The 133,115-nt window shown below is 42.0% G+C and overlaps 1 protein-coding gene across 1 annotated transcript; it reads right to left on the bottom strand.

Moving 5' to 3' along the window:
* Positions 1-4,328: 4,328 nt before the first annotated feature.
* On the bottom strand, positions 4,329-119,039 carry MOB2 (MOB kinase activator 2). Its single transcript, XM_084263994.1, has 5 exons — positions 119,018-119,039; positions 14,918-15,078; positions 13,618-13,711; positions 7,164-7,288; positions 4,329-5,667 (listed from the first exon to the last, which is right to left on the bottom strand). The coding sequence occupies exons 1-5, from the start codon at positions 119,032-119,034 to the stop codon at positions 5,357-5,359; spliced, it is 708 nt and encodes a 235-aa protein (XP_084120120.1). The 5' UTR covers positions 119,035-119,039; the 3' UTR covers positions 4,329-5,356.
* Between the last annotated feature and the right edge of the window lie 14,076 nt (positions 119,040-133,115).

Consider the following 133,115-nt stretch of genomic DNA (forward strand, 5'->3'; position numbering starts at 1 on the left):
CTTCACCTTCACCTCCACGTACACCTGCATGAAAGCCCTTCTGAGGGAACCCTGCACCATTTCATTGGTTCAGTAGTGAAACGGGTCCCTGGCACCAGTCACTAATTTGTTTTCCTTTTTAAGGTTTCTTTTTGCAGTCCTTGAGGGCAGTACTTGCTCTGGGGCAAGTCTTCTAAGCCTTACTGATGTCGGGTGAAGCAGTGGTTTCACAGCAGCCACAGTCCTTTGTGAGGTGGCAGTTGACCTTCCTGTATCTCAGCTGATGATGTTGCAGACAGTTGCTCTCCACTGAGGGGAAAGGCTGTCTAGCTCAGGCTCTTTGTACCCTTTCATTTGGATTAGCTCAGAGATCATGAAAAGGAGGAGGAGTTTACGTAAGGGACCCTGCACCACTTTGTGCAAGAGTTTTAACTGTCTGTGCTGCTGTATAGAAAAGTGTTGAGAGTATTTTAATCCCTCTTTTTTTTTTTTAGGTATAATGAAAAGAATTATTAGCATGTGCTGAACTGAGGCTGGGTTGTGGGTTTGTTTTTGGGAGATGTAGCTGTCTGAATGTTCTCTCATCTGAGTGCTTGGCCATAACAATTTGTTTTCTCTGAGTCACATGCTAACCTAGCTTTGAAAAGTCTTATTGTTCACATCAGCTGTCAGAACCAGAACGGTTCTTCTGTCCACGAAAAGAATGGAGACCCCATAAGCACATTGAGGGGTTGTTGCCAGCTGTTCGGTGTTTTTCTCACTTTGTAGCATCAGTTCCAGTGGGAATATTGGGATTTGTCTGTACTGTATACAGCTACACTGTGTAAAGATACCAGACCTGGCTTTAAATCCTTCACATGCTGAGGTTGTATTCAGGCACCAGTATTGCCGTAGCAGCGTGGGTAACTCAGCCGTACTGAGCTCTGTGCTGAAAGTACTGCCAGCACCTGGGCATGAGAACGGGACTTAAACTGTCCAGAGTTGCCATTTAGGCTACTGGCACAAACATTGGTTTCATTCATTTACTAGGTTTGAACAGAATGACACAACAAGCTATTCCTCTGTCCCCAGTTTAGGTAATGGAGGGGTATTTCTGTATTCAAGTCTCTCTGTTAGCAGCTGAAGTGGTGAGCTAAGGATTGGCCGGGACAAGTTACATGACAGCACTGTGAGTAGGGGCTTGTTTGATGAAATGTGGCTTTGTACGAGATCAGCATACTTAGTAAGTGCTCATGAAGTTGGCTTGTTCTTTTATGGGATTGCTTATTTCTGTGACAGTCTTTTCATCTTCTGCTAATGTGCAGGAGGTAGTTGTTAGCTGACAGCATCTACCTCTAGCCCCTAATCACTTCCAAGAGCACCTTGGTATGTGCATTTTGGCCAGACCTGACGGTTCCCCAGAGCCAGAACACATCTTTCTGCCTCCTCAGATTTTGTCAGAAAATTGTTCCATAAGAAGCAAGGTTGTTTTTCTCAAAATTCTTGGTTAAGAGGTTGTTGCTCATTTTTAAAATGTGTGCTGTGTGGGATCTCGGACTTGGTAACTTTCTGCAGTTCTCAGGCAAGAAAGAAGGGTGCAGCTCTGATTTTCTGGGCTGAAGTGGACAGTGACTGATTCTGTTTACAGCTTGCCACTTCAGGACCTTTCTTACGCTTGGGGTGAAGCTGGTCCTGTGATCTCTACACAGCTTCACTGCCTTGGGGGTCAAAGCTAAAGGTGGCTACTCGCACAAAAGCCGTGGCACCACAGTTCCTGTGTCCTGCTCCCGTGACTTGCCTAGAGGTAGCCTATGGATGGGCACAAGTTGCTGGCCTTGGTGCTTACTTACCTGCTGCTAATATACATGACATCTCTGAAGAAATTATTTATTTAAATAGACTTATGCTTGGATTTCTGAAGGACACTGCAGCCTCAAAGACTTACTGATCATCACGGGGGGGTGGGGGATTGGGGCGTCAGCTTACTATAATGTGTCACCAATTGCTATAAATTTATGCAGCCTCAGCTCTTTGTTACATCACTTGTATGTCCAGAGCACCAAATGCCAGGAATGCTCCTGTAACACATACCCACCCCTTTTGTCAGTTTTAAGGGAAAGACTTTAGCCCCGTGACAGCTTGTGCTCGCTGCGGTGGGTTTAGGCCTGGAAGTTGGTTTGAGCCTCTGCAATGGCAAATGTAAAGTTGAGAATTGGACAAGGCCTGCAAAAGGCCTGCATGCTGGGGGGTGTGTGTAGATAGGTCAAAAGGGGTCTTCTAGAAGCATTTGGTTATTTTTTGGGGGGTGTTTTGTGGGTTTTATTTATTTAGCAACCCTGAAACAATGGTATGATTGATCTTTAGGGCAAGATGGGTGGGGAGGTGGGGGTGTTGAATGCTTTATAATTTAAGGTGCCTGTGTTGTTCTGACAGTGCCTTAAACAATTTAAAGCCTCAATATGATGGTTTCCTCAGTGTTAGAGGGCCTAAGCCTGTCTTTCAGCTACAGGGGAATTTTGGGCTCAGTGCTTACAGTGTGGATAGTGGTGATGTGCCAAAGGCATGGAAGGTCACTGGCAGGCTCCAGTGCCACTAACCAAGCAGAGTTTGAAGACTTAGTGGCACTTCCATATCTAGTGTTACTACAGCATAATTCAGTAACTGCTGGAATACGCTGGGATGCCTTGAGGCTGAGCTTTACAGTAACATTTACTCCTGACAAGAAGAACATTAGTGTTGGCACCATTTCAGTGTTTTCCTTATTCCCACCGCTAAACCCAATAAGATAGGCTACACTAAAATAGGATTCATTATTTGTGTTCTTGTTAACTGCTTGTAAAATATAAAAAGATTACCCTGCTAGATGAAGCATCTGTGCTTTCAGGAATATCAAATGTCTGCAGAGTAAACTCGGGACAGCTGCCATGAACAACAGCAGGCTCTTCTAGAGGTAGCACGGTACTTCACTGTTTTCCTGGAAGCTGAATTAATGGTTTGCTGCTTAGCATCTACATGTGGGTTTCCAGACTTCCCCCAGGAGAACTGACAGAACCCTGTAGGGAGGTAAAGTAGTCACCTTTGCATTTGATGTAGACATCCCTGTTGTGATCTGAAATTTAAGAGTTGTAGCTGAACTGTTGTTGAAGAGTTGAACTGCCTGTTGTTCAAGTCAAACCTTCCCAAATATGTATCATTTCTAAATGGCCTTTTAGAGTTATTTTTTTTAACGAGTCGATAACAACCAACCAGAAATACTGGGGCTTAGGTTGTTGTCCTTGCTATTAATTTCTTACCTTGAACTCCGGTCTCTGGTCTCATTACAAGTAGCACGGGGCAGTGCTCTGACAGCATCTGCTGACAGCTGTTCTCCCTTCAGACATGAGTAGAAGGAACTGTAATGGAAAAGCTCGCATGAGCGAGCATGGAGACTGAATGGGAATATCCATCTGGGCACACAGGACATGGTGGGGAAGGGGCACTCTTGGAACAGCATGTGTCAACAGCACCCAGGTGAGCAGGTCAGCGAGACTCCAGAACAGTTGCCTACCGGTTCCCAAGGTACCAACCACCACACAACACAGGACAAGCCTGGTCTCAAAAGGTTTGAGGTCATTTTCTCACTTGCTCTTCCACTTCCCTTCTCCAGTGCTCATGTCTTTGCTCTTTTTCTCACTTGCATATTTTTCTTTCATCTACTCTTGCACACTTCTGTTTTCTCTTTGTGCTGCTTCTTTTCCTCTTTTTTTCCTCCTTTCTTGCTCATGCTCCTTTTTTCCCCACTTGCTTGTGCTTTTCTTTCTCTTTTTTTCTCTCTACTTATCGTTACTACAGTTATAGACCTCATTCAGGAAAATTTTCTAAGTCAGGTATTAATGATGCACACACCTCAGGATAATGACCAAAACCAGTAACAAAGCATTCTCCAAGGCTGCCACAGAACATGTGACAGAAGCAAAATGTGGCATTTTCCCAACTGGAAAAGCTGACTGCAAAAATTCAGTGAAGGAAAGAGTCGCGTCGCTGCCCAGATAGAATATTGATAGTGTACTGGTTCCACAGATGCTGTGACACACTATTTGCTACAAAATATCCAGGAACCCACTGTATTTGCAGAATTTAAGTATATAAAAACAGGAAACTTGCTCCATTCCAAGTGTTGCTTCCCTTCAGAGTACCTGGGGAGGAGGTTCCTAGAACACTACCAGAGACAGCAAGGCATTGATTATAAATGTAAGATTACAAGCTGGAAGACAGACCATTTCTTACAAACCCGGTTGACAGCAGGCTAACAGCATCTAAGGTGCAAGAGAAGCTGTAGGGGTGGAGTCCACTGGCTTTTGACGCTGCAAACACAAAACCAAAGCTTATGGCTGATAGATTTGTTTTTATTATTATAGAACAGATGAACTAAAATAAGCCAACAATATAATTTTATGCCAACAGCCATCTTTCTAGCACAGGCGGTGACTGACTCAATGTACCCTCCTCCCCCCCTCCTTGGGCCTCTGTTCAGTGGGAAGCAAATGGTGGCGGCTTTTGCGCATGGGTTTTGGACTCCAGTGATCTCACTCTTTTTATCTGTAGAGGTGTGCCTGGGAAAAGAGGAGGCAGGGGAGCAGAGAAAAGAGTATATATGTTGTAGGAGCAGTAAGCAGAAAGGCTTGTGGATCCTCTCGCACGTTCACATGTTGTGACCAGGTTAACAGGGACAACTGGAGAATCGTGACCACTTGCAGCACGTAGCAAGCCCCTAGTTGCTACTCTAGTCAAGCCCGGAGTTTCGTCCCCTTCCACGTTAACAAAGGGCAAGATGCACCCAACTGAGGAGTTTTTGGCAGGGTAAGGGGCATTCTATGTAAAACCAAACCAAAAATCCACCTCTACCACCCCCACCCTCCCCCCTAAAAAAACCCAAACCCCAAACCAACCTGCACTTTAAGCCACTTCAAAGTAAAAGTCACTTCTTATAATAGAGATTTTTTTTTTTTAAATGGCAGGACCACCATCCTAGAAAGACATAGGGCTTGCACTCAAGACCAAAGAAAGAAAAACAAAAAACCAACCAAACAAAAAACCCAACCAAAAAATAAAAATAGAAATCAAGAGTGGCCCCGCGCTCAAGCTTGGCTCTTCTCTAAAACCAGCACTCATCATCCATCTGGACAGGTAAAAGGAGTGGACAGAAAATAAAATAAAATTGGTGCAACTTCTCGCCAGGTGTCGCGTTAAACCAAAGCTCCATACAGTCCCATACGACTACACGTCCTGGGGTGGCAGCATGAGTTCTTTCAGCTTTCTTTGCTCTATATGTCTGTATGTATAGCTGAATGTATACATACACATACATACAGAATATATAATATTGTTTTTAATGTTAGTTTTGATGCAGTAGGAGGGCTCATCTCTCTTTCACGTGGTTCTGTGCCCCTGCACTGTTGCTGCTCCCGTTGCCGCTCCCGTTACTGCTGCTGCCACTGCTGCTGCAGAGGACCTCTGTGAGGTCGTCCATGATGGTGGTCTCTTTAGGGTCCACGAGGTTGAACTCCCTGATGAATAGGATAAAGTGTGTGTAGAGTGTGTTTAAATGTCCGTGCAGCTCCAGTGCCAAAGTCTCCTTAAAGTGTGAGGAGTAGATATGGGCCAGCACGTGGAACAGGTACTTGCAGATCTTCTTCACTAGGGACTCAAACGAGTTTGGGAATTCCTTGCCTGAAAGGAAGATAGAGAAAGACCATGATAGCTCCAGCTGCTCCCCTTCAGCCCCTCTGCAGCATTTGTTTGGGTTGAGCTGTGGGTAGGAGCAGCTGACCCAGCAAACAACCTGTAGGCCCTGTATCATCCGCTCCTCTTATTCTTTTTACAGGAATTCAGGGAAGACTCTAAGGAGGTTTTAAGCATTTTCATTTGAAATTAAGTTGTAGTTTTGAAGGCTTCAAAAATCAGGAAGTGAGTGTAATCATTCTTTAAAACCAACATTTTTTTTGTTACAGGCTGGGTCCTTACCTAGTTTTGCCAGGAGTAGCCAATTTTTACCCTGGAAAAACCCAATGCTTGGGATGCCACTGCACAGAGCCTGAAATGGAAGCTAAAGTACACAGGCCTTGGTAGTGTGCAGCAGTTTGATCGGCTACAATACCGACTTCCCTCATTTCACTGTGGAAATTTTATCAAATGGGAAAAACAGTGGAAGGAAGTCCCAGGTGCCTTCTGCTGGGAGCCACTGACATTGTGCTTGCTGGAGCAGTACTGTACCCTCACGGTAAAAGATGATTATTGGACAACTCTTTGGTAACACTGAAAGAGAAACTGAGGCAAGCAGAAAAGCAACACCTGTCATCCTGCATGTGATGCACGATGCAGATCGTGTTACTGGTCTGAAGTGCCCTTGGCCACATGGACAGACCACTGGCTTACGAGACACTGCCTCTTCCACATCAAGATGCTTGTAAGCAAAGGCTACTAGCTTAACCTTTGCTATGCTGCAATGTCCTAACTCCCCAGTCATCTGCTGAGGGGGCTCAAGAGACCTGCTGCTTTTAGTCATGATTAAGCCCATCTACCATAACTTCAGGCCTCTATTTTATTTTATTTTTTCCCTTTTAACCAAAGGCATTGCATGTAGCAATCTTTTTACAAATCTGAGTGAAAGTTACTTTCCTATTGCTTTTCAAGTCTTAAAAAAAAAGCATTTCATCTTTGAAAGGGAAGGGAGACTGCAAACAAGCTATAAGACAAGGCTTGGTTGGGCAAGGAAGAGGGAAACCACATTGCTGGGAAACCAATCTTAATGAAACCTTAATGCATCAGGGCACTAGAGGAAATAGTAGAACAAGAAGCAGTTCAATTTTACTAGCAGCAGGCTCTTTTGAACACATGCATGCTGACAGTTTTCAAATTTTTATCCTTTCTGAATACAGGATGTAAGATCTCAAAATGCTTGAAGAAAAAAGTGTACCAATGATACAATACAAGCCATGGGACAGGATTGTGAGCCTTTCACCCCGGTTTGTACACCAACAGAGCAAGTATTTCTTACTGCAAGAAAGAACCAAGCTTAAAATCTCCCTTTAAAAAAAAATCCCAAACATGAAAGAAACCAGTGAGCAAGCTGTCTGCTGTTAACACATAAACTGAATGCCCACTTCCACCTTAGCTGTGGTACCTGCACAGAGCCACAGGCAGCACCTGCCTGCAAGCAGACATACCGTATTTCGTTGGAAAGACGTCCTCATCCGTCACTAGTTTCTGCACGGAGCTCATGACAAAGTCAACGTACTGAGGAGCAGTGCACTTGATCTTCTTTCCCCGCTCATCATACCAGTAGTACTGTCTGTGGAGAGAATGGACAGCGTCACCATATTACACCTTGGTTCCTCACTCAACTCCTCTACGAGGCTTAGTGTCTTAATGTTATAAAGTAACAGCTAAAACACTGCCAAGCTACATCACAGCTGCTACAGAAGGCACATCAGGGTATCTCTCCACATCAAACCCCTTCATTTTCTATTTGGCCAATTTTGTTTCTCCCTACCAATTTAGTAGGTACAAAGCACAGAAAGCCTGCTGACAAGTCTCTGTGAAGAGGAGCTCTCCTGAGGCAGAGACGATTCCCTATCTATGACACACTGAGAGTTTTCTTACAGTCTACAGAACCATACAGGAAAACCCCATATATCTATTTTTAAGCACAGTGATAAATTGCTGATCCTCAGTTGCTTAACATCAGAAAACAGGCATTAGCCTTGTACTGCAATATTACTAAACAGACGGGAGGTGGCTCCAAAACACCAGCTATTTCCAGCCGGTGCTTTACACTACTGGCAGTGTCTTTCAGTGGTACAAATCCAGTTCCAAAATCCAGCCTGGTAAATTTTCAGGACCCTCCTGCACATTCCTACCCATGTGCCCTATAACTCTGCTCCTTTGGTTAGAGCCTCACAGAACATCTGAATTTACGTTTAACTCTCTGACCAGAGAATGATCCTATTAGATCTTAAGGAATAGGAGACATGAGCATATTTGCCCAGCGTTTCAAAGAGCAACTGTAATTCAATCATTTAGTCAAGATCATCCAGATTAACTGCAACCACCCCTCGCCTGACCAAGGAATCTGAAGGCTACAAAAGCACTGAAGGTTTGTTCCTTTTTTGAAGTCATGGTTAAGTAAAGCACCTCTCTCTGTTAGCAGGAGCAGCTACCCATCACATCAGGCGCACAGTTTTACAGATAAGGAATTCAGTGAAACATATTTTTGTTGTTGTTGTTGTTAACCTATGTCACATTAAAGGTGTCTTGAGTTCGAGTTTCGAGTTCCTGAACTCTTCCTTCAAACAGTCTAAGCTCCAGGCACAGCTGTGTTATTATGGGACTGGTAAGAAGTCCATTGTGTTGGTCTTCCCAGAACACAGCATAGCTGTGAAGGCAAGGTTGGAAGCTGTCTGAGTATCAGGGTTGGAAGCTAGAAAGAGACCTCACCCAACCCAAGAGCCCATAAAGTGGGGTACCATTTTTTTGCCTGTCTGTTCAACTCTGCTTCTGGCTAATGATCTGTTACCTGACATTGTTCACACCAATCACTAAACAAGCCTCACTGTAACCCTGACAAAATATCACTTCAGTGTGACACTTTGCCACTTTTGGACAGGTTTTCTTTAAATTATTGGGGGGGGGGCACTGCAGATGAAAATTAAAGAGGACTAAACTGCATTGAACTGGAAGGATCTATACATGCATTTGGGAAATTAAGTTTTATGTTTAATGGCCAGCAGAACAGTTTGAAGCAACTAATGAAAAATGTTAAGTAGGAAATGAAAATTTTTCATTTACAATGTGTTTCCAGGGCTCCAAAAGATTCTTCAGGGACCTGAGGGTGGTGAGGTGAAGACACTAACGACACTGTTCATGCTCAAAGCCATATAAAAACAAGAGGAAGCTGCAGAACTTAAGTGGAGTAGTTCAGACTTTAAGAGAGGGAAGGCGACTAACTGAAAAGCAGTTCTGCAGACACTAGAAGGTTTAGAATTTTTCTTTCAGCTCATTTTCAGCATGTGGTGCTTGGTCACTGTCATTTGCTAGAGCGCAGGATAGACTGCAAAAGGGCATAAAAAGGTGAGCAAGTGGATGAGACCAGCCCGAGTTAGAAGCGCTTTGTAGAGCTATGCCAGGCATCAAAACCAGCATTTGGGCCCTTAGGCGTAGACTGTTCTTCATCACTGCTTACTTCCTTTATACAAACCACATACAAGGAATTACACAAGGCAGTGCACAAACACAAGCCACCTCACTTGTCCAGTCCTGCAGTAAACTGGAGCAAGACAATTCTAGGCAACTTCGACTTATTTTGGGTCTTAAGACAATGCTTGTCGCCAAGAGCAGCAGACTGGCCTGGCTGCACCTCAGCAGTTTTCTAACGCTGCAGAAATCCTCAACTGCAAGACAGAAAGCATAGTTTAGAGTTGCCCTTAGGCAGAAAAATGAATCTGGATAATTGGATTTTAGTTAAAAGAAACGGTTTGGCAACTGTACAAGTTCACTTAGCTGAGAATGTAAGTGAGTAAATCTGCTGTAACACCCCGTTGCACACCTTTGGCGTTTCCCTGAAAATTAGCCTAAGTATGCAAAATAGGAATTAGAAAGAAGACTCGTTGAAGGGATAACCACAAGGATGGTCCTGTTGATTAGAATCATGTGTCTTCCTCATGTTTCAAGTGCTGTGAACAGACTGGTCACAGGCTGTGAAGGAAGAGAGGAGCCCCTGACCTCACACCTGGCCCGCAGCTCCCACCCATGCCGGCGTTATCTCTGCTAACAAGATAGGAAGCAGGCTGGGGCCACCGGAGCGCTCGGCTGGGCACAGAAGCCTGACTGCATTCTACCCCTGGCACTGTGACAGTACCAGCCCATATTAGGCAATGGATGTGAAGCAGAAAGGACAAGATGACACTTCGAGGCACTTTTCAAAGAAGTCCTCACATGATACAGATTTTTATTATTTTATTTCCTATCTGAAATTTTGGCTGATTTAAACTTCCCCAATACAGACAGCAGGAGGGGTTTACAGCTCCAGTCTAAAGCCCAGGAGAAATGGATATGGGTTTAACAGAGAAAACCTTATGATGCAAAGAACACATATGAAGTCACAGTGCTGCATCTTAATATATGCACATATTTTATCTCTTCTCCTCTAAAACATTCAGGGTTTGTGTTGATCACAGAGAAGCCAATGCAGAGCAGAATGTAAGAAAAGCCGCTGGAGGGAGGGAAAGGTAAACGCTGTGGGGATGATATCTGGAAAGGAAGGACAGACAGTCCTGCTAGAAATACCAAAAAGCTGGGCTATGAAGAAAGCAGGATAGCAAATTCTATCAAATGCAAGGACAGTAATATAGCACTTGCCAGCAATTCGGAATAGCTTTGATGGTTTGGTAGTTAGATTGGGGAAAAAAAAGAAGAGAAAGGTGCCATCATGAAGAGGCATACAGCCCAGGGAATTTACAAAGTACAAGACAATGCAAACCATGCAAGTTTGAGTTAAGATTTTGAGAAGGAACTACCCTCCATATGCAGAGATACTAAGGGTGTGGCATGAGAAAGGAGATTGCAAAATTATAAAAAATGAGTGATAAAGAATTATCAATTAAGGGATTTCACTGAAATGAACTGAAACCTTTCAGTCTTGTCTGTGGGCTGCCTAGAAGTTTGTATTCATCCTTGACTTCTGCCTCAGGAATTTTGTTCTTTCAGCCTCATAAACAGCATTTTCATAGGCTCGTAGTTACTCCCTTCACTTTAGCACCTCTGAGAAGTTTTGCCCAAACATCAGCTAGAAAAACACTTTCCAGCTCACGGTTCTTTAAAGCTAGTATGTGTTATAAGAAGCTATAAAGCACACTAAATCTAAACAGTAAACACTGCTGAAAAAATATAGTACCTGCTTTACAGAAAGTGATAAACATATTAATGAGAAAATCAAGGAATTTCTAAAGTTACAGTCATGCCAGCCTTATTAAATTTTGAAGATAACTGGTCATGCTGATATTGCTCTCAGCATTATCCCACCTCACCAGCAAATGCCTGTTCTACAAGGAGACAAAATTTTGGTCAGATGCCTCTTATTGACCCTAAGCAGAAATTCCCTTCCTCACTGTGTGCAGATGGCCGTGACATCTCATGTATCTGACAGAGGGCTGAAAGCTGCATCTGTCTGCAGTTTGTCAGTTGGTTGGAGCTTCTCTGAGATGTTAAAACCTTACCTCAACCATTTATAACTGCCACTGGCTTTTATTTTGCCTGCAAATGCTGTAAACTTAGGACTGAGTATTTGAAGAGCATTTGAATGCAAAGTAACTTTACAAGCAGCCTCTTCTCAACAGTTGCTTCAACATCTCAACTGTAAATACAACAAAGCCTGCCTCAGGTACCACCAGAATGGTGTGTTCCAAACAAAAGGAACAGGACATGACCCACATACCAAACTATTTAAGAAATCAGCACTAAAAAAACTGGCACACTGCACCCTTATTCCAGGTACTGCAGTTCGGTGGCAATCTAATAGAGGTAGATGCTAGTTTATTCCTAAGTACCTGAACAAACAGATCACAGCCACAGAAGTGTCCATCACAGTTAAGCAGCCATTGACTCTAATGCTTAGGTGACACTGGAGACGGGTCAGAGGCACAACAAATCATGTAAGCTGCTGTTCCTCCAACACAACAAGTGTGTCCTTACCTTACTTCATTATGGTAAGTTTAAAGAATTAAAAAAAGAGGGTGTGTGGAGAAGCGACATACGGCTTTGTCATAGTCATAATTGGATCTAACCAATGAACACCTATGAGGTGGTTCTGTGTGTTCCACTTAGGCATCTCTCTTACAAAAGGGAAGCGTTAGGAGCAAAAGGATTATTGAAAATTGTCACTGGAGATATTTGCAGAATGCGGTTATGCCCGAGGAGGGCAGGCAGGTGATCTCACCAGTGGGCCTTTTTCACAGACCCACACACTGGACAGAAGAATGGAACATGCAGCACACAGCTTGCAAACATGAATCAGTCACCTGCCCCGAAGTACATGAAGATACTGAAGTTGTTATGATGGAGCTAAACACCAGCTGCTTCAAGTGTTTCACCCCAGTGTAGGCATGCTTCCTGTTATTCCCAAACAGTGATAGTGCAAATTTTCAGTTTTTCAAAACAAAGGACAGGAACATTCTGCTATCAGTCCTCGTCACTGAAAACAGACTGCAGCTGGAGCTGCCTACAGGCACTTCCTTTCTTATTCTGCAGCATAAACTCCTTACAGAGAACTCATGTTTAATACTCACTAGAGCAGAATGGAGCAACACTTCCATAGGTTCCCTACCACCTCCTCCTTTTAGCCACCGTCCTGCATCAGCCAAGTGGCTAAATGGTTAAACTCAGTCTCTTGGACTGCCAGTGCTACACTGGGAATTAAAACACGAGAAACCTTGGGAGCAAGAGTCAACAAAACACTCATCTTACTGATCACCATTTCTCATTTAGAGACATGCTGTCTCCTGTTTGATAAAATCTGGGTTCAGGAGAGATTTATTACTTTCTGTTCCAGCCTACTTTCAAAGTCTGGCCTTTAATTCTCTACCAACAGTTACCTCTCCAACTTCTACATGCAAAAATACCCTCCATGTGCCTTGCATTCTTCAGAGCGCTCTCAAAGGAAGCCCCTGATACTGATTTCATGTGTAGAAGACAGCCCAGTGCAATAAGCAAGGATTCCTTTCTAAGCACTATGTAATTATTGTCAGAGATACAATGCATCGCTCTGGTTCTGCTACATACATTCCCTGGGATGTTTGTTTGATGTACTGTAACATTAACTGCTCAGTCTGCTGCTTTAAAACCCATCTCAACTAAATTAACCCCAGGAAATGCAAGAGGAGGGAAGAAAAGGACTATCAACACATGTGCTGGAGAAAAAAACCACAACACAACAGGCTTATTCATACTTGACTGGATCTCATATTCCATCATGTTGGACTGTGCTAATCAAGAGCAGGAGTTTATGGTAACTTTTTCTTATATTCACCACGTACAGTAAAACTACAAAGCTTTCTTTCATAAGTGACAGCTAGTCAATGTTAAAAAAGTCTACCAAGTCCTACAGGGGGAAAGTGCCAAACCAAAACATTTTCCTTACTCTTTGCAAAGCTGCTGCTTGTGTCCTCTGTGCCCAGGGGCTCGGGCAGAAAGCCAGTGGCTCACGTCAGACTAGAGGTTATCCGTCAGCAGCCTGGTGCTCTGTCAGCATTCCAGCTATCAAAAGCACCCTCTGAGGTTTTTGCAATTCCTTTATCCTCCTAGGCCTTCTATGGCATCCCAGCACCAGTAAGGACATTTTTGCCTTGCTCTTCTTCCCCCCACAGCTACCCACAGGGTAATCTGCCTCTCTGATCTGACCTTATAAAACCAGCTCAGAACAGTCGAAGATTCTCGTCCTTCTAGTCCTCCACCAGATTTCCACCACCCTTCACTGCTGAGGGGAGAGAAGAGGATGTACAGCTGCACATTCTCACTAAGTAGAGATCTGCTGTAAAACACTTGCCCAAAGCCATCTCATACCAATATTCTCCCCCAAGCAGCTCTGAAGACTTCACAGAAGCCTTGCAATTGTATGTATCGACTTACGTATTGCACACTGCCATGGTCTGACACGACTCTCCTGTACAGAATTCTGAGATTGTACTATACTGTAAGTTGATGTGATGAAAGAAAGTTGTTGCTGAAAAATAAACACAAAGGAAAGAAATTCAGAAGTAAAATACTTTCAAACACTGGTTTATCCTCCAGACAATTATTTAAATAGAGCAAGTAAAGTGACCTCAGAGTCTTGAGCTTGCATACAAATTTAAACATGATTTAGCTAAATGAGTCTAATGATGAACTGCAAAACAAAGAGGTTCACAGAATGAAAGCTCTTGTTTTGATTTAAGATGAAAGCACCATGATGCATCAGCTCTTATTACTCACTAAGCAGCAAGACTGGAAAGTGTCTCTGTCATCAGCCTCACCTTTACAGCAGGATACTCCAAGCTGAAGGCAAACAATTCTTTCAAGTCATACTTAAAATGCACCATGGCTGGAAATCAGCATTAATAGTCCACATAACATACCTCCTTAAAAAAACCAAAGACCAAAAACCAAAACAGCATGAAAACTGGTACACCTCCACTTTTAAAAATCTCCTGAGATAATCTTACATCTTGCCACTCCTCAGGGGGCACCTCATTTTTTTCTTGGCGAGTCTCTATAGACTTTACTAGTGTGGAGTTTAAAGTAGTTTCTTACTACTAGGACATACTATTGGAAATGTAAACAAGGCTGGGTCACAGCTGCAGGTTAGGACGGGCAGACCAAGTATTGTAAATCAGAACTGAGATGCACTCGTACAGCATTCAGTCACGGCAGTCAGTCACATTCACACTAATTCCCCAAACCTTGGAAGGAGCAGGGAGAAGAAATCGAAGGAAAAAACTTCAAAACTTCTGGCTTTAAGCATAAGTTGCTTTACATATAAGTCTTAATAAGCTACCATTTTTCAAAATGCTTCTGGAAGACCAATAGCTTGGGTCGGAAACATGCTGAGCCAGCGAGGCTTAGCAAGGGGGCAGACAGAATGGGATGGTCCTCAAAAAAGCATCAAAAACTTGACTGTCCTCAGTGCCACAGTGAGGGAGTTGGAAGGAGGAAACGCATCAAGGCTTCCAGGCTGCTGAGCATGGTTGGTTTATATGTAAGACAGTTTAATTACTATTCAAGGTAAAATGAGATGCATTATGCAATAAGCATAAATAGTCACTGAGTGTTCTAAGTACTGAAAAAAAGTAAAAAGAAACAGAAGGACTGAATGCACTCTGAGTGCATGAATGAGCAAGTGAATTCTTGGGTGTGGACAGCAAGCTCAGAGTTGTACCATCAGAATACTCACTGTTGCTGGCTAGCCACTCGTTGAGGTCTATTTCTCGTGGTAACATCACTAGCTCCTTAAATTCAAAGTCAGTAATTCTGGATTTTGTGTATTCCGGCTCTAGGTAAAGCTTCTTCTCTTCCGGTGCTGGCTTTTTACCATTTGGCTTTCCCTTGGACTTCCTGCAAGATGAAAAAAGAGAAGAGAGGTTACACTTTTTCTGTTGATGAACTGCTACAGAAACCTGGGGCAAACTGCTTTACCCCAACTTCTATATGTGTGTTTACACTGCTCCTCCTGCCTTCCCTCCCCTTACCTTATTTTATTAAAGCAAAAGATATTTTCTTTAAAAGTGTATTTGAACTCAGCCACTTTTTTTCAAGGAACATTGGAAGCACTGAATGGCATGAAGAAGCTTGAGTGAGCTGTTCCATCTCCCTTGCCCTTTTGTCAGTCTAGACTGCGAACCTTTGGGAGAGTGACAGTCTCCCTTCACGCCTCTGAACAGACATGAGAGCAGAACGGCCCTGTGCCTGAAGGACCACTCTAATGCCAGTATCCCAACAGCCTGCTGCATAGGTCAGTTAACTGTCACCTGCACAATGGGCGTGTGAGGGATAGTAAAGGCAGGCTGCTCCAAGAGGACAGGTCTCAGTTGGAAACATGTTCTTTCTGCACAGTGTGCTGGCACTGCTCATTCAGAGCTAGAGACTCCTCACTCCTCCAGCCCTACATTCTCTGAGACACCAGAAGCCTCCTGGAAGCCAACATGCGAAGCACTGGTAACTACAAAGAACACCTGCTGTCCCAACTCACAAGATACTTGAGACAACGATCGGAGACCTTTTTTTTTCTGGAAATCCTCTAAAATCCAATGCATTATGAAATAACCTTCCACTTGGATTTACAAAAGCAGACAAACCACATTCCATAAAATGAAATTATCTCCATAGCATACTCTGACTTTTCATGTTCCATTTCTAAACTGTTTGTTAGTCACTAGGAGTTTCCCTCCCACTTCATTTTTAACATCCTCAAACTAGACCCTCAACCCAACCTGTATTCTTGGGCTGGGGGCTTGGACAGTGGCTGAGGAAGGACAACGGGTCAACACTTTGGTGTCTTAGGCTATGAGGTCAAACAGCTATCTGTCCATAGTTTTAACTGTTTTCTACAGCTAAAAGGTCCACGTTACCAGAGACCTGTGTAACGGTGAGGGACAAGTGCAGTAAGGCAAGACTTGCTGTGCACTATCGTGTGACTACAAAGAGGAGACGTCAGGATTTTTTAATATCAGGTTTTCTTCATGAAAGAAATTTTTAAGGATCTGTAAAACCAGGAGAGGTTCACCTTCGCAGATGACTGCATTAAGTTTACATCTCATCTAGATACCACCGAAAGGAAACTGACCCTGTGTTCTGGCTCAACACACTTGTCATAATTTTCCAGTCCTGCCTCTGTCTGAGCTACATGCAGGCTTGATTTTTACTGTGAGGATGGGATGCACATTTTTGCTGGGACAGTGTTTGAAATGTCAGTGCTCTCCCTAAAGAAAGTATGATTATTTGGATTTCTCTCTTTATGGGCCCTTTACTGATCTGTTCATCAAACCCATCTTCAGAATGACTCATTGCCTACATCATCAGCATTGCAGTAAGCAGACACCAAGATTTGCCTGCCATGAGAAAGGAACACCATAACTTACTACCATCAGGTCACTGCCGCCGTTTACTTTCCTGAACTTAGACTGAGTCGCGTCATACTTCTCTCTAACCAGTAAATTAAGACTAGAGGACATTAAGGCCTCAGGAAGAACATCACTGAGGAAAAGAATCAAGGAAAACTTAGTGACAGCAGCACAACATACACTTCGACCCTCACGATGTATTTACAAACCAGAGGTGTGCAGAAAGCGCTGTGTGAGGTTTCTGGTAGGGAAAAGATCATCACGCTTTATTGCCGTATGTTAATGAGAAAGGTGGGTTTTGTGGTTAGAGAGAGGACACCTCTGAGAGAGAACATCTTTAAAAAGAATATACATACAGTATGAGAACAAACTAAAGCCAGTATACGTGAAGATGAATTTAGCACACAGATACTCTGGCGCATTCCCTGCCATCTCCTTTTCCCACAGCAGTGCATTCCAATTCAAATGAAGCCTGCAAGATTTGTCCCTTACATTTATTTAAGGAAGCAACCCAGACTAATTCTCATAGCTGCACCACAAAAGGACGTTTTAGGGCATGCAAAGTCAGATGTTCCTCAGCACAAAGCTCTTAATACAGAGGGGTTGCTCGGTTAGACCAACAGCTCCAGGTTGTCAGCTACCAATTCTTATCTCAAAACCCTTACATTTGCTAGATGTCGTTTGAACTGCACCATGTACAAATAAGCTACAGATAAGAGAGAGCCTTAAAGAGATTTAAATGAGCTATGAAAGTTATCCTTAATATATGCTTCAGCCTGAGACTTGAGATTTTCACAGCATTTGAGATTATATTCAAGGAGAATATAATGGCATAAAAGAACAGTCTCGTCTGATAGCATGTAACCTGACTTTACAGCAGATGAAGCAACATGTTTGACCTCTTCCTTCTGCAGGAATACCATGTTAAGACTTGAAACAACCTTACCCTGACAGTCAACAGCATAAATCCAGTTGAAAATATGCACTTGGCCCTGAGCTCCAGGCCACTGATTTGTTAAATTCCCAGCACAGGCTACCTTACTCCTACGCTGCTGAAACCAGGCCTGGCATGCCCCAGACAGCGCCGTCATACCTGCCGGGCCTCAGACAGACGATCCTAGGATGTATTCAGAAGGTAGTCTGCAGAGGGTTTTTCAGCTGGTTTGGTTTAGTGGGTTTTGTGTTGGGGGGGGGGGCAGGGAGTAACACGACACACACAGTTCAGGCATTCAAGGGTAAATTGATTTTTTTTTTTTTTAAAGAAAATTACAGTTCCAGGAACAATCGTACAGAAAATACCTTCAACTTCAGAGACTAGTTTGACAAACCACACTGACAACATCTGGGGGAGAAAAGTTATCAGTGAGAAGCAGTTTGGATAGAACAGAGTTTGCATCTTTGCTTTACTTCGGCATACCTAAACCAAGGGCCTCAGGTTAGGGCTGTGCCACGTCAGCTAAGAGGAGTCTTCTGAGCAGCCCTCTGAGAGAAGGAGGAGGGGAGAGACAAAGAGGTCAAAGACAGTCTGTCACAGAGCCAGGCTTTGGAGGGAAACCACAGAAGGAAGCCACACATACAAAGCTGAGGCAAGCCTTCCACTGCAGACCTCATTCTCACGTCAGCATCTTCTCATCACTTCAAGAAACGAAAGATCAACACTAAATATTATTTCACAAGTTTGCTCATGCAAACGGCTATACATTGTCCTTCTATAAGAACCGAACCCCTTTGTTTCCACACAAATGTCAGTTTTCTGTTAGGTAAGCACATGCAGCCACTTTGCATCTTTTCAATAGGCTGTGTAAAACTTTCCACGACTGGCTCTTGCTGGACCTGGAGCATTTCAAACATAAGCTTCCTGCAGGACCTCGTGTTCAGCCCCTTTCCAAAAGCCTTGGCTTGGTTTTTAAAAAGAAAGTGACTGATGGGTATCATCACTGCAACATGCCCATAATCACCGATATCAAAGGGTTTCTTCACACCACTGAAGCCTGCATACAGTGCAGTTGAGAACCTACATGGCCCAAATGTGCACATGCAAACTTTTTTTGGTGTTTTTTTTTTAAAGACATTAGAGTCTTAAAAATGTAAAGATTTAAACTGGACCACGCATCTTCCCTCACCTGGGCAGAAACTCACTCAGCCTAGACTGTAGAACTGTGGCTTTAGTTTAGAAACTGTCAATACTAAAGCAGTTTCTTTTACAGACTTGCAAAGCTGGAAGATGGAGAAGTACGGAGAAAACAGTTTTAGAAACATGGTTGCATGTGAAGAATGAACAAGTAACAGTTCTGTACTCTGGAAACCCCAAAGCTCACACATTCACAATTAACAGAATTAACACAGCACCAGAATTAACACAGCATAAAGTTTAGAAGTCAGCTTCCTTCCTTCTGCTCTCCCCTACGTCCTACCTCCAAGTCAACTGTTGTTTCGAAGACTTTGTAAGAAAACGGCATCTACCTGGAACCAGCTCCACACACACAGCAAGACGAAGCATCTGTTATGTCTGTTGCTGTGAGCTGTTCACATTCAAGACACCTTCCTCAATTTTCAATCTTATGTTTAAAGTACACAAACATGAAAAACTGCACATAGTCATTTTTAAGGTGTCCAAGAACAGCCTTATAAGTGAAGACAGTGAGCATAAAGCAGCACAGTCAGCAACAGCTCCTGCAGCCTGCTTTCGACGAAAGGAACAGTGACAATTACAGTCTTTACTGCTCTGTCCAGGAGAAACTGAAATCCGTCACCTGTAGGTGATTATTCACTGGAAAACTTTAAAAACACTGCAACAGGCACCCCTAAAGTAAACCAAGAGTCCTGATGCACATTTGTCTGTGCTTTTCTTTAAATTATAACAGAATTCTGCTAAATGAGTCTCAACCGTCCATGTCAGATCAACTGCATATCCAAAGCAGCTGGAGGAATTACAGTTACACCACAGTTTGGTGAAGGTCTGCAAGGCGGTTAGACCAAAACCTTGCTATCAACGCTTAACTACTAATTAAGGAAAGAGGCATCTTTAGGGAGCTCAAGGAGATAGCACTCAGCAGTTTTTATTGACAAGCAAACCAGAGCACAAACTAATTCTTCAGATAACTCCCAGGATAGGTTTGTGTTTGGTGGGTTTAGGCACTCAATTGAATATGATGCCACAGGCCAAGTCATATCCATGAGTATGTTTCAGAGAGGAGAATCACAGAATATCCTGAGTTGGAAAGGACCCATAAGGATCATCAAGTCCAACTCCTGGCTCCACACAGGGCCAGCCAAGTCAAAGCATGGGACTGCGTGTGTCGTCCAGACACTTCGTGAGCTCAGTGCTGTGACCACTTCCCTGGGGAGCCTGTGCCAGTGCCCAACCACCCTCTCAGTAAAAAGACTCTTCCTAATATCCAACCTGAATCTCTCCCGTTGCAGCTTCAGGCTGTTCCCTCGGGTTCTATCACTGGTCACCAAAGAGAGGAGATCAGCACCTGCTCCTTCGCTCCCCCTTGTCAGGAAACCAGAGACCGTGATGTAGTCTTTCTTCAGTCTCCTTTTCTCCAGGCTGAACAAACCAAGGGACTTCAGCCCATCCTCATAAGACTTCCAGTCCAGACCCTTCCACCCTCATTGCCCTCCTCTGGCCACTCTGAGAGAGGTCTTGCAATGACATCAGCCAGCTCCCTGAGCACCCTGGGATGAAAACTGACAGGAGATGGCAGCAGAAAAGTCACTCATCTAAAGTCTTCGAAGAGGGTTCAGCAAACTGCCTCCATCCAGCAAGAGACAGTGCATTCCCTAACGTTTCTAGCAGGGCTTCCACACTCAGCCTTGTGTTCAGCTGAGAAAACACAGCAGCTGGAAGTTTGCCTGCATCTCACTGGAGAAAGAGACGCATAAGACACTCCACTGAGTGACTGGCCCACTGAGCTGTGATGATTTTTTTTTTGTGCTGGGCTAACTGCTTTGTTAAGGTTGAGTAAAACTGCCCATTTCCCAGCCTGTTTTCTTATCCCATCTCAGTTAATAAAGATACTCCTCTAATCTCTCTCTCTCTCGTCTCATTTCCTTCTTGAGCAGATGCCCAGTAGTTTCTCAGTTTAAAAAAACCCCACACTTTGGAGCATCTTCAAAGCATCATCCAGGTATTAATTTAGTTTTCAAACCATATGAAGAAAATACTTTTCTCATTTCATGGCAGAAACTGGCTGTATGGTTCAACGTTTATTCATGGTACAAACACTAAAGATGTGCTTCAGTTAGAACTGATCTGCTTTGCTTGGAAAGAAGCACACGCGAAGCAACCTCTTCCAATTCAGGATTCCTTTTTTCCAGGGGGAACCAGCACAGCTCTAAGAATTTCTTGCCGTCTCCAGCAAGCTGTGCAGTTCCTTACATCGCATCTGAAACCTCTGCAAGGTGACACAACGGTGGTTCAGTCGCCATCTCCCACCCTTCACACCCAACTGACTACTCTCTCAGGGTGAGTGGCTGTTTATTTCTTCTTTTTTTAAATACACGTAATCAGTGGCTTTGTTGGCTTTTATGTGGCGTATTGAAGTGGTTCTAGTACCAAATCTGAGAGTAACTTTAGACAGTTTAAAAGTTTATTAAAAACCCCTCTAGTTGTGAGGGGAAAGCTGCAGGCAAAGCCCCAGTCACTTTGTGCCCTCCGGATCACACACCAGTTTCAAGTTCCAAGCAAGTCTCAAACACACTGATTTCCATTTGAAAATTGACAGAACAGGTCCAACAGGCCTTACATGGCCAATCTGCCTCCCTGTTTGCAAACAAAACTCACAAGCCATCTGAGGGGATGAAAAACGCCCCAGACTATAAACCTTACAGGACAAAGATGCTTGATTTGTGATTAATAATTATTTTAATTTTTTTAGCAACTGTCCCTATTTCTTACCTGAGGTTAACCAATATAATCCTAGCAATCCCAAGCAAATCTAAAGGAGAGCACACCTCAAGTGTGACAATCCAGCTGTGATGTGTTCAGTCAGTGTTGGTTGGTGAGAGGAGAGCAAAAGCAGTGCATGCAGGAGCAGCACAGAAAGGAAAATCTATTTTAAGGAAGATCAAAAAAATAAGATGCCTACAGAGGTATTATCAAGGGATATTTTAACAGTCACTTGAGGTTTTGGGGGTTATTTTCAAGTAACCTAGCTTGCACTTTGTAAGTTGTATAGTTCACAATTTGGAAAATTTTGGGTTTGAAACAGTACCTTCCCAGCTAGAACACTTATGTGGAACACTTACAGTCTCCACCAGGAACACCATATTCCAACTCACCCAGGTGTACCTCTACACTACCAAACTACCGGATATATCAAACTGTCTTGGCCTTTGATTTTCACCCTGTAACTTTCTCCTTTCTTTTTCAAGTGTCATGTTTTAAAATATCCTCCACTGATGAAGTATTACAGAGTGAAGTACTCCTGCCAAAACCTACTTTCTTGGTAATCTGAGGATGGGGGTTAGCTTCTTAAAACATAAGCCAAGACAGAATTAGAGAGGCAGTAAGCCAACTTTTAAAGTTTTTTAGGCCAATCTTTATGAACACTTTCATGGGTTTATATTTTCCAGTGAAAAAGGTTTTATAATTCAAAATAAAAGTATACTGGATATTTTCATTTTAGCTTCCCTTCTTTGGGTAAGGAGTCAAATGGGAAGTCAGTAGAACAGAAGAGGGAATAAAACACGTTAAGGTAAAACATTTTCATATGCAAGCTCTCTCTAACCTACTCCCTTTGAGGAGGGGGAAAACCCCAAGATTTTAGCCATCCACAGAAGGCTACAGCTTTGTATGGAAAAGCAGTTTAGCTGCTTGCAGATGTACTTGTTACCTTTCTGCTTTTTCTGCGTGACTTTACTGGAAAGAAGTTGCCAGTTAATTTCTGGTAAGAAATGTTCTGTGTAAGTATGGGAGCCCTGAACCTATTCACAGCAGGAAGGAAATAGCTTTATGAGCTAATATTTATGAGTCCTAGTGACAAACTCCCACCACGAGCAGTGAAGCAGCAGGTCACACCAGTTTTCACAGGACAAGAACAAACTCTTGAAGGCTGTCCCATTTCCTACCCCTGCAGCCCATGGTCTTTTCTTCTCAGTTAAGTACAACTGGAAGCTTAGAGGTGAGACAGGCATCTTAAAATCACTTTTTTGTACACAAAATCATCTTTGTGTAACAAGCAAGAAAAGGGGAAATAAATTTCACTGAACATCAGTAGAGTTGCCCTTCCTTTGAGAAAAAGCAAGGGACAATAATTGTATTTCTCTCTTTAAAATTGTGCAAGATTAGTAGCTGTCTGGAGGTATTTCTACAATCCCATGTCCTGTTTTAACCCAGATCACTGCTAAGTCTTCAGCTGAAAATGCTGTCTGGCGGCACACCCTGAGCACAAATCCTGGATGTACATATCCGTGTTCAGGACTGGGAAAGAGGAGAACATCAACCTGGGAAGGGGAGCTCTGTAATGTACTGGAAAGCAAGCTCAAATCCCTGCACAGCACACAGTACCATTCTTCAAAGATTGCTGTGGTCAGACTTTCTCCAGGGCCTGGGGAAGGGAAGGAGACTAAGCTTTTTAAGAGAGTCTCCACTGCTATTTCTTCTCGCCCCAGGTCTCTGACAGACCCTGCTGACCCCAACTTCATTCTTCCCCTTTCCTGCCCTGGGTTAGCTCCAGGGCTCGGCTGCTGCACAGGTCTAAGGGGGCTGCGCAGAATAAAATGTCTTTGGCAGCATTTCTGGCCCTGCTTCTCATTTTTGTTCTGTTTTTAAAAGTTACTAATAGTTTGTTTAAGAGGAGGAGGAAAAAAGAATGTACCCTACATGCCAGGGAAACTTTTTCTTCAGGATTCTCAGAGTGGCTCTTTGCCTTAAAAGGGAATCTTTGCTTGGCCTCCGGATGCTCTGCTGTAAACAGTCGGTGCCAAGGCATGGCAGGCATGTTAAGGATGACAAGTGCCATAATGTTATTTCATAATGTTGCTCCTCAACAGAAAGCCCAAAACATTCTGCAGGGCCAAACGGAGTTCCAGCTGGTGCTGCTGGCAAAGCAAGGAGAACATGGGGCACCTGCACATGGTATGCCTCTGGTATACTGGGCCTTTTGTAGGACCCCCCCCACCCACCTACTAGTCAGTGGTCTTGAGAACAAGTCCTGTGAGGAGCACCTGAGGGAACTGGGGTTGTTCAGCCTGGTGAAAAGGAGGATGAGGAAAAGGAGGTTGTAGTAAAGCGGGTGTGAGGCTCTTTTCCCAGGTAACAAGTGGTAAAACGAAAGGAAATGGCCTCAAGTTGTGCCAGGGGAGGTTTAGATTGGATATTAGGAAAAATTTCTTCACAAAAAGGATTGTCAGCACTGGAACAGGCTGCCCAGGGAAGTGGTTGAGTCACCATCCCTGGAGGTATTTAAAAGCTGTGCAGATGTGGTGCTTAGGGACATGGTTTAGTGGTGAACTTGGCAGTGCTAGGTTAATGGTTGGGACTTAATGATCTTAAGGGTCTTTACCAACCTAAATTATTCTGTGATTCTACTCTTCCTCCTTCTCTCTTCCCTTGTGTGTCACCTCCCAGCACTAGCTCAGTGTTTGCCAATAGTGGTACGTCAGCTGCATATCAACTGCCTTTCAAAGTAGTGCTGAAACTCCCAGGTAGTTGCCAGTGTCCAGGTACTACTGCAGCTCCTTCTCTTCTGCTCAGGTTCCCCCCATCAGCTCTTCAGTGCAGCTCTGGTAAGAAGGGCTGCAGAGGCAAGGCCAGGCACGTGAGCAGCTCAGTTAATGCCACAAAAACACCCAGAGTGCATTCTTGTGGTAAAACATGATGGACTGGAGTTTCCTTTCTTCTCTGGGCACACCTGCCAGAACTCCTCCCCTCGACCAAGAGGAGGTATCCAGCCTCTCTGATGCCTTTGGGGATGCTCTCCCAAGTGTATAATCCTTGCACTGGTCCAGATTCCCCTCCAGTGAACACACTTGGGAGGGGCTGAGTGGACAACAGAGCCCTAGCAACATGAGGGAAGCTATGTCAGAGGGAAGACATAGATTATTGACTAGGAGCCAGTGATGCAATTTAAAGGGAACCATTCATTATTAGAAAAAAGAAAATTACCTTACTCATGCAAATCCACCCTGCTGTGCTTCGTTTTGAAATGTTCTCCTTTACCTTCGTGCCAAAAAGCCCTCATATCCAAAACAGGAGGTGCCAACATGAAGCTTTAGCAAGATTCTTTTCCTAAACTATTTACCACAATTCCAGGATTAGGAAAGAAAAAGGGCATAAGTATTTCCTAATGTTTATTTTCAAGAGCTCTACATGGACCCAAATTAAGTCTGTAGTAAGAGAGATTCAGTAGGTCATAGATTCACAGTGCTGCAACAGTTAATTTGAAGAAACCATACAGTAGAACACTGCATCACAGGCACCCAACTCCTGTGACAGGGAGTTCTTGGGCTTGTTTTTAAGTCTCCAATTGTAGGCAAACTCTGGCTGTCTGACAAAGGAAGCCCAAAGCTGAGCAGAAAGAGGGCAAATCTCTGCTTGAGAAGGTGTCTCATAGTATATTCTCCCCTGCCTGCAATTCCTCCTCCCCTAGAACAGTACTCAGAACAGACCCTGGCTGAGCACAAAGAGACAGGAGAGGCCAAACCATGCTAACTCTCCAGGGTGTCTCTGCCCAGCCATTCATCAGTCCCTCAGCTGAAAGTACAGGCTGGAGTTCTGTGTTCTGGGGTTTGTCTCATTAATACGCAGCTCATTTTAGTCCCCAGGGTCACTCCGATCACATACGGCCCATACACAGCACCAAGATAAAGATGCTCCTGTATCCTTGCCTCCCTTAAGAGGAAAAACATCATTTGTATTCTAGCAAACAGAAATACTTCCTCATCACCCTCCATTGCTAAATATATCCCTGTACTGCAACTAGACAGCATGAACAGGATTTGTTTCCCCTAGCCACAGATATCTGCATATCACAGAATCATAGAATGGTCTGAGTTGGAAGGGACCCTAAGGATCATAGAATTCCAACCCCATTGCCACAGGCAGGGACACCAACCTCCAGGCCTGGATCTACACAAGGTTGCCCAGGGCCCCATCCAACCTGGCCTTGAACACCTCCAGGACGGGGCACCCACTGCTGGTCCAGCACCTCACCACTGTCTCTGTAAAGAACTTCCCCCTAAGATGTAATTTAAACCTTTCCTCCTTTAGTTTTAATCCATTCCCCCTTGTCCTGCCATTGTCTACCCTTTTAAAAAGTTGATTCCCCTCCTGTTTGTATGCTCCCTTCAGGTACTGGAAGGCTGCAATGAGCTCCCCCAGCAGCCTTCTCTTCTTCAGGCTGAACAAGCCCAGCTCCCTCAGCCTCTCCTTGTAGGGGACATGCTCCAGCCCTCTAATCATCCTCGTGGCCCTCCTCTGGACCCTCTCCAACAGTTCTACATCTTTCTTGTACTGGGGGCCCCAGATCTGGACACAGTACTCCAGATGGGGCCTCACGAGGGCAGAGTAGAGGGGGACATATGCAAATGTTTATATCTGAATTGGCTCCCTATGGATCTTTTAAGGTCAGTGGAGATAAATAATTTTTTCTCTAGATTGGAAAACATCTCAGTTCAGAGATCTATAGTATACCTTAAATTTCTTTTTAATTAAAACACTCATGAGAAGTAGAAAAGTGGGTCTCAACTGAGAGCAGAGAATGGCAGAGATAGCGAGCCCGGTGCTGTTACAGATGCTGCTCTGGGGAGATCTCCCATGTTACAGACCCATGAGAACAAGCGAAATGCACCAAGATTTAGATACCTGTTTCACACCAGGGGAAGGGGAAGGTAAGAATAGGCCTCCCAGGTTTGTTGTTAATACTCAGAACAGTGGGGGTTTTCCAACACACGATTTAAAAATTCTGGAGGCCAAAAAAACCTGCTTGCAAAGAACTAGGAAAAGCTAAAAAGAACGAAATTAACAAAAAAGTTCATCTCTCTCTTTCAAGGTTTTTAGACTACGCAGATTGAAAGAAAATATAATTGTACTCTAGTAAAACCACACCAGCTTCTTAATTAACGTATCTATTCCCTGTGTGTTTTCAGACATATTCAGTATAACAGCTTCAGCGGTGATTTATTACCCTGTAATCTTCTATTGGAACACACTTAAGCATTACTTTGTTTTCTGCATCCTGATTAAATTCAAGTTCTGACAGCAACTGCTCATGCTGGTTCTTCTGATGCAGCTCTGTTACTTTCTAGAAGAGCACATGCAGAAATACACTTGGGTCCACCTCTGCTGGGAGGGAGGGAGCACACAACCCACCGAACATGAATACGCTGCTTGTTATCTTCCAGCCCGTATGAAGTTTGCAGAGCTGGCAGATTGCAAAGCTATCTTTTTATTTCTAAACCAAGCAAATTTGATTTGGAAACCTCATGGCCTCATAAATGTGGGATTTCACAACCTAGCTTGCACAGAGTTGCTTTTCAGGATAGAACTATGCTTTAATTGCTGGGAATTACTTCACCATGGCAACCTGGCTTCAGCAGTCAGACTTCTTGCTATACAGCCCAAGATACACAAACGCAGACAGTCTCCTCTGCGCAAAGACTACCAGGCTGCAGACAGGTTTGTCTCTCTAAAAAGTGTTTGAGTTTCCTCGCTGCCTTTTGCCTTGCAAGCTCACTTTGTACAATGAAAAGCATTTATCTAACAAAACCAACGAGTTTTAAATGCTACTGCAGCCTAAAAAGAAAACCTGCAATAAAGGAAATATGTTAGATATGCAGGTCAAGCTCATCACCTTACCCGCACACCACATTTTGGAGGACGAGTACACATAACATCCAGTGTACTCCTAATCTGTATTTTACAATTGTCAATTTTTAAAACACTACCAAAAAAATGTTTTAAGGTTTATTTTATGATGATACCCTGCAGTATGAAAGAAGGCAACATGGGCTGCATGACAGCCCCCAAACAGTTAATGAGAACACTCACTCCCAGAGTCTGTGCTCTCAATAGGTAGCAATTTTTCAACGTGGTGCAACATGTCAGCTTGCAGCTGAGCTCAGCCATGGTTGGTGTCTCTCTCCTCAGGTCCCCAGAGGCAAGAAACAGTAAAGGACTGTCTTTTTTACTTCTGGCAGGACAGGACTGGGCAAACTACAACTAATTAGGCACAAAAAGTGTCTTGCATTGGTAGGTTAAGTTACTTACTTTTGTTGGGGAGAAAAAAGTGAAAATAAATTCGTCACCTGCCTTGCTACTACAACTCCACCTTTGAAAACATCATTTGTACATAATCACGCAGCAGGTGGAATGTCAACAGCTGAATCCTTCACATAAAACTGGTCTGGCTTATATCTAAAATGCATGATTTAATAGGACAGGAAGTACTAGGGCACACCAGAACTGAGAGCGTACACAGAAACGTGGGTAACAAAAAAGCTACTTCAAACATCTTGGCCTTTTTGTAGGAACTTCAGTAAGCAATATAAACTCCATCAGATACATAGCATGAGAAAAATAAGTTGCTTTCAGTATTCATAAGCAATTTTGCATGCCTGCACCTGCAAACACACTTTTAAAGCATCTGCACTAGCACACACATGTGCATCTTGTTGCACTGAGACACACCGCTGTGAGGAACTCAATTACCTACCCAGTCATCGGTTATTGAACAGGTCGGGCAACGTAATACCCGCGTGAAGAAGCAGCCCCACCTGACATTTTCACTCACTGTATCCAGCCCCACAAACTCATCTCTTACACTTTAAATTAACTACAGCATTTTAATTAGGAAGGATATTTATTTACTAGACACGACCATGGGTCAGGGTCAGGTCTTTCAGTGGCAGCTTTGAAGACCACCTCTCCTGGCATGCCGTAAGTCAGATTGTGTGATGAGAAATGGTGCCATTCAGTCTTAGTATGATCCATCTTGTTGAAAATAAACCAAACCTGAGATCCATAGTTAGAAGGCACAGATTGTGTCTCCTCATGGGGTAAGACATGGAGATAAAAGGGATCAAATTATTATCTTAATTAGGTAGCTTTCATTAACAAATGATATGTACAAAATATTCACTACTCTCACCATGTGGTTAATTTTTAAACTTTGCGACAGAGTGATGCAATGCTCTTTGTTCAGTTTTGTCATCTGTAGCAATACAGCTGCTTCAGTATTTCCTAGAAAACAGCACATTCATGTTTTGCTTTCTGCACACCAGAAGAAAAACCTATTTAAATTACAAACTCTATGGAATCATGGGTCAAAGTAAAGAATGTTTGAATGAGTAATTGAAAAAAAATAGTGTGGATAATAGTTTAATTACTGGTACAGTTAGATCAGCCACTGTTAATTAGCTTGTGGGACAGCAGTGATTCCCAACCCTAATTTATTACTTTTCAGAACACACCAAGGGAGATCGAAAAGCTTAAGGGGCACCTTTACCGACACGTACTGATCCATTAGCAATCAGAAAAACCCCAAAACATAGATACATTCCAACTCACAGCATTACCTCCAAGGGCTTGCTGAAATACAAATTCATTCCTTTAATTAAATGCTGAAAGGACAGCCAAGAAATTGGTTAAGGAAGACTAGTAATTTTAAAAAATAAGTATTAAAATGAGATGCACGGTGGTGTGCTGAACGCGTTCCTGTCCCGTGGCCGCGCGTGCAAATGACAAGCAGCAGGATCTTTAGCTGTTCATGTGGATTTGCAGTTAATCAGATGGCAGAGACCAACATCTCAGATTCCTCCTCAAAGCACGATGTGGAGCCATGTTTTCACACTAGCGTTTGCAACCCAACATCACACCTGAAAACAAGGGATGGCTGCAGGCTCCTCAATGGCAGCCTCATGGCTCGCCTGGGAAGCCCTGTGTCAGTTCTGGCAGGAGCCGACAGCTGAGGCTGGCTTTGCAGAGCCATCGGACGTAGCTGTGCTACTAGTTTCACTGCAAAGAAATGAAAGGTGTTCCCTAACCAGTGAAGAGGTCTTCCTCAAGGCAGTAGTTTACTGCAAGTGTTGGGTGATCCAGTTACTTCTCAGTAATTAAGTCTACTTCAAAAATCAAGAGGAAACCTTCTCAAAAAGCTTGTAACTGAAAGCACTTAACAGATTAGTTAGCTTGACTAATAAATGTCTGGATTAAAAAAACAAAACCAAACACAACTTTTTAACCTACTGAGACATGAAAAACAAAAACACCTTATGTGCTAAAAAGCAACAGAAAAATAAATATATCTGTTGAGACAAAATATGGTTTCCCCTCTGTCCTGCACAGACAGTGGGCACAAGACCCCAGGCTTTATTTTTAATCTGCACAGGTTTGTTCTGAAGAAATACAGTGGTCACACCAGAACTGAGGGCTTTGCATTACAAAGAACCAGCAAAACCTAGTTCATCACAATTTCCTTTCCAAACACATCATGCCGATTGTCAGCACTGATCCCTGCAAAGCTCTGGTGTTTAGACTCTGGGATTTGTGGTCCCACTGGACCGCAAAGCAGATCTGGTGTCTGGAGTGTGAGTGGAGCTACCAAGGGCACCTAATATCACCTCTCCTGTGAGTGAATTTCACAGATCACCATGAAGAAGCCAAAGCTTTCTTTCTTCATTAACTAGACGTGCTTTGTATGGTGTGCCAGGATTATTTTATTCAGGTATTAAACTGTACTAAGAGTTTTAATATTCTACCACTATCCACTTTTTCGAGGGCAGCTGCACTCACTGCTGATGCTTCCTTTTTAAAAATAAAAGGAATTACACAGACATCCACAGAGTGTTCCTTTCACCTGGGGAGCATCTGCTACCACCAGTCCTGCTGTGTGAGCAAAAGGACTTCCAGACTTTTTTCGGTACCAGACAGAAATTAACTTACAAAATGAACAGAGCCACATTTTCTGTCAAGTTCAAATCAACCTTGCTCCAGTATTAATGGACTCCATTAACTCCAAGGATGTGCTTTCTTCTTCAGAAAGCTGGAAGAAGGGTTAATCCATACATCCAGCTTTTAAAAGAAAAACACCATATTTTCCCTAACAGCAATTTGCTGAAGTCTTAGTTAAGATTCTGTTGAACCCCACAGAACCAGGGATTAAGAAAAAGGATTAGAAAATCCCTCTCAACAAAAGAACACTTAGGCAAACTCAGTTCTGGTGCAGTCACGGAGAGAGATGTAAAACAGGGGAACAGATAGATTTTGTCTTAGCCTTCTTGGAGACAGGGCAACAACCAGTGGGAGACCCCATCTCTAACACTCTTCAGCAAAGGTCGTCAAGAAGAGAAAAAGCTCCTCTACAGAGCTTTTTTTTCCCCCTATAAACCTACTTGGTAAAGACCTTGGGGTGCACAGTTGGTTTGAGATACCAGGTAACAGAAGATATAAACTGAGTGTGAAACAAATCATTTCTCTATAAGAACAGCACCAGGAAAGTGAGCAACCCAGGAAGCAGAGAGGCAAACCAGGAACTGCAGTCAGCTCCCAAAAGGATGAATGTTGCGTGATCATTCTTTGCACATGTACAAACTGAAATCATATTCCAGGCAGCTAGGATCTGGAGCAAATCCTGTAATGGAAACAGATGCATACCAAGGAAACAAGATAAAAGAAGGATGAATTATTTCAGAAATTGAAGATTACAATCAAAATGATTCTTCTTGAAGTGTCCAGGAGGGACCTTCAGAAAAAAAGATTAAAACAGAAAATGCTGTTAAGCCTTGGGACAGGTGCTCTTCCTATACTAGCTCTGGAGACACCTTACAAGACTATGTCAGCATACTGAATTTTAACAGTCCTCTCCCCCTAGCTCCCCCTCTACATTCAGAGGATGTAGAACACGTAATCAAAATACAGCTCAATGTTGAAAATCCTTCTGGAGAAGGACGTGGACTCTTTCACTGGTAACATATTGTGCATGGTTCACCAACTGTCCTAAGTACAGCACCTGGGAATGCAGGTGAACAAACGGACAGCTATCCCAAAGAAATGGAGCACTGCGTGGCTCACTGGACTGCTAGTGAGACACTGCATCAAGTCCTGAGCTTCAGGAGGAGACCAGGTTGTTACATGGCTTTGACAGAAGTATGTGACAGCTCACAGCAGGACTGAACCTCCAGCAGAGCACTGCGAGTGCAGAAGACCCTTTGCTGTCTGTGCACACTGGAGAACACCCACCAGCACAAGCAGGGAGAGCCACCCGACCCGGAGGGCACATCACAGCCATGAGTCCACCAAGCTGGCGATGCTACTCAGTCTTACCTCCTGCAGTCTGCTCTGGCCTGAGGACAGGACACTCATGTCAAAGAACGATCTTCACAAGCACATCTGTGCTTCTGTACACACGGAGTAGCTACTGCAAAGCCCCTCCTGCCTGGTCACACCATGCCAAAGCACAAGGTGTTACTGGCTCACAGCATCGTTGGTCCTTTCTGAGTAGCTCGGTGAGCATCCCAAAAGGCTGTCAGCAAACAAGGAATCAGCTCCCGTTACGGAAATGCTTAGCAAGATGTCAGCTGTCCTGAACCACAAACATTTTGAACTATTTTGGTACAATAAGAAGTTGTGGGAGGGAGCAAGAAAAAGAACAGGATAAAAATATCTCACATGGTTCTGAAGCACATTTTGCCTGTAAGCCCCCTCCCTGCACACTACCCCACCTCCCTCCTCTCCTGCCTGTCCCCAGACTTCTGCATTAATCAGATTAGCTAAAGTTAAACAAGGCTCTTCCTAATTACTTTCTAATACTGCAGGCTGGACTGAACTACTGAAAAATGTTTCTACCTAAATTAGGACAAAACAGGATTGAATTCTTAGATATTTGCTTTAGTCCTGTCAATCCCATTTCATGAACATGTTTAAGACTACTTTGCATCATCACTTAAAAACAACACAATTCAATGTCAAGATTAATCTTCTTTCTTTCTGATCTTGCTATAAATTATTTGAGGAATAGGTAAGGGATTTGATATTTTTTAAAATTTGTAAGTGCTGGATGTAAAAACCTATGGCACCATCCAGGACGCCAACACAAACTTGCCAGTTTATCTGACTGAAGTAACCATTATCACACTATCACTGAAGAGAAATTGCTACACCTGTAAAAACTCCCCTGCCTGTACTGCAGGTGGCTCACCTACCCAGAAAGAGCGGGGGTGGTTGTTTTATTTTTCAGTCAGTATCCAAATCAATCTCTGCAACTTGCTATAAGAAGGGAGGCTCTTGGGAGAAAGAGGAATTTTAAGTTACCAGTTCCCACACTCCTCCTGGACTATGCGTACACATAAGCTATACTGTACTTTACCAGTAGTCACACTGCAACAACTCTGTAGCCCACACCACTCCCCTTTCCTGACACCGTATCACCAATTATTAGTCAGCTATCCCAGCAGAGGTAAGTTTCACTGGAGACTTAGAAAGAAATGCACTAATAACAACCCTGTGTGAGCAGCAGTCCCTGAAAAACTGCCTGGGCAGGACTTGAGAGTGGCACAGCACAGCAAACCCACGGCAGTTCCAAGCAGCACCCGAGCATCTGAATTAGGATTCAAGCACTGGCACAGGCAGTGAACACTCTGTCCTCAAGTCATCACCACGCGGCTCTGAAGAATGTTTATGGCCAACTTCGTTATCCTCTGGGACCAAAGAAGGGAGATCTCTCCTGTACCCAAGTCTTGCTTCCACTGTACTGCTTGAGGCCAGGACAAGAACGTAGCTTGTCTGCAAGGAAGCTACAGCCGTCAGCTGCTTCACAAAACACTTGAACAATTAAGTCAGTGTTTAAAAGTGGAATAATATTCCAAGTTTTTACACTGTGCTGCTTCCCCCTTTACCCAGCACCTCTCTCCAGAGCCACCAACTTGTAGAAAACAAAGCAACAAAACCCAGCAAAACTGTATCCATTTTGGTCCCCCCCCAACCACCGGCTAAATTACACAATTCATTACAGGAGAGGGGAAAAAGGAGATTACCTATTTCAAAAACATGAAGAGAAACAAAAGCCTTAATTAAACACCATGCTAAGGAATACACATAATCTCAGCTATGCTGTGGTTAATTTAAAGGGGAGATGATACTTTTCTAATGGTATTTTAATACATTCTTTTAAATCATTACAAGTGTGTAGTCTTCATCCCATCCCTGAAGTGTTAAGCACAGCTTACTAACCCATGTGATGAAAGATACAAGCATCTCCAGAGTTCTTCACAGGTTTATTGCTCCTTTAAATTATTAGTGATTCAGCAAACAGTAGCGTTCATAAAAAATTAATTAGAAAGGCTGAGAGCACATCTGTTGCTTTTGTTACATTCCTCCTCCTCCCCCCCAACCCTCCTTTCTGGTTCAGTTGTCTTTCCCCACGCTCTTTTAAACTCCTCTCAGGTTCTCAAGGCTACTACTTCTTGTGGAGCCTTTCTGCTTCCTCACACTTCCCTCCTTGTTTCCTCCCTGTACCGATTTTTTCCTTTGGCAGCTGTTATTACTAGCGTGTGACACAGACACTATTTGGCAACCAGCAGCCAGGAGGACTTGGACTGACTAACTAATGAAAACAACTTGCATGTTAAAAGCTTCAAGAGAGTGAGTTGGTTCTAAGTACGTACAACTCACGTAAATAATGTATAGCAAATTTGCTATGGACGAAAACCAAACTGATTAAGTACCATACTGGAACTTTGTAATTCTCAACCCAGAAGAAGACAAACGGAGAGCATTTCAGAGAGAAAACGGGCACTCTCTCCCTTGTCCATTGTGAATATCTACAGAGTCCTTGGCAGCCTGTGGAGGGAACGGTGGCGATGATGTTATGCCTGAGAATAAAAGCCCAAGCGTAGTAGGCTGCTCATACTGCCAGGCTACACACAAGCAGAACACCCTCTGATCTTGGCACCAAGACATCTGTAGACCCCATCAACAGAAGAAAAATTACTTCATCCAAAGTTTGGTATTGGTTCATCTTCTGTACAGACTGTAGAGAAAACTCCATCAGCAGAGCTTCAGGAGGACAGACTTAAAAGGGGTATTTGATACCCTTCGTCCTACGCACACTCTGAAATAGATGGCAAACCATTACAGTAATGTGGGCTTCGTCTCATTTCACTTCACATGACTACAGTGCAAGTGCGAACAAGTGAGCTGGTCCCTCTGTATCAGGCTGGCATTGCACCTCGATGTTCAACATCATCTCTAAGCTCCCTCATCCTCACCACCATCCACAAAGCTTGGCTGTGGATGCCTGCATTCAAAGAAATCCCACCACAGCTGTCACTAAGCCACTGCCATTTTTGGCCAAAATGAGGTCCCTGTGCGGTTCCTTTTCCCCATCACTGAGTTCACACTTAAACACTAACACCCAACTTTGACATGAATTCAGTTTAGGATTTGCCTCTGCTCATAGCCTGTACCTATGTCCTTACGCTGCCTGGGCTCTTTGCAGAGTAGGATGAGTCTGTTTTATGGAACAAAAACTGGAAAAAATAAATCAAGATGAAGCAACACATGTAAGGTCAGATAAGGCATCTGAAGTATAATCGCAAAAAGAGAAACATTTCAAAAGAACCAGTCTGGCATCTAAAGAAAGTTTGTGTGACTTCACATTTCTAACCGGGTACAAAAGGCAATAACCCCGAATGAGAGAAGACACAGTAAAAACCCATCTATTACAAAACAGTAATCACTCCCACCTAGTAACAGCTTAGCAAAATAAAGTTATACTATTAATTCCCCAGCCCAAAATATTTCACATATGACAACAACTTTTTCTGGCTTTCACAACAGCTTTACAGTATATGTAGAAAATAAACCCCAGGGGGGAAAAAGAAAACAAAATTATGCCCAATTTCTACACATACTATAGCTGGAGGAGAGATAAGGTTACGTTATACTTTTTGAAAAGCACGCACAGAACAAATGATAAAACTCTATGTTTTGTTGCTAAGGCAGAGGAAGTTACCTATACTTCAAAATAAACTCCCATAGATGCTGAACAAAAGGTTTGGCAATTCTTCCCCACGGAGGCACCCATCTATTTACAGCTGGGAGCGCTGCCAGTAGAACAGCTACCAAAAACTTCAAAAGGTTCACAGCATGAATAGCGAGCCGCTGGCCAAAGGATTTTATGATATGACCAGCTGTGTAACACCATATTGAATTATGGACACACCACCCCCAAGAATGCAAAAAAGAAAGGACATTAAGCTTATTAAAAAGCTAACAAAGAAACCTGAATTTCTTAAACTAGTATTTTCTACAGGGAAGTATTGGGGGGAGAGAGGGAACAAGCTCACAACAAGTCGTGCAGTAGAGCACTACAAGAGCAACTGTGAGCAGTTGTTCTCACCAAGCCCACTTTAAGCACAGTGAACTTTTCTAGTTTAAGTAGCAGGCAGAGCTCAGAACGCCCTGCTTTAATAAATGGCTCCCCTAAACTCGCCTGGGGAGAGAAGAGACATGAGTCAACAGAGGAAGAGAGGGATAATGTTTCTGTTGACAAATATTTAACAATTGGCAACAGATAGTAGGAAACAGGAACAACCGAAAGCTTACCAAATAAAGTTACGCTGGAGGAACAAGGCTCCTTTTTGGAGCAGCAATGCCATACTTCATAGATCCCAGAAAAATATCTGAACACACTTAACAAAAACAAAAGGCTGTAGTGGTGGAAGAGCAAGGCTGCAAACCCTAATATTTGTGCTGACGTTTTTCCCTGCAAACCAGAACGGGTCAGAACTCCTCCGAATCAAATTACCACACAGCCCTTGCCAAAGAGTCTGGTTTTGGTCTCAGTAGTCATACACGTCTCAGTGTTCACATAAGTCCTTCTCAGCTACATGAGCAATTTTTTCCCCTCGTCTTACAACATTACACTAGAAAACATGCCAAAGCGTATGCAGCATCTTGGTCAGGCTCCTTATTCAGGAAAGCCAGGACCTCCGCTGTCTGCTTATGTCCTGGAAAATTTAGTTCTCGGGGAGCACAAACCGAACCTGACGGCCGCGTTACGGGTGGACAAATGTTTCTCTCCGAGCAGCTATCGCGATTCCAACTTCCACCCTCCCTGGCCGCTCCACAAGATCGGGAGGGAGCCAAAAGCAGCCTTCCTCCCGCAGACACGCGGGGGGCTGAGCAGAACAAGGCGCCCGGACCAGGTTTTTAAGTTAAGCTCCAGCTCCCTCCCCGCTCCCCTAAGGGCCGCGCACACGTTCCGGGGGGTGAAGCCCCCGTCCACGCACAGGCACTCTCCCGCGGGAGCCCCTCAGGGCAGCCGCCCCGCCCGCTGCCGCCCCCGGCAGACCCGTCCTTACCGCAGCACTTTGCCCACCGCCTGCAGGACCATTTTGCAGCTTAATCCGGGTTTGGGACTCTGGGCGAGGACGGGCCGTTCACCGGGGAGGCTGCAGTGATCCCCAACCATGGTACGGCGGGAGGAGCGCGGCGCGGCGGAGCGGGGGAAACGCCGGTGCGCCGGTGGGCACGGCACGGCCCGGGCTCTCCGCCGCCCGCCCCCGCCGAGCGCCCCGGCCCCCGCCCGGCGCCGCCAATGGGCAGCGGCGCTGAGGGCGGGCGGAGGAGCCGCGGCGGCCGCCCGCCCCGCCCGACGCTGCCCCTGAATCGGCCCTTTCAGGCCGGAGCAGGCCGCGGCATGGGGCCAGGGCACCGCCCCCGGGATCCGGCGGGGCTTCTGCCGCAGACCGGGGCCGAGGCGTACAACCCTGTCCTCCCGCGGGCCTGGGCTTCACAGTACATTGCAGAACAACGCTGCGAGGAGCCGCGGGGCTGGAGCAGGTCTGCAAGCGGCGGGGTGGGAGGGAGGGAGCACCCCTACAGAGCCCACTAAAGCAGCAGCCCCGTAAAATCCTCTGGCACTCCCGTCCGACAGCCACAAAGTAAGCGCAACTAAGTAGGTTTGCTGGGACAGCGATGCTGCAGGGCATGGGGCAAACGCGCCCCTGCTGCTGCCTGCGGAACAGGCCCCACACGAAATGGGGCCACGCTGGGCTCCCGGTGAGAAACGGGAGTGACGCCGCCTTTCACGAGCAAGGCTTGGCACTGCTGGCTCGGGACGCTGTGACAGGTAAGGGCACAGGCCAGCCCAAGAGCAGAGCTAGGGACGTTCTGGCAGAAACACAGTTTTACATAGCGAGCATCAGCCCAGCAACGACATCAAGACCTTTATCAGAGGGGTTTACACAGAGGAAGGATGAAGAAGAGTAAAACTCTGAGCAGCAAAAGGCACCTTGCCGTTATGACCAGAGTTAATAGCAAGCACTTCAGAAATAGTCCTCAGAGGACAAGCGATTAATCTGTGCCCCCAAACACAAGTTCCATTGTCACTTGCCAGCAGTTTTACACGTAGAAACCATTTTGCCCCAAGTTTACCTAAGAGACGTTAGAAAGGCACCACACATCCAGGCCCTTAGCCATGTCGCAGAACCACACACACCCCCTCTGCACACCTTTCGGACAGGCAGCTGTGCTCGCACCTTGCTGAGGTAGCGTTTGGAGCAAAATCATAACAAAAAATATGACAGTTGTGGCATAACATGACCTAGAACACAAAGCCCTAAGGACATCACTTACTCTGATGTGCTAAAACCTGATCACCTCGGAGGTGACTGTAATTTCTAGTACATCTGCAACATCAGCTGCAGTCGGAAGGGGCAGCTCCCCAGAGCTGTATCACCAAGCTCTCCAGTTTGTTACTGAACAGTCATCTTCCCCTGTAAACAGAAGGCAGACTTGTGGAATTAAACCTAGCACAAATCAAGCCACTGCTGCTGTCACCAACGCCGCACCACTTGGTCAAAGTGGGTGGGAACGTGGCTGCTGTTTGCACAAACCCAAGAAACTGCAGCTACGTGACGCAACTCAGAGGAGTGACATGCTACACTGTCCCAAAGCACCTACCCAGGCAGCAGGGTTCTGCAGTGACGGGACGTCTTTTAGTCGCATGTCTAAGTTAGGCCTCCATATCCTTGTGAAGCAGAGAGTATTTTTATTCCCACTCTCCAAGCAATCTACTTAACATGGAGTTTTAATGACTTCACTGATAGCACACAGGAAGCCTCAGCTTTCCACCCCACAAGCCCAGTGCTTCATACAGATTATCCAACCCTTGAAAAACCTGATGCTGGCTCAATCTTTTCCCCAAGTAACAGCGACTTGTCACAGTAACATTAAAAAGCAATGGTTCTGGCAAACAGAGCGAGGACATCTGCCAAAAGGGCACTTGCCCTCATTTCGCTCACCAGTGGAATCTGCACAGAGAGAATTTTGTTTGTTAAAAAAACGCCCCAAAAACAACAAGCCTGTGATAGAAAGCAGCTTAAGTTTTATTAAAAGTCTGCCTATCCAAAGTAAATTAAAGAAAAATCCAGGGGTCAAACCAAAATAAATACAGCTCTGTGGTGCTGCAGTTGTATTAGGAAAGCTGGCCTCTCCATGACTCCGACAGCTAAAAAACTTGCTCTTTGGCGATGGAGCTTCAGTGATCTCACACTGGTTCGGAACTGATGCTTTGCCATTAAAACTGATAGATTGACTGAAATACAAATTTTAAACCTTGTATTATTCTACTTCGACCCAGATAAATGACCCACCTCTTTATTCTGTTAGCATCTGCATCAAACAGGCACTTCTCTCTTTCCCATTCCTCACCCATGCATCTCCACGGCAGCCTTTCCTCCACCTATCTGTTTCCCTTCATTCAAACAATGACCCCTTTTTGGGCCAACTGGATGCCAGTTTACCTGTAGTACTGGATTTTATGCAAGTTGTGGGAAAACCCAGCATCACAAAGTCAATTTTAAATGACCCAAAATAATAAAAATGGAACAAGGTTGTTACAGGAAGCACAACTGAAGCACGTACACTTTATTTAAATGGCATCAACGTACGTAACTTAAAGCACATGTGCAATATGGATTCTCACACTTTAACAAGGTTTAGAGCACGTGTACAGACACAAATGGGTTTATGTGAAAGCTGCTGCACCCAGAAAGAGCGGTACTTGACCTAAAAGCAACGTATTTATTTGAACACAGCTAGCGGTCTAGATCCCTACATATGCATATTCTGGAGGATGCATAGCTGCACTTCCTCATGAAGTGTCTTACAGCCATCCAATATCCTGCTTATTTATAACCATCAGTAGCTTCTTTTCACTTCCTTTCTCGATGTCCTCTGCATGTAACAACGGTTGGATCTGACCTCAGCCCAAACGTGCTTCAGCAGTAGCAACATGCTCTTAGCATACCCCTTACTCACCTGCCAGGTAAAGATCAGAGAGCTGTGTATTGAAATCATCACAAAAACATTAACAAGAATCTCTGTGAATTGACCAACAGCATTACAATATGTATCGGACCTACAGACAGGACAACAAAGCAGCAACACCACCAGCAGCACAGACTAAGGGCACAAAAGAGTACCCACTGGGAAGAGGGGAGTCCCGCTTCCCACCACTTACACAAGACAACCTGTGCTCACAGTACACTGATGGAAAGTTTTCTTCACTGATCCCAACTACCAAGGCAAGGAATGGTATTTAGAAATTTTATGAATAATGCTTTGTATTTATAATGATGTTATAAGCAGCAGTTACAGAGTTACGTTATTTATTTGCCTCTCTTAGGGTTCCATAAAAATTTAGTGTAAAGCAGCCACCATAGGGATGCATACTAGTACCCAATGGTCTAGCAAAGAAAGCAAGTCATATCAACCCACACTAGCAAACAAGGGGGGCAGGGGGAGAATCATAACCATTATTGTGATTAAAGTATAATTCAGCATTTATATATTTAATATGTAGAGAAATGAGGCCTTGCAACATCAGATTGTAAAGTTCTGTTTTAAATTAAACTGAGGTTTATTGTGTATCCCTGCCTGACATACACTGTTTCAATTTCACTAGCTAATTAGCCCTTTTGCTTAACTCCAGTGCCCTGCTATCACCTAGCCAAGTACCCTTTCCAGTTACCTTACAGAGCATCCCCAGTTCTCTGGAACCACTGAAAACTTTTTATCCTTTAGCTTGCCTCTAAGCAGTATTTATACTGAGATTACATTTTCTCTACATATTGTCATCCTCACACAGCAGCAAAGATGGCACAAGCAGATCTGCTCCACATAAGACAGTAAAGACATGAATTTTGGACAGAAGACAGACTTAAGTCAAAGTTGACCCAGCTTCAAAAAGTAGTTTGGAAGTGGTCACAGTGAAGGGGGGAATAAAAGATTTCAAGGGTATACTTTCAGCTCCACTCTTGAGACAACAGCAGGAGAAATCAGTCTTCCTGATGAAGCAGTATTGTGATACAAGCCTTATCAACAGTGGCCACACACACTGCAGCAGGCTTGTGCATGAAAGACTGAACTTCAAAGCAGCAAATTTGTAAGTGACAAGGTGCCTACATTCGCTGTTTTATTGAAAGCTCTGGTAACAGCAAGTCCTGCAACCACCACCTCTGGCTTCAATAATACCAGGCCAGGAAGAGAGAAGGTTCTGCAGCAGGGAGAGGAAAAGTGGTACCCGAATACTCTCACCTAACCTATAACGTAAGAAAGAACAGCAACATGCCTCAAAGTATCAGTAAAGCTGCCACCAGGAACTCCAAAGAGCTTGTATTACAGTATTTTGGAAAGCATGCAGAAAATAAGAACAAAAATTCATTAAGTATCACTTTCCTTTTTTGTAAAAAGTTAATGCTGTTGTGTGTACCAAACAGAGGAATCACGTTCTCGAAGGTACTGTGTATCTGGCCTGTGTGTAGGCACGTCGGTTGTTCTGAAATCCCCTGAAATGCCCAGGTAAGCCAGGTTCATGAAGAAGTGTGTACAGATGAGACCTGAAGAATGTGAATGTGTTGATGGAAGCAGGAATAGCAGCAGCTCATCAGGAGACACTCAACTCTACCAGCACTGAAAAAGTACCCAAGAACTATTAAGAAAGGATGGGATGGTCAGACTCAGACACTACAGGGAGAAGTGATATGATACAGAGGGCAGAGTTGATTTTTACCATCGGGGTTCCAATGAGTCCTCCCAAGACAGTCCATCTCCAGTGACAGAAGCCCCCCACAAAGCACACACTGGCAGGACACTTGTTTCCTGAGCAGCTGTTCCAGTCAAGTTTGTGGCAGGTAGATTCTGAGTCAATCAGTTATCACGGAGTTGGAGAGAAACATCAGATTTAGATCTCAGTTGGCAGTATCCCTGAAAACTTACCATTGTGAAATAATTTCTGGTTTTAAACGTTTTTGTGCTGAATCCCAGGCAAGTTCCAAGAACACTGTATTCAGCTTAAAGTTTCCCCTGCTTCCAATTGCTTTCTTTACTAAGCTGTTGCACACCATTAAAATAGCACCCCATCTCAGTGGGGTCCCCATACAGTACCCTTTTTACATAGGTAGTTCCAAAACAGTAAAACATCACAGTGACACAGTCTCAGGAGGCAGTTTTCCTCTTTCCAGTTTGCAAAACAATATGCTTGGCACTACCATATAAAGGAACAATAAACTGGAAAATATTTGCAAATAAACAGCTCAAATCTATCACCCTCATAAAACTGCCTTCCCTACAGACACAGCTGGACAAAGCCTACCGATAGCTCCAGGTGACACTGAAGCTCAAGTGACAGGCAACATCTATCTCCCAGAGGACAAAATCCCTTTTTTTCTTTTAGTGGGGGATGAGAAGAAAACACAAACAAGTAAAGATGGAACATTTATCCAATACATTTATCGTTCTGAGTGCCCAAAAAGATGTCTTTTGACACATACAGGTCTCAGATTAAGCCAGTGTAAGAAGTCTCATTAAGCAGAGTACCACTGATAGGCTGCAAGAGGTGCAGTACAGTACAGTGTACCATAAAGATTAAGATGCGTCTTTTACACCACCATAGCCAGGTCCTTCCTCGAGATAACAGAAGTCATAATTTCACCTCACATTTTACCATTCCTTTTTTTTTTTTCCCCCCTTTTTTTCCCCTCCCCTTGCCCTAATTCTGAGGTTTAACTAGGCTGCACTCCAGGGAAGCATTAGCGCAATATGCATTTCATACAGAAAAGCTGAAGCAAAAGACTCCTTTTCCTTCCCTCCCCCACATCCACTGGACTTCAGGCTTTATATAAAGAGGTAAAACTTCTAAAACTTGGCTAAGACGTTCTCCCCAGGGATTGTTTAACATATTTGGAGCTACTTGCTACATATATACAGAACTCTCCCTGTAAGTTTTACAGCACAACTACTATTTTCACAGGATTAGGTAAATATGGCATGGACAACAAAACCTTAATTGCAAACTGGCACAAAGTTCTAGACTAAGGAGGCAAAGGTGTAATCAGCAGAGGAAAGGAGGGTATCTATGTCAGCCCTGCTATTGGTCAGCACTATCTACACTTGGGTGGGAAAGGCATAGGAGGAAAAAAGGAGAGATGCTGGGAGTGAACTCGCAGAGTTTTCCCAGACAGATGGAAAGCCACTAAGGAAATACAAGCTTCCCTCCTCCTTGGTGCTAAGAAGAACTTGCTTTCAGTACAGCAAATGATTTTATCTAGCAATATCATGTTTAGATGACAACATGAGGAAAAAACAATTCATGAAATAAGTATTAAATATGTTCTAGGAGATTTTTCTCCAGGCGTGCATTACAAAATATAACACACAGGGATTACATTATGTAAAATTAAACAGGGGAAACTATTTATTGTAATTCCTGGCACTTACCAGAGTAATTCCTTAGCTGCTACTTTTAAAGACCAGGACCACAAAATCCAGAAGTCACAAAATTAACTTGGTTCACACCCAGACCAGTGTATGTTTGCATTCCACATACAGCTCAAAACACACATGCTGCATCCCAGCCAATTTGATTTCTTAATACCTTGCAGGCCCAGCACAGACACGGGGCCAGTAACAGCTCCTGCCATGCAAATCATACCCGAAAGTACCTAACTTCAAGCCTGAAGTAGTTCAAATCTATGAAAGAGATGCACAAATATCCAGCTGTCGTTGGGCCTTGCAAAGCTGTGTAAGTGCTGTTTGCGTTGCAGCAACTCAGGCCAGAGGAGGGGCCACTTCACAGCTCTGAAGTAAAACCTGTTGGGTCAGAGCAGGCGTCAAGGCGTGCCTGGAGCTGGACACAGGGCTACAGAAAGACACTAACAAGTGGTTTGGCACAGGGACTCATTTCCAACAGTCAGGGACGTAAATGCAAGAAGATTTTGCCTCTGAGGAATCCTCAAACCTAACATACCACTGATTATGCATTTAAAGCCATTTGAAAGCATTAACAGGTCTTTCTCAGTATATTAAATGAGAGATTTGCAAATTTACTGGGAAAACACCTTGACATTTTATAGGACAGTTCTCAATACTTGGTTCTATAGTCAAGCTGTTACACAAGAACCCATCATATTCTTCCAGCAGCACTGACTTGAAGCTGTACCTGTGAGAGAGCTCAGCTGCATGCGGGACGTACACTCGCCTAGTTATCGCCACCCAGAACTGCTCAGCATAAGTAACCTGCTTGTAATTTTCCTAAAACTTGTAACCAAAATCCTGTCAGTTTTCATGCTTTGGTTTTCTGATGAAGACATGGCTTGAGTGCATTCACTTCTCTGATTTGAATCTCACTCTTCAATGGCATAAAACTCAAGCATCTTACAAAACCCAACATTATCTATCACATGATCTTGACATGAACCCACTCCCACAAATTCTTCACAGGTTTGGACAAAAGTCACAGGATAATACAATTTAAGGTTGCTACCGTCTTTTGCCAGGTACTGCACTAACACACACTGGTCTAGATCAAAAAGGAACTGGGAGATTAAAAAACTTGTATACATAGGGTTGTTTCTAAATAACATTCCTTCAAAAGCCAGTTAGGCCAGCCAGAGAGCGAAAACATGGTAGTAGTAAAAGAAACCACCTCAAGTAACACCCATAAGAGTAAAATTTATGGAAAATATCACTTCTCAATAGCCCAACATGAGGGAGGGAAAAACAACTTGAGGATGGGCAGATGAGTTGAGTTGTTCATAGAGAAGGCTCCAGGGAGACCTTATAGCAGCCTTCTGGTACCTAAAGGGGGCCTTACAGGAAAGCTGGAGAGGAGCTGTTTGTCAGTGATAGGACAAGGGGTAATGGGTTTAATGCTGAAGGAGGGTAGATTTAGTTTAGATATATGGAAGAAATTCTTTACTGTGAGGATGGTGAAGCACTGGAACAGGTTGTCCAGAGAGGCTGAAGAAGCCACATCCCTGACACTGTTCAAGGCCAGGTTGGACGGGGCTTTGGGCAACCTGGTCTGGTGGAAGGTGTCCCTGCCCATGGCAGGGGGGGTGGGAACTAGATGGGCTTTGAGTTCCCTTCCAACCCAAACCCAACCCAAACCATTCTGTGATTCTCCTTACAAAAATAATACAAAACACAGCTACTCAAATTAATCTCGAACCATTATAAGTTTCCTTTTTAGGCTGAGAATACTTTAAAGGAATTTTTTTTAAAGCCCCTCCTGGAAGCATAGAAAGGTCATGAGAAGGACTACTTAGGACAGAACTGCCTTCCAAATTATGGCTAGATTATTGCTTTACAGGACACACAGGTATTTTTATTACTGTGACACACTTGCAGTGCTGTAAATCCTGGCTAAGAGGCAATCAAGGATTAAATCTTTAGAGAGAAATACCATAAAATAAAGGAAACTTCTATTAACCCAAATCTCATCTGATCAAGAAAAAAAAAAAAAAGAGATGGTAGAATGCACAATGGAAAAGCCCCGAGCTTAAACCAATCATGCAGAAAAAAAAGACATGGGCTTAAAATTAACACCATTAAGCACAGATGCTGTATATAAAGCCATTGTGATGCTGCCTTGCTTAAAATCTCCATTCTGCCTAAAATTTGTTCTATGGCTAGATTCACACCTTTACTCCCAAAGTCCATTCCAACTCTTGAATGGATGTTTATTTACTAGGAAGCAAAAGCAAAGCACTGGCTGGCAGAAGAGCTTTGCCATTCTGGTTAGACAAGATTGTCATTTGTCATGTTTTAATAATGAAGTAAGAAAATCAGCCTTGCCTGCTCTCAAGAACAAAAAAGTCGTGCTTAAGGTGTGTGAGGAGAGGACACTACTGTGTCTACCAAGATTATTCTGCATTAATTTTGCTAAGGAAGTCTCTACCCCAACTCCAGAGTTTAAAAAAACCAAAAATTAAGAAACCCTATGATTTAAATTTTGCATTCCTACTTATCTACTGAGAAAAAACATTACTATGAACATGGCAGGCATCTTTTTCAAATGCTTGATGAAAATTGTTTCATGGCTGGGAAAAGACCCTGAAGCTGCAGTGCTACTGTGAGGATGCACAGGCAGGTGAGTGCCAGAGGAGAGGCAAACACTGCATAATAACAGAAGAGGGGAAGGACAAAGCTAAGCTTCTCAAAAGTCCAACTCTGATGCTACTTCTTCTGAAGCACCAGCGGAGTTGAGCCACTCCACAGCAAGAGAAATACAGATCAAATCATATATATTAAATCTGACCTCGATTCAGTGATACACACTACCTGAAGTATTTTAGCATTGTTCACAAGTTTCTTATTGGGGAGCTGAAAGCAAATGAAACTCATCCTGCATCTTGAGCTACTTCTGCAGTTTGAAGACACACCATACACATCAAGAGAATGTGCTCCAGTACACAGTACGTGAACCTTTCTCTTTTGACGTTCTGCTCTAAAAATGGTTTTAAACTAGGGAAAATACATTGTGTTCCACCATGCAAATAGCAACTTCCCTGTACCAATATAGTACATTTTGCTGAGAATTGTATCATGCCTTGGGTACTACTGAGAGGACAAACATTTCACCACTATTCTTGGAAAATTTTTCCTGCATTACATAAACACGTACACACCCACAGATGGGCAGCACCATCAATCTCTTCATTGTTTTTACTTTAGTAAAGGAACAGTTACTTTTCATTTCAGTAGCTTTATCTTTCTTAGTGTTATGAAAGAGGTATTAACTTTTTCCCTTTGTCTTTCTTCACTATTACTCTTCCCTTGTCTTTACCGCACTTGCTTTAACTTCCTGTGAGACCGTATAACAGGAATTAAAAAACTGGCATTCTGGTTTCAAACTATCCTTAGAACTCCAGTTAAAGAATTCACTTCTAAATGTATAGTCCACTGAGAAGGGGACTATCAAGGAGTTCCTCCCGATGTTTTCATAAAACGGACAGCTGCACATCTGACAGGAAAAAGTAGGATTTATTTCTAGTTCACAAAATTTAACAGGAAACACCAGGAACAAAACATTGCAGATTACTGAAAACATCACCTAAACTTTACAAGTTCTTCCACAGGTTGGCCAGAAGTACGAACCATGCAAAATTCTTCCACACCGATGCAGCTTTGTGTTATTTTACTTGTATGAATCTCTGTCAAGGAGTGAGCCAGCCCAAGGCAAACACACCTGAGTGACAGTCATATTAAAGGAAGACACAGAACAGCTAAGTGTTCAGAAACTAACCTCGGTATACTGATTTGCACTCCAGATTAGGCTTCTGCTTGCATATACTCCAGAATTCAGTTTTTCCTTTCTTTGGCTAGAGGATGGTAAAATACAGAACGTAGATTCTGCTGTTGGTTGCTCTCCTACAAGCTCAGTGAGAAATCTAAATGAGCATTTGAATGCTGTTAAGGATCCAGTTCCAGTCTTCCCAATCCAACTGTGTTGCTAGACATGCACATAAAACTGATCAACTTCAAAATAATTTACGTGTGCATTCAAGTGGATGCTGGAAACAAAAAGATGGGATATTGACCTCTGAGAATCACTATAATCAATATGATGCAGGTTCCTCAGAGGTCCAGGGAGGGAAGATGAGGGAATGGTATTTCAGCTCTACAGGGTAGGAAAAAAACAAACCCTTAATTTTCTTCCCAACACATGTTCTACATTTATACAGTGAACACATGATCAACTAAATGCACATTTTGAAAAACATCCTGTGCTTTTTTGCAAAGTACAGTTGTTGCTTTTAATGAGACAGCATTCAAAACACGCTGCTTTCACTGTTTCTGAAAGTAATAATATATTTTATTCCACAAGTTCGGCTTTGCTTTGTTTGCATATGCAAGTGTTCATGCAAGTGAGCGCAGCTATACTGCTAGTGCTACTGCTGGTTCCCCCGCTGCCTAGTGATTCCTGTACAGAATCACAGAATCATAGTGGTTGGAAGGGACCTCGAGGGATCATCGGGTCCAACCCCCCCGCCAAAGCAGCTCCCTAGTATCTTTGCTTGCTTCTCCCTACCACCATACATAAACTGCCACTACTACCACCTACATAAACTGCTAAAAAGCCCCTTAATTGAAGTCAGTAGCCATCAAAACTTGGGTGCATGTCAAAACATAAACACAGAACTAATACCATGGACAAGCAAGGCCCTACTGTCAATCGGCTGAGCAGTGAGAGACACCCATCGCCCTGTAGTCCCAGGCTTCGCAACAGCCCTTGGCATGGCAGCCCATCAAGACCTCCTGGTCTGCCTGAATGGAGGAGGGATGGTCTATGGCAGGGGTGAGCGATAAATGAGGAATGTTTACTTCCTACACCAAAATAAAAGGGACAAGAAACTACATTTCACCATCTGAGGATTCAGTAAGTCCTTCAGGAAGCACACCCCCTCAGATAAAACTTTACCTTTGACACAGCCAGTTGGAATAAATCTGCATGGATTCAGCTGTTGCCAACATGCAGGTAACACAAAACTCATCTTTTGCCTTGTATGACTACTGCTTTGTCTTCACCAATAGCAATTTGTTCAGGGACAATAGTTTGAGACATGACAAAATGTGCAATAGTTGTCACAGCTCAAAAATTAGAGCAACAAGATCTGCCAGGTGGATACAATCAGCATTGCACACCCCTTCCTGGGGATGACCTCACCTGTTTTAACATTACAGATAAACTGTACAGTTGTGTCCCCACGATGGTTTTCATAGCTTACATATTCTTTTACAATGAAAACATGTGCTTGTTTGATCTGAGAAAATATGTTGCCTACGCAAATATAGCATGATAGCAAAGAGCGGCTGCTACCGTAGACACAGGGCTTCCTATGAAACCTGTGCTTTGCACACACGCTTTGGAAGCCACCCCTCACCCCATGCCCCTGAGCTGTCCAAGTAAAACAAGCTATACTGGTAAAAAACCCCACATTTTGCCTATAACTACACTTGACTTTCTTCCAGTGCAGGTGTACTCTCAAAAACTTCTTCATACCACAACCAGCAACGCCAGAAGACATTTGGAGCAGAGAAAAAATGTGCCTGGGTTAACGCCTACCTCTTCCAGCGGGTGATTCACACACTTCCTCCCGTGGCACGCTAGGCTCGTACACCACAGGACCTACCCGGAGCTTCCCTGAAAAGCCTGATTTACTGGGATTGCACAAATCCAAGACACTGCACGTGCAGGGAACATTGCAGCCACCTACCTCTTCTGGGGAGCCCACAGAAGACAGCAGCCAAGGCAGAGCGGTTGCCCCTCCTCTGAGCTCCTTGCCAGGGGGAAGCAGGGACAATCGGGTGCAGGCCACAGAACAAGCTACCAGACCCGAGATGCTCGGGAATGCTATATGCCAGCACACCACAGTAACCAGAGTGGTAAGCTCTGGGGTCAGAACCAGCCTTCAGTTTTTGTCTGCCTTCCACCCAGTTATCCCTCTAGTGAGCCCAAAGCTTAGTTAGCCTAAAGCACACCTTCCAGAAAGCCATCTGATCTTAACTTATGTATCTGACAAGAAAGAAAAATCAATTATTTTCCTCAGTAATTTCTTTTCCTGATCCATCCATTGTCAAAACACATTCCCTTTGATTATTTTAAGTCTCCTTAGCCTTAACATCCATTTGTTGCCAATTATGATTGCTACCCTTCCTCTGCTGGTTATAGTTTTCTTCTTCCCTTTTTTTTCTTAAATTCACTAGGCCGGTATTACAGTTACCTCTTGACCTTCTGAGAAACTAAAAAAAAAAATAATAATCTCCTTATGTCTCCTTATTAGAGATCTTTTTCCAGTCTTTAAATACCACACGTCTTTTCTGCCTTTCTAATTTAGAAAGGACCCAAGTGCCTACTCAAGATAATGTAAGCACGACTAATCAAAAGATCTGGAGCTGTTCTTAGAGCCTTAATAGGGATGAACAAGCACACAGCACTTGATCTAGATCTTCATTCCCTAACTTATTAAAGCACCACTTTTCATTTAATAAAGTCACAAATTTAAAAGGTTTATGTTTCTAAGATTTAGAAATTCAGAGAATATTTGCATCCTAAGAAAACAGAAACAATGCCAGTATCAAGAAAAGTCTAGAAAATACTTTTTTATATATTCTCCAGACAGAAGAGCTATAAATGTAATATAGCTCCTGTTTTATAGACAATCATTTTGTAACAATTAGGATTATTTCATCCCACACATCCCCCTCAATTAAAAAGTTCAAGGAGTAGAAAAAGCAAAACACCTCATTTTTCTTGTAATCCATTTTCTTTGCTTTCTCACTCACATCCACAGCATGATCATTCAAAATTAGGTTGTAAAAAACGAGTAGAAGGCACATGGCAAAAAGCATTATGTCCTCTTCCACATAAAATTAGCTCATTATCACTGCGTTGCTTCCACTGTAATCCTTGAACACCCTTGAGCAAAGAGCAGTATTGATTTGAGTCAAATTATCTGGCCCAAGGGACTGTGTAGAAAGAAGCGAGGAAGATGATACAGCCTAAAACCTGAATGAGCCTGTCTTATCAACTGCTAATATGACCATTAGTGTGGAAAGCCGCTCATTTCCACTTTGCTGCCTGCTGTCTCTCCAAGGCCTTCCTCATTCTTGTCCCCCTTACACTCAGAAAGAGCAAATGCCTCCTTCCATCCTTTACAAAGATCATATTCACAGAGCAGCAATGAAAGATCCCAAAACAAGTTGTGCCCCCCAACTCCCTCAATACTATCCTTTGTCTTCCTTTAACAGTGCTACTTTTAACATACAGAACTGGGAGACAACATACCCATCCATACCTGAACTCGCTGAAAAACATTACCCAACCTCACCCTCTCCATAAACACACTCTGTATACTTCAAGCACTGTTGGGTTGCCCCATTGATGAGAAATCCAAGGCTCAACACAGATTGCCACTGTGCAAGTCCAAACTTGCAGACATTTCCCAGCTTCAACATGTTACACCTCTACTAAAAGTGAAAGCTGCAGTTTATCCTCTTCAGGGCTTATTTACTGCGTCATTTCTAATTCCAGATAATCAACTTCCAACAAAACTTGAAAGCCCATGCTCTCTCACCATGCAACAAAGGAAGCCAGATTGTCTTCCTGTACTGTACACATCTGCTTTTGACCACAATTTTCTATTAGCAGCTCGTTGCTTAAGAAAAACAGACTGGCAATGAGAAACAGATCAGCAGCTTGGCATTTGTTCTACTTGTGTAACTTTCCACAAACAGCCCTGCATCTTCATGAAGGCAACACACGTCTGCTCAGTGCAAACACAAATACTAGGTAGTTGGAAAGCTGTGTTTGAGAACTGGCTGAATGGATACAGAGGAGCTAAACTAGACTGACATTCAGATACTTTAAAGAAAGACTTAAAAAAACCCCAAACTCTAAATATCCATTTACAGTAAACTAAAATTTAAATAGCGCTTGTGCAGTCAACAAATAAAGGTAATCGATCCCTCTCTTAACAGTGTTCTTTAGTAGTCTACCAACACAAAATGCCACTAGGATCTTCAGAAACACCCTGCTCTGTCAGTTAGCTTCTTCAGAAAGGATTATTCCCATTCTTTCCTCCCTGCCCAAACCACCTGGAAATGGTGCATTTTCATAGCATTTGTTTTTTGCAAGCTGAATCCTGTGATGCAGCTCACCATGGAGCAACTTCTGAGACACTGGACGTACAAACGAAACAGCCAAACTCCAGCTAGGGATGGGAAGTCCCTTTCAGGGGAGGTTTGCCTGTGCAGTGGCTTAGCCCTACCGCTCAATGGCATGCTTAGGCTAATAGCTTCACACGTGCAAAGAACAATGCCCGACGTGCCTAACTACATCAGTTCCCATAAATGAGAGCGGTAAGACTGTACACACAGAAAAATTACACTTGTTCCATTGTTCCACGCTGCCAGAACATGATGTTAAATACTGCAGTAGAGGAAAAGTCAGAAGTGCTCCAAAACACTTGGAGAAATAAAATAGGGGGCTTGGATCTCAGACTGGAGAAGGGGAATCCAAGTGGAACTGGTCAGTACACATTCACAGGTAGGAAAACAGCTCAAGGACTTCAGTAGTACATTACCAGAAGACAATAGTATTCTCACAGTCTTACAGGTTTTTTGGCCACCCTTTGAAGGATTAAAGAAAATCAAACCTCAGCATAATGTCTGAATCTTGAAGCTTGTATGAAGCTTGAAGTATATATTTTGGGCCAATAGGGTATTATTCTCCTAAGGATACAATGAAGCATGCTCTTAAAGACACTTTCTTTATAAATATTTATTTAGAAGTTGCATTGCCATACTCCAATACGTACTTACAGGTGAACAGATGAACTGCAATTATTTTTCAAGAATATGACAATGAATATATTTAACCTGTACTTCAACATCATTTACAACACAGACACTGCTTCATCATTATCATATTATCTCATGCTATAAGTGCAGATTTGTTACGATAAACTACCCTGCACACACAGGAGTGGAAATTCACATTTCTTCTTTCCCATTGACCGTGTTATGGCAGCAAAGTCAAAAACTTAGTAATCTATCTAGATTTTCAATAGAATTAAAATACCAAAAAGCTCAAAATTTATTTATCAGCCCACTAAATTTTTCAAAACAATAATTAACTCTCCCCCTCCTACTAAATGCCTCTCAGAACCACTACGGTCAGAGCACAAGTGGATGGACAGAGCAAAAGCAGCAAACTTTTACACAGTGTAACTCCCTTCCAGAGCGTAACAGAGAAAAGGGAATTGATAATTCCACGACTACTTCCTGAAAAATCAAGAAAACTTGATTTTAATGTTCTTGAATCATTTCTAGGAGAGCTGCTAGTTGTTCATAGTCCTAATACACAGCAACAAGCTACTACTCATCCTGTATCCGAGCACTGCCATTCCACTACTGTTCACATACTGTATTATTGACTGCAAACTTCTCCCACTGAGAGGAAAAGTATGGGAGCAGCCTCTATGGAAGTGAAGTTTTTGAAAGCTGTACAGGTGGAGTTGACTTTTAAATTAGTACAAATTGGGACTATTGTTTTATCCAGAATGTAAAAATATGAATAATGTTCAAAATTTAAGGTGAGAGAAGGCTGGAGCTAATCTCTTTCACATAATATGGGACAGAATTGGAACTGCCATGAAAATCTATGTGAACAGACTTTGCCTTGGGGAAACAAAGCTGCCACACCTATGCTGATACCCCTCTAAGTCAAAAGAAAAAGGAAAATAATTCTGTGGTTCTTGTCCTGTACATTTTTACTGCTGTTACAAATGGATCACCATTGCACTTGGAAGGGGCTACGATTATTTTCTTAAGTGGCTTAAGCATAGCTCCCCTCCCTGCCACTGTCCCCTCCGTTCCTTGTAAAACTCACACTTCCAAGTTTAAGTCTGTGACAAAAACTAACCCATAAAACTGAAAACAGGGGTTTGGGAAGAAATCCCGCAAGGAAAGGGGGAAGATATGGACAACTTTTCTGGACTTCAAATACTGGGTCAAAATGACATAAAGAAAGACTACAGGTCCAGCTCTTTTTTGGTCACCTTTCACCCAGTTTCTCTCTTCCACAGAACTCAGAGGATAAGTCCAGAAGAGACAGACTGCAGCAGCAACAAGCCATTTTGCCAAGGGTCCAACTAAGGCACTTGGTGTAGCCTTTGGCTGTTTACACACTCGCATTTAGCCTGGCAGCTGATGAGAGCATGTAGTCACTGCCTGTCTTTTGTTTTTCAGAACAAGGAGAAAACACATTTTCCCCCTCCCTTGTCTGGGAAACAGGAAATAGATTCTTATAAAGACTCTCCCACATACAGACTGGGCAGGAAAAAGGTGGAGTTTGGCAACATTAAGATTTGTTCTTCAAATGCAGACCAGTAATTATTCTAAGGTAAGCGACAGGATGGCTGGGCTTAGTAATGTTTACTCACCTCAGTGCTGCTGTTTTCAAATGTATTTATATTTCATGCAGACTTACCCATAAATGTAAAACTCAGTTATTTTTTACCTGAGTTTTCAGGTGGTTAGACCCTTGCACAGACTTTATTTACCTTCACATAAAGGCAACAAATGCAAAGAAATACGCCTTTTTAAATAACTATACAACTTAATTAGTTCTTAAGCTCCTTATAAAGTGGCTAGACATTTTTATCCCTATTTAATAAACGAGACTATACTATTCCAAGTGCAGAATATAGCTCCCCAGAGCACCTGAAAAGTTCTACGCCTCCCCTTCAGAAACCATAAGCTAGTAGCAATGTTGTCTTTAGCTCAGGGGAGAAAAAAAAAATCAGGACAGAAAAGCATGTGGATTTTCTACAAATGTCAGTCACTTGACAACTGTACCTCGTATGGCTGGAAGGACACATCTTCTTGCTGATTGTATGTATTCCAAGAACTAATGTTAAAAACTACTAACAGGTAAAATATTAGCAGAAGCACAAAGAAGGCTCTACACTGAAACAAATCCTGAGAAGTGTTTTGAAATCACCTGTGTATGAGTTACCAAAAAAACCCCCACCAAACCAAAAATAACTTACTAAATAAAACAAGTTACATAGATTTTACATAAAATGTCATATAAATGAGCAGCACAGTAGATGCCTGGATAACTCCAGAGACCTCCAGTATCTCCTGGTGCTGTGCAAGCTGAGATGAAGTGCAGAGCTCCCAATGGCCTCCTTTAAAGTCATCTTTCTGTACTTGATTGCATAACACACTAAGTTTAGAGTGTTATCAACCATCACAGAAAGCATCTAACATCCAAACTGCATAGTATTAGACTGCTAAACTGGATGGGAGTCAAAGCACCGTATTCCAACCACTGAGAAACTGAATTATTTTAGTGAAAAGATAGAATGATCCTGCAAAAGATCTGATTTCTTTCAGTTCCTGAATAGTTACCTTAATTTGTGCTTGTTGAGGTCAGACTGAACAGTCTTTCAGTGCTGGGAAAAAAAATTTCAATCATCTTAAGTGCAGTGAGAGTCCTGAGCATATTACAAAGCACAGTATTTGATCCCATTAAAATATTTAAACATGTGGTTAATGTAGTTCCTCCTCAAGAGTGTTCTATGAGCCATCATTCATTACAAAAATCCCTTAACAAACTTCACAAAATCAAATTATAATGAAAAAAATGATTAAATTCCCCTTAGAAAACTGCCGTGTTGCTGTATGAAGAATACACTTGTAATTACTACTGACTGGGAAAGCGAAGACTTGTCTTCGAAAAGAATTGGTTCAACACCTTTGAGTAATGTAGCTGCATGACTGCCATGAAATAAAGCTCCCAAGCCAATAAAACCTGACAAGCACATAAAGTCAGCGTGGTGCTGTCAGCTACCTAACGCTCAGCACTAGGACCTTTCCTGCCAGCGCAGGATGCTTTGTTACCTTCAGCATCCAGTGGCGTTGCTGCTGTTCTCTTCCACACAGAGGAAGTTAAATAGCTTACATTCCCCTTTCGCTGAGCAAAGCAATGGTTCACCCTGCATCAGAAGCAGGACAGAGCTTTGGAAATGACAGACTTTTTTTAAAAAAAATAATTAACAGGTTTCATTTATTTTTATTTTTTAGCATTAGAGTGGACCATAATCGAGAGACCTCTCAATATAGCTATGAGAAAAGAAACCTTAATTTACAGCATCATTATTTTAGGAATGGTTTGACAGTGAATAAGGGAAGGAAATCCCACATTCTATTTGAACTTGCTGGGAAAAAAAAGCTTTTTAGCTGTCTATGTTTAATACAATTGTTCATTATGCTTTCACAGTAATAATCCATTAAGAAGCTCTAGTCCTTAGAGCATCTTAAGGGGAAGAAGAAATAAACTGTCCATTACCAGTCAAACTACTGAACTTGCAATTCACAGTAACCGGTGTAAAGGTTTAGAATTCATTTACTACGCTTAATTATTATCAATGAGCTATAAACTGGGATGTTAATAGTTCTGGTGTACAATGATGAATTATACTTTTAGTGGGCACTTCTTACCCTGCATATATACTATCTTCATTATAAGCCACACACCACAGACTCTCCAAAGCAGTTTACTTGGAGGAGAGAGGTGGCATAAAAGGTGCCAAAAAGAAAGTTACATGTCTGAATTGATTTGCTGTTCCTTGTTCTGGGCCCAGGTTGTTAATGGAACATCATCTTTGTAATACTCAAATCGTAGTATGAGCATTTATCACCACCTGAGATTCTGCATAACAGCAAGGATGACAGTTTCCTGACTTTCTGCCACAACATTGTTTTTTATCAAGAGGTGAGACACTTCCAGTAAGTAAATATATACACTGTGGGGGGAGGAAAAGAAAAAAAAAATAAGAGGGAGAGAAGAGTATGCACATGATTTCTGCAATAGCATACTGTGGTTCTAAATCAAATCTTTGTTTGGTAGAGACAAATAAAATATTTGTGAAGAGATACTGTTAGCTGCACATAGATACACAAGGACAATGAAAATGTATTCCTACAGCCTATTCCTTGCTTCAAATATCTCCAATGAACAGGAGGCTAACTGATCAGGTCAGTTTTAAGAGTATCCACTAAAATGAGCATCCTTCTATGTCACAGACTGAGATTTTTGTTTCTTAATCACTTTCTCATATAAAAGCAAATATTTTTTCCAACTAAAATATCATCAGCCATAAAGTGCCCCAGTTTCAGAATTACATTACAAGATTATTCTATGCTATAGACTCCACTGATCTGAACAACTGGCTGCTCAAGAGGTTACCCCCCAAAATCATTTTATATTTAAATACTTATTTTCTGTAAGTCATCTGCAGCATCCATCATGAAGGCGGCCCAGTTCCAAATCCATATTTGGGAACAGCTCTATTAATATAACAACAATGACTCACAGTGCACGTTCTAATGAAACCTTCCATTTAGAAGCATTATGCTTATAATACTTTCCCCATATAAGGCTTACAGTTTTAATCTTTACACATACATTGTTAATGAATATAAAAAAATGCTTAAACTACTTTTGCCTGCTCACACAGGCCAAAAAAATCCCAAAGAAAACATATGTGAGATCATAAATCTTGTGTTGTAGGACAAATACTACCAGAACAGTCTAGCTGAATATAGAGGAGAATAGTTAGAAAAATAACCACAATCTCCATAAACAAAACACCACTGCTGAAGGTGTTGATTAGCTTCAAGGATTCAGAATTACAGTTCTAGAAGTGGTTCAGTATTTTGCACCATATTTGCTTCTCCGTCTACTTGGCAAACGTACCATCACCTTCTCATGTAAAGTGGACTGTAGCAGGACTGCTAAAGATACATAAATAATGCCAAAATATGGTGTAATTACTGCAAATGGTAAATTCTTGTCACCAGGCGATGACAATGAGGTTACTGCCAGCCCTACTGTTTGCTTTCAAAACTCGTGTTCACCATCACTCTCCTCCAGCTTTTGATGACTCCGTACCCCCCTCCACAGTTCCTACTACAGAGCTAACAGTTAGGTAAGAGGGGTCTTTCTCAGCCAGAGCACAGAGTAGGAACCTGTACAACAGCCGACAGCCCTTCCTGGCTCCACTGCTGGCTGCACACCAAGAAAAGATGGACTGAAACCCCATCCTGGTCATTTGGCTATGTCACCAAGCAGAAACGTGAAGGCAAACACAGGATGCAAGTGGAGGACTTGGGGAAATTATTTTTTATGAAGGAAACTGCTGCAGTGTTCCAATGAGAACATTTGCAATATCTTGTTTGCCTTCAGAGGCTCTTCTTCTCTACAGTCATCAGCCAGAACGTCTTCAGATCTCAGCCTACATCCAAATGCACTACTGAAATATCATCCCTGCATTCACTGCAGTAACCCTCCTCCTCCAAAAAAAGAACAAATTGAGGGGCATTTTAATGACAGGTGAGAAGCCACCTCACTTAGTGATTTTTATTCAGTATGCTTCAGTTGCAGTCATCTTAAGAAAACCTGTAACTAAGTTAAAAATGAGCACAAAAGGCTACAGCTGACCAAGAATGCACTAAAATGACCTTGAGTCAGGCAAAGTTTGGTCAGCAGTGCTGGCATACTGCATCTTGGCTTTTATTTCTTGACACCATAAAGCATTCTAAAGAAGATGCTCCAAAAATGGATTCCCATTCCAACAAAAACCAAAGTGGATAATCTACTTTTTTTTTTTTCTGCCTTAATCTGATAAATCTGTGATGTGCTTTCCAGAGGTAACAGCCTACATGGCTACTCTTAGATTTTCCCTTTTTTCATGATAGAAGCTGTGGTAATTTGGGGGACTATAAAGCAGTTCAAACAGCTGCTTCTCCTCAGATAAGATATTTGGGTGTTCATACTGCTTCTGCCTGCCAGATGAGCTATTTCATTAGGTTTTCATGAGCTGTTTGTCATACCCTTTAATGCTGTTTTTCCTGCAGTTGCAAAAATACTAAATAAAAAAAAAGCCCTCTGAAGCAGATTTATTATGCTCTTTCCAATTTCTACTTTTTTGGGCAAAACAAACATAAGATACTACTTTTTTTTCCCTTGGTTTGCTTTACGTCAGTACAAGACAGAAGCACACAGGAAAAATAAATTCTTTTTCAATTTCAGTGCTTGGCTCAAAATCAAGACTCATTAGTTTAAAGCAGTGGCTTGGAGCAGAGAAAACAGATCTTGAGGCCAACAATATTTTATCAGAGTCAGTTGAGCATCCATTAATCATTAAGATATTCCTAAGTATTTTGTCCCCATCCAACCAGAATTTGTTTCAAGGCATCAGCTGCTTCTGCCTTTGATTATATATGATCACCTTCATATACACATAGTCCTGAGATGAATGCAGAAAAAAACTGCATCTCTGGGCAGAGCAGAACTCACAGGGCATTTTCAGGAGGGCGCAGGCCAGCACTTAGCAGGAGAAGGAAGACGTCAAACTATTTGACTTCAGTTGAAATTCCAACATCACATGTTAAACTTTTCAAGGCGGGTGAGCAAGTGCTCCTCAGCAGCACAGGCACTGAGATGCCAGCTGCAAACACTGCGCTGCCAAAGCTCTCACCTCTGCCAGGGTTCTGAATGCACAACCCAGCTGTGTTCCTTCGACAAGTGTCCCAGGAAAACATGCCACATGGTAGTTATTCAGCAGTGCAGTCAGGTATGGCAATGATGAGAAGAGAAAAATTATTTAACTAACATTTAAACATTTTTCTTTGTGCTACATATTTGTTTCAACAAACACCCCCCCTTGTACATGCCATCCAGTTTCCAGCGCCGCGAGCTGGGGCTGGCTGCTCTGCAGGTGCTACAGAGAGCGCTGCTTAGTTTAACTGTCGCCTTCAGACAGTTGTCAAGCTTCTAAACCTGTGCTGATTCTGATCTGCAGACCGAGCACAGGCTGTGTGGCCTTGTCAGAACTGCCACGCCAAGCAGAAGAGAACCATGAGGCATCATGTGGCTCACCGACCAGGGTCGTCAGAAATCCCCATCCGGGTGCAACTTTACCTGCCAGACTGTTTATGGGTATATCCTATGATACTTGAAGCAAGGTCAGCAAGTTGCCAGCTGTCCAAAGGAGCTCTTCATTTCTACAATTGCATGATCTACTTACACTGCAGCAAAGCTTTCCTACAGTAGGCATGGCCATCATGAAGGCAAACCAGCACACACAGTTCGGTCTGCACCACTACCAAGGTTACAGGAATGCACAGGGCCATCCATTATGTGGCTTTAAAAGGCACAGGAAGTTTAGATCACACTACCAAAGTTCAGTCTGTGTATTTATTTTGGGTGGGTTGAGGTCCTATCTTGTGAAACGCATCCTTGGATTTACACCCTTCCTTAAATTTAAGTCATTAGGAGAAAGAGAGGAAATAGATGTCTAATAAATAATATTTCTGTTTGAGCCCTTACCGGTGCTCAAAGACTTAAACAGACCATCAGGAATTCCAAATGCCAAAGGGACAAGGAAAAAAAAACCCAACCCCCCCTCAAAAAAACAAAACCACATCACATTTTCAAAAAGAAAAAAATGACACTGAAACGATTACAGTCCCAGTGCATTTTTCACTGTCAGTAAACACAGCAGCAAGCAAATAAAGGAATATCTCCCAAGTTAAGGTGACCTTCAGAAGAGGTAATTTATAAAAAGAAACTTTGCAATGCAAAGAAATAGAATCGGCACACTGCAGGTTAGCACATAACAGCAAAGCTGACTTAACAACACTGTCAAAGGGATGCTGGCAGGTAAGATTTCTACCTCAGTCTCAGCAAGATAAGGTAGGTCTCCCAACTCAGTGTCCTCTAGTGAATCTCAGCACCAGTTCCCTCTGCCTCCACAAACCTGTGTAACCATTACCAGCTTCAAAAAGCAAGAGCAAAGAGCAAACATGCCTATGTCCAGTGATACCTGTTCAAATAATACTTATAAATCACTGCTTCTAAAGTGAAACTCTGGATTTTACGTGTTAGCAGTTTACATGTGTACAGTTCTTACACTAGTATCAACAGAGGTACAGGGGAACAGCAGAAAGACTAGGCAGGGGGAGCTTTTTACTGATAATAGGTTTGAAAATATTTTCAAGTATCGTAGCTCTCCTTGCACTCTTCCTTCTCCTTTATGAGTTTAGTTTGCAAGCGCTATCAGAGACTGATCAAATCATACCCAGTAAGAAGTTTTATCTTTGTGATGACTCGTTACAGTTCCTTGTTTAGAAGCAAAATTAAAAACAAAAATCAAGATTTTCCTGAAAACTGTATCAAGTATCTACAGTTCTGAGGAGCACTATATGATGTCAAAGAGAACTACTGAAAGAAAAAGAGAGCATCTTTATGCAAGAGATGTTAAGGGCCTTCACATAATCCCTGTACTGTGAGAGATATGGCTTCTCCAATCACGCTTTTTGTTTGCCTCATTGAAGATACCTCCATCGCCTAAAACAAAAACACTATCTTGATCTTGATAAAGCAATCTGTGAGAATTTAATGTCAGGCATAGCTTATTTACTTTTTAGAAACATCTGGATACAGTGTGTAAAGAGAACAAGAAGTTGCACTTTCATTTTAAAAGTTGAGGGTTTCAACAAAGTTGTTGTTTTTCCTCACAGATCGCAGAATCAGAACGCATTAGGTTGGAAGGGACCTTTAAAGGTCACCTAGTGCAACCCCCCTCTGCAGTAAGCAGGGGCATCTTCACTAGATCACATTGCTCAGAGCCCCATCAAGCCTGACCTTGAATACCTCCAGTTATGGGGCCTCCAATACCTCTGTGGGCAACCTGTTCCAGTGATCCACCACCCTCATATTGAAGAGAAACCTAAATCTCCTCTTTTCAAGTTTAAAACAGATACCCTTCCTATTGCTACATGACCTCAACAACAGTTCTTCCCCAGCTTTTTTATAGGCACCTTTCAGGTACTGGAAGGCCACTATAAGGTCTCCCTGGAGCCTTCTCTTCTCCAAGTTGAACAAGACCCACTCTCAGCCTGTCTTCACAGGAGAGGTGCTCCAGACCTTTGATCATTTTTGTGGCCCTCCTCTGGACAAGCTCAAACAGGTCTATGCCCTTTCATGTTGAGGGCTCCAAAGCTGGACACAGTACTTACTCCAGGTGAGGTTTCACCAGAGCAGAATGGCAAGCTACACCCTTTAATGTGAACTTTCTGCAAATTCAACAGTTCCAGTTTACAAAATAAAATCTGACACATAGAAAGGTGCCAAACAAATTGACTTTTTACTTAAAGAATCCTCTCCTATTGCTCTTGACACAAAACTACTATGTCTTAACATCATTAAGCATTTAGCATAACACCACCCTGCCTGATCCAGAGTATAGTTGGGAAGTTTATCACCATACTCTGCAGTTACACCCCTGTACACATGGATTATCTTGAGGCAATCAAATTCGGCTGTACAAACAACTTTTTATTTTTTAAGTAAGAGAAGTTCAGTTTTCATGCACTACGCTGTAAGCAGCAATCCTGCAGTAACCATGTCCTCACCATACACAGGTACCTGATGCAGCAGTGTTTGTATTTGCCTACAACATTCCACCCCAATGAGATCCCCTCTCCTGAAGTGACCTGCAGGACAGAGTGCTGCTCCACCTGACAAGTGGAACACTATGTCCCAAACAAAAACCCTTAATGATCAAAACAAACCTTTCTGCTGACATGCCAAAAGTTTAAGCTAAACAGGAAAACATACTTGAAGCTCTTTTTCCATTACCTTGCATTATTAAACTATCTAGGCAGGAGATAAACATAAAAGGAATTTCTTTAATTAGATAAATTCACTCCTCAGCATCTGTTGTTTAACACAGCAAAGCACATCAGCATGTTAGAATCAGATAATATTGGAGTCTCCCACAAACTCATAGTTGAAGGTTCTTTTTCATGCAAGCACTTGGGTGCCACTGGTTTTACTCCCTGTAACATGACACTTCCAGTTCAGCGCTTGCTGTAAAATGTATCGCCAGGTATGCACTGGGCCACAACAAGTGAAATTCCTTGAAATGATTATGCAGCATCTTGCAAGTTAGAACAAGGATGCACAGGGTGATCTTGCACAACTTATTTCCCTGAAGTTCTATACCATATATTGATTTTTAATAAGCCACAAATCAATAAGGATTGTGCTACCCACAACTAAAATCTAAGAAAATGCCTTTAACTTCAGCAATATCCATTACATTTTGCATTTCAGCCCCATTTCTTAATTGACTTTCTAAATTACAATAATTTCTCAAAGGGTCAGAAACCTCTGCCAAAAAACAAGTTAATGCTAATATATTCTTAACACATATTACAAACTCAATCCCACTGACTGGCAAAGTCATCTTACTGCTTAAAACCAAATACTGTAAGATAGTAACTTTCAACTACATTTGATTTTGTATGCAGCCAGATAATGGAATTCTTATTACAGCCAGCAAGAGGGTAGCACCCACTTACTTTGCCTTTAAAAAATAATCCAAGCATAATTTAAAATTAAAAAAAACAATCAAATTTAAATATATGTTGGCAAAGCAAAGGACCACTTAGAAAGGGGCAACGTGTAAGCCAGTGCAGGCAAAAAAAAATAGCGTAGGCCAGCTGAACAACACTGACCAAGTATTTCCTATCTAATCTGCTTGCACTGCTACAGGCATCTCTTGGGCAGAGGTTGCCAGTCAAGTGCTCAATGGACCTTGAGTTTAAAGCAACCAGGCAGTTCTGGGCTAGTCTGCGCACTTGTACTCTTAAATACAGCTGGGCTACTCTAAAATACACCTGGGCTTTTAGGAACGCAGCACTAAGCCAGCCGCACCGTGATGCGCTGATCACGGCGCGTACTCAGCAGAGAAGGTTGAAAGCAGCAGCGAAGGAAAACAACACTCTGAGTCCAACAACAGCGTCTGTCAAGTCACCTGCCAGGTACTAACAGTTAGCACAGCACCGTGGGAGTACAAGTCCCCCTCAGGTACGTTGCATGAAGAAATAAAACTTAGATAATATTAATACTTAGAAGAATCTGCTTTAGTGAAATAAAATGCAATTATTTAAAGAAAACAAACAAAAAAATCAATTTCACCTGAAAAGTCTCCATTTCAGTTATTGCAAAAAGATTCTTTCAACAAGTAATATTTCTCTACAGTAATGATACAGCCTCTGTTACTGAGATAATTTAACAGCAATCAAAAAAAGAAAACACACCAGTATTTTTAAACCCACAAAATCAGTGAAGTAACTCAGAGTAGTTTTAAGTACTTGGAACTCCTTAAACTGATTTTTTCTAGACTGCCTAAATTTAAAGTAATTTATATTCCCTACCAAAGAGCATCATATTTATTGAGTTTAGCTCTTGTTTGCATCAAAAGCACAGGGTGTTTGCTGGCAAATGCTTAAAATAATTACCACGGGTATCTCGTCAGGAACCATGTAGTTCCCAGTGCTTTCACTGAGAAGATCCAGCTCGCATTAATATACAGGCGACTCTAACCTGCCCAACCAATTGCACATGCTTTAAAGGTGAATCTAACAAAACGCAGAAGAAAGTGAGCTAAACAAACCGCCTATTTCACATGCTGCAATCCTCAGCTCTTTTTGAGACAAAGGACTTGGTCATTATTGCACGTACCCCGTCACCAGAAAGAAAAATAAAGGCTTCCGTTTTCACATGATCTCAGTGATGAAGACTGAAAAGAGGATGCAGGCTCTCTCTTACCCGTTCAGCGTGTACGAACCATTCCTCTTGAGTCTCATACTCGCAGATAACAATCTTAGGAAAAAATCCAGAATGAGGTGGTTTGTCCTCTCCTAGACCAGAATACAGGCACCTGTTTGGTGGTTGCGCTTTTTGTTCACCAGGGGATCTCTTTCCTGTTTCCCTGAGTCATCAGTGAGGAACAATGTGAAATCGCCACCAGAGCCACTTAGCAGGAAGCCCAGAGGAAATTGCCTGCAGCCAAACAAGAGTCGGGAGGTGTAAAATCTCCCCAACACACCTCAGACAAAATCTTGGGAGCCCACGGAGGAAAAATAGCAAAAATTCACAGAGAAAGGGGTTTTATAAAATACCTTAACTAATCTTGCAGACAGCTTTATTTTACCAGGGAGCTGTTCTTTCAGTCAGTCTGAAAGCAGCTTCAGATCTATTCCCTCCTTCTCACAGCCCTGCTGTGACTATCATTCAAGTATTCAGAACTACCCCCAGAGCACAAGACAACTAAACAAGAAGACCTAAATAACAAATACTCAGACATTTTTGTGTTTTTTTTTTTTCCTCCCTCTAACATAAAGTCAGGAACTACATATGTGGAAAGTGACACTCAAATAAAAAGTGTATTTTCCTGATAGAAAGTGAAAAACAAGCAGATCTAAAGTCACGCTTGAATGGTGCAGAGAAAAATATCCTCTAGCAGTCTATTCCCGGGCAGGCTGCCCTGAATAAATCACACAATCGCACTGCCTCTCTCCTCTGAACTCTTTTCCTTCCCTTTCTATTCACCGTACCAGTCCCTCATAGCTGTGAACTAAACAGCTGCACAGCTTAGTACCTGGAACAGAGGGGTGAATCTACCAAAGAAAAATTACTCCAGATGACTGTTCATCATTTATTAAGCAAATCAACACTGACTGAAATAATAAATAATGTGAAAAACATTTTTAGCAATGAATACTGAAAAGACTGCCACTAGTAGTAGCCTAGATGAAGCTGCACTAGGATAATGGGAAAATTGCATGCTAGTGAAATACAGAGATTAAATATTCACTACCTAAACAGAGGGAATTGATTGGTAGGGTCCCACAGAACTCTGGGCTCAAGTACATTATTATGTGCCTAAAGACAACACATTTCTCCAACTTTTCATCTTGAGTCTTCTTTCAGATTTGTCACCTGAAAATTTAACAGTCATAGTAAGAACAGCCTAAAAAAATAGAGGAGAAATGCCTGATTTCTAAGGGCTTGAATTTATACACTTAGGTGTAATCAAGCATACCTGCATAGGGACTGATTAGATCACAAATGTTGAGGAAAAAAAAAAGTTACAATGAATTGCAGGCTGAAGAAATCAACAACGTCATGCTGTTGACAAAAGGTACTGAGACTGAGCTGTACCAACATGCTGCATTTGCAAGACAGAAAATAATTCTTGGTATCTAACAGGAATCAACTGGAGTACTGCACCCAACCTCTATCAGGAATCAACTGGAGTACTGCACCCAACCCTTGGCACCCTAGTTGAAGACAGATGTAAAAATAGGTGGAGCCCAGGGAGCAACCAAGAAGAATATTCTGTATCTCACAGATGAGAAAATTGAGGGAGGAAAACCACATTAACACCTCCCAAGAATGTAAGAACACTGCTGTAAAGAGACACAAAATGTTCTTCCTGCTCTATTCATCACAAAGGGACTTGAATTAAGCAAGAAATAAACCAAGTCAGCATTAGATTTTGTTTGTTTGTTTGTTGGAGGGTTTGTTGGTTTGTTTTGTAAGTACAAAACAGATTAGAGAGTTTCCAGCAGGGCAGGCCTTTGAGACACTCTTGCTCCCAAGCAGGGACTGACTAGGTGACTTCTACAGGTCTCTCATCCCTGAGCCTTTTATGTTTTGCTTACATTATGAACTGGAAGAAAGAATGAAAATTCTGCTGTGTAACTACATGGGGCAAACTAGCTCAAACCAAACCAGAATACAGCATCCTTTAGATTTCCCCCACCCCAAAATAGGTTACACAGGCCAGGACTACAAACAGGTCCAATACATTGCCACCACAGTGGTAGCAATACTCTGCTTTCATCCTGTTCACCACGGGAAAGCACTAGACTTTTCATTCCCCTCACCCTTCCATTCTGCAAAGCTCCTACCTACACGCTGGCTGGCACCAGGGTCCAATTCTCCCAGTAGCTATGGTCAGGCACCGCTGTCCCTCCGAAGCGGAGTGAGTGAATATACACTACGGCCATGGAAGAGCCAGAGCTTAGGTCCCTGCTGACAGCCACATACCACCGCTGGACAATGCAGAGACATGTTCTTGGAAGCTCATCAAAGAAATCTAGGATGACTTATTTGGTTCATATTTTACAGAAGGAAAAAAAAAACAATTAAAGCTACTACATAAGCATTTTCACATAAAGATCATTTCTAAATGCTCTCCAAAACCAGGTTCAAACAAAGCATGAGCTCTGTTATTTTCTTGTAAGCAAAGATTTCAGGGGGAAAGTTTCTGGAGAGGTGGGTCTTAAACCCAGGCTCACAATAAATCCATTACATCTTCAGTTTTAATTTAAATAAATCATTCCCCACTGAAAAGATGCAGCTTAGAGTATAATTAAAGCATATACGACACTGGTTGTTCTGGGGGGTTTCTTTAGGTATCTACTAATTAGCACTGGAAGCACATCAGCAATATTGACCACAGGAGCTATCAGGAGGTGGTATTTGAAGACTGACTTAGCAGCAATTCAACAGTCAACTGAAGAACTAGAATTTTTGTAATTTCAAAAAAGCAGACCTTTCTGCAGCATTTTTTTAAACTCTTTTCTGGACGCAAAATGTACATGGTGCAGCCATGAATTTTCTAAGTATTTTGGCTTTCCCAGCTACCTAATTTCTTAAAAATAAATTTCAACTTTCAGTTGTTGCAAGCAGCTGTTTTTTCCAAACTTTACTTAATGCCGAAATACATCAACTTTTCTTCTTTTTCACTTCCCCAAGCTTTTCCAGGGATTACAGCAGCACAAGGGTATGTGTTCTTTTGCATCTCCATCTGAAAACTATTATGGGAAACCAGTAACTAAATATAAATGGTCCAATTGGAGCCAGAGTCAGCCACGTTGATGCTAGGATCCCAAAATGCTATCATGGACAAAAGAACTTACCACAGAAACACAGCAAAAGCCTACTTGCCAACAATGCAACTGCTTCAGAAACAATGAATTTCTGCTTCAGAGAGGTCTTCTGAAGAAATGTGTTTGGTTGACAAAAGATAAAACCAAGTTATTTTTAGCCAACACAAAAATAAAGATGATAAACTCACTGCAGAAGGCAACTCTATGGTGAGGCAATATGCTGTACACATTATCTCTACAGGATTTTCAACTAACTGCACCTGAAGAAATCCTTTTCTCCTCTCTCCCCCTACACGTACACATTCCAGAGTGCATACACAAGCTGAATCATCATTACTGTGGCGAAAACATACTGGAGGAGGAAAAAAAAAACCCATCATTATGCCTCCTTATGTTCCCTTCTGACAAATAAAGCATTCTTACAGTCCAGTTTTCTTTTATTCCTTTACCCAAGCAGAATCCATAAACTTTAGCATAGATTATTTGTCCCCAGGCTAAACATTCATCCAATTACTGCTCTGCTTCTGAGGGGAATTTCAACAGGACCATTTGGCCCAGTTATTCTGGATGTTAGCTCAAAGTACAGTTCTTTAGATAACAGAAATTAGTATGGATGATTTGCCATTTTCAACTGTTTCCCAGCCACTCTGCACTTTGAAAACAGCATTACAAGATCTCTGAATTACTATTAAAAAAAAAACTCCTTCAACCTCCATTTAGTAAGGAAACATACATGGTAAGTAAAAAAGCTGGGTACAGAAGAGAATAGCTTGCCCTCTACTACTTGGAAAGAATTACTGTACACTCAGAGCTCAATTATTCATCCAGGGGGAGTTTTGCATATGAATGAAACAATTTTCTACATCTAAAAAGAAACACTCACTAGCAACCTCAGTTCTCCACATCTGGTCAGGAAAGAGAGAGGAGACTGTGCCCATATGTACCCTATTTTCCAGAGCCATGGCTTTTTCACAAGTATTGAAGTTACTCTACAGCATTTAGTGTTATTTTATACATGTATTCTCGACCCATTCCCTTCAATGTTTTTGAAAAGTCTATTTGAATTTGTCCCACTATTGAACAACTAACTCCCTTTTTTCTGGAAAATACCCACTAGCCTAATCTAATACTTAACTTTGTTTTCTACCATCTTGCATCATAACTTGCACTTAGAGGCCAGTCACATTAATTCTCAAGATAATCAACGGAACACTGAATTGTTAGAAGAAACACATCTGAGTCTACTTCAGCACTTTCCATTAGTTCACAAGCCACACAGGGCTCCAAACAGTGGGTCAGTCAGGTTCACTTCGTAGCTATTTAGCTAATTCAGACTTAATTTAAACAGTGATATTAGAGAAACACAGAGCTTACAGGTCAGTATTGATCATTGCTGGTAGGGAATAAGAAGTAAGAGGAGGAGGAGATAAACAGGAAAATTGACTCTGAGGCATAACTAGAAATAGGTATTTTCCCCAAATTCTGCTAATTCATGCTACACAGGAAGACAATGTTGCCTCAGCTTCAGAGCTAAAGGGATTTTTTTTTCCTTCAAAGCTGTAAAGAAACAGCATTTCAGCTGGGGTTTTGGCTTAGTGATGAAAAAAAAGAAAAAACCCCATGTGGGGACACTACAATGGTCAATATACAAATGAAAGCCACATCACATTCCCTATATACAAACAGAAAGCACATGAGAAACCTTTAATTCACTTTGTAAGAGAAGATTTTGGGTTTTTTTTAATTAATGCAACAGCCAGTTCTGATTTAATGCAAAGATGACAGCAGCACTGAAAGGGTTACTGAAGCACAGTCATAAGCAAAACAGGACAGTGTTGGAGAAAGTTACAGAGCTGAAATAACAGAAAAGCAATCCGCCTGGAAACGGAAAAGGGTGGGTGAGCAGTCTCTACCGGACAAGGGCAAAAGCCAGGGTTTATAAATTTAGAAAAAAATACACACCCACACAAAGCTTCCCAAGTAAGAAGACAGGGGGTGGGAGGGTGGAACACAACGAAAAAGCCAAAACCACACAACGTTTTACAAGGCCTTTATATAAATTTTGCCTAATCATTCTTAATGGACATCTGCCCATGGCTTAGTACAGGAAAGACCAAGCTTTCAGTGTGTGCCAGACTGTCTGAAACACAAGTCTTTGGCACGCTGCCTGCCTTGATCCCCCACTTCGGGCAGTTTCCTGGAGGTAGGTTTGGAGCGAACGAACACGGACAGATTGCTCTTTGGAAGGGCTGTCCAAAAGAGTTAGCGTAATGCAAGTCTGGTATCAGACTTCACAATGCTCAACTGCTTTAGTTTTAACTTTAAATGATTTCTAGATTTGAAAAACAGAGGCAACTGGACAGAATTTAATGATTAGTTTCAGTGTTAAAGAGAGATCCTTACACAGGGTTAACAAAATCATGCAGCAAAGTACATTTTTCAGCAAGAGGTGACAGTTGCCCTGCTCCACACAGATGGGCATTAAGTCCAGCCACGTGGACAACAGTTATTTATACAACTGTGGTAAATGACTGTAGAGCATGAAGACCCTCATTCAGATCAGGCACCAAAACTTTGTCCATCTCAAAGGAGGGCTTCAAAGTACCATAATAAAGAGAAGATTGATGTTTTTGGCAAGAGCAGCAAGCAGGTAATTTAGAGCAGGCACTGCCCCTTCGGTCCAAGAACAGGAAACAACTGTACGACTTACGAAAATGCCCCACCCAAGAAGTCCCAGTCGGTATAAAAGTCTCTGCTGCAAAATTTAGCTAATGATACAATCCAGGAGAACTCTGGAAGTACCAGACAGGGAGAACAGGAGAGAAATTGCTGAGAAAGAGACTTTAGCTAAAATTAACTACACAAAATCAGGCACATACGAATCCCTGAAGCCTATAAAACAAGCAGGGAAAAAAGTAATTAAAGTTTTCTACTGCGCAACTTGCTGCTTTCCTTTTTAATTTAGCTAAGTGCTTTCACACCAAGGTGCTAAAAGGTACAACCGCTTTTTCTACTAAAAATCTTTAAAACTATATTCCTTTTATTAATAAAGGAAACTATTCAAATGCCAATACAGAAAGCTGGTGTTCCACAAGTAAAACTTTTGTTTCCTTTAACAAAGGAAAGGAAGGAAATGTCTTAAAATGTTAAAAAGGGCTGTCATTTCAGTCAAGTACAGAACAAATTAAAAACAAGGTATTGGGAAATACAATTGCGTAGTAAGAGTACAAATGTTATAAGACAGGTTAGTGAGTACGACAGGTAGTAAGATATACAACACAGATGTCTTTTGTCATTAAAATATATTTGATTTGAAACAAAAAGTGTCAGGCCCTTACTTCTGAATCTCCTTCTGAACTTAAGATTATCACTTGGCCCTCCCCTCCCCAGTGTCCTCAAAGATTCATTCATCTCTTCCATCATTATCCTTGCACTGCATGGACTGATGGGACTCTAGAATGTTCCTCTCGCACTAGGGTAAAGTCACTTAAATCCCAAATTCAGATTGCCAATGCAAATTCTTATTGCCAAATATTATAAATTTAAGAAAGGTATGTGCTTAAGAACTTTAACGTTTACACCTGCAAAAGGCAACAAATCTGCCAGCCACTAAATTGTTCCTCTGCAGTTCCAATCCAGATGGAGCTGAAGGATCCGTACAAAAATGCTTACACTTGGAAAGGGAAACACCGATCAACTCTCTGCAATTCAGTATCCAGTACAAATCTAAACAAACAGGCACTTCTGCATCCACAGCTGGCTATGACTAAAAAGCATTGGTGGGAAATGGGGCTTGTGAGCAGAGAAGGGGTGAGAGAGGGGGACACCAAAGATTAGCCAAAAAAAAAAGCCTGTAAAGCCAAACACATATATAACAGGAAGACAGCTATACTCAGAAGCTTTAAACTAATATATCAGCTGCTGACTGGTATGAAAACAGGAGAACAAGGGAAAATTGAACATTTCAGAATAAAGCCTGCTCATAAAAAATTATCAACGTGCACTTGTAGAGTCACTTACCAGAATGCTTTACCTGATAGACCTTCGGTGAGAAGGATTTTAATTGACTATCTCAAAACAAATAAAATAAATGGGGTTTTTTTTGCCGATTCTTCTGTACATTTAAATCAATACTCACAATGAAGCGGCTTCTCTGAAATTAAGTGCAGAGTGAAAAATACCACGAGTGTCAATGGCAAAGACAGCAACATAAATCATCTGAACATTAGCATTTTAGGTGATCCTAACAAAGCCATTGCCACATTGAACTTGAGCTCCTGCTATTCACGTGTTTGCAAGACCCTAAATATTCAACAGAACAAGTCCTTGTAGACTAATCCCAGGCATAACCCTAGTCACTTGTCCTTCAAGGAAAACGGAGAGACCCTCAATGAGGGTGTGGACCTCATCTTTGAGAACATCACAACACTTACATTTATATAGCACTTTTCAAAACTCCTACCGCGCATGGGGAAAGATCTCTCAATCCCTGCAACCCCTGGCATCTCAATCCTACAGTCGTTAGATTGGAAAAACCCAGGAGGAAATTGCTACAAAGTAGAAGAGATAAAATGAAACACATTTTGGAAACAGAATCAGTCTCACTGCTGTTTCTGTCTTTCTGCATTTCCCAGGATAAGACACACAGTGTTACTGTTTGTGCTGTGCTAAGGCAAAGCAGCGATCGGTAAGTACAGCGCTGGCTAAGGCCAGAGTACTGGGCTTTAAGCATCAGCTACCCGGCAGCTCTAAGTGCCAGGCTCCCCAGCACTCAAATGGTGTAAGACCAGGGATGAACCACCTGCTACATCTGAGTTAGTTCATGTCTTCCACTTCCATCTCCCCTTCCCAGAGTGTAAAATGGCAATAAAGACACTTCAGGAAGCACTCAGCCAGAAACTGAGAAGACACAAATTCTAGGGGTTTATGAGTTGAAGTGACTCATGCAAAACCAAGCACCAAATGAAGGAGCAACATAATTTAGGAGTCCCTAGCTCTCATGCTTAGATCTCCTGCTCAATACCTGTAACCTGAGAGAAGCTGCATTTCAGTTGGGAATAGCTGCCCTTCGTTCTCTTACTGATGTACACAAGCATGCTTCCTCTAAACATTTTTCGAGCTAGAAATTGTAGGCAAAGCCTAACAACTAGGTTCTTGCTTTATATGCTACCATGCCAAGTCAAAAATAAAATTTAAAAACTGTACACTACATTTCACCACTAAATTTCATCTAAATTTTGTACAACTGCTCCCTGGCCACATCTGTGACTTACTCAGAAGTAGCCCATCTAGCTTATGCTTACGATCCAAGACAACTCTTAATTCCTCCCATAATTTATCCCATCCTTACATGCAGTCTTATGAAAGTGTTTAGCATAGAAAGCTGATCTTAAATGCCTTCCAAGATAAGACAATATACTTCTTCAGCAGCCAATAGGCGATCTGGGAGAACAAAGCAAAATAATCCTGTTTGGAAATTAAATCTTTTCTTTCTGGCAAAAGTTCAACCCAACATTTCTACACTACAAACAGAACATTGATCCTTTTACTATGCCATTACCTAGGAAAAGGACAACTTAAGGGGGTTACCCAGGTTGGATGAGAGAACCATGTTTTGGCTGAAAACTCTGAAAACCCAAGAAGTGATTTTTAATTTTAAATTTTAAAAACTGACTGCCAAGCTAATGAAGTCACAAAACTTTGTATGACAGCTTAGTTGCCTCAAAACCCATCATGTTTTCCAGCTGGTATCACCCTTTCATTTGGAAGGCTCTTGAGCGTTCCTGTAAGATTTTAACCACCATAAGTTTAGCCCCACACACACCCTCACATGCACACGATTGTCACATATTTCTTTCCTTCAAGCATATCTAAGGGTACATAACTCGTAGTCCACTCTTTCCCTACAAGTCTCTTGTAACAACTCACCCAGCTTACTTAAGATGGCTGTGCCTCCCTTCTTTACGGATTCTGAACTTACTTCTTTAAAGATTTAAAAGGAATATTGAGACTACAGACATGTGTTTTAACCTGTCTAGTTGTATTTCTCCATAAACTTCCACCAGACCACAGGTTCGTTAACCACAGTGGGTGAAACATGGGCCTGACAATCACAGGGGTCGGTAGCTTCTTTTCAAGAGGACGTTGTGTACTCGCTTGAGCTGTCTCTTCTGCACACATGCTCTTTCTTTAGAATTTCAACTTACACACTGGGGATTTAACCTAAATCTGGGATGTATAAAGGACACTGTTTCAGATCACTGTCAGAGTTGTTAGTTTGCATTCATGATTCTTAAGAAATGATTCAAAAGCCAATCACTGAACCAACACTAAACATAATTTTAGATTGCCAACAGATGGGCGAAAGAGGGTAAAAAAGTCTACACCACAAATTCAGAAGGGGGTTCTCCTTACATGCTATTCTGGAATTTCTACTATTTACCTAATGTTCTATTATTGTTGTTGTTATTATTTATTTTCCTTGGATTTTAAATCTGAGATGATGTGGTTACTAAGCTACAGCAATAAAAGCCGTCTTGCCTACAGTGCTTTGACCAGGAAGCAAGCAAAAACTACACTAACTAGCATACAATTTTCAGAGGTCAATTATCACATCATTAGCCCAGCCATTTACATATTTGCAATGTGGAGTATTCTCTAACCTTGCACAGTGAAATGGGACAAAAATGGATTAAATTGCTTAGGGTCAAATAGTACAGTGTGTTGCCTCAGACTTTAGTAGCTTGAGTGGCTCATAAGGGCCATTTTCACACTATGCCCTTGTTTAGCTGACACAATCTTTTTCCAGATGTTTAAAGAGGTACAGCAAGCTTATCTACCAAGAAATGCTAACATTCACTAACAGTGTGAACAAATCTCATTTCTTTACATTAAAAAAAAAGTTAAAGGACCAATTAGAGAAAGATGTCTGGCTGTATCTTCCTAGCCACACTACTTAAAAGCAAGTAAAAGTATAAAGAATAATCAGCACCTATACCTGTCGTGACTAGAAGTAAAACCAAAAAAGACTAAGATGCAGCACAGGTTGTCCTAAAACTGCTCCTACTTCAATAGTCAAAACTTTTAAAAGTATATATTCAGAGCAACTATTATAATGGTTATTATAAGCTGGGGTTTTTCCCCCTTGGGTTTCAACTGCATGGTACATATTTATAAAAATACCTGTTAAAGCGATTTGGGGCACACAGTGTCAAGCAACTCAAGTTTCACGCCGCAACCATGAAAGGCAGCAGGGCTCAAGGTCAGCCTCCCTGCACACACAGATTGGAAACATTTTTGCTGGTGTTAATTCTCACACTATTCTCTTACCTCCAAAAAGATAAGAGATTTCATACACTGTTTCCTGATATAACATATTGAAAAGCCACTTCTGTATTGAAGAACTTTATCATCTTCAGATCCTAGGAGCGTGCCCAAGTGAGCAGTTCTGGATCCGTGGCAGACTTTTGCCACCTGAGCAGGCACTGCTACGTTCAGTTTCAGCACAATACGTGAGCACCTTTACAAAGGCATTTGCTCTGCTAGCCTAGACATGCAAGCCAGGCAGAGGACTGCTCCAGGTGAAGAAAGAAGGAAACCTCTAATAACTGGAAACCTTTCTGCCTCCAGCAGAGCTGGCATTTCTTCCTCTACCTATCCACCTTTCTCCTTATCTGCTATTTGCACCCATACTTACTTTATGATTGTATTTAACCTTTATATTGTTCTCTCCTTCACATCTATGCTTCACACTCCTGTGCCAGCACAGGATCCTTAAGTTTTTCAGGTGCCCATCTGACAACTAAAAAGGCCTATGAAGTAGTACAAAGCAAAGTAACCATGCACAGCTTCACCAGCTTTGACATGCCTTTTGCTCCAACCTTGCAACCCTCATCTGTTTTTTTCCAGCTACCCTAAATTTCTTTAGGGATGTTAAAAAAAAAAAAATAAAAATCTTCATAAAGGTTAGCAGAGCTCATTAAATTCAGACCCAGGGAGTCACCAGAACAGACACCATCCTGGTTGCTGCATTCCCAGAACAGATGTTTACAGTCATATTGAGAGCATCAAATGAGCGTTGTGTTTTAATCCCACAGATTATTTACAAATCACCTTGCATGCCAACAGCTGAAACCCTATTTCTTACTTTAAAACTTGGGCTACATGACAATTCAGAAAATCATTCCTGTTTTACTTTTTCCTTCTGACAACTAATTCAATGAAAAATAATACTCTCTTGCTATATAACACCAGTTAATCCTAGTACAATCATGGATTATCTCCTTGTTCAAGAAGAAAAAATCCTCACTACATTACTGTAAAACAAGATGCTCAGAGCAGTGAAAGGCAGAAAGAGATATTATTGTAACTTTGCTGTTAACCTTTAAAAACCTATCCATTTTAGTGACAAAAAGCTTTATTCTTCATACATGGTGAAAAACCAAGGCTCTCCAGTTTTCTATGAATCATTACCAGGGCACAAGCCAGTTTTGGTCCAGTATCAGAAATAACAGGTCTTATGAATCTTTGTTGCAGGTTGTCAGCAATTTTTTTTAGATTTTTTTTTAACAGCATTTAATTCTCCTCACACATTATTACACTGCACTTAAATAACAGTCTATACAAAATAATTTGAATAATTGAAATGCCTTATCTCTGCCGCCTCTGAAGTTGCAAGTATCAAAAGTAGTTACAGGCACCTACAAATCCAGGACCAGAGTCCTTGTCTCAGCCCTTTTATCGTCTACCCCTCTTCCAGCTTCCCCCATCTCCCAAAGAGTGATCAGTATTTTACACTCATGAACAGATTTAGGGAATGACACTGCAACACTTGTACATTTGTCAATACGTGTCACCATTTTTTATTACATTATTGACCAAAACAATTTCAAGTTCACATACTACAAAGTTTTCCCCACATATACACACATTACAATCAAGTTTATTTTCAAGGCCATCTTATCCTTCTCTTCCACTCCCACTGAACATGTTCTGGCATAATCACAGAAAAGACAATTGCTTCCCTGATGTGTATCATTGACCAGTAACCCTCTTTCTGCAGAGAATCCTTTATATCAAAGAGTATATTCTGCAGGTCAAGCATAAAGCAGTAACAGGCTATAAGGAAAGCACATGCATGTGCTTTTACAGGAATCCTTTTACGTAAAATTCTACCTTTTACCTGCAGGTATCCTAACAAAATTCCATTATTTTGTCCTCAAACCCCGTGGCAAATTTCATGAACTTATTGAAAGCACAACAGGAAGCACTCAAAGAGGAAAAGCAACATATTAAGTTTTGACTAAGTGTATTAGAAACACTTCAGTGTCATAAGCTTTGAGCTATGTTTTGTCCTTCTCTATACATAGTGCAAAAAGATTCAGTTTACGTGAAAAAGACCTTTTATTTTCTCAAGACAGAAAGGTGAAAAACACTGCCATGAACCCAACAAGCTTCTTGAGTAGACAGCATTTTTTTCAAGCCTGACTGAAAATTATAGTAAATCATATCCATGCTCTTTCCTCATATCTAAAGATTTGCCCTCTCTGTGTTGTCAAATTGCACTGTGCTCCAATACAGACACCACAAGCCAGGAAAAGTTAGAAAATTTCTGAAGTTATTGCTGCTGAAGCCACTGACACCTAAAATTCTGGCATAACAACAACAACAAAAGATATGCACAATAGGAAAATCCACAACTTCAGTGAAAAATCAATGATGACTCACTGAAAAACTACTGAAATTATGGCAAGATTGCTCTACCAAAGGACTAATCGCAGAAACCCAAAACGTTAGGGGTTGGAAGGGAACTCCAAAGAAAGCTTGCAAAACAAAACTTATCACACTCCTCTTAAACGTACCAAAGAATCCAGCTTACCACTATTCAACACCTAAAACAATTTAAGGTTTGGATTTTTTTGCTTTTAAAGCTGTAAACTGGTATTTCATTTTGCAACATTGCATGCAGCTATACTGAGTTTGAAATAGATCCTGCAGCTGGAGAACAATTTAACCTGAGCACAGATAACCTGCTCTTCCCCTAATTACAGATTCAAATGGTAGCTCTGTGCAAAGCCTCTGGAATAATTACAGTCCTTACTGATCTGTAAGTGATGACACAGAGTCATTTAGGGGAAAAGAACAAGACAAAACTCCAAGCACGAAAGATGCCACTGTGGAAGGATCTACTTTTCCCATTACAAGAAGTTTATAACATTGATACTGTTTTCAAATTTGGAGTTATCAATCAACATGTAAACTAGAATTTCTATACTAAAATTTCTATCAGCTGGATATATGGCCTTTCAAGTTACTAATCCTAGGCAAGAGGATTGTTTACCAAACAAGTGAAGCAAGGAACCTGAAAATTACTGTTACTTTATTGACGTGATCCTTGTTCAAACCTTCATCTTTTAACTCTTGGGTATCATGACCTCATAACCCCATTAAATTTTAATCAATCTATAAACTATATGTGGTGATCTCTCCAGGAAGGCTGCCAGTGCACATGCCTGATAAAACAATTGCCCAGGAAATCTCTTCTCTTACCAAGACAGACCTTGTGCTACCACTCAGGCATAGAGGGCTAGTGAGTGCTGCCACTTAATGCCCACTCTACTTCCAAGGTCAGTACTAAGAAACATATCACCACCTCCACGTGGGGTACACAGTAAACATTTGAGGATACTCTCATTTTTCATTTTCATTTTTCAGAAGCATTACGTGAAGGAAAACAGCTCAGCTCTGCGGAGTCTAACTTTCTCTAGGATCAATGTCTTGGCCTTCTGAGAGCATTCTTTAGATGGTAATGGCTGTGAAACCTTGTGACATCTTGTTCACTGTGTGCACTGAAAAGCTCACTAATAGGAAGGAGCTGCTTCATGGCCACATTCTTTGAAATACCTTGAGAAATGTGAGATCAACTCTTCTCAAATTAACACTTTCAGGACAGTGCACAAAGCAAAAACATTCACCATTATACTGACCGGTTATCTTTAAAAACACACCAGGGGTGATGCAAAGAATATAGAATATTCACTGTAAGGTTTCTCTTGTGGTTTAAGAGGCTCTTATAGGAAGGATGGGTAGTGTGATTAGCTGACTTTTCCATTCTGAGCACAAAGACCGTGCCACCCTCCTACCCCACAAAGGAAGAATATCGTTCTCCAGTATTATACCACTTATTAAAGCACACTAAAGGAATAAAGTATCTCAGCTCATTAGTTTTACTATATGAGAAAAATCATTGTGGGCAACACAGTCCACTCATAACATCATCTGACCTGACTGCAACAGACCCCAGTAAACACCACGCTGAAGCAACACGCAGCTTTTGTGACAACTCAAACGCGGCAGCATCGAGATAAAATTTAAGACCAGCTGGCAGCATATCTTTCTATAAACCTTTTCTATTTCAAAATGCCTCGCATGCCAAGAGCTACTCAGTTAAGCATCCTTTCCTACAAGGAGAAAAGATCCAAATCACTCAGATGAACCCCTGAAACAAGCAACTAAAAAAATGACCTCACACATACCAATCGGTAAATGGTGAGGGGCGGGGGGGCAGGGAATGGGTAAATCTTGGAATAAAGTCTGTGCACCTCCAAGTGCAACACAGAGTCTCTCCTTATCTGCCTCTCATCCTCAGCAGTACTGTGACCTACAGAGCAGTGACGCTAAGCAGCTCCCCTCCTCCAACCCTCCTACGTCTCAGACACTTCCTGTCTCCACTGGCATTTATTTTCAGCTCTCAAGATTCCTTTCTATATGTTCCAGGAACCCTCTAGCCATCCTCTGTCCAGATGGCAGACTTCAGATGAAGGGAACAGGGTCTTGGAGAGTCTTTTCTTGGCCTGCTTCTCAGCAGCCTGCTGGAACCTAGAGGCAGGCTGAGTCTTGCACAGACAAGGCTCTGTTGCTCTGCAAAAGCCCTTCAATCCCTCTCCACCGTTTCCCTCAATGCCCTCTTTGTCTTCAAACAAATTTGTCTTAAACCTTTTAACAGCCTCTGCTTTCCAAGGGCATGCTTTATACAGTCTACTCCCTACAAAGCTGCAGAAAGCCAATAAAAAGGCAAAAGGAAAGGGGTCTTAATGCTGTAACAGACAACCAGACCTAGAAGAAAAAGGTAGGTGATACGTTTCAGCCCTGTCATCTGCAAGAGATTTCTGAAACGTGACAGAAACACAGTAGTTTACTTACTGAAATTCAATTAGGACCACCATCCTACAATGAACTCTTTTCAAACTATGACCCTCCTGGATAACTAGTCCTTAAAGGCCAACACAGTGGTATCGCCAACACTCTACACTCAAGCACAATCTTCAGGGAGTCACTCCTATGTCTCTTGTCTGAGAAAGTCAAAGTTTGGCCAAATTAAGTAGGAAAACACAAAAAAGTTTCCAACTGAAGCTTCACTGAACAACAATTTTGTATGTTTTAATAAAATTTATTCAGGATTCCTTTAATTCTTTCTGTATCAAAAGCTATGACATTACTTGATTTATTACATATAAATGAAGCAATACTTCTAGACCCATGAGGGTTTAAATCTGAAATAAAGCTGGATGCTTCAGAGTAGAGTATATTTAGGCATAAACTGTGCTGAAATCAAATGCAGTAAGCAAGGCTAGTTCTTTATTTAAAGACTAGAGCTATCAGGGAGACCAATGCAGCTCAGCTATAAGGATTAATTTAGGAAATGAATTGCAAGAGAAAGAACAAATTGCAGAGCTTTGGTAAAATCAAACTGGGGTAGGAAAGGAGATGTTACAGACAAGCTGCAGCAGCACAGAAAACTTCCCAGTTTCAGGCAGAACTTCAAGAATCCAGCATCTCAAAGGAAATTATCAGAACAGCGATGAGAAAATTAAGCAAAACATGGCCTTGTCCTTTGAAGTTTAATTAAAAACAAAAAAATCCTTTTTCCTTGGTGGGAAAAGCAACACAATCTGGAGACAACATTATGCACTGCAGTGCCACTGTCACACTTGCAATAATGTTTTTCAGTCAAATTCTCATTCTTTAGTTTTACCATTGATATTACAAGTTAGACAATTGTCTCCTCCTGTCCCTTTTAATGTTATGACAAATCATTTACATTTGTCATAACACAGTCTGTGAGAATAAAATATCTTCAGTGTCATTTTGACCAAAAATGATACAAGAAATAGCTTGAAGAAAATTCATCATAGCGGATAGTTTGAGAACCAAATGCTATAAAAATAGGCACAATTTGATAACTTGGACAAATACTACATTTTTATTTTCCTTACGAGCTGTACATTGTTAGAAACCAATCTTTTTCAGAGGGATGCATAAAAGATTCAAAACTAATTTCAAATAGTTCAAACCTTGTTTGGAGGCAGGATCTATTTGTTTGTTAGGATAATAACTGCATGATGATAGCCATAGCTCCTCCCAGAACATTTGGGACCGTCTAATTCAGATTTATCTGCTCTTATGAAATGTCCACTGTGTGATTAACAGTCATATACTGTGTAATAGCTGTAGTTGATGAACTGGTTTTAAAGTTCCTGCTTTATCTCCTCCCTTCCTTTAATTTCTTAACAAATTATTTAAATTCAATTTGTACATTCACAACCAATGGCTGGCTACTAATAGGATATCACCTTGTTCCACATGATCCAGAAATTATGTTATTTAAAACAGGAATCAGTTACAGACCACCTAAAAACCTTAGGAAATATGAGTTAGTTAATAAAATGTAGGCAGAGTGAGTCAAGTATGAAAATCACAGAAAGTTAAGTCCATCAGCCATAGAGTCAATGCAACGTAAGGAGACACAATAAACCACCCCAGTATGATCAGACACGCCTATCCCCCTACCACTGAAAAGGTATAAGATACTTAAAATCAATGGTTTACTAACCAGACCCTTAGACAAAAGCAAGAGACTTGTGAGGGTGGTTCACAGAAAGCGGACCGAAATCCAGCAAGTACGGTGGGACACGTCTGGCCTCTGCTCTGAAGCCATTTGCTCATCTGGCACTGAGCTTGCATGCTGACTTTGTTGGCTCCCTAACCAGCAGCTGTCTGAAAAACTTTGTAAGAGTTTGAAAGTAAGGAATAAAAAAAAAAAAAACCAAAACACCAGATAATCCTTTTAAAACTCGTGCTTTGAAGAAAACTGAGAAAGTTACAGAATTTAAGTACACAAAGAAGTCCAAGGGAGCAAAGTGAGCAAAAGTGGAGGGGAAAAGACAGTGACTGCAGTGATACCTGAAAAGACACTTAATCATCTGTCATGAGGCACTAACAGAGCAAAGGAACGAATGAACACGTATTACAATTAATGGAGATAGCTGCTTTATTTGTTAAATGCTGTATGTTGCTTTTCTTAAAGTAAGATGGGAAGTGCACATGCTTTGCCCAGCAGTTACAGCTAATCTGTAACAGACCTGGGTTAAGTGAACAGACTGGCAATTTTGCACTATTTTTGGCACAGTAGTGGGAAACACAAGAGGTTGCTGCATCGGAACTTAAGCATTGCTCCAGTTCTGGTTTTAAAGCTAAGATCAATGTAGCACTTACTGTGTGATGACCATTCTCCTTGTGTCACAGCAAAGAGTTATCTCGGAATTCAGCACAACTTTAATAGCAACTCTGTAACAGCCCAGGACATGAACACACTAAGTGAGCAAAGTTTATACTGCAGATCAGAGTTTTATGAGCATTTAGGTCTACCAGCAGCATGAAAACTAATGCAAGATAAACATACGGAAGATGGGACGGTAATCCGATAGATTAGTAAACTTGAAAAAAGCCACTGCTGGAGCCACGGGCAGCTTTTATTACAGACAGCATCTATCTCCCCAGTCATGACATTTTCCACTATCATCCTAAAACCTTATTGTATCTTTTTTCTCTTTGTAAACTGCACAGGATTTTTCACACCGATTTGAAGCGAAATAAATGGCTACGCTGCATTTCTTGCACATTTTATTCAGAAAATAGGACTTGCAGAGAAAAGGGACCATAAGGGAATCCAGCAAAGTAGTTGCTAACTGCCTGTTCTGTTCTCTAAGGTTGGTTAGGCTACATTTAGCCCCTTTCCATTTGTATTCCCTGTGCATCTGTTTTAGGATGTTATTTTGATATCTTCATACCAAAGTTTGTTTAAATAAAGCAACTATGATCTTTTGGCTAATAAGTGCTAAGAAAATCTTTGCTCCGAGACAACCGTATTCTGTTACCAACAGAGGAATGCCTCTGAACCGTCTGCTGAGGCTGGTTTTGTCAATAGGGCATTGGCCTGTGTAATATAGAAAATAAATATTTACCCCTAGTAAATATACCCTCAGCATCCTGAGCTTTATCATCTCCACTCACCCTGAAACTCCTCGTCAAAATCCCTGTTTCTGTAAAGCTGTGTGGGCAACATATAGACAGACACGGGACTTTGGAACTGACTGCTGTAGAATCCCTGTTACAAAACTTTAGGATTATGCAAAAGTTAGCATCTACAGTATTTTTCAGTAATTGATACTGCTACTGCTTTCAGGAAAGAAAGGTATTTTCTGCTAGTGCTAGGAAACAGAAGGGGTGGAGTGTGGAGTACTTAAGAGTCCTTGGAAACTGGACATCCACGTTGGCAGTGGGAGGGCAGGGCAAGAATCTTGCCCATATAAAACCACATATCCCATAAGCCCAGGAGGGGTGGGAACCCACATCATTTCAAGCTCACTCCAACACCCTGCTCACATTACTTTTTCTGTTCTGGCAAGTCAAATATCTTTTCTGATGTTGTGGTTCAGAAACCCAACCTAATGTTATTTTACAGGGAAGGGCTCTTCAAAAAACTGTCCAAATGGCCTACCACATCTTCCACACCAGCAGATACATCTGCTCAGCGAGTAACAATCTGATACTTCAACATATTGCACAACAAGAACACCTGAACAATATAAGTGGTGGAACCAAAAGAAAAATAAAGGTAGACATGTGAAGACTGTGATAGCATCTGAGGGAAAATGAAGTCTAAAGGAGTTTTTAACTTGGATCTGCAGCAGATCCATACAGATCCATACAGATCCAGAAGTATTAAGAACTGATACAGCCAGTGGCCTAGATGAAGCAAAGAAATTAGTAGTGGTCAACCTGTGCAGAGAGACTCTTAACTCATTGTAATTAGCCAAAAAGAACACCTGCTTTTTATTATATTTGCCATATGCTATTCTTTGTGCCTAAAACTGGAGAGGACCTATGAGCAGCAACATTAAAAGGGAGATAGTAGATATCTGATACGCATTTTCTGTTCCAAGTTCTTAAAGTCCTACTTGTTAACCTAGGGAGACTTCTGAGCCACAACATGAAAAATCACAACCAATTTCTTATCTCCTGTTTACTAGCACACTACCTGCAAAGCAGGAAAGAAGTAACACAAGTCATTTACTTTGAGACAATGTTTCACCACCTTCAACTGCAACTCCTTAAGCCAAAGTTGACAACATTGCCCTGCAGAAAGTACTAATAAAGTCTCTTGGTCTGAATATACTGAGAGTAACATAAGAGTTTACTGAGAGATGAGAGTAAAAGAGTACTTGTAAGTCCTCAGTACTCGTAAGTCCTCAGTAAACTCCTCCTAGCCTCAATTTTTTTTTCCATACAGAGAGATGTGGCAAACACACATTACTAATATTTGCTATCATTAGAAAAGGCCAGCATGAGGCAGAAAAGGTGGATGGGAAAGACATTCAAGACTTGAGTTTCTCCCTCCCTGCCGCTACCCCTCACCCAGTCCTTCCCCCTCTTCACCAAACCCGTTCCCCAGTTTACATCTGCACAGTACCAGCTCATGTCCGCACACGTCTCTGCTAATGCACAAAACTCTCTTACCAGCAGCAGCACAGGGAGCAGATGAGGAATTCCATTCCAACAGAATTACCAGCAGGGGATTTCCAGGACGATGGCAACAGAGCCAAACACAGTTCAGGTACTCAGAGAAACATGGGATGCCCAAGATAACCAATTACTGAAACAGGACCTGAAAAACTGGTAGCACTTTGCCAGAATTCAGCAAGATGCAACTCCGGCAGGCACAGTGAAAACCATAAAAAGGTCCTCTTCTAGAGAAAGGGTATACATAGCTCATTCTTGAAAAGACAGCTGTGCAAAAAAAAGGAAAATGCTTTCTGCCTTTCTTTTATCTATCAGAATAGCTGTTATCTAAAGTTTCCTCCTCTTCTTTCAGGGTAGGACTGTTTAAAAAAAAAAAAATCTCCTCCCAATAAATGAAGATTTAGCAAGCAGTTTGATAATGCTTTCCTCTATCTAGTTCTGCCTACCTTTCAAGTCAGTTTGGAAGCAAAGAAAGAGTAATTCCAAAAGAATAAATAAGTAATGAGAACTCTTTTTTCCAATCCTTCCTCCTTACTTCTTTTACAACATTAATTCCAGTGACTCAGACATATTAAAGAATCCAAATTATCTGGTAAGTCTGTTTTTCAAATAAAACACACCCATTTTCTTGAAAAAAATTAAAACAGTCGGTTTATACCTGTTTTAAGAGATTTCATAAGCTCCATTCACCTTTCTGCTTATTTGTCAAGAGGGAAAAATTCTCAGATGCAGAGCCTCAAAGCTCCACCTTGTGGAAGATGCTCCAGAGGGAAAAAGACTCCAAACAAAGCTTACAATTAATAAGATGGTTGACATTTACACTTTGTCTTCACTCATACAGTAAGACAGACTCTTAAAGACATTCCACCCCAGTAGAACAAAACAGCAGTGGGGATTCCCAATAAAGCAAAAAGCTGTTTTTCTTCCGTGGCAGTAGTCATCCTGCATTGAACCAGCAGACAGCGACCACAGCAGTCCACAGCATGTCTTGTTTTCACCATATCTGCTGCATCCTGTGTGTTGGCCTTCATCTGTTCATAAGCAGGAAAACCGGGAATCACAGACAGACTTATCTGGACAAGGGAGCTCACAACCAAAGATTATAGAAACCTTGCCATTAATAACCAACAGAACTTGTCTTATGATATTGTACCACGGGTATTCGAAAGCTGTTCATGGTCCCCCTCCAGCCCTCTATTACCAACTCAGCTCAATGCCTGCATTCAGCCATTCCTAAAGCTTGCACTGAGCGCAGCCCAGCACAACCACACGCTGCCTATGGCTTTCAAATAAACTTGAACCAGTACTGCCCTCTACTGAAAGAGGAGCCTGCACAAAATTGTAGCAACTTTTCTACCATTCTGTTTTTCTGCTTCATTTGTATACTTTGTTTCCCTTGTTTTTCCTTCTTCTGTATAAGCCCTTACAATATTCAGTGTTCTGCTTTATCATGGCCTTTCCTGCTGCTTCTTCCCCATGAGTGACACAAAGACACCAAGTAAGTTTCTAAGTTTATATACTATAATACCATACCAGCACATACAGATGCCATAAATCAAAGAGCTGCTGCACTACAGCACTGCAGATACAGCTCATATTTTTAGCCATATAAGAGCCGATAAATTTTAAAAAGAGATGTGTTCAAAAATAATCCCAGAAAAATGAATTTTAAATTTCCCTGTCATCTGCACTACATCAGTCATACAACAGCGTAATGAGCTGTTCTTCTGTAGGAAATGCAAGATACTTACAGAATGTATACCCACATTGATTCAATACTTTGAATATATCATAATTTCTAATTGACTACTAACCTCAATCCTATTTCTTTCATATAAACCTTGAAAAGTTTCTATTTTCATCAGTTGCTCCACTTTGATATTTAGATAACAACCTGAATAACGATGGATTTAAATGCTGTACAAAATCTGGATGTGGCATCTTTTAGCAACATAAATATAATCTGGCTGAACAACATGTTGGCATGTTGGAGCACAAAGGAGCACAAAGTTTGAAGTGGCTGAATGAAGGATCCCCAGAACCCACAAGAAAAAGATGTGAGCATGCCACTCAAAACAGAGGATAGTACATCATTCCAGAAACATCTCCGTTTGGGGATGTCCAGGAACTAGGAAATCCCCAACTGGCTACAGCCACCAGAAGAGTTTTAAAAGTTGCTGTGAGGACATAGAGCGCGTTTCAGCAAGTTTCCATAGCTGGGGGCTGACTCCATTCCATCAAAGCCACCTAAAACCACGCACCCATAGCGCGGGACCGGCTGCAGAGGGAGCCCGCTGCCCGCACGCCCCGCGGCACCGGCTCTCGGGTCCCCTTCCCTGAAAAGGCAGCGACCCTTCGTGTCACACTGAGTAATCCAGAGCCCAGTCTCCATTTCACTTTCCAGCACAATAAAAAGCGATTACTCAGCTGGCAAGAAGAGGAGGGCCTGGTCCCCCGCTGCATGGCACCCTTTGAGTCTGTTTCTTGGAGCGCCTGCCACGCGCTCCACGCACCAGAAAGTGTGGGTTTCTACAGAACACTGAGGATTTTATTCTTCCTGGTCTCTGGGCTATACCAGCTCCGACTCCAAATGACCTTGTACTTCGCACAATGTTTCTGGGAGAAGGACAGACTTTCTCTTTTAAAGAAAATAACTGCACACATCCTAGGGCATTCCAGGGTGTTCAAGGCCGATCTTGCTTACATCTTCCCCTCCCCCCCTCCCTTTTATTTCATTCATTAAAAGGCAGCCTTTTTCTGGGGAAAAAAAAATGTTCACAGCCCCTATAAAATCCCCTACACAATCCCCTATACCTTTCACTGTTGGTATCTGTTACCCACAAAAGAGCCCAGATGCAGCAAAACAAGACAACATATTTATAAATAGATTTTTTAACCAACAGCAGAGATTATATATACTTCAGCATATAATGTGAGCCAATTTACCTCACCTTTCCATACAATGATCTTTAAGATGAAACCACCAAGTTGTCTTTATTCCAAAACATAAAAGTGCATCTTAATATTTATAGTTTATGGAACAGTACCAAAGTCGCTGACAATAAAAAAAGACTATGTATGGACACAAGGCCAAAAGAAAGACCATTTATACATTCACAACAATGAAACAAAGACCTTCCAAAAAATGGCATGCCAAAGCAAAAGTAATCATCACAACTGGCACATGAAAACTCCCTGCTCAAGTAAAGTTTTGCTAATTCCTCTTCATGCCATCAAAGCTTTAGTCTAAAAACGGTATCTAATACATAAAAGTTTCAAAAGCCACTGTTCTCACTCTGGCTCCCATACAAATCTGTCAAAAAGGCTACTCATCTTGAGCTGAGTCATCATCTCCTTTTGCACCCCACCTCGCCTCAGCTATCCTTGTCTGCAAATACCAGACTCGGTGGTTTGGATTCCTTTGCGTGCAGCACTGATCACTGCATTCAAGGATGGACAGACCACATTTCAGTTATGGAAAGGTACACCTCTTTAGATGTGGTGCTAAGGGACATGGTTTAGTAGTGTTTGGCAGGTTAGGGTGATGGTTGGACTTGATGACCTAAAGGGTCCCTTCCAACCAGGACAATTCTCTGATTACCACAGACTGAAGGAACTTACTGAAGCTGAGAAAAGCTCTACCTTTGGGGGGTTTGTTCAGCTGTCTTTTTCTTTGAGGAAAGGCTATACACAGCACTTAAAAACAGGTACAGATGTTCCTACAACAACAGAGGCAACATCACACCCAGCCTAGTCCAAGTCAGTCTTGATAAGATAAAACTGCATCATGTTTCTAGCAATTTCTTCCTTAGAAATCAAAAGCACTGCAGCCAGGTTATCTTTCTGAAAGTCCCCAGTGTTGCCACATGCTTTGTCGCTGCAGAAGTATCTTTCTGCTTGGCAGCCTCACCACGCTTTATCACTCTTACTTCAGCTGCCATATGCTTAGTTTCTTTGGCTTGAAGATATTACTCCTGCTGATCCACTCAGTCCACAAGCATAAGAAAAGCACCCATTGCACGAAAGGGCTAGCATGAACTGACATATATTTTTTTAACCCACAACTTCAGTTAAATATACCATTCTACTGAATGAAAATTCATTAAAAACAAATGATCCCTCCAAGGAACCACAGAAGAGACCGATCTGTCAACAGAAGCATATTAGAAATCTACTTTTCAGCACATCCTCTCCATCATGAATAGTTAAACCAGCAAAACTTCACAAAAATAAGGCTGGACTCAGTCTGTCAGGCTATAGAAAGGACTACATGCAAATGCTGTACTTACAAAAATAGTGTTCCAGGCAGATAATTTACCTATAGTACAAGAATAAGACAGAAAACTCAGAACCACAAGAAACTCAGGCCCATTTCACCTACAATAATGAAACAAGTTTCTTCATCTTCAGCTTTCACAGAAATTACAACCCACAGCAACTGAGGGCATGGAATAAAACACATCAATTTGCCATAATGATGCACTCCAGCAGCCATACACATACCGTGGTCTTTAATCCATGCAGGCCTCTTCTGTATGTTTAAACAAGGTGAAGTTAGCAGTGCGGACGCAGTGACAGATTACATGAGCCTCACTGGTCAGTCTTTCTACATGTTAGATCAGTTTCATATCTTTAGTAACCAAAGACATCAAATAATTCTTTTGCCAGCATCCTGAGTGACACTCCTTGCCTGAGATACCATACAAAGGTCAGTTATGCTTGTGGTGTCTGCAGATCAACTATAAAGAGATGAAGATGTGAACCAAACACCATTCCAGCAAAGAAGGACAAGCAGTTAAAAAACCCAAACCCTTGTTTGTAGTACTGTGACAAAATGTGACCAGTACGATTTAAAATAGCCAATCAGAACAAGCTTCCAAAGGAAAACTATCTGGAGAAAAGTAAATGCTAGTTTCAGTCCCTTCCTTGAATGTAATAGTGATGCAGTAAACAATAGAAATAATGGAAAGCATTTCTTAATTTATTACTGATATATATGATTGTATGGAAATAAGACTGTTTTCTCCTTAGTTAGCATGCTTACTCTGTCTGACCTTCAAGAACCTTAAGAAGCCTGAGGAGACTGACACACTCTGGAACATCATCCTCACCCAGTGCCAGAGAATTAGCACACACGCAGTTGAACAGGGAGCCTAGTCCATGTTTTGAACTTTCACACCTACATACATGAAATAACTATGAGCTTGAAGCCAGCCAAAAGAAAAACTGATAGCAAGCTTGTTTCTCCCACCTGATACAGCCTGCGAGGAAACTCCTGAATGAGCCTCTTAAGGAAATCTATGCTTTGGTTCTCTGGGTAAGACTGTTGAGAAAAGACACCAACACACCCCAAAAAAGCCTGCAATGAATATGAAGAACTTCAAATGCCCAGACTTTTTCTGCACTTGGAAAATTTAAGCATTCTTTTGAATGCACATTTATATTAATTATTTCCTGCATTATCTACAGCACTGCACACAAGGAAGCAGCTGGACTCTGGAAATTCGTCTCTCCCTGCTGCTTTTTATCCTGATGTTACAGCTTTTATAGTGTGACTGACATCCTTGTCTTTGGTCTCTGCTTCACAAGAGTTTTCTGGCTGTATTTTTTTTACAGTAACCTAAAACACAAGATAAGTATCTCATCATAAAATCTTTCACATCTAGCTAATTGGCAATGTCAGCATTATATCCTTAAGAGAGAATGACCTAATCCGTCATCTTCTGCATTGAAAGTAGAGAACTCCTCAGTTATCTCTGGATATGTGATGTTAAACATCCTGCAGTTATCAGGCGCAAACACACGCCCCTTGGGTTGCTGGGAACCACTACTGTTCTAGTTTGCCTGGTTTAATACAGGATATCCACACCTGCAGCAGAGCACAATGACAGGAAAATCAAGTTGATTTTCAGAAAGTATTCTTTTTCTTTGATAAAAAACACCCAGAAGCAACAAGCCGTTTTCACCTGACTACAGTGTATTTGATTCTGTGAATTATTTAATTTGAATGATCAGTACGACTGCTCAAGTTTTAAAAAAAAAAAAAAAGGCAAAGCTGAGCTAATTAAATCTGACACACTTTACTGTTTCTGAAAAGTTCTCTCACTGACCTGCACAGTAATATTTCTCATCCACAGATATAAAAAGGCACTTTCCAAAACCGGCACTTTCCGAAGCACTTCCCCTGCTATGTACAAAAGCACATGTTCACAAAAGCACAGAGGTCAAAGGCAGAAGAGAAATAGTCTTCAACCCTCCTTACACCTTAAATAAATGTCTCACCGGCCTCAAAATCCCCCTTCAACCCTACAGTAAAGTTCTTCGAGGTCACACACCTTAATAAAAAAAAAAATGTCATACAGGCAAACTTACAGGTTAAAAAAGAAACTAGCACTGTAAGTTGAGTAAGTAAATTTAAAAAAAAAAACCTCTTAGGAAAGCCACTGTAAAGATACTATAAACCAAAATATTGAACAGATGAACACGGTTAACACTTTAGCATCATCAAAAAGGGCAATAAAATACATTTCATAACATTTCATCAATTCCATTTATAAAGCCACAGTGCAGGAGTGAAATACAATCATTAATCAGGCAGTCTAATCCAGCATAACATTAGGTGCAATCCAAAATCTAGAAATCAGATAAAAGTAGTTTGCATGTAAGAGAAAGGAATTTAAGTATCTACCCTTCCCCTAGCACAACACATACATCCTCAGCATTTCCCAACTAAAATTTAGTATTTCTCCTCTTCTTGCCTAGAAACCTGTAAGGGGGATATATCACCACTATGCTAAAGGCCCCCCATTACCCTTCCATTTCTCCCATCTTACACAGACCATTTACTCACATGCTAAGTACTCAGTTTTCTGTGAAAGCTTTTCCCGAAAGGGTGGATCATGTTTTAGGGACACAGTCTAGCACTAATACATTTCACGTGCAAGTAATAGACTTAAGGTAAAACACAGAGACAAGTAGCATGCTCAGCCATTATAACTGCTGTTCTGACTTCCAGGTTAATAAAATTTAATCATGGTGCATGCAAAGAGGTATATTAGTTCACATCTCAAGAGACTTATCCAAGCCTAACATAACTTTTACCAGTTGTGCAATACAGCTGCAGTTTAGAGAGCCCCTTCAGAGAGCCACAAAGACTAATGCAGGAAGTCCTCCACTTCCTCTCATTCTCATTACACTTCCAGAATTCTACTTGCAACAGAAGCAGCAGCATCTGTCGTGTAAACACGTATCTTCTTGATTTGCTTGAGGCTGCACAATGCTCCTTTGGAAATATGTCACTAAGAGACCTGAAGCACAACACTCATCATCTTCTCTATGCATGCCTGGGAAGCACAATATTCACCTCCCAAGGTCGTTATGAGGAATACCATTTATAACTTGCTAAGCTTAAGCAGCTATACAGCTCTGCATAGCTGTCAATTTAGGGCAGCAGCTTAAAGACGGGGCAGCAGCAAAGCAAAAGGCAAGAGAAGAGACTCAGCTTCATGGACATCTCTGTTCTCTCATAGAAATCTCATGGTTTAAAGAGATGCACCTCATACATCAGGTGGTATTCTTACTTGACAAGCAGAAAGACAGCTTTAAATTAAAAAACTGAAGGACAATTTATCTATAGGCCAGAAAGAGACAAATTAATATTTCAGATCCCTAATACTAGTGGTAATCTTCCTCTTAGTTCTCAGCCCAAAACCTCACATTTCTGAAAGAAAGAGCTTCTTCATATCTTGGATTCTTTCAAAGAATTACCTTCTAAGGGATTGCAAAATAATGTTTGTGAAGAAGCAGTACTCCACAGCAGAGGAAAATTGCTCTCAAAAGCCCTTAGTCATGCACAATACATTTAAATCATGTATTATCTAACAGACAATGCATTACAGATTTGAAAGTTGGTAGTGAAGGAGAGGGTTTAATGAAAATCAGGGTACTACGTATTCCAAAGAGAAGTTTAAAATACTTGTGTTATTTTAAATACAGTGTTTGCTGTTACACTCCTCTTGGCAGACAAAAATGTCCCAGACCACTGGGGAAAATTATTAGTGAAAAGTGTGAGTGTGTGTTCATAGTTATCATGTTACCACTAAAGTAGCAATAAGAAACTCAAAGCCTGAGCAACAATGTAGATGGAAATTTAAGCTGAAGCCATAGGACCTGAGTGTGTCACATTTCCTTCCCTCTGACCCAGGCCTGGAAACATTCTAGGAAAAGAACAACTAATCTGGGATGGTAAAGTATGCCTCTTAGACAAACCTGCTGCATCACTGCCTTTTTAGAGGCTCCCTTGAAAATGTGGTGCATGGAGGAAATATATCTACCCTGAAAAGCAAAGTACTCAAAACACTGTTTAGAGCTTTCAACTTCAAATGCTGCCAGAACTCATTCAGCTTATTGTAATGCCAGATGTATCTGAAATTCCTGGTAGTGTTTCACAGATAACTTAGAAACAAAATACAACAGTACCTCTATTGCCAACTCTTGCTTACTTTTTTAAATCTATAAGCAAGCCAGCTGAATTGAAATCATTGTTTCAAAACATCATCCTCACTATCACTGATTTAATGCACTACAACAGTTAATTTCTTATTATCCAGTTAATCAAAATGTAAGCATTTTTCACAGCATAGCTTAGGAAAAAAAGTCCTATTTTTCACTATTTCAGGGAAAAGATTCCATTTATGAAGTACAATTTTCCAGAAACCCACATAAATACATCTGTATAGTACAGAAATTTCAGCTTGTTTCTTTTCAAATGGTTTGATGTTAATTTTGCCATTTAGTGCATTATGTACAGTATTGCTTCTGCAAATTAGGCTATTACCCAAGCAAAAGTTTCCCTGTTAGACAGAAGAGTGTAAAATGTACACAGAATAGCCACTTTTAAAACACACTTTTGATGTTATTTGCAAGATTCTTTCTAGCAGATGAAAACTAACTTACCCTTCTGACTACTACTTCAGGCCTACAAGCAACAGTGCTGCTACAACAGTAAATGTAGGTTACTAGCCATTCCTGAAGGAGTGTATGGACAATCACTGCAGAACCAACACCCACAGTTTCTCCAAAATCAAAATGTGAGAGCAAGTTCATACAGGTAACTATATTTATACTGACCCACTGAAAATAAACAGAAGCCTGTGTAGCTCGGTCTTACACAGGGAAGGGATTTCATACACAGTGTATGAAATTCAACCACAGTCTGGAGGTAGTGATGGCATCATCTTCCTAACATTAGAGGTGTGTTCGATTTTCTGGTACCACAGTCTGTGTTAATACACAAGTCATCCAGGGAAAGGGGGAGATTCAGTATTTTGCCCACAACAGATACTGCACGGATTGCCAGAGTCCTGTCTGCACGTTTCCTACTCTGCAAATCACTAGGTGCAATGTTACTTGCAGCACCAACAGCGCTCCCCATATCTCTTTGGGGATCTGACCCTGGTGCATTACAGTAGCCTAAAGGCAACCAAATAGCTACTGGGGAGACAGCAGAACAGACATTAGAGGCTGTGGGGAAAGAAAAAGCGCAGCCATCCTTCTCTTTTAGCAGTATTACTCCATGTCTCACACTCATTTCTTTATCTGAGGATCCAGCAGTATTGAAAATTACTTTGGGGACTGTATATTTTTTGAATATTAACTATTTCTAAGGGCTTTTTTTTTCTTTTCCAATTTTCAGTTATTTACCAACAGGGCTGAAAGAAGGAACCTGTATCTAAGAACTAGAAAAAGGCAAACCCAAACCTTCCACATTTGAGGTTACTTTGTTACTACTTACTCATTTTTATAACGAAACCCTGATGAAAATACTGTTGTGAAATACTTCCTCTTTTATTTATTCACATGGACAAGTTATTTCAAGAACTCAGACACTAGTTTGTCAAAAAAATGAACTAGTAAACTTAATTGTGCATGACATTATTGAAAACTACAGCATGGTTTGGAGCAGCCTAGATTCTCACACACACATATGCTTATTTGTGCACAAACACCTCCCAGCCTTTAACTGCACGGAGTATCACACATTCTTGTACACATGCTCTTGTTTGCTAGTACCTTCTGCAGTGCTTGTTGGTTCAGTTGTGTTTACAAGTAATGCATGTCTCTATTGCTTTTACCCTTAAAAGCAAAGTTCAGAGATTTGCCCATGCTGAAAAATGCCACGTAGCACTTGCTAAATCATCACACAAAAAGCTGGGAAAATCTCTACTCTTTGAGGATACCCAGAAGTAAAGTGACAGCCCTACTACCACTGGTCTTCCATGGCCTGCTGGATGAAGCTTGTGCTGGCCACAGCAGCTTCACCTGCTCAGTGGGTGTCACCCTGGTTTGAAGCTGTCAGCTACCATGCCCGGAATTGTGAGGTCCTGCCCAAAGAAGAGAGCTCAGAGATTAGTTTCTCCTGGACGGCCTTGGTAGAGTAGGTGCACAGACGTTCCTCCACACAACTCAGGCAAGAAATAAACTGATTCCCTGTCAAGAAGATTAGTTAAACTGAACAGAACCTAGAATTCATTAGCTAACAGAATTCACACCACCACAATTATAAATCCTGGTGAATAATGTTAATGAAGAAACTGCAATTCACAACACAATGCACAGGGTACTTTTGGCTTTCTCTTGAGCTTGACCAAACAGGCAATGGGATGCTGGGAACGATGAAACAAAGCTACATGGCTTGTTAAAACAAGGACTGCTGCCCTTTTCAAGTGACTAATGTAATTTTTTGCCTCTAATTGTAGTTAGCAGGAAGGTGATATTAGAATAAGAGGCTCCAGGCAGTACATTTCTCTTATAATTATCCAGCATTGATTTGGTTTTGGTAATTGCCTTTGGACATTTTAGAACAACAGACATTATGAAATATATACAGAAGAAAAAAAAAATGGAAAAGATAGTTTTTCATCAGACAGCCAAGTACACATTTATCTGCTGCTGCAAGTGATTTGTCCTCTTATTTGTATCTGAAAGCAATGTTAAACCAAGGAAAAAATCATTTCATAGTAAATTAGAGGCTTAGCATAGCCATAGCCAACATTCACATGAAATTAACCATGTTTATGTAAAAGGGAAGCAAACTGATCTGTACTACAGTGTCAAAGTGTTGCACAATGTTATCAGAATTTAATAGCTGCAGGTTTAAGTACACGTATTGGAAAAGCAACAGATCAAACCTTACAGTGTACTGCTTGTTTTGGAGCACTTTTTTTCCTCTTTTCAGTGGGAAGATAATGCAGTGATAACTACCACGCACTCACCTGCACACAGAAATGACGCACTGCAACACAAAGTTTTCAAACAGGTCCATGTCGTGATGCTGAAACACAGATTAAACTCTGGCAGGGTGTTTTCACCACAAGGAAACACCTCCAGCCTACAGTCAGATTCTCTCAGCTGCGCATTCCCCAGCATTCCCCACCAACCAGCGCAGCAGGCCACAGTGCAATCTTGCAAGCCAAAGGAGTTTCACCTTTCCCTCTGCATTCTTACACTTCGGGGCATGCATAGGGAAGGTACCAGCACACTAGGTGGGTCCCTGTTTCACAAGGCTTTCAATAGCTGTCTAGGGACCATAAACTGCCACTGGCCTCCAGCAAAACAATCCGATTTGTGCTTTGTTATTCTAATATATGGATCTGCATAGCATTCTTGAAATATTTAGCTGGAAACAGATTACTTCAACTTAAGGTTTCTAAACAGCACTGCCCTCCCAGTCATTAAGTGCTTAGTGGAAGCCATATCCCAGCTTTTATACTGCCATCAGTTGGGAGGAATAATTTCTTATCCAACATCAGGAAGCACTGAACTACCGGCCTACATTTCACAGCGTAAAGACTGCATTGTAGAATTAGGTGAAGTAATTTTCCATGCACTTCCTAAAATGATTTCATCCCACAAACATTAGCTACTCCTTCTCCAGATTCGAAAACAATACATGACACTAATCATAGATTTTTGCCTACTGAACAGCTACAAAGCATCATTATAATATTTTTTTCAATTAAGGACAGGGTGTTCTACTTCCTTAACGGTGTCAGATTTTGCTGGCTACATAGCTACAAAGCATCGTTATTGTATTCTTCAATTAAGGTTATGGTGTTTTGCTTCCTTAATGGTGACTGACCAAACACCACCTAAGCTACAGGAAAATAGCATCATTTCTCTCTCATGCTACCTGCAGTTTTGATTAATGGCAAGACGCTGTTATTGTAGTCGGTGCTACAGACAGCAAAATGCAAGATAAGCTCAGAAGTACCTTGTCTTACAAGAACCACCACATTTCTTCTGCAGTCAATTTTAACACCTAAGATCCTCAGACCCCAGTTCAGAGTTTGTGAGTGCAAGTTTCTGCCAGAGTACCACACAGTGTACAGCCTTCTATTAGGAGTTAGTATTGATCATCATCACAACTACATACGTCAAACAGTATGCAAGTACAACCACCTGTCTCGACTGCTCCTCAGCAGCAGCACTGGTATTTGCTACACCAGAGGTACTATTTCACCGTTCTTGAAAGTGGGAGACAAAGATTTGTTGAGAATCAGAAGAGGTGACTACAGGAAAATTACTCTCTGCAGGTATTGCCCATACTCTCTTCAGATGGGGATACTGGGACTTTGTTAGCAGCAAAGCGCCCCAAAAAAGGAACAATGTTATCCTTAACATGACAATCCCACTGTTTGCCTGATGAATTCAGCTTCTCCTCAGCAAACAAGAAGACCAAAACCATTGTATAATTTTTGGAAACACAGAAAAACAGTTTCAACTGATGATGCACTACTTTTTAAAGTTAGCTGCGGTTCCAATTAAATCAGAAGTGGCATGGCTGAGAGCGTGGTATTTTTCAGCTCTGCTGGGGTGGCTGGGGTCCAGACCATCTGCATGGAATGCGCACAAGGACATTCCACCCTTCCACCAGCATGGCCAGCGGTGCCAGCCGATCCTGCAACCCGCCAAGGGGACGGGGAGGGATCTTCTTTTGTTTTCCTTATTTGTTTATTTGCTTTACTCTGGCAGCAGGCAAAGGGCTCGTCTTTTGCCAAGTTCATTACCATTGTAAAATGTTCCTAATTACACTGAGCAGAGCAGGCTGCAGTGAGGAGGGGAAAAAAAAAACCCACAACCCAACCTGAAAAGTTTACAATTAAGCTACAAAACTTTTTAAGCCTTGATTTTAGGAAACAGGTGAGAGCTGGGTCTAGCACATCTCTCCTAAATGCTCAAATCCACTCATGAGATCACTCATTCAAATTTTTCTTCCAAATTTGCCAATAAAGTTTTTTGCTAAAGAATCACCAGAGTATATGCCCCAGACGGACATCCCTTCTCCCCCTCACACAAAGCTTCTTGTCCCCCACTCACTGAGTGCAGACACAAAGTACTGCATCTCCAGTCTCCTGAAGATGACAAACTCACCAAGCAACAATATTCTGCTAGTGGCAGAATTGACTTAGGAAAATCCCATCCTCCTTTTCCTCAGTGGCACCACAGCCTACATCAGCCTTTTTCTACGACTATGCTCTAACACAGTGAAAAATGCTACTTAAATGCATTTTCACGAAAGATTCAGCTGTATCACTTGCACGACTCTGGAAACCAAGTTGACAGAATATATGCACAGGACAAGCTCTTACTCATTTACACCGCAGAGTTCTTTTATGTCTACTGTGCAATTCAAAATTAGATGTTTTCCTCTGAAGAGAATGTATCTTCTGAATTGCCTCTTATGACTAATTTAGGGTCTCAAAATTACTCTCCCACATCTCAGATCACCCAGTACTGTATAAGCAGGGTCTAAGCTGAAAAAGACAGGAGACTTTCCTCTCCAAGAAAGAGAAATCCATCCCTGGGTAGCAACAAGCTCTCCAAGCACAGCAAGAGACAGTACAGAACTACAATCTGACATGCAGGAGCAGGGCAGTCCTTTCAAAAATAAAGATAATCAATCAAAATATGATACTTCTGTTCAGCTGGAGAGCAAAGCATTCACTTCATATATTAAAAAACTGATAGAAGACCTGAGCATAGTAATAATTATATAATAACATACTACTAATATAATAATAGACTACAAGAGTGCTGAATAGCCCACAAAACCCATATTACTTTCTCCAGAAACATACAGTTCTAACAGTCAAGAATTAAACCCAGAAAATCTTTCATTACTCTCTCACTATGGAAAGATTTCACAGTTCTCCATTAATACAAAAGGAAGCAGTAAGCTGAACAAATGCTTACTGCCAACGCTTAACCAGCATAAGCTTGGGAAAAAGGATAAGAGGAGAAGCAGGAGTAGGAGTAGCATCAAAAGCAAGCACTCACCCATCTCTTCCTGAAGTTAAACAAGAGGCATAGAAACTTATCAAGCTGCTGTAGGCCCTCTGCCCAGCTCATACCTGCCATGGAGCTTCTCCCCACAAAATACCACGAGACACAAACATTTCAAAGACTGAACATTACCATTTCATTAAATGTTCCCACATTTCTCAGCAGAAAAGGAAGAAGAAAATGGACTGCTGTCTAAATCAGTTTACCTAAAATAAGCCATCCCTTCTTCGACACTCCCTCCCTACCCCAAGGGATTTAAGAAGCATGCACTGCCATGATCTGACAAGAAGTAATCCAATAAACCAGACAGCCTCCCTCTCGCCTGCACAAGGACACAGCTGCTCTGATTCCTCATCTAGGCCTTGTATGTCCAAATGTCACCCGTAACAGCTCAGCCAGCCCTTTACTGAAGTAGGAAGTGTTAGGCACTCCTCTAATCAAGGCTGCAGTTAGACCCACATGCAGCTACCAAATCCTGAAGGCACCTTCTGACACAAAAAGATCAATAGAGCTTGTGGGTTTTTTCGCCAACCCTTTTCACCTCCTATCTGTTATTTTAGCTCTTGCCAAAACATGGCACATCACCCAAGCAAAACTGTCACCAGCTAATCTCTAAAAGCCACCAGTGCTCGCTCTCCATCCCCCCTACACCCGATGGATCCGTCCACAGAACAAAAACAGCTGCTCCTGATAAACCTACTCGGTTGCGTTTCACAATACACTGGAGACCTCTAAAGCACTGCCTCTGCGCACAGCGCGCGTGGTCCTATAACAAGTGCACTGACGCGCTGCCCCTTGCATCCTGGGAACACAAATAACACCGGAAAAAGGTGCACAAAATCAAAAATTTTTCGTTGAGTCACAGGAATGTGCTCTGAACAGCAGCTAGGTAACGTCACGTTCACCAAATTACAGTCATCTTCAGTGAGTCACCCACAAAACAAAGTACAACTTGCAAAGAAGACTAATTAAGAACATTCTGTTATAATTTATCTTAGTCCAGAACTTCATGTCATTTCATATTAAAGTGTATTTTTGTTTTGAAAGTTCCATGCTGGATTTTCACATGACAAAACTGGCTGGGAGCATGTGGCAACAGTGTATGTGATACACATCCTACTGCCTAACTTCTCTTTGGTCCCCTGACCAGCACGAGTTTGCTTTTTGTGGCACTAAGAGAAAGAGAGGACATTTATCATTATCCTTCTATAATCACATATTCAATAAACAGGATTTCATGCATAACAGCTGTATCCAGCAACAGGCATTGTGTTTTATCAAAGTCAGTCCTTTCCCAAAAGATCTTATCTGACTACCCACAAAGGGAATCTGTTCCTGACCCTAGGATACACAGCATCCCAGTTAGGGAGCGTTATGTCATCAGAAAACACTAGCAAGAGCGACATAACTTGGAGCTGAGATTTTTGCTGGCTATTACCATAGAGGGTGACAGAACACAAAAGAAATTATACAGAATGACTCTGATTTGTATTTGCTTTACTGTAGCAAAGCAACTTGAATATAAAAGAGAGCTAGTCTAATTTTAGCAGAAAATAAGCTGACGTACAAACTATTCTTCAAACAATGATAATCAAGTTAGAAACACTAAATCTCAGCTAAACCCTACATTTATGGAAAGCGCCCTAAAGTATTTGTTAATGCATAACAACCTGATCAGTGTTCTAAACCAAAAAAAATCCACACATATACTTGCAAGCCATGAGCAATAACCCTCACAAGATCTGCAGCAATTAAAGAGGATACCCAGCAAGCTGACATGCATCTTGTTTCTGCAGTTGCCCTGGCCCTTCTACGCTTCTCTTTACCAGGGCACCTGATTTTGCCATCCTGACTGATTACACTTTGTCATCAAATTTGAAGCTACTTTTCTTCCTCCGAACAGAAGCATATTATGGTATAGTGACATTTCTGGATCCACAGTTGTAGCAAATGAGAGGAACAACTTTATATACACGCCTGAACAATAATTTCTTTCTCAGAGGACAAACTATTTAGCTGAAAATGGATTATTTTAGCCCAGTTTATAGAGAAGGGGGTGGAGGGAAGCGTTTCACCTTGTCTAGTACAAAAGAAGTTTCTGAAAGAGACCACAGCACCTGATGCTGCAGTTCCACGAATAAATTAAGCCAGCAAACTGTCTCTACCGCCATTAAAATTATGCCACTCCATCACTCCTGGTCTCTCAGTCTTCCTTTTGTGCCTCTCCCATCAGAGTCATCTGTGCAGCAACACAGTGAATTGGACAAGAAACTGATCCCAGTTGCATGAAAATGTTGTTTCCTTTCCAGTATTCTCAACCTGTAGCACTAGCAGGATCCAATTCCTAGTGAGATCCCTCAAGCCCTTGAGTTGGCAAAGAGAAGGGAATAAACAGCTGGAGTGGTGAGAAAAGAGCACTTCTCATGGCATTCCAATTTGTCCAAAGTGCTCAGGGAACTATGGTATAAGATACATAGTCTCTGCGTGATACCAAGACTTTTTGTTACTGGATACCATGGCACTTTTTATAAAGACCTATTACTCCTTGTAAATCTGTATTATTTAAAGGTCAGTTCCACAGAAGATTCTCCAAAGTCACCTTTGCATATCCTTCACTTGTTACTGAAACCCTCTTTGGGAGAGAAAGTAAAGTATAAGCTTTAGGACAGGGGTGGGAGAAATCGAGATACGTAGTGCACAGTGAGCAGAACAAGGTACCAAGTACAAGATATCTGTGGCAAGTCTAACAAAATTAACAAGTTACATAGCAGTCAATACTTCTCTCATCACCTTCTCCAGAAGAGGAGTTTTTAAAAGCAGTGGAAGCTGCACAGTAGAAGGGATCTGGCACAACTCCTACAGCTGAGCCAGAGCTGGCTGGGGCCTGCCCTTCTAGCCCTATGGCTGCAGTCATTTCAGATGTAGTGGTTGGTACCAGCATTTATGCTGGCTGGCACAGTATTCTCCTCCTTCTCAAAGTGATCCACCCTATTTATTCCTCAGTACTATAAAAGCGTTTGGGTTTATATTTTTAACTCCACGTTGACAGTTCCACATTTACCTTCTCACATCTCAGACATGAAGAGTAGCAACACATTTGTTATGCTGCTCTTTTTTTGCCCAGCTGCATGGATACTAGGAGAGGAAAAGCCATGTATAAGACAGATCTTTATTGATGTTGGTTTTATGCCATAATTTTACAGTTTTCATACTTCAGCGTGCTAATGTTTTGTTCAAAATAAATCCAAATGATACAAAATGATGAGCTAAACCTAGCATTTAATTTTCCAAATAGTACTTGCACATTCTGCATTTTGATACATATGCTAATACCTACTAATTAGAACCATAACAAAGACTTTAAAGATAGGAATTAGGGAGAAGAATTTTCCAAACCAGAATTATTTGTTATATGACAAACCAAACATTAGCACCCTTTCTCCTATACAATCATGCAAAATATTCTCAATAGGAAAAATAATAGAAAAAAATTAAGAAAATTCAACAAAACAGTAGCCGAGAGAAGAAGCAGCAGTAACACAATTTCACTGAACAGGAAGATCCTAATCAGTACCTTGTATTACCAATTTAATACCAAAGACCACTGAGATGGGACTAGAGGTTAATACCAGTCATCTTCCTAGTAAAACTCCTTTGACACATTCTACAAGCTCCTCTTTTTTTAACACTTTACTTCCATTGATCATTGTGCTTTTGTATTAAACCCAGAAGCAAAATCATATGAATGTACTTCTAGTAAGCATAAGTTGAAATCCTTTAAAGTATTTCAGCATGTCAGGAATAGGTTGCTACACGATCAGAATTGCAAATTATGTCATCTTTTAGCAAGTGACCAGCAACAGGCCACTCAAAGTGCATGGTAATGGAAGAAGGCTTGTTTCACAGTAGTTAGCAGCTACATTATTGGTAACTCATCTAAATTTTGCAGGCATGCTTGCCTCTGCAATTTGAGTATTTGAACTAAGTAAAGTAGTAAGACAGAAGTTTGTATTTCTGTTCTAGGTTGCTGTTTTTAGTATTTGTGCTGTTACACTGTTCCACAATGACAGTGTGAATATCTAAACTGCTACCACCCTACTGTTTTCTTAATACTCACCCCGAGAAAGAAAAACAAACCCAGAAAAATAAGACTACTTGGATATCTGTATCATCATAAAATACTTCTTAAAAAGCTACAACTCCATCCCTGACTTAAAACAACCTTGCTAGTTGTTAAACACATACACCATTTAGGAACATAGGAACTTCCATCCTTTGCACTCGCCAACCTTGGCAGATGTGGGCACGAGACAGCCGTCGTGCCACATTCTCAGTAGGAGCGAAAGACTAAAGAAAACAATGAAATCTGAAAACAGGATGAGAGATATTTTGCACACACATTCCCAACTTACATCTTTAAGGAAGATTTGGGCTAGGGGAAAACAGACTCAAGCCCAGAGCTTTACAAACCAGCAAAACAAACAAACAGCAATAAGAGGACAGAACAATAAAATGATGTTCTGAATGCTGCTGTCTAACCGGAAGGCAAAGCCAAGACGCCCTGCAGGAAACATGGGCTAGAAGCAAACTGTCTTATTTCCTATTGCTTCTGTGTTTAAAAACATCCCCAGTATGCATAAATCAAGATGTCACTGGCAGTGAAAACAGAAGCCCAGCTTAACTCCATAGCTACAAGGCTCTGTTAATCCCTCACATTCTCACTAAGATCCCTAGCTTTCTTTTGTTCTCATACTATCAAGCTATGACAAAGAAGCTATGACAATGACACACATGACAGACATTTGTATTAACTTGTCAGATACTGGGTAATAGTTACAGTAATGAGAATTAAATCAAGCAGAAGCTACTGTGTCATATGGACAATCATTCCATTTTTTGAACACACGTTTGTTTACTGCATCACCCACAGCACTGAGAACACTCACAGCTGCAGTCTGACACAGATCGACATAAAACAAGTAACCACGTTGGTATTTTAAGAAAATGAGTCTTCAGAAACATTCCTAGTTCATGCATATGTCAGGTCTGTTTCTTAATATTGCCTGGCATAGCAAGAAAAATGCTGCCCTCAGAAAGTTTACTGGAGGGAGAAATTGCAGCAAAAGAAATTATAATAGTGTTCTCATAAAAAGGGAATGTCCTCCTTTGATACAGCCATGCTAAAAATCCAAATAGCTTCTCTCTCAACAAGATGTATCATATTGAAGTCTATCATGGAGGTTATAAACATGTTGCTGGCACCATTCATCTGAGGAAGCAGACTCTGCGTTTTTAACTTGTTTCCCTTCCACTCCCATATGTGCAATATCTTCAAAATTATCAAAAGAATTTACCAGTAAATTTGACTTGTTTTGGTAAAAGGTATACCATCTAAAGGAAGAACAATGAAGCAGATATAGCATTTAGAAAATTTGCACAACTTTTCATAATAAAAGCTCATAAGAGCTACTACAGCCTCACTTGCTCCTTTGGCATATGAGGAGGATGTCATCCTTTAGATAAGAAAGCACTTAATCTTCTCTAAGTCATTTTGGAGACTATAATACCCAAAACAAGTCAAGTTCTACTGTATTTTAAAAGAAATGGAATCTCACCATGAGGAGCTGGGGTACAAGACTCACATACTTACCTTTGGGACTGATTTAGTCAAGCCAATGCAAATTCTCATAAAATCTACATGGACAATAATATGTAAACAATGGTTTTGAAAAAAGTTTATATTAAACCTACTAAAGAACAAAACCAGAGAAGGGCAGTGGGTTTTCAAAAGTCCAAAGTGAAAACAGTTCCAAAGAATATAAAAAGGTCATTTCCAGTCACTACACAAGCCTCATTTATTCTCAGCATGATACCAACAAATCAGAGGTAACATTCAACTGATCAGCTGTTTGAACTGGCTTGGTTATATATTACTCCTTGAAGTACTCAACAGAACCATGTTTTCTTAATCTACATACTTAGATACTATTTATCTCCTGATCAAGACTCTTCCCCTGTATTTACATTACATAAATAAAGCTAGGATTATTAAGGTAACATGTTAATAACCGTAAAATTTAAAATACAAAGTGTATTTAGATCACATTTTTTTCTTGTGCATATGCAAAAAGAAAAGCCAAAACCAAACACACCAAGTATTTACCTAATGAGATCCAAAAAAGAGTAATGCTTATTCTTTGATATCAAGGATCCTCACCATTAGCATTTTGGGGGAGAAAAAATTCACTTTAACATTTACATCATTTTAAGTTGCACTTACATTTAGGGAAAGCACCTTCAATCCATGGTCTTTTTGTTTCACATTTCCAGATGCTAAAGTAATTTCCATTCTATTTACATTTACATAAAGGAATTTACATTCTATTCTTGCTGATAAAACAGACTCTATCTTAATTCCATCTTCTTTTTGGGGAAGGAAGAAAAAAGCTGGTACATTTTCACCTCTAGAAAGCTAGCAATAAAGGAAGTGCATCATTTCATCTTTTCCCCTCATTATCACTGCATTATCAATATCACTAAAAGTTACTACAAGCATTAACACATGTCTAATAACAGCCACAATCCCAAAGGTGACATTTCAGTAACAGGGAAACAGTAAATACCAGAAAAAGAGTGACTTCATCATCCCTAGGAGCCAGATGCTTTAATTCAGGCCTCTAAACAAATACAAGAATGAAATATGCCAATAAAACATATGATTTAATGAATAATAAATCTGAAATAGTTAACCTTAGCCCAAAAAGTATTAATGTAAACAAGGAAGAGATATTCATTGTTTAATCTTTCTGTAAGACACATCACACAGGTGCAAATAAACAACTAGCCCTGTCTTAAAAACAGTGAGGAAAAGCATTCCATTAGTGATTCTTAAAGTTTGCAAACTTAAATCAAATCACCAATACATTTAGTACTTCTGTAAGAAGCAGCAAATATTGGAAAGGAGTGTTACAAAAGTTATTTTAGAAGGGAGTTATATTTTTGTCCTGCTATAACAATCAGATTTTTATTAATTATTTCAACTTCCTGAATGTTGAAAGAGGAAGTATTTGCAAGGAGAAGATGAGATTAAGCTTTACTGTGCTACTATGTAAACAGGTGCTGGATATCTACCTCTGCATCACAGCACGATGCATAATGCAAAACAACAAACAAATTCCATTTCTGACAATGGCCAATACTGAAGTGACTCAGAAGACTCCACACATCTCTGGATATGCAGCTAATTGTCCAACACCATATCCCAAGAGAAATTTCTTCCTGGCTCTGAATCCTGAGCTTTGATGCACAGACTGAAAACCAGTATTACCCTAGCTAGTACTTTTGCTAATGTGGTTAGGCTTAACAGAACTTTATTGTTTACCTTAGTGAACCATACAATTTAAATCCCATAGCTCAACTATGGGCTGTATACAAAAATTCTTCCTATTTATTAGTCTACCAAACTTCAATTGTTATGGAAGACACTAACAAAATGGTTCTTTATTGTAAATGTATGCATGGTAAATCAGTTGTCTTTAAACCAACTCCAGTTTTATTCTTCCCTCTTTTTTGAAACTGCTATTGCTTTTCTACATGGTGAAGAAGAATAAGTGCTTACTGAAACCCAGTTAATCTGAAGAAGTTCTGGTTTTGATTTTGTAACAAGAGCACATTGGAGAATCCATTCTTTTTTTGGAGTGCTGAGGCAGTGCCTACTGTTATACTCACATTGTAGTTTTACTACTACATTCCAAAACATTATCACAAAGCAGCAAATCCAATACAAGGTTTAAAAGTACCTAACAGTTTCATGTTAGTAGCTGGCTGTCACTCTAGAATAATATTTGTTTTAGCAACCCCAAGCTAATGAGTGGCCCATGGCTATAAGATAACTATTGTCTTCCTTGGAGGTTAAACTCCTTTTTGGACAGGTTTATCTCACAGTGGTTTTACTTCATGTCCTGGGCACCCCACCCACATCACTAGTCTCCAGGGATCTTAAGAAAACATGGAATGGGGGTATTTTCTGAGAGCAGCCACATTATCATTTTCAGTAGGAACATGAAACCAATTTGGATTAGTTGTTCTGACAGCTGTTTGGTTCTGTCTTAGGTGTTGGGGGGTTTTTTGCATCTAAAAAGTCCATATGCTTGGGCATATACCACCAAAGGGATAAAGGGACAGTCAACTTCAGTTGACTCTGAGAAACTTCATCTTGGCAACATTCTTTCCTAATTATGAGGGGTTATTTTTCATCCAAAACATACCAAAGCTAGGATGTATTATCCCTCTTATTTTAGCTAATACAGATCAAAGCTACTTCATTATTTGGTCAGTAATAGTAAACAGGTGAAATTAACTCTCCCTCCATCTAGCTAGTAAAACTTTGTGTGCCATTTTTAAAAAGTGGAAGATTTAAGATCACAGAATTAAGAGGATAGGGAAAAAGAAGAACGCCTTCACATTTCACTTTAAGAACCAAACACTCTGGGTGGATTTTATTTGCACATGAAGTGTGGCTCCCCTGTTTCAACAGCCTCTGACCTCCTCCAAGCCCTGTGTACTTCTTCACAGCTCATTTATCAGATGTCTAGTTGACTTCTACCTGATTGAGAGAATAAAAGCAGCAAACACTGAGCAGTTATCAAACTCTAATTTCAAAGGAAACAGCAGAGGACACAATTTTGCACAACATTGCACATTTCAGCCTAATCATATTGCCTTTTCCATCACACTATCACATCAAGCCGTCCAGAAAGGAATGGTTCTTTCTCTCTCAGGTACCGTGTAGTCCACAAAAGGCAATCTGATCTGGGAGTTAGGTACCCTCAAGTTCCAATTTCACATTGTTCAGAAGACGTCTGTGTTAGCCCTTGAGACTGATCAGTAGCATCTCTTGGCCAAACTCATAACACTATCAAATTACATACACTGATTTTTGGCATAACCAGGACTAGAACTTTTCTGCAAAGTCACAGACCCAAACAACCCATCTCCACACCTTACCATAAAAGCGTGCTAAGTCCATAAGTAGAAGAAAAATATCATATAAAAAGCACAGGACAAGAACTATTGGCCATGGGATTAAAGGGCAGGCAGTAATGTTTGCAGCCCTAGACAAGTGAAAAATCATGAGGGCAAGGCAGACAGCATACTGTAGTACATGGGCAGCATGCTACAGGCATCTACCTGCAAAATGTGCTTGTGTGACGAATCAGGCCACTTTTATCTGATGAACTATACATTACTCCTTTAGATCAGGCATGTACTGGAATTCCCTGGATTGAAGTTCTTCATGCATATCTTCTGACAGTTACAGTTCAATTGCAAGCAGTGATTCTACAGAAGATACTACTGTGTGCAATATTTTAAAAATCAAGATCTTAGTAATAATGGAAAATTATTGTTCCTTTATTATATCCAGATGGGAAATTATGATGTATGTGCTACAGAGTTTTATTACATGCATAAGCACCCTCCTTCTTCCTATATTTACTTCCTCTTTGCTCAAGTTCTGCTTAGTTTAACAGCAGTGGCTGTTCTTAGACTGAGGACTAAGGCTGGTGATTTCTCTCATGCACTCTCAGTTTTTAAAACCAGTAATTTCTTTACTGTTTATCATTGCAAGTATGTTTTTCTATGCAGGAAGTCAAATGGTTAAAAGAGTGAATCTGAACAACATCTGTTAACACACATTAGAACTTTCATGGAAGTTATCATTCAGAAGTTAAGCAACCTTCATGCTAGCTTAATTTGTGATGCCCACAGAAATATTTAACAGCCTTTTATTTTCCATTTTTTGGCTTAGCTCAGAAATACTGCAGATAGTCGACACACCCTACACAAGTAGAACCAACGTGTTGAAATGAGTCTGCCTTTACAATAAAAAGTTACTTCCCTCTCAAGATATTTTTGCCAGCTCAAAAAACAAAAGTGAGCCCATTTTTCAGAAAAAAACGCTTAAACACAGGAATTTAACAGATCTACTAAGCAAGATTATTTCTTATTTTATATGCTTAGAAAAAAAAAACAAAAACTCCAGTGATTTTGTCCTGCAAGGAGGTGGATAATTACACTGCATGTGTTTGGTGAAGTGCAGACAATATTTCTCCATTAAGGTGGTGATGAATTTCAAGTATTCCCAACCAGTCAACCTAGTAAGTTTTCACTCTACCTAAAACCAAAATAAACTTGATTTAAATGGAAGTATTGATTCTATTAACAATAATGAGAAAATACAAGTCTGAACACATCAATAGTATTTTGCCCATCTGGAAAGTTTTATCACATATACCAACAGCTGCCTAAATTTTAGTGGATGACTGAGCATATCCTGCTTGAACAAGCCTGGACAACACTTATAAACACTTTTAAAAGGAAAAAAAACCCACCACAACTAAATAATAAACACCCTTATAGTACAGTGTGAAAACAGAAGGGCACCATTAAAAAAGTAAACCAAGCACACTGCCTATGAACTTGCATCTAAATACCTAGTTCTGCATTACAAGCACAAACACAGAATCTCCCCTTTCATAGAAGAGTTTTCACAGCATTTTACTCCACCAGCTCAAGTTTCAACAAGCTCAGGTGACTCAGGCCAGTACCTTCATAATCAACAGGGTGGGGCAAGAGAGACAAGCTCATTGCAGACGCTCTGAGGTTGTAAGAATGCAAATCACCAAAATCAGCATTTTGCACAGTACCCATAACTCAAAGCTAAAACCTGTGCTCTGACAGACCACTTGGTAAAAGTCCAGCATATACCTAATAAGAAACATTAAAAAATACATCCAAAACCCCCTGAAATGTCAAATTAGTCTTCAAAAATTGCTCACAACCAACAGCATCACATTAACCATTTAAGGAAGTGACACAATAAGAACAGCTACTGTTAGATACCCATCCAGGAAAACTGCACAGAAGAAAATCCTCCTTAATGCCTCCAAAATATCAAGCAGCAGAGGAGCATCCAACAAATCCTCTGCTTTCCAAATTTTAGACAAGAATTGAACAAAAACACAGCTATAATCATTAGGCTGAATTATCCCCTTTGCTATTTCTTCTGTTCATGTCTTACCAGACTTCTTCCAAACCTCAAAACTCAGCTAATTCAAAAATTGGCACAATCTGGCTACAACAAAAAGGAATACACACAGGAAAGTCCCATTGACATGTCAGAACTGCAGGTTATCAGCACACACCCCAACTAGAAATTAGAAATGAACCAAGAAAGGCTGGCTCACAGGGCAAAAGAAATGATGACACTGGGGGTGGGGTGAACAGGTATATCTGAGGATCTGGATACCCTAGACCAGAACCAGCAAATACTCCCATTTCTAATTTCTTTAATCTCCTGGAAGAGATTCAGATAAAATCAACCAGAAAGGACAGTGCCCACCCATGCCTTGAATGTAGGCTGGTCTGCTCCTTAGAAAGGTACTGGCCCCTTGCTAAAACAGCATGTGGTATTTATCCAGCTGACACGGAGCTGTAGTACTAACATGGTTTTGTTCAAGGCAGTCTATTAACATAAACAAGAGATACCAGTATGACCAGAAGCTTTTTCTTTCTTCCCCAGGTACATCACTTGGTCGAATAAAAGCCCTCATTACAGACTCAGGCCCTTTTAATATCTGATGGAAAGCAGTCACACGCTGACATTTCATTAGACATGACAATCCAGCAACGCTTGGGTATCACCAGAAAGACGTCTGACCGAAAAGCGCGCTCATCATCAGGCTTGACACAACCGTGAAACCACAGAGTTAACTCTGTAACCTGAGCCCATCTGCAACGTAGACACAGAACACCTCCTTGTGAAAAAACAACATCTCCATCCGGTTTTGCATAAACTGTTAAGACACACTGTATGGAACAAAGCCTTTCCTGAACAACTCCCTGATGTTTTATGAAGAACCATGCAAAAGAAGTGCCCTAAATTAGGAAATTCTAGGTGGAAGGAACATTAAGGTTGTAAAATGAAGTAGTTAAAAAAAATTAGTCTCAAGGTCACCTCTATGCAACCTGTTTCACACAAATCCTGTGTTTGACATAAAAATACTGGGAAGCTTCTCAAGTAAAAGATTTTACAGATTTCAGTTTAGAGAAGGGACTGTGGTGATCCAGTCACTGAACAGTGATGACAAAAATATTCAATGGCCACCTTTCTAACCTGAACAGTGAATAAAGAGGAAGAAAAAAAAAAAAAGACCCATGCAGATATACACTGAAAAAATGGAGTTACAGGACCTGGATTGCTTTGACTTTGCCCCAATCACCAAACCCAGTAAGATACTTGTTTAAAAAAAAAAAAGTCTTCTGCATGCCTACGGTTTAGCCAAATAGATTTACTATTTAAATGTCAAAAGTAAGAAGTAATTTGATCTACTACAGTCATTCCTGTCTTGATTCCAGTTTAATTTCTGACATTTTTCAGGGCCTTGAAAATTGTATCTAAATTCTGATTATTTTTTTCTTTAATGTGTTCTATGCTCTTTTTCCACAGTCACAAACAGTTTTGTGGACTGCACAAAGAACTTGCACCAGTTTCTCTTGGCTGGCAGAATAAAAGAAACCTAACTTCAGACAAAATTGTCATTTTTTTTCTCCTCCAAATACTAAAATTGTAGTACTGCTGTTCAGCCATTTACAGTTATATTCATCATTCTAACTCCAAAAAAATTTTTTTTACATTATTGCACACTCTCAGGAGCAGAGAAGCTCCTAGAGTGCAACTATGGGAAATGCTGGAACAAAGTCATGAAGCAATAGTTCTTCCTTAAGTAGTCTCACTGATAGAACAGTCTCCAGTAATATTATAAACAACATGATCGCAGAAATATATTTTATAAAACCACATTTATTCATTTTAAAGCTTAGTGCAGTGAAGGAAAGTATTTTTAATTTTTTTATTGCATAATAAGATGGATGGAAAAATTGGTAAGGCAGGCATTTAGAAACTGAATCTAGCAAGCACGATTCACAACTGTAGAAGGCAAAACATGGGTTAAAAATGATGCACAAGATTACTTCAATAGCATTCCACTAGCAGAGACACACATTAAAGCTGTTTAATAGGTCAGCAAAGATTGCAGAATATACAGATCTGACAACACTGAGTTCAAACTTGTATACACAGCTATCTAAAAATTGCAGTCTCTTATTAATTTTACTCTTTCAAACATGCTTGCTCTGGGCCCACATCCAGTAGATGTAACAGATGGAAACTGCCAGTGAAATATGGGAAAGCTTGGTTCATCATGCGTGAACCAAGCTTCCTGAAAACGTTCTTGAATCAGACTGTTGGCTTCAGCCAGGCATCCAAAATACCAGCTACCTTCACATTCGCACCATGACAGAACTAGCACTTTTTTCAGGCAGATGAAACCTGATTTAAAGCAAATTATAAATTCTGAGTTATTCATAAGTACCCAGCTCGCTATGAGTGTATTTATAGTTTAGTCATAAAATGAATGTAACGCAGTAGGACAGCAACTCTGACAGTGCTCTGAGGCCATTACCTGCTCCAAGACACCAGCCTAGTCACAGCATCTCTTATTTTCAGATATTCTGGAGTTCTTCCAAACAGTTCAAGCCAAGGGGTACATCATCAGAAAATCGCTAATTATTTGCAGAGTAATTAGCACTAATAATCACATTACTACATAATTACATTCAATTGATTTAAGTCCTTGCTGCCACCAAAAAGAGTGTTCCCTAAGCTTTATCATGTTCTCACCAGTTCCACAGTACTATTACCATTATTCATGCAGCTATACAAACAGGCTGTAGGAATTAATTTAGCTGAAAATTAACCTTGGGAGAAGAAAAAACAGGCAAAAAAATACTAAATTTTCAGTCAGATGAGCACCTTAACCCATCAGCTTTCCTGAATACTGAGAGTACAAAGGGGGCAACATGCAGAGAGACACAAGGAAGGAGTATTGCTACACTTTCAGAATGCTCAATTTTCTTTCTAAGGAAAACACTAATTCATTTTACTTCAGGGAGCTGGAGATAGACCTACTCTTCTTGTCCCTCAACAAAATCCTTGTTGGAAGGATGCTCTCGTAAGAACGAACCAGTATTCACATGCTTTGTACCAACAAAAGGAAAGTTACTCCCCAATAAAAATTCTGTGGTTTGCTGGAGTAACACAGGTTTCAAAATGCAGGATTTATTTGGCATTTTCTGCAAGAAATCAATAATTAACTATACCAGGACACTTCAGGGAACAAGGCTCTGCAGTTATTTTTTTGTTTTGCATTACAGCAGAAAAGCCATAACAGCAACAATCCCAGTAACGTAACAAAGCACTTTCAGAACCATAAGCATAAGGGGACAACATGCCTAAAAACTGCTCTCATCCAATCCTGACATTTTTTCCTACACCTATGATAATGCTGGAAACACTCATTTCAAACAAACAGTACCCTTTCACTACTATACTAAAGAATATTACAAGTTAATATTTAATGGAGATATTCTTTTACCTGTGGACTATGTTATAGTAGTTGTTTTTACAGCTAACCTCCAGTTTAGCACAGGTACTGCTCATGTCTGATAAATGCATGAGATAATACTTAAGTCTCATAAGTAAGCTGGGAACTGAATGCAAGTGGTTTAGACCTAGATTTATCTGAGGAGAACAACCTGGGACTACATAGTTAATGCTACACCTATAAATAGAAGTAAATAAGGAACATGTGAATATTTCCCTCCCCAGTGGGACTGGACATGTCTGCTTTAACGGTTCTGTGTTATTTTCAGTTCACTCAAAGTAGGGAAATTGGCCTGTGATGCCAAGAATTTGCAGGGAATGTAACACAGGGGAAACACCTGTTGTGAGGTCTGTTAAAAAACGGAACAAACATACACGCTGTGTAAGGTCTGAAAGGTGAGGGGTTGCAGCAGAGTTTCTAGGGGCAAGACTGCCTTATAAAGGCAGGAGACTTTGTTCACTGAGGATGACTTAAGGAAAGAAAGGCAAAAGCATTCCTCCTGGTGACAACAGCTGAAGAACTTGCAGTGTTCTTTCTTTTTATAAAAATATTTGCTATAAGTAGGAAGTTTCAAACAGTACCTAGAATAAAAATCATTAGCTACCTTTCTACATAGAAGTCTGCTAGGCAAAGACAGCAGTATGCTACTTGGTTGAACTCTATTATGCACCAGCCAAGCTGAGAGCTACAGACACTGCATGATTTCTCATTGTTCGCACTACAAGATGCACTCCTTATCATTAATGGACTTGATGATCCTTATGGGTCATGAAATATTCTATGATAATGCATCACATTCAAAAAGCAAGAGAGTTAGACTAACAGCTGAAAAATCAGCATACTGACTCAGAACTACAATACCAGTGTGCTTTTTTCCACATCTAGTCATTAGCTGATCTAGGTAAAGGCTAGGACTTCGCACAAGAGTATTACTCAAATTTCACCATAGTGTATCTTGAACTGGAGAGTGTCTTAAGGCCTTATGAGGAATTTTACTTGAAGACACTTCCATAAATGCATAACAGAAGACAACAAAACAGCAGAATGGGATACTTCTCCAGTCTTATTCAACACATCCAACAAGGGGACAGAACGGACCCTCAGCAAACTTGCTGTTGATACAAAACTGGGAGGTGTTGCTGACAACAGAAGGCTGTGCTGGCATTCAGCAAGATCTAGACAAGCTAGAGAGCTGGACAAAGAACCAAATGAAATGCAACAAGGGCAAGCGTAGAGTCCTGCACCTAGGAAGAAATAACCCCAGGCACCAGCACAGCTTAGGGGCTAACCTGCTGGGAAGCAGCTCTGCACAGAAGGACCTGGGAGTCCCGGTGCACAACAAGCCTTCTGTGAGCCAGCAATGTGCCCTCATGGCCAAGGCAGTCAACGGTATCCTGGTGTGCCTTAAGGAAAGCACAGGCAGCAGATTGAGGGAGGTTATACTCCCCCCCTCTACTCTGCCCTGGCGAGGCCACATCTAGAGTCCTGGTTCCGGTTCTGGCCTCCACAGTTCAAAAAAAGACAGTAAACTACTGCAGAGAGCCCAGAGACGGCTACAAAGATGATTAGGGGACTGAAGCATCTCCCGTGGGAAAAAGCTGAGTGTGTTGGGACTGAGAGGGAATCTTATCAACACTTAGAAAGATCTAAAGGGTGGACAGGCTCTTTTCAGTGGTACCCAGCAACAGGACAAGGGGCAACGGGCACAAACTGAAACACATGAAGTTCCATCTCAATACAAGGAAAAACTTCTCTTTACTCTGAGAGTAACAGAGCGCTGGAACAAGTTGCCCAGAGCAATTGTGGAGTCTCCTTCTCTGAAAATACTCAAAACCTACCCTGGCACGATCCTGTGCAGCCTGTTATGGGTAATCCTGCTTTGGCGGGGAGGGGGACGGGGACTAGATGATCTCCAGAGAGCCCTTCCAACCCCTACTGTGATTCTGTGCCTCTAAAATTTTATGTTTAACAATCCACCATATGCTGCAGTCTTCGAGGGAAAGGGAAAAAAAAAAAAAAGATTAGAGGGGAAAAAAAATTTTTAAAAAGAATCTTTCAGTCTTTCATACCACATGGAAACCAAGCCATAAGGATGAGGGCACTGACATTTACTGGTATCAGAACTGCCTGTGAAAAGAGTGAACACTGCCACTCACAAGTATAGGAGATGCTTATGCTGATCCTGAAACAACAGTCCTCTGATGATGCAGAGAAAATGTTGATACAGAAAATTGATCATTCAACAGAAACTGATCTTCCTTGAAGAGTTCAGAGGTAGCATCCCACTTCTTCAGTATGCAGAGATCTTCTTGTGCTCAGAGGCATTCAAGTAAGAGTCAAGAGAGAATGCCATTACTTTATGGAAACAGAAGCTTTCTTGCACAGGAAAAAAAAAAAATCGAATGATTCTCCCCTCCCCCATGTGCCCCCCCATTTCCTTCAATAAGAGTCCCTTTTATAGGGCTGTTCTATATGCTGAAGGTTTCTTAAGTAGCCTTGACAAAACTCTCCGGATCATTTCTGCAGAGGTATGTTTTTCCCAGTTCAAGATGCACCTACCGATGTGTTTTGCCATCACGACTGTGTTAAAAGTGTTGCAGTTTTCTTAGTTTCAATCAGCGTTGTCTAACAAACTGCTAAACTACAACATTTTTAGTACAGAAGTAGCCCCAAATTATGTTTTCTGTTTAACAGGTAATTGTTGATAAAATAGTTTGTTTCTCTCTGCCCTTTTCGCATATCAGTTCACAATACTCTATTGGGAAAAAAAGTGTTACAGCACCAGACATCACAGCTGCAGACTAAAAACCAACTGATACTGTGTCAGGTTTTCCAATACCTCCTTTTAAAGCATGAATTTTAAAGTAAATCAAAAAGAAGGCTTCATAAGTGAAGGACCAATGCCTGCCTCTGTTTCTCCTTTGAACTTCAGGAGCAGATCAATACTACGTTTAAAACAAAAGTTTGGAATCCCTTCCAAAGAGGGAGACCTCCGTCAGACGGTGGTGAGCAAAGTATTGGAGCAAATCTGATCGCTACTCAAAACTGCACCAAGAGCATCTCCTATGTGCAACAATTAAGTTCCAAATGGTATTTTACATAGAGAAAATGCACTGAAGAAACAACAGTCTTTCACCAATCTACATTCAGTAGAGGGGTAAAGGTACCAATCAAAAACAGAAAAGGAGTTTGGTTTATTTTAGTGCTAAACTAAGCACATTAACATACCAAAAGCTCTTCTTTTTTCTTCAGCTTTGTTCTCTAGGACTTGACTGGATTTTGAAGCACTTGACTAAACAGAAGGCAGCACTCAGAGAAGTTTTGCTGTGTGACCATGTAAGACTATAGCTGTTTGCTAATCCGTAATAAATTCACCATTGTTTTTAAGCTTCAGCTTCCTTTTTTTTTTTTTTTTTTTGGTATATTAAGCACTCTGAGGCGATCAGAGACATTTAGGCTGCTGCCCTTTGTGGTATGATTAGAACTTACCTTCCCCCTGCTTTCCAAGACACCACAAGTGGTGGGAGGACCGGTAAGGAATAAAGCAGATCTCACTGTAAATCATGTATTGGATAAATGCAACATGAGCTTGAAGGGCAGAGATCTAGAACAGAAGCAACTGTTACTGCTGCCCAGTTTAGGACACTAGCACTTGAGAGTGTTTCTCATACCAAAACATTAAGAAAGCACAGTGGATAACACGAGACACCCAAGAAGGGTTCTTGTGAACAAGCACATAGAAAACTGTAACTGCAAACCATCACATCACCAAAACAGTTAGGGATAAGAAAGACCACAGTACTTTTATTAGTGATGACACTCCTTCAGGAAAGAGTGACACCACCAAGAAGCAGACCAATGCAATTTACTCTCCAGAGACACAAGACAACACAGACACAAACTGATGCGTTACTGGGAGTGGCCTGTTTTCCTACTGCAGGTTTTTCTGTAGCCCTTCCCTTCTCACACGAGACCCAAATGGTTTAAGTTTTCAAGGAAAAAAAGGCTGAGCAAGTGACCTTACCCAAACTTCTGCCCTGGAAGATGAATGTCAACAAACAGCAAGGATGTTTTCATTTATACACATAGTTGCTAACAGCAGCCATAATTTGGACAGACAGAGAGAGAGTCCCTCAGGTCTTTTACTGCTTCCCCTTCAAAATATCGATGCTCTCCCTTCCTGCCACAACCCTCCCCCAAAATTCACACATGTATGGTCGCAAAGTTTTAAAGAAAAAAAAACCCAAACATTAAGAGCATCAGTGGGACAATACTGGGTTTGGTCAGGCAAGAAACATATCAGGAAATAACTGAGAACAAGGAGTAATGCAAAAATGACTCAGGATCCATTCCCCATTACAAAGAAGAAAACAGTCTTTTTCCACACGTGGAATGATCCACCCACTCCAGGGTAAGAAGTGGGAAACAAATGCCAATTTTTTCACTGCACTTCAAAAAGTCCAAATTATTTTTCATAAGAAAACCAGCGTTTTAACATATTGAGAGTTTGGTTAAAACAAACCTTGATTCTTCTCTGCTTTACAACATAATTCACAGAAAATATTTACACAACCATGTAAATGAGGCATTTTGAGTGATCCAAATGTCTTGCATAAGTCCTGGGTTTGACTTTTTTTGTAATTACAGTGGTAGTTTGACACTTCAGCTTTTGCTTTCACTTTTACAAGTAAATATAACTGTTTTGTAATGAAACAAATCAAAATGAGTTTGTAATTTTCATTAAGATCATGTAATGAGTGCAGCCCTCTGACTTACAAGACACAAGCGCTGCAGCACACGGCACACAGACCAGTTCATGTGCCACAAGTACTGCTCAGGCTGCTGGAGGAAAACCCATCCATTGATGTCTACCTCACAAACACTGAGCATTCACTCCCATCAGACCGAGAGGTCAAATTTACAACTAAAACATAACTGGTATTGACAACTAGCTCAAAAGTTGCACACATCTAGATGGCAAATAAGTAACATGTGCCATATTTTCACCAGCAAAGAGCTTAGCTGCCATCAAAAGGCAACACACACAGATGAGTGACCTAATACGCCACATATAGCAACTGTGACAAAGTAGTTTAGATTGTATTCTACACACATCACCTTTGAAAAGGAGGCAACCTAGATGGTAAAGATCACATTCGGGAACTAGATCAAACTACCGTATAGAAGAAACTAAGTGCAGCAAGTTGTCTCTGCAATACTGGTTTTGCTGAAGCATAAACCTACTGCTCATGCGATTCTGAAGCGTAATTATTCACAGTTCACCTGAGTGCAGGTCGCAGGCACAATTCACGCAAGAAGGAACCGAGTTTATCTTGCCTGGGATACTGGTCATTCCCATCAGTTCCACCTCCCTCTCCTGCACAGAGGTTTTCAGACCTAGAACCGGCAGCAAAGTGCTACCTTCTGTCTCTGTGTAATTAGCACTATTAATCCCGCGCTATCCAAGCCCCCTGGCGTGGCTCCGATTTGGCTTTAATCTCTGCTGAGGTCTCCTCTTCCTCTCCACAGAAAGCCATTTAAACCTTGGCAAGCCTTTCGATTTAAAGCGACGTTCTGATGCAGAGGCATTAGTCCCGCACCGCCTTGGTGGGAAACACGGGAAGACCTACAACGCCCGGCCTTCTCCCCAGCCCCACAAAGAAGAACGACAGAAGAAGAAAGAGGAACGCAAAGTTACTTTTTCAGAGAGCGACCGCCTGGGGCAAGGCAAGGGCTGCCCCGCACCTCTTCCTCCCCTCAGGCGCAGCCGGCTGCGCCCCGAGAAGCTCTGTGGGGTCTGACCCTGTGCGGTCCCGCCGCCGCCTCTCACGCTTCCTCTGGCTGTCAGGGCAGGACGCGAGCGCACCGCTTGTCACCTCCACCGCCAATAACTGATTAGTCATTTGCGCCGCCCGCGGGGCGCCCCGCACCCGACAGGGCGGCCGGCGCCTCCCCGCTCGGCGGGCGCCCCTCGCGCCCAACGGCTCGCCCTCGCCCGCCCGACGGCTCCCTCGCCGGCTCCGGGCTGCCCGGGAGCGGGGGAGCCCGCCGAGGCGGGAGCCGCTCCGGCCGGGCGCCGGCCCGCGGCGGGAGGAGGGGGGGGCCCCACTCACCCCATGAGCCAGTCCATGGCTGGGTCCCGCCGCGCCGGGAAGCGGCCGCCGACTCCCCGCTCACCGCCTGCTCATGGGTGCCGCCGCTGCGGGGGACGGGGCTCCTCCTTCGCTCGCTCGCTCGCTCGCTCCCTCCCCCGCTGCCCGGCTCCGGCGAGGCGGTGCGGGCGGGGCGGCCGCCAGGCTGCGCCGGGTCCCCTCCTCAGCCTGACACTCGCGCACTAGGGCGGCCGGAAGTAAACACACGGTGCTGGCGGCCGCCAGCCGCCAACCCGGAAGCGGCCCCCACCTCCTCCCCTCGGCTGCTTCCCGGGGCGCGCCGGGAAACGTAGTTCGGGCGCGGCCGTTCGGGCTCCCGCGGCCTGACGTGCGTCGGCTCGCCTGGGTTCCTCGGGGACTGAGAGCAGCGTAGCCCTTCACAGGGTTTCCTTCCGGCCGGGGGCTGTTGGCCTCGGGCCGGAGCCCTCCGGCGTTACTTGTCTCCCTCTGCTGGGATGTCACTGTCCGGGACTGGGCCTCTGTGCTTCAGTTCTTGCTATGCCACAGGCTCCCGCTATAGAGACCCGTGTCGGGGCCCCTGTGTAGCACTGGGGTAGTTCCGCAGCCCTACACGCAAGAGAAAATCATTAACTCGTGAGGGTGGCAAAAGCCTGGGGTTCCCACAGGGCTGCCAGTCACCGACCCAAGCCGCTCCTGCCTGGAGGTTGCTGTGCATCGCCCATTTTGGCAGAGTCCTGGAGCATTGGGCATGGAATGCAGGCTGCCTCCCTCACCCGCCTCCTTTCTGCTACAGGTTGCACATGCTCCAGAATCTCCTCCATGACTCAAAACCTTTTCCTTCTCCATATCTCTCACTGCAAAATTAACCAACTAACACACACGAAAACCAATGAACACACCACAAAACCAGAGAAACTACTTGTCCACACCAATAAACAGCCCCACTCACCTCTTTAAGACATAAAAGATCCTAACTGTTTTAAAGAGGATAAATCCTTCCCAGGCAAATGATCAAGGTGCAGCATTTCCAAAGGCTGTGTGAGACAGGAAGGATGTCCTCTTCACTGATGTGCCCCATCAGCAGCACTTGCTTAGGTGGGAATGTTTACAGAGGCAGATGGCACGCTTTGGGCACCTGTACTAGTCAAAAAATATTTGTGCTATGGGAGAGTGAGTGATGGTTACTTCATTGGACTCCCTGCGGTCACCAGCTTTCTAAGAGAAGGACAGTCTTTCAGAGGTTGTTTGAGCCATCCTCCTCCTCCTCTCCCCTGCTTCCTCAACCCTCCCTTACCAGAGAAACACGGGAGCCTCCCAGCCCTGTGGTGCTGTGGCTGTCCCCAGGGTCCCTCATCCTGTAGGCACCCAGCTGTGGCCCTGCTCTTTCAGGGGGCATGAGTTGGTCTCCAGCCATCAACACCCTCTCCAACAACAGTTTATCCTGTGGCTAGTAATGCATTGCAAAGGGATGTCACAGGCATGATTTAATAAGAACGTGTCTTAGTCGAGGTTGCTTTGTATCCATCTTGAGAAAATATGGTAGAATTATTTTATATTAAAAAACATATTGTGCATCATTTTTGGAACTAATTTTTCCTCTGAAATCAACAAGAAGCTGCTTTATTTTGCCATTCTCCTGCAACAAAACTTCACCCTGATAATTATTTGGGTATCCAGCAGTATAACATATGAAATGGAATACTAGAACTTGAAAAAGTATGTTGTCTGCATTCAACCTGAATATTTTTCTTTGATGTCTAAATTTTATCTTTTAATTGTTTATAGTTTTGGTTAACTTTGTATTTAGAAAATGTAGCAGAGGCAAGGGAAGAGGTCTCTTGCAGCAAACTCCTGTATACTCAGCTGAGTGGCTTGGACAAGGATTTTTTTACGATGTTTAAAATACCAGATCAAACCATCTGCAGAAAATAGTTATTCTTTATGCAGACACTTGATCCAGTCATTATCTGAAAACATTTGAGAACAGATGTCCCTCATTTGAATTATGTTTTCTAGTTGCCCTTTGTTAGGAGTATTTTTGGCAGGGCATTTGAGGATGAGCTCCATCCAATTTTACTGTGGGGTGCATTGTACCAGGAGTAGGGTGTTTAGTCATATGACACATGTTTTAAAGCAGAGATTGTTGTCCCAAATCTGGGTTCTTCACCCGGTGTGCACAGAGCCAACCAACACACAGAGTCAAAATACTCGTGTTATTTCAGCTCCACAGAGAATAGGGTACCAGCACCTAACACCAGCCAGCACACCCAATGCATCGAGCAGTCCTTTTTTTATAGGAACAAAGTGGATCTGGCCAGGGTTATTAAACTTTCTTATCCACCTTTCATCCACCCTCACCACACATGCACATTCTTCTTTATGTTTCAAATGTTTGGGGAGGTCTGCTAATTCGAATCCTCATACTTCACAAAGGGGTGCATAATTTAGTGTTAGAAACAACACAGGCTAGCTGAGGATATGCCATTTCTTGTTGGTGTTCCAAGGCTAGATATATTTCATATACACTTACACTAAGGAAAGAATACCTTAAAGGGTCCTATTGTTCTAACATCTTGGACCATTGAGAGATCCTATCCCAGTTACTATAGTTTCCGAACATACTAGCAAGGATACCTGAGGTGGCATATACTTTGCACAGTCTTAACCCCTATTTTTCCTACATCAACCCCCCCACTTTGAGACATATTTTACATGCCACATATGTCTTACCCTGTATCTTCTAAAAAAACACCAAAAAAATTGTTCTCCAATTCTTTTTGTTGAATTTGCTTGGGTTATCTTCCAATTTTGTCACCATAATTTGTTGGGGTTTTCTAGTTCTTAATAGAGTTTTACCAAAATCCATACATATTGGCAGGCATTGGATAATGCAACAACTTAAGAGTAATATAATCAGTTTGAGCATAGCCATCGAAAATAGCCATTTTAGGCAATTCGGATTAAGTAACCAGGATGTTAACCACAAAAAAATCCTATTCTCACTTTTCAAATTTTGAGGCCAAATCTTTTAAACTTGGTATATCTGTTTCTATTATTTGAGAATTATCTGTGAAATTGTGACAACACATTCCTTCAAACTCATGTCATCCATGGTTGTGTTTTAAAAGCAAGTAATCAATAGCCTCTGTATTTTCTAATGAAGCTTCTCTAATCTGGGCCATTTCTTTTTCCAAGGCTGCTCAACCCTGGAAAGTGTGGTTTATGTTTTAACCAACGCACAGGCGATTCTCATTGTTGATAGTTCATGGCTACTCCTACTCATTAAGATTGCTGCAGCCTTCATTTTACTAGGGCTGCAGAGTTACTTGAGAGTCACAATTTGAGGGCAAAAATTGAGCTTGTCCTTTTTGTCTTTTATCTATCCTTTCCCAATGAACTCTTTTGTTGGGAAGCCAGGCTGTCAATCTTCCTATAGACTGCGGTCTTCCAATCACATTAGGAGGGATATACATGTAAGCTCTGTTTCCAGAGAAGGAACCATCCTAAAGGGAGTTTTGTATGGGCTCAGACCTAGATTGCTAGCTCAGTTCTATTACACTTCAAAGGAGGTTCAAAGTGAGATAAATTCTCACATTCTGTAGGTAGGGCACAATTTATGAACCATATGCAGCTTTCTACGGGAAAGACACCTGCTCTCACTTTTACTCTAAACAATCTCTTATCATGTATTTCTACAAGTTTCCCCGAACTCTGTGTGCTACTACAGGTCACATTGATGGCAAAGGACTTCAGCACCGGATAATTTTCAAAAGAGGGGGAGGTCTTGGTATTCCTAACAAAGAGGAGATAAAGACCTCTATGCAAATTCCATCTGCTAAGCAAAAGGAAGTAGCATTTATAATGTCCTTAATTACATTTTCCCATACATTCGTTGATCGATCCCATTTCTGGAAAAACATAGTTGATCCTGCAACTTGTAAAGAGAGCAAGAATATGTAACCTTTCGTTTTTCAACACAGTTACATGACAGTGCAGTCTTTAATGCCAGGATGGCTCTGTACTCATCTTCAGTTTCTGGCAGAGGGGCTGGCTTGAATCATGTAGTGGACCCAAGAACTAATTCTCTCCACTTTAACAGAGGTACAGGTGGTCAACAGGACTGTGTACATTCCTTTCCACTCCTTCAGTGGCTCAGCTTTCCAGGTTTAAGTATAAACTGAGTCTGCATGTGGAAATTTTTGTACCAGCAAATCCAGGGGCAAAGCAGCTCACTGATCAAGAAACCTGTGCAAAGATGATAAAACGCGCAAAACAGCAACAAATTTCTTATAATTCTTTCCCCTTTAACATGCATTTGGTCACTTCAAGTTTCTATGCTTTTAACGAGGTGAGGTTTCCCATATAACATTTCAGAAGGGCTCACTCCTTCCCTTACTTGCAGAGTGATTCTAGCTCTCATCAAGGCAATTGTTAAAACATCTATCCACTTAAGCTGAGTTTTCCTGACACAACTTTGAAATCTGCCTCTTAAGGGTTTGGGTTTTTTTTCCACCTTTCCACTGGGCTGTGGTCTCCAGGGGGTGTGTAAATCCCAGTTAAATTGAAGAAACTTTGAACTCCCTGGGCTACTTCTGAAAAAAAAAATAATAAAATAAAAGAGGCCCATTGCCCCAAAATAGCCCCTCAGGAATTCTAAAACTAGGGATTATTTCCTTTAACAGTGTTTTAACAACCTCTTTAGCCAGATTGCTGTGGCAAGGGGCCATCCTGAAAAGGTTATCTGTCAAAACAAGTAGATCTTTATGTTGCCCACATTTGGTAACTCAGAGAAATCTATTTGCCAGTACTCCCCAGGGATTCTTCCCCTTTTTACTCACCTGCAGGAGGTTTCCTTTGTATTTTGAGGTTATTTGCATAACAAGTTCAGCGTCTTCTTATTATTGTATTTGCATTTTTCTGCATTTTTGGTCCTATAGCATATCTTTTAACACTGTTTACCATAGCATCTGCTCCCACGTGAGTTTCTTCATGTAACTACTTAAAGAAGGATTCTGTCATTCTGGCTGTAGTGAGAAGCTGCTCTTTCAGAGTTATCTACCATCCTTCTGCTCTTTGAACACTTGAACATTTCTGCCAATCGATCTTCCTTCTCAGAGTACTGGGGAGGTTTTAAGTCAATTTCTCTTCCAGGTATCAGGGCTCTGATTACATGGTCACGTAAAGCAACCTTCTTGGCTGCCACGTCAGCTTTTCTGTCTCCCTGAATTACTTCTCCTTGCCTTTTCTGGAGGGCCTTACTATGAAGTATTGCTACTTCTTTTAGCTCTGAGCCTCCAGTTAGTAACTTTAAAATTTTTTGTCTGTATTTTATACCACCTCCATGTGAATTTTCTAATCCCTGTTCTTTCCAGAGTGTGGCTCCATGAGCATGCACATGTCCAAAAGCACATTTAGAGTCTGTATATATATATTGACTGTTAGGTTTTTCCCTATTTCAAGAGCCCTGGTCAACACAATAATTTTGACCTTTTGTGCAGAGGTGTTTCTGTTCACCTTTTTCTTCCAGCCACCATTCACCACCATCTAGTTTCTAACTTGGCCATTATTGATTACAATATCTTTTCATTTTGTCCTTAGTCATTGGATCACTCCCAAAATTATTCCAATTTTTGAGATTGCATCTCAAAGGGCTGCAGAGTGGGATCATGAATTGGCTTATTCCCATAACTCATACCTCTTGTGTGCACTCAGCTGCGACCTTATTTGCTCAATTTGTCAGCAAAGGTAACTTCTTCCCCTGTTACCAAACATCTACATGTGACTTTATTCTGCAGAGGTAATTAAATAAAATACTCACCAATTCAGGAATTTGCCCCCCCTTTCACTCTTGCACAAATACCTCTCTTAGGTGTCACGACTTGGAGTCATCCAGTGCCCCATCGCTGAAAGAGACCTGGAGGATTCCCCGTATCAAATTGGTCAGTGCATGCTGAAGTCCTTTCTCCAACACCAGGGCAGGCAAAGACCTTCTGAGCAAGTCCTTATGGCTGTCCCATATGGGTCAACAACAGTGTTGTCCCAAATCTGGGTTCTTCACCCGGTGTGCACAGAGCCAACCAACACACAGAGTCAAAATACTCCGGCTATTGCAGGTCCTATTGTTCTAACATCTTGGCCCATTGAGAGATCCTATCCCAGTTACTATAGTTTCCGAACATACTAGCAAGGATACCTGAGGTGGCATATACTTTGCACAGTCTTAACCCATATTTTTCTTACAGGAAGATGACTTCTGATAAAAGTTTGTCATGCCAGATTAGTTGTTTTTTTCCTGATAGTATCAAGGAAAATATATTGCAGTTGGCACTAGGAGAATTACTAGTGCAAAAGAAACCCAAACAACAAACATCTATTTCATTAATCTTTTGTATCATACCTTCCAGTAGCATGAGGCATTTATCTCTATCTCACCTAAGGTGATTATTTTATAATTTTTTTCCATTGTCAAATTGACATTACACCTACTTCTTTTTTGCTTCTCCCCTCAGCTGCTGGAAACTCCTCTGGCAGACCGAGCATCCCACATTTATCCCCAGTCAGATCCTTCCATGAGCAGCTCTGAAGAGCAAAGGATGTGCCAATCCAAAAGCAGTCTCCAGTGTTCGTCCAGCAACTCCCCTTCTGTTTATAAACCCTCTAAAAATGCATTTTGGTGATTATTTTGTTTGACAAAAGCAAACCTGGCAAGTCATGGGGCTCTTTGGTGCCAAGCCCCATGCACATGCATAAAGAATGGGTGCTCCTTGTTCACGGCAGCAGGCTTGAAAGACCCTGTAGGACATGAATATAAGGTGCTTAATGGAAGAAGGTTCTTGGCATACAGATGTGTAAAGAAGCACAGAGGATGGAGGAGGCTTATAATGCTTGACATTGGAGGGTTTCCCACCGACTCTTCCCTGGATTACTGTCCCGCAGCTTACTTGTGTCTAACAGGATTTAAAATGCAAGATTATTGCCGGACAGTCTGGGCAGAAAGGCTGTGGTATGCCCCATGGACCATAAGGCTTTTGGCCTGTGGTGTATGTCAAGGAATGCTGCGCTCACTCACTCCTCCCCTTCTTGTTCTGCCGCTGGATCCACGCCCAGCTGGCACAGGAGGACCCAGAAAAAGTGTATGCCCTGCTTCTCCTGGCCTCCAAGCATCTGTTCCCAAGTGTTTCTCAGCAACACCAGAGCTTTTCTCATGAACTGATGGGAGGCTGGGGAGGAACCCATGCAGACCAGACCACAGGAGTTGGGGCAGACAGACCTCTTGCATGAAGATTTGGCTGTCACGTAAAGCTCTGCAAAGCTCAGTGTAAAAGCCCCAGTACAAGATAACATGGACCTCCCAGTCTGTATGAGGGCTCTCTTAGGTCCCATAACCCCTGAGAGACACTGCAGTAGTGAGACTAGCTCAGTGCTGGCTGAGCACTGCCATGGAACAGCAAGCCTGAAGGTTTCTGTCCTTATTTTTCCTTCCAGTGGTTCTTATGACCAGATTTGTGCAAAACAGTTGGTTTGATAGCAGACGTCTGTCATTTATAGCTGGTTTTCATATTGTCTTTTAGACAGTTTGCTTTGCCAGTCTGGCAATAAAGCGATGCCACAGAGGACAAGCAGCTATGAGGAAGTAATCAAGCCACTGGTCTCTCTGCAACTCTGTCCCTTTACTGCCTCTGATTTTATTGTCCTTACCTCCTGCAGCAGGAAAAGTGAAACGTGCAGGTGGGCAAACCTTACTTTGCACAGCCCAGCGCTAAGGAGTGGGAGTGAACTTTGTTCACTTACTGGCTTATTGCATCAGAAACACCTGTCTCTCCTTCACCACCTAATATTTGGTGTGGTGCTGAGTGTCCTCATATTTGATACCTTGACAACAGCTTTGCATGTTCCCTCTTCTCTCCCTAAGTGGCTTTGGTAGTGATGAAGGAACGGGTAGTGCTGAAGGAAGGATGAAAGAAAGCATTGCTCAGGGCTGTATGAGTTTTCCTTCTCTTGATTTGGGGCATCATGATTCCCATGGAGCTCATCTTACCTTGGGCGGCTGAGAAGTCTCATCAGGTGAAGAGATATGAACCCATTTGCCTGGTTGGAATATTTCCCATGGGTGGCAGAGAAGCAGAGCAGTTGATGGCTGCCCTGACACAGAGGGGGGGTAACATTTTTCAACAAGATGCAAATCTAATGTGCAGATTTGGGTCTTCAGTAACAGGAGGATACACACCCTCACTGGGAAGAAATGGCAGACTGATGGGCTTGGGATCAAAATGGTGTATTTGTGAAGCTCTGAATGTGGCACTGGCTCTTTAAGGCAAAATCATCCACATACTCTTTGCCTGAGACAAAACGTCTTTGTCCCTGTGCATGAAACATATTACGGTTCAAATTCCTGCAGAGCCATTAGAAATAGCAAAGTGCATGAGTCTGACAGCGTGGGCCTGCCTGCAACTCTGAATGTGATTATTAATCATGCTGGATATTAATAACAGCATCTTTTCCTGGTTGGAACATTTGATTTTTTTTTATAAATAAACACTGTGTGTGGTTGTAAATATTGATTGCTGCCAGTAATAGTAAGACATTTTAGAAATAGTCTCACAAAAAGACAATCAATCGTGCTGAGGACCAGATAGGGGGGGAAAACAAGCATTTTGGGTCCTGAGCTAGGTGGGAAATACGGCTTGTATTCTGGTGTCTGAGAGAGGGCTGAAGCATCAGGGAGGAGAGCTGAAAAATCTGTCCCTGTGGGTCTGCATTTCCAGGGATGCTGAACAAAATTCAGTCTCTCCCATTCACAGAAGTATTAGGCATTTCCTCTTGTAGACAACAACTTGTGAGTGGATGCACCCACGAGACTGGTGGTGACTGGGTTTTATTTTTTCCCCCCACTAATGTGGTATTACTGAGCAATGTCTGCCTTATGCCTCAGCTTCCACGTCTGGAAAATGAAAGAAACACTTCCCTCTGCATCAAAAGTCTTGTGAAAGACAACATGTGAATGCTCAAAAACCTTCAATTGTTTATGAGTGCTCAAAACTAGGTGAATTTCTCTAAGTGGGGAATACAAAAATTATGCCAAAGTTAATTGAATAGTAGCAAAGAGAGTTTTAGTTTTAGTTTTTTCAGCTTCAGCTGCGAAGCTTGGGAAACACTGACGGTCAGTATTCCTGGCCTGACCCACGCGTGTTGGAGAGCTCTGTGAGCTGGATGAGTGCCGGTTTCCTCCTGTCCCAGTGCTGGCGATGCTGCATCATTGTGGACAGGCTACAACCAAACCCACCCTCTCATTCTGCCTCAGCGGCAGTAGCCAACCTGAATGGCTCCTCAGAAAGGGGAAGCAGGAGACACACGCCAGCTCCTTTTTAGTTGGTGCTGCTCTTCCTTACTGATAAGCTCTTCCCCAAGTGTATCTTAGTGTGGTCTCTGTGTCAGGGTGGATAAAAGGGCATAGGGTGAGAAACAGGAGATAGATATTCAGGTTTGGAGAGGGATGTCCACTCGGTGTGGAAGGCTGGCTACGTGCAGACTAAAGGTGTTGGGCATAACTGGAAGCCAGGGCTTGCCCATCCCCACTGGTTTTGCAGAAAGATGGAGGCAGTGCCAGAAATTGCTTGAATTGTTTTCCTAATGCTGTATCTCTTTCCCAGATGGCAAAACTCCCCCTAGGCCTCCACCTCAAAAAACCAAAAAAGCATGCAACAAGGAGCCTGTAAGCCTGTCTTACAGAGACCTGAATGCTTTTAACCAGTCCTGGATATTATTTGCAACAGCAAAGAACAACTTTCTGTACAACTACAAGTAAAGCAGCTCATCACCTATGAAGTGACCTCAGAGCCTGTGTCACATCCCCTGCAGAGCAAGGAGATGGGCAGCCTATCTACATATGCATGGAGCATTTCTCATGCAGAGCAGTTTGCCCTGCACGGCCATGTGCCCAAATGGAAGCAGCTCTGGATTTGCAGACTGTGGGATGACACAGCACCGGTGCCAGGATTACAAACCCTAGGGTTTGCTTTGCATGCCCAACTCTGAGCGAGCTGTGTGCCCTCAGCCTATTCACATAACGTGGGTGAGAGCCAGCAGTGGGCTGGATCTGGCCAGCCACTCTGCACCTCCATCTCTGCTGACGCTGGGGAGCGGGACAGGGGCTCAGCATCCCGCAGGTGCCATCCAGCGTGGCACAGGGTTTGTGCCTGTCGTAGAAATGTGACCTCTGATAGCTGCATTAAAGTGTTCCCAGCCCCCGCCGATTACAAAGGGTGCCTGGCAGAACAGGAGTCTGTTTGTCTGCTGCGCTCTGCACAAACAGTTGCTTCTGTAAATACATCTCACATGAGCAATTAGCCCCAACAGTAAAGAGGTCCCATCTCTGCAGAGCAGTTTGGGGAAGCTGGTCTTTCACCAGGCACCAAGGAGGAGCTCAAAGCTCTAGCTCTCCCCAGCTTGCCACCTTCCCTGGAAGACCACAGGTCTGGATCTGCAAAGCATCCCCTCCTTTTCTGCTCCAGCCCTCTTGTCTGGGATTCAGTGCCTTGGCAAGACATGCGTGATGACGATGCTCTCAAAACAGCCCCAGACTGATAACTGAGCACTGATCGGTGTGGGGCTGTGCATTGCTCTGCAGCTCCTGTGACACCCTGGGGGCAGGGAGAAGTTATTTTAAGGGCACAGGAAAGATTATGCTGTGAAACTGAAGCTGGCTCCCTCCGTGCTTGGAAACCACCCAGCCCAGCTCAGCAGCCATTCTTATCACTGACTAAATACAATTGTAATTATTTCTCCTCCCCTCCTTCCTCACCTTCCTAGCATTTTTCCCCTCTTTCATCTTGCACAATTAAAACCTAAAACTAACCCAGGAAAAGCACGAATCAGTTATTATTCATGCATGCTTGCAATGCCAGGTAGAGGCCTCAACTGGGCGGCAGGGCTGCCTGTGCCAGGCACTGGTCATTGCAAAAAAAAACAAACAGAATTATTAATACCAAAGCCCAGGAAGTCTTCGACCTGCATCTGGAAGGGAGATGTCAAATGTAACGAGCAGATCACAAGCAGCACGCCTTCCGTGATGCATAAGAGTGCATACAGTGCACTCTTCAGTAAAAAAAGGCCAGGCAATGTGGAGGTACTACGGTCACCCCAGAGCATCAGGCAGCCTGATGTCTGCTCTCCAGGACTGTCTGAGGAGGACAAATCCCGTGCCCCTCATCGCTGCCACAGAGGTAAAGGAAGCTTTCGATAATGCTGCTGCTGTCTTCCATTTCTGGCCTGGCTGTGGGAACTCAGCTCTTCTCGAAATCTTTCCAGCCGTGAACACGGCTTTTTTGTGTTGAAGTGAGGGCTGGAGTGGTGCTGAGCTGCTGTGCTGCTGCAGCTTGCTTTCACGCCGCTATCACTGGAGTCCAGCTGCAGGACGATAACCAGCCTCACGAGTCTTGTGCAAAGACCAGACAAAATGTCACAGGCACTTCTCAATGTATTTTGTAACAGCAGAAGCCCCACCTTTGCTTTACCTTACCAACACCTCTGCCAGAGAAACCTCTTTGTTTTGCCGCATTTGGAACTGGTAATAAAGCTTTATTCCTTGCCTGCGAGTTGGAGCAAGACGCCAGTGTGATCCCTGGTGCCTTCCTCGGGGCTTCACATCCCAGGAAAACTCGATGGCACCATCTGATGGCCGGAAGAGAAGCAAGCAGTAAAAACTGTTTGCTGCTGGAGATGGAGCTGGGGAGAGGGATTCATGTGAAAGCTATTGCCAAGCAGTAACACGGCTTCTAGCTAGGCACAGATGGGGTAGTGGTCTTGCTGAAGAGAAAAGGAGGCTTTGGGAGGAGGTCGGGAGTGTTGAAAGGTGGTTTGGCTTGACCTGCGTGGTAGGAACCCTCTCCTCTTCCTCAGCTGGGTCCTGGAGCACCTCTGGAGCAGGTCTGTGGGAAAGGCAGGTGAGCCACTGCCAATTTGTAGAGTACAGCTGGGAAAAATGTAGTGTGCTGCTGAAGCTCCCCAAAACCAGAAACAAACAACAACAACAACAAAAAAAACTTGCCAAAAAAAAGCTTGGAGAAGGGAAGGCTGAGCTCCTGGTGTGGCTGCTGAAGAAGATTAGGGGTGCATGGGTGGCCACAGGAGACTCCATTGATGCAGAAGGTTCAGACCAATGGGGATTCTTTCAGTAAATGGCATTTCATTTGATTTTTTTTTTTTTCTGTGTGTAGGAAGTGCTGATTTCTCTAGCAAACACTGTAAATGAAGGTCAGGTTTATTCCACGTCCACTTTACAGCCTTAACAATGGGAGGTGACCTGTCCTCCTCTGTGATGCCTGCGAGGGCAGTAAGTTCAAGGAGTCAGCTAAATTCAGGATCATGGTGATGTGCTAATACATGGAATCCAGGAGGGCAGGGTGGGGGTCAAAAAACTACCCAGGGCAATTTCCTTACATGTGTGGGGATCAAATGGTGCTGTGATTGAATCATCACCTAGAAACATGTCACTAGTTGTTACCGTAGGACCATCATTCACGTACATTAAACCAGCTGAAGCAACTCCTTGGAGTTTATCTTCATGGGGATATGGAAGTGCACCCATTGGTTTGTTCATGAGATCAGGCCTCTGGTCCAAAGAGTGTCCCATCTGCAAACTGGGGCTGCATGAGCAGTTTTTAAAGGAAGAGATTAAACCCCCTGTGCTGGGCACACCGGGACTTTGGCTGAGTGTGGCAGTCTCTTCAAGGGCATCCATGGGCTCCAAGGCTCTTGTCTACAAACCCACCCATAAAAGAGACATCAGCCTGCTAGTCCTAACCCACCTTCAGGGACAAATATAGCTACCACCTGATCCCCCTCTCTGGAGGAGTTCTGTGAAGGCAATTGTAGGAAGATGGGAATTTTCCTCCTTCCAATGGTCACTCCTTCCCATGGGCTGCAGCCCCAGAGGTTGCCTGGTCAAGGCATTGGCTGTTTGTCTGCCTGTTTCTTAATCTGGCTGTTGTCAAAAGCAAGTCTACTTGCTGGATGGAGCTGATAGATCCAAGGGAGGGCTTGATCCTGGCCTGCTGCTGCTGGCAGCCAGCACTACTGCTAATGTTTATGATGGCTCATTAGTAATTTATGAAGTGCACCCAAACACCTGAAAATTTTCCTGGGGATTCAGAGGGAGTGAAGAAGCCCTTTATATAAGGGGGCCAGAGAGCAAATTGTTTGCTTCATACCTAGGAAAGGAGCCCAGAGGAAATAACATGTTTCTAGCTGTAGCTTTGCCAGCCTTTTTTGACTCCTCAGCTACCTGTCATGGTTCCTCACCCTGCCGCCTGGTTCCTTGGGTAAGATGGACCTGAAAGGATGGGATAAGCAGCCCAAAGGGTGCAAGATTGTCCTTTGAGGAGTAGCAGGATGCTGCTGAGTTGATCATTACCATAACTGAGTGTTCCCTGGCAGACTAACAGGCTTATCTGCTTGTTCTGCTGGGGTGAGTTTGCACAGGGACTCAGCTGCCTGTTTACCTGTTGGCACAAGTCATGCTGACATCTCTGCAAGCATGGGAGAGGGAGAAGAGGACACTGCGGTGGGCACAACCCTTTCAGGAAGTTCATGCCATGGATCAGCAGAGACCACATAGGACTAGTTCCCATGTGAGACCTCAAGCTTTCCCTCCCTTAACCTGCAAGCTTAACTTGGGGGAGGCGGGGGGAAGGGGAAGACCCACCCCTTCCTCCACTGAAGAATACAGAGGGGATACAGTCAGCCACAGCAATCAGGCAGTGCTGGCCAGGCTAAACCCCCATCCTTCTCACTGCAGTCCTGGTTGCTTTTCCCTTAACTCCCAGCTCCTTCAGACAAGTGGAGTCTGTGGAGGAGAGACAAGGGGAGGAGAGGCAAAGAGGTTTCCTGAAACCAAAGGCCCGAGGGGCACACATAAGAGGCATGGATCAATAGCTGTGCTTCCGAGAGCCTCCAGACTCCCCAGATCAGCAATAACAGAGGGGTGAGCTCATTGCTAACAGCTTTGGTGGGTGCAAGAGCCAAGGGCAGCCGGTCCGTGTCAGTGAAAGGCTGAATATCGTGTCTGCGGCTCGGTCGGGAGTGCTCCCTGGTGCAGGAG

This window comes from Gallinula chloropus (genome assembly GCF_964237585.1).
Source record: "Gallinula chloropus genome assembly, chromosome: 4".
NCBI lineage: Eukaryota > Metazoa > Chordata > Aves > Gruiformes > Rallidae > Gallinula > Gallinula chloropus.

Bases quoted from the DNA above. Each gene is read 5' to 3' on its own strand.
- MOB2 (XM_084263994.1), bottom strand. The intron at 7,289-13,617 runs GTAAGTCGATAC...TTCTCTCCACAG, and splicing joins ACCATGGCAGTGTGCAATAC to ACAGTACTACTGGTATGATG. The intron at 5,668-7,163 runs GTATGTCTGCTT...TCTTCCTTTCAG, and splicing joins CGTCTTTCCAACGAAATACG to GCAAGGAATTCCCAAACTCG.